The sequence below is a fragment of the Pavona decussata genome, unplaced genomic scaffold (genome assembly GCF_977016875.1).
Source record: "Pavona decussata unplaced genomic scaffold, jaPavDecu1.1 SCAFFOLD_105, whole genome shotgun sequence".
NCBI classification, from domain to species: Eukaryota; Metazoa; Cnidaria; class Anthozoa; order Scleractinia; family Agariciidae; genus Pavona; species Pavona decussata.
In genome coordinates this window covers 117,716-235,344 of record NW_028145519.1, presented here as the reverse complement: position 1 = coordinate 235,344, position 117,629 = coordinate 117,716, and the positions used below count along the sequence as shown (strand labels likewise).

At 38.2% G+C, this 117,629-nt stretch overlaps 7 protein-coding genes and 3 long non-coding RNA genes across 13 annotated transcripts; 3 read left to right on the top strand and 7 right to left on the bottom strand.

The window, feature by feature from the left end:
• Positions 1-16,869: 16,869 nt before the first annotated feature.
• Positions 16,870-18,373, bottom strand: LOC146471227 (sphingosine 1-phosphate receptor 1-like). Its single transcript, XM_085120916.1, has one exon. The coding sequence runs from the start codon at positions 18,187-18,189 to the stop codon at positions 17,098-17,100; it is 1,092 nt and encodes a 363-aa protein (XP_084977042.1). The 5' UTR covers positions 18,190-18,373; the 3' UTR covers positions 16,870-17,097.
• A 10,255-nt stretch (positions 18,374-28,628) lies between these two features.
• LOC146471226 (uncharacterized) lies at positions 28,629-52,013 on the top strand. Of its 4 annotated transcripts, XM_085120948.1 has the most exons (19): positions 28,629-28,790; positions 29,810-29,930; positions 31,128-31,219; positions 33,035-33,086; positions 33,791-33,865; positions 35,616-35,937; positions 36,428-36,486; positions 36,638-36,703; positions 38,014-38,094; positions 39,496-39,561; positions 40,669-40,785; positions 43,250-43,378; positions 46,142-46,230; positions 46,870-46,935; positions 47,902-47,989; positions 49,180-49,245; positions 49,735-49,795; positions 50,504-50,564; positions 51,669-52,013. In XM_085120948.1, the coding sequence occupies exons 1-19, from the start codon at positions 28,648-28,650 to the stop codon at positions 51,796-51,798; spliced, it is 1,884 nt and encodes a 627-aa protein (XP_084977074.1). In that variant the 5' UTR covers positions 28,629-28,647; the 3' UTR covers positions 51,799-52,013. The 4 variants fall into 4 exon arrangements, with proteins under 4 accessions (XP_084977074.1, XP_084977075.1, XP_084977076.1 ...); XM_085120949.1 differs by lacking the exon at positions 38,014-38,094; XM_085120950.1 differs by lacking the exon at positions 43,250-43,378.
• An 11,159-nt stretch (positions 52,014-63,172) lies between these two features.
• Positions 63,173-64,872, bottom strand: LOC146471225 (uncharacterized). Its single transcript, XM_085120954.1, has one exon. The coding sequence runs from the start codon at positions 64,732-64,734 to the stop codon at positions 63,463-63,465; it is 1,272 nt and encodes a 423-aa protein (XP_084977080.1). The 5' UTR covers positions 64,735-64,872; the 3' UTR covers positions 63,173-63,462.
• Positions 64,873-66,241: 1,369 nt separating this feature from the next.
• LOC146471220 (dnaJ homolog subfamily C member 1-like) lies at positions 66,242-90,654 on the bottom strand. Its single transcript, XM_085120952.1, has 11 exons — positions 90,459-90,654; positions 88,928-89,029; positions 87,868-87,914; positions 86,384-86,555; positions 73,187-73,295; positions 72,348-72,533; positions 72,031-72,173; positions 71,412-71,531; positions 70,235-70,298; positions 69,344-69,726; positions 66,242-67,810 (listed from the first exon to the last, which is right to left on the bottom strand). Exons 1-11 carry the CDS (start codon positions 90,624-90,626, stop codon positions 67,739-67,741), a joined length of 1,566 nt encoding a protein of 521 aa, XP_084977078.1. The 5' UTR covers positions 90,627-90,654; the 3' UTR covers positions 66,242-67,738.
• LOC146471221 (uncharacterized) lies at positions 74,970-86,126 on the top strand. The gene is made up of 3 exons (XR_014866814.1): positions 74,970-75,530; positions 83,893-84,000; positions 85,082-86,126. It is a non-coding gene; the product is annotated as an uncharacterized LOC146471221 (long non-coding RNA).
• LOC146471224 (uncharacterized) lies at positions 76,012-78,860 on the bottom strand. Its single transcript, XM_085120928.1, has 2 exons — positions 78,590-78,860; positions 76,012-78,005 (listed from the first exon to the last, which is right to left on the bottom strand). The coding sequence occupies exons 1-2, from the start codon at positions 78,854-78,856 to the stop codon at positions 76,788-76,790; spliced, it is 1,485 nt and encodes a 494-aa protein (XP_084977054.1). The 5' UTR covers positions 78,857-78,860; the 3' UTR covers positions 76,012-76,787.
• On the bottom strand, positions 78,912-80,899 carry LOC146471223 (uncharacterized). The gene is made up of 4 exons (XM_085121112.1): positions 80,610-80,899; positions 79,989-80,344; positions 78,992-79,568; positions 78,912-78,935 (listed from the first exon to the last, which is right to left on the bottom strand). The coding sequence occupies exons 1-4, from the start codon at positions 80,781-80,783 to the stop codon at positions 78,912-78,914; spliced, it is 1,131 nt and encodes a 376-aa protein (XP_084977238.1). The 5' UTR covers positions 80,784-80,899.
• LOC146471222 (uncharacterized) lies at positions 81,951-83,878 on the bottom strand. The gene is made up of 2 exons (XR_014866815.1): positions 82,494-83,878; positions 81,951-82,260 (listed from the first exon to the last, which is right to left on the bottom strand). It is a non-coding gene; the product is annotated as an uncharacterized LOC146471222 (long non-coding RNA).
• Positions 90,655-95,040: 4,386 nt separating the features above from the next.
• On the top strand, positions 95,041-102,314 carry LOC146471219 (uncharacterized). Its single transcript, XR_014866813.1, has 2 exons — positions 95,041-95,228; positions 101,480-102,314. It is a non-coding gene; the product is annotated as an uncharacterized LOC146471219 (long non-coding RNA).
• An 823-nt stretch (positions 102,315-103,137) lies between these two features.
• Positions 103,138-104,563, bottom strand: LOC146471218 (pancreas transcription factor 1 subunit alpha-like). Its single transcript, XM_085120926.1, has 2 exons — positions 103,971-104,563; positions 103,138-103,644 (listed from the first exon to the last, which is right to left on the bottom strand). The coding sequence occupies exons 1-2, from the start codon at positions 104,353-104,355 to the stop codon at positions 103,487-103,489; spliced, it is 543 nt and encodes a 180-aa protein (XP_084977052.1). The 5' UTR covers positions 104,356-104,563; the 3' UTR covers positions 103,138-103,486.
• Between the last annotated feature and the right edge of the window lie 13,066 nt (positions 104,564-117,629).

Genomic DNA, 117,629 nt, shown 5'->3' with positions numbered 1-117,629 from the left:
GGGTTGTTCTGTACAGCAGATTCGACTCAACTAAAGTTGCGTGTCGTTTATCCTACAGAAGCGCGCCCAAAAGAAATTTGTTCCTAGTAGCATCAATGTACGTGAAAGGCGCAGAAAATAATGCAAGTGACAAGTAACAAACATCTGCAAAAATATAAAGTTCTGTACCGATTACCATGTGGAAACATACCGGCTTTTTGTATCATCCTCGATCATCAAACTGCAATTACCACAGGCTTCTGTGTAAGACTGCAGAAAAAAGTTAACATATTCCCTGTTGTTTCCCTTTTGCGATAAACCATCATATCCGCCAGGCATGCCCTGCAACGCAGACAAGGAATGGTACAGAATCGCCCCAATTCACTGCTCGGGTTGGACAAAGGCGAGGTAGAGATGTGCGTTATAGAACGAGGGCATCCAGATCTATAGGTTTTCTATAACATCGCTTTCAACTGAACTCACAACTGATATGGTAGTTCAGAGTTAGAAGAAAGATAATCTACAGACATTATTATAGAACGAAAGGATCATGCATCTGTTCATCTTACAACATACAGTAATTCGATTGATAAACAAACAATGCATCTTAGAAAATTTAGCAGTTAGCCATTTTCCTTTCACATCAACAGTGCATCGAAGCATGTATGAGTGTGACAACCAGAAAAGAAATCAAAAATCAAACACCAATCAGCCGTACAGAAGAGGAAAAAATTGTAAGATTCGCAAACGGCGCTAGCGAAAAATCGTTGAATCTCTAAATTTTGCAATTTTCACAGATTTTGTAAACTCTGTTGTGATGTGAGATAATCTGCATTACCGAGAGTGAAAAGAAAGTTAAAAATTCGTTAAACGAGGTAAATAAAACTAGTTGAAATTTTTAATTTTGTGTAATTTGTAATTTGCGGAAGGCTGTAACGAAAATCGTAGAATTTTTAAAATTTTCAACTGCGTTTCATTCTGGACATATGTCGTAGGCTCCTTCAATCAAAGAAAACGTCAGTGAAGTTGCCATTGGAACTTGTTATCTTGGCTTTTCCATCGACTTGTGAGTGATGTTGTGCCAAGCTCACGAAAAGGAACAGCTTTCTATTTACCTTTCGTGACAGGATTGTTTAGTTTTGTAAACTAAGACTAGAAAGTTTTTCCCGCTGTGTATTTTGCAAACACAGTTGGGAAAATAGATGCCCTATAAATATTGACATAATTTCTTTCAATGACAAATAGCAGTGAGGCTGTTATTTGATGTTACACCTACTAATTATTACAGCCCGTACATTGACTTGTTTTTTCCCTTTGTTCACATCAAAGTATTAACAGAAAAAAAATGAACTTTACATCACAAAATCACCTATGAAGTTGAAAGGGAGAGCTTGGAAGTTGTAGCCAGATATATATGAGCCATCGAACTAACCTTGCAAGAAAAAAAAGCACTGCGAAAACTTTTTGCTCGTTAACAGGTTATCTCTGTTCAAGAGTATACGAAAACGTAAGAGTAAACCATTAAAATATGAGGCCAACAAGGTACGTTCCCTGTACCATTTCTACGACACACACTTGACACAAAAAAAACACAAAGTAACGACTAACAAATTTGTATTTTTTTAGGGGGAATATATTTATTGTCTTTTCTAAGACTATGTGTTAGAAACGTGAGACGCGGATCATGACGTGCTTTTTATGTCATTCGTGGTGAGTTATAATGTGTTCTTCTTTTACATTTTATGAGGCCCGATCCTGTCTCTGCATATATATTTCTTTCACATACTGTGGTTTTGATTTTGCCATCTATTGCGGTGTTTACCGGTTAAGACTTGTCAATCTTCTAAGTTTTACTTGTTTATTACGAAGGCCCTTTTATCCCCCTTCATCTCTTGTTTTGGGTCACGCGACAACCATGTATCCAATTTTCATTCGTGGCCGGTCCATCGAGGCCGAGTCTTTCAATCTCTCACAAGATGCCCAAATCTGCTTGCATCGATTTGTACGGCTTCATTTTCGTTGTTCCAGTTTTTTTCGATAAAAGCTCAGGAAAAATTTATCATATGTGACTTTCTCATGTCCGTCCTGAGGTCCTTCTTTACGGCAAAACACTGCCAACATACATTGAGCTTCTTAGTTGTCGGGGAAATTAAGACATTTGTTTTAAACTGGTAAAAAATAAATCACAGCTAAGAGCAAAACTCACACTTTAAATAAATCGAGATACTCAGATATACCCTTACGAATTGAAAAGAAATCAAATCAATCAAGGAAGATACGTTCTCTCTTTTCGGTAGATTCGTGAGAACCGGTTGGAAACCGATGAGAATCGGAATCCCGCTCAGCAGATGTGCCACTCAATGATTGCAGCCTTGGCATATTGTAAAACTTATAGAAACAAGTCGGATTTAAGAATAGCGCGACAGTAGTGCTAGCACGTTTACATGTTTCGGATTACCACGGGTTAGAAAGACGATTTAATAAATGGAATCCGATCAGCACAAAACAGGGCTCCAGGTGTTCCGTTTTGTGGTTTATATGTTCACATCCATTATGCCTCGTGGTACAAGCTGCCTGTGGTTGGGTTTTCATTCTCTCCTTTTTTTACCTTGAAAACCTCTAACATAAAACCATCGTCGGCAACTGCTTGAATTTCTACATTGATCTCAGTGTTTGAGTGTCTCAGCGTGGTTGAGGTGTTGTTTCTACGTTCCATTTGAGGAGTGAAAGTATCTCCCAACCTCAAACCCACTCTGTCTGCCTGGTTGTACGGTAAGATTCTGCCGTCGTTTGCACAAGAATTTCTTCAAAGCATCTTTAAATATCGGCATTCTGAAGGTGTACACGAATGGATTAACCATAGAATTTGCCAGATGAAGAACCTTCACGAACGAGTGGACGAACCGGGGAAAACAGCGGTGACAGAAATCTCTTACAGTGTACACAACAAAAGCGGGCAGCCAAAACACAAGCGATGCAGCAATCACTATGAACATTGTTCTTGAAAGTCGTACGTTATGTTCAGTGGATCGATTGGTTTGGGGTGCTATTTCTGCTGATCTACTTCGTAATCGTTTTCGTATCTTAAAAAAACTTGCACAAATAACCAACAGAGCAATAAATAGGCAAATGTGTATGGAGAGAGTAAAATATCTCTTTTCCACCTTTTCGTAATACTTCGGGAATGAAGACAGTCCAGCGGTGCATAACCCAAACACCCAGGCGATAACAGCGGCGTAAATGTAAACTCTTCTGTTTGTTACACGATAGTGAAGCGGATATAGCACCGCGTAAACCCGCTCAAGAGCAACGAGAGCTAGAAAAAACACCGATGTGCTTGATGCAAGTATTGGAGGCGCTGAGAAAAAAATGTTGACCTTTTTTTGCTTTTCTACATCGGCGGTCGTTTTATCAAACTTCCCGGTCGATAAGCCAATGAGTTCCGATATTCCTACAAGCAAATCAGCGACTGCCAGGTTGATTAGAAGAAGACAAGTTCGCTTTTGATAGAGTCTCTGTTTCCAGAAAACAAAGATGGTAAACGAATTCCCAATGATGATACAGACTGTTTCCAGTATGTAGATAATGATGAATGTAATGGCCGTTGAATCTACCATGTTAGTCTCAGTAGTTGTGGCTTTGTGTTCTTTTCACCAAAAGGTCTTTTTTTCTTTTCGTGTTCTGTAGCAAAAATCGTCAGAAAGTGCTTTCTGTCCCATCCAGATATCAAAATACGTTTCGAGCGCACCTCAGCCCAAGATAAACTTAAACACGTCTTTTTGACAGTCTAAACAGCAAGTAAATAATAAGTTGAAATTTAGTTGATAGCTTTGATCTAGATGTCAGAAATACGTGTTGTGAATATTCAAATTATGTGTGATATTTGTCCTAAGACGAATTGATGTTAATTGAAATTAATATCACATGTGCAGTCATTTTAAACGAGGCACGATAGATAATAAGATAAGATAAAAAACCCTTATTTCAACAGGGTAATTCCTTCAGTTTTTGTACAAGATAAAAACCGCTATCCATAGAGGCCCTATATAATAAACTAAATTGCATGAGTGGAAATAATAATGATAATTAAGTACAAATAAAAATAGCTATAAAATGTCATATAAAGTAAAAAACTCAAAATCTAAATCTGATCAAAAATTCTGATTAAAAATTACACAGCCATGATAAAAAAAGGCTTTTTTCGGACATTCTAATTTTACAGACGGGAGCATAAGTTTATCACTGCTCCTTGTCCTTCTGGGCAATACACCCCTGTTATAATTAAAATAGTGCATAAAGAACTGTGGACAGCGATTGCTTAAACATTTCTTAACTGGATTACGTACATGGCTCCCACTCCTTTCCTCCAGAGTTGCGTGTTAAACTGCCTTGTTTCCTCCTACATCGACTGACAGTCGGTGATAAGTACGTTCATTTTTTATTTGCTAATGTCGTAAATCTGTTAAACCATTCAATAACTATTTCCATAATATTACACAACATAGCCATATCAACCCATACAATAGGCCATTTCCGAGTTGCTTTGAAACTCATTATGAAAGCGAGGCTATTTGCAAAGTTTCTATTATGAAAATTAGTTCCCATTCATATGCAAACAAAACTAATTTTTATATCAAAAGCTTTACGCTTAGCCTCGCGGCAACTCGGAAATGACCTATAGAAAATGGCGAAACCCAAAGCATCACGTAAACTTTTTGCCCCAACCCACGATCAACTCAAATACGTCATTTTTGCAGACTAAACATAAGTGTGTTGTAATTTAGATAAATAGCTTTGATCTGCATATCAGAAATACGTGTTTTGAATATTCAATAAATAGATACATATACTGCCTTTACTTTTCGGACATTGACTGATAATCTATGCCAAAAAAAGGTTCTTTTTTTATTTTCTAATGGCATAAATATCTCATAGGCTTTTTATTTGCCTAACATTGCACAACATAACCGTATTAAATAGAAGAAAAGGTTCTCGCAGTTATATACGCAACCAGACTGTTGCAAAAAACCTGAAAAAATTCAGGCTTGAAAGGGATTTGAATCCACGACCTCTGCGATGCCGGTGCAGTGCTCTACCAACTGAGCTATCAAGCTAACTGGGAGCTGGTCATGTTCTGAGTTCATAATATACCCGCGTGACATGTGTTATTGTCGTAGAAGCAGCAAACTGCTGTGGAGCTTCAAACCGTAAGTCAGGTACGCCTAGCCCTCCTTGAACGGGTGTCAAAGTAACAAGCTGACGCAGATCGCTAGGGAGGGCCTCCGTTTGACCGAATAGGGTTTGGAGGAGTAAGTCGTCGATCGCCACTTCAATAGGGTCAACGTAATCTTCAAATGACTCTATTGTGCGCATGAATTAGGTTCCCAGACATATTTGGCGCGCGGATAAAAAAGGTTGAAAAATCATAACTCGGTCAATATTGCTCTTACTAAAATAATTCTGGCCCTTACAAAAAATTTAAGAATTTAACGCCCGGTTGTGGCCCGAAATATTAGAGCGTTTAAAACTTGTGCGTATTTTACAGACCGAGCGCATGAAAACAGAGCGGCGCAAATGCATTTCATGTACACGGCTCCAAAACAAAATGTTTCAAAAATAATTTCACTGCGAATATTGGTGGTACCGAAACGTTTAAGTATCTGTGTAAAGCTTGAAACACGTAACATAAAGAAAAAATATCGATTGTTGCCTGGAAGAAAGCATTTTTGTTTAAAATTATCTGTAAACGGCCGTCGGAATCACGTAATCATGGTATTTTTTTTGCGAGAGCAAGTTAGCTCCCGGGAAAAATGTTTGGAAATTCAAAACTGTGTCAATTGTGCTCCTAACTAGTAATAATTCGAGTCTCTAAATAAACGTTAAGAAAAGAAGAATACAGAAAAACCACGCTTTGCTGTTTGGTAGAATTACTTCAGAGCTTTGAAACTTGTATGTGTTTACAAACACATTGAGAGCCGTGCCGTGCGAATGAAACAGATCAAAGAAACAAATTTTTCAAAAATTCATGTAATTTCTTCTCGAATAGTGGTGGTATCGAAAGCGATTAAAGTGTCTATGTAAAGCTATTTTATAGTTCTGAATGTTACTATAACTGATCACGAACGGGTGATATAGGCAAATGTGAGGCTTCTTTAGACTTACTTGCTATCCGTCGCTCTCTTTCACGTACGTTGAACTTTGCTTAATCGTCTCCGCTTTTTTGTTTTCTTTTTCTCTCTTTCTATTCTTTCCACGTTCGTCAACAAATCCAACGAATACATTCAAATTGACGTTGTATTTTGTGTCCTTCAGCATTTCTGTTGTAAATGCATCTCGCTATGCAACTTCCCGCCAAACAAACACGGGCGCATTAGCATTGTGAGATTGCGTACGGACGGACGGACGGAAGTGACGTCAAAACCAAACCAAAATTTTCCGCATTCGTGGGTTTCCCAAATTTTCTTAGCTATGGGGCTCCGCGCGCGTGCGGAGCTCCACTATTAAGCAGATAGCAAGAAAGTGCTAATTATAAACCACCGTACCGAAAAAGATAGCGACTAGTTCATTTACCCACACTTCTTAGAGTACGAAAACCCTAAAAACCAGTCCTAAAAGTTTAAAAACTTCAAACCTAGCATACACGATGTTGTTAGTAAAGGGACGAATTTCGCCAAAATTACGGCTTTCTGTGTGCCTATTGGCTTTGTTAGGCGCGCAAGGTATTACGGTAAAATATACAGCCGCCCTCTTTTTCTGTACGGTGGCTTGTAGAATAATAGGCCATTGTGAATAACGTGATTCAGATGCAAATCTGTGCAACTATTACATAATACTTCAAATAAATTAGCGAATTACAAATGGCGTGCTAAGGGGAAAATTCAGTGAAAACATGATATAATGCTGAAGGGATACAACGAAATACTTCCCTGAAAACAAACCAAAAACGTAGTGATGATAAGAAGGAAGAGGAAATTTAAAGTGAGAATGTTTAAGTTGTTGACACAGCGCAAGCCGTTTCCATTCAATTTGAAGGGCTCCTTTGATCTTACTGAGTTGGAAAAACAAACCCTAGAACATAGCCTCTGAACCCTGCAAATGTCTGTCGATGTGGGAACGAAAATCCTAAAATAAATTCTAGCGAAACCTACTGCCAAAATGTCTGGTTTCACCAACATAGCAGGCAGTACAGTGTGCGCATGTAAATTCGTATACTTTGCATTGGGAATCGAATCGTTCACACTAAACTTGAAAATCGGGGTGACTGTTGCCAATAACTACCATCCAGAAATGGTAGTTTGTGGTTTTCCTCCTTTTCCAAAGTGAACTTAAGATCGGTATGCTGTGAGTTCATACATTTTAGGCTTTTCTTAGAGTTCTTGCTTGCTTCATATCATATCATCATTTTTTGTAGGAAATAACATCAGACCCTTTATGGTAAAAAACAACCGCCAAAATTTCAAAAGCGAATGAAAAAAACTTGTTCACTTTCGAGAGTCCTTCCTAGAAAATTAAGGAGGCTCGTGAATTAAACTTCGGGCATAGGAGGCATGCATCGATTTCTTTAAAAGTACATAACCTTTTCATCGGTTTCCAAGTATCAGCTGCTACCATAGCAACAGTTACACAAACCCTTTCATGTCAAATAACGTCGATTATGTCGAGATCTAATTGAAACTTGCGAGATTTAAATTGTTCAACCAAGAAAACTTGTAGGCGAACTTCTGCAAGAGCGTTTTCCAGCAAATCAAGAAAAAAATTTTATGCGCTCATTTTGGTTTTTCTCGTTTGTTTTTGTTGTTGTTGTTGTTGTTTTTATGTTTGGTTTGTTTTGTTTTGTTTTGTTTTTTTTTCGATAAAATCGCAAGAAAAATAAAACTTATCTGGCTTTCTCATTTCTGTAAAAAGATCTTTTCTCAAAGCAAAACATTTTCAAGGTACATTAAGCTTCTAACTTGGCGGCGAAATTACGTCATTTGTTTTAAAACGGCTTAAAATAAGACACAGCCAGGTAGCAAAGCTTGTAGTTTGCATAAATCGAGATATTCGGAAATGCCCTTAAAATTTGAAAATAAATCAAATGAAGAAAAGTATTCACTTCCGAGAAAGATCAGTTTTCCTTCTTGCAGATTCATGAGGACGGGGTGCAAACCGCAGTTGTGTCAGCCACCTTGGCATATTTTAAAAACTTGAACAAGAGAACCAGATCCTCCTAGGGGACGCCCACTTCGATAACAGTCAGGTTTAAGAAATGCACGTTAAGTGATAGCACGTCCGCATGGCTCGGACTTTAGGCCGGAAAGATTCTTTAATTAATGAAATCTGACGAACGTAAAGGAGGATCCAGGTATTCCTCCCTGTGGGTATATTCACACCATTATGCTTCATCTTACAAACTGCCTGTGGTTAGGTTACTATTCTCTTTTTAATCTCCATCCTTGAAAAGCTCCAGCTGGTTTTAAACCATCGTCGGCAACAGCTTCAGTGAATTTCTACACTGATTTCAGTGTTTGAGTGCCTTGCCGTGGTTGAAGTGTTGTTTGTACGCTCCATTCGGGGAGTGAGAGTATCTCTAGAGCTCAAACCCACTCCGTCTGCCTGAGCAGGTTGCACGGCGAGATTCTGCTGTCGTCTGCGCAAGAATTTCTTTAATGCTTCTTTAAATATTGGCATCCTAAATGTGTACACGAATGGATTAACCAAAGAATTTGCAATATGAAGAGAATTCACGAACCAGTTGACAGGCGGGGAAACACGTTGTGGGCAGAAATCTCTTACAATGTACACAACAAAAGCAGGTAGCCAAAACACTAGCGATGCGGCGATTACTACGAACATTGTTCTTGAAAGTCGTAAGTTCTGTTCAGTGGCTCGATTGCGTTGGAGTCCTATTTCAGCTGATGCCCCTCGTAATCGATTACGTATTTTAATATAACTTGCGCAAATAACCAACAGAGCAATAAATAGGCAAATGTGTATGGAGAGAGTGACATATCTCTTTTTCACCTTTTTGTAATACATCGGTAACAAAGACAGTCCAGCTATGCATAACCCAACTAACCAAATGGAAACAACGCCGTAAATGTAAACTATAGTAGTTGCTACGAGATGGCGAAGCGGACATAGTACTGCGTAAGCCCGTTCAAGAGCAACAAGAGCCAGGAAAAACACCGATGTGCTTGATGCGAAAAGTGGAAGTGCTGAGAAAAAACTTCTTGCCTTCTTTTCTTTTCCTGGAATCGCGGTCATTTTATCAAACTTCACGGTCGATAGGACAATGGGTTCCGCTACTCCCACAAGCAAATCAGCGACTGCCAGGTTGATTAGAAGAAAACAAGTTCGCTTTTGATGGAGTCTCTGTTTCCAGAAGACAAATATGGTGAACAAATTCCCAATGATGATAAAGAGTGCTTCTAATACGTAGATAATGACGAATGTAATGGCCGTTGAAAATAGCATGTCAGTTGCAGTAGTTGGGGCTTTGTGTTCTTTTCACGGTATTTCCGTGTTCTGTGGCGAAAAATGTCAGAAAGTGCTGTTCCACGCAGACATCAAAATACATTTCGAGCGCACCTCAGCCCAAGATAAACTTAAATACGTCATCTCTACAGTCTAAACAAATGTTTTGCTAATGTCCTAATATGTTATAGGCTTATTATTCGGCTAATATTACACAACATAGCCATATTAACCCGTACATTTGAAAATGGCAAAACCAAAGCATCACCTAAACTTTTTGCCCCAAAATTAATTAATTTAAATACAACATCGTTTAACTTCATATTAAAAGCAATTCCTCTCTTTCGGTTTGAGCGTTTTTACTTTTTGTTTCATTTGCAAAAACGTTTCTACGTTACATAAGCGAGGCCCTTATATTTGCCTTCGATAAAAAGATTGCTTTGTTTTTAATTGAAAAATACTGCAAAGAAAGTTTTACACACTGCAACGCACAAAAAAAAAAGAAAATTACAAAAACAATATTGTACGATTAAAGCAGTGCTGCTGACATAACTGGAGAAAAACGAGGAAAAAAGAACAGCAGACAGATGTTCCTCGCTCTACGTTTTGCAAACACGGTTGAGAAAATAAACGTGGCATGAATATTTATATAATTTTCCAACGTGATAACCATTACAAACACTGTAATATCTTATTTAAATTTCTAAGTTACACAGCCCGCCTCGATTAGCTCTGCTATGTGCGGACTGCATATTCCTGTAATTAATATAAAGAAATGAATATTTAATAAAGTTGTAAGTTCTAAAGTTGTTTCGTGCTACTCGTCACAAATCTGAACTTCGTTACAAGGTGAACAACACAGCGTCAAAATTACATTCCGTTTATTAAATGTTAAGCTGGTGAGACAGGAGTATTTTCTTCAGGTTTCTCTTAATTGATTTAACTAACTGGCCTTCCTCTGTAAGGCCTTACTCTATGTAAACCCATCTCGGCCTTCTTGTGTCTTTCAAAATTTAATGAAAGGTTTAGCTCTAAGTATTTACTCTCCTGTGCAAACCATAGGCATCAGAGAGCGCGAAATGGACCAGCTGAACAAATGAATGATACTAGGAGGTAAATTTCCTACCTACAAAAGGAAAGCTTTTCATACGGAAAATATTTTTCGCACTTTTTTTTTAAATTTTAAACGGAATCACGCTCTTACGAAAGGCTAACACTGGAAGTACTGGAAACGTCAGCCGTCGAATCTCGATACTGTGGCCATATTACTACCATATTAATTCAGTCATTAATATATATAGCCTTTGTTTCGACAAAGGTTGTCTAAAAGAAGCGTAAAAGCGTATGCGACAATTCCGAAAGGTAGTCTTGGGAAGTACCCAATAAATTTCAATAAAAGCTCAGAATCCATAATGCCTCGACCATACAGCGAAGACTTGAGATGGCGGGCAATATGTATTCTGAGCTTTTATTGAAATTTATTCCTTTATTTTACGCTTTTACGCTTTGTTTGGACAATCTTTGTCGAAACAGCTGTATATAAAAATGTTTAGCCAAGCCTGAAAACGGAACTGCATAACTACTTTTTGATAGCATGTCTGCTTATGGTTTCCGTATGAACGAAATAACCTTAAAATTTCCACATCCTTTCTGCATTTATGTATATTATAAGTGCATATGCAGCAAACCATTTAGCAACAATAACAGTTACAATGTCAACGGTTATACAGGAGAGTACGGACAAAAACATTTCAATAGATCTGACATTCTAAGCTGCATCATCATAATTATGTGGAGCTGGGTGTCTTAAAAATATCAAAGCATTGTGTACACTGTAGGTAAACATTCAAGACAGGATCGGCTATTTCATCGAGTTACGACAATTTTCTTCACGCTCAAAGTGATATTTGCAAAGAGTTTTGTTCACTGGATTCCAACTTATCGACCGCTACATAATCAATACATTGAGCAGAAACACGAGGAAACTCGTTGCACCTTCAACAAAGCTCGCTAAAGAAGGGTACAAATGCTTAGCTAATGTCGCTGGAATTGTAAACAAGGCGTGGATTTGTGGCGTCACGGCAAACATAAACATATGTTATCACCGGCCGAAGGCACAGCTTTTCCCTATAAGGAACGACCAAGACCAGTAAATAACTTTTTTTTCTGCTTTTTTTTAGTCTACGCGCGCTACGTCGAACTTTCACTCTCTAGTTAAGTTTTTCTTATCAAGAAAGCCGTGCGTAAAACACAGAGGAAAAGGCTAGACTAACGATAAAGCAGACTTCAAACATATGCTGGAGTAATAAATGAAAAAAAAAAACAGTGATATTTCATAGCAAACAGTACAGAAATAAACTAAAGAACAATCTTTGAAAAATTTGCACAATCAAGCAAATAAATGTTCTGCTTAAGCTTTGTCGATGAAAATGAATCACACTTCAAATTTTACATTCGCTTTTAACGAAAGTTATCAAAATAGACTTTCAGTGAAAAATACTCACACTCTCTACCTTTATATCTTTTAATTTTAAGTATTTGGGTTTGCTCTCTGTCAAGATCGCCACAAATCAATGGAAAATTAGATAAATGTGTGCACGAAGAACTTGTCAGAGTTTATGCCAACAATATAGTGTTGTGAGGCGTTTGTTTGAATGTATTGTTTTTCTAAAGATGTTGGCCACCCCACAGGATTAAATCGATTGTGGCATTTCACATTGGCTTACATAGGGGGGTGGACGGACGATCGGACAGCGACGTCATAACCCAAACAAAAGTTTTTCGCATTCATGGGTTTACCCAAAAATTCTTACCAATGGGGCTCCGCGCGCGGATCTCCGCTATTACTTCGACGCACCGTTGATATGAAACAAAAACTACTGACTGATAAGTTTTCTTAGATGCTCTTTACGTTGTATTACTTCGACGCACTGTTGTAAACCAAATGATGAGAAACTTCATATACCACGCAAACGATATCCCAGGCTTCTGAGTAACACTGCAGAAAAAAGTTGATATTTTCTCTGTTGTTTCCCTTTTGCGATAAACCATCATATCCGCCAGGCATGCCCTGCAAGACAGAGAAGGAATGGTACCGAGTCACCCCAACCCCCTGCACGGATTGGAGAAAGGCGAAACATAGACTTGCAAAGAACTCGGAAAAGGAGATGTACTGGTTTTCGGCGGAGAGCATTAGAGAAGGTGAGCGGATACTATATCGACGCACGAAAGAAGATAAACATTCTATTTATATCGAGAGCGAGTTGCAAATCGACGTTTCTGGGAGAAGGATTTTCCCATACCGGGTGTATTGACGCTTCGATTTCCTCGATGGTTTCTAAAACCTGTGGATCTACTTTTGATCAAGGATCTGAAGGAATTAACAAGGTAGTGAGACAAATTAAAACTTAACAAAATGCCACTTGTTGATTTGATTTTCTTAACGCTGTTTTCTTAAGATTAGTTTGAAAAGCAGAGGTGCTATATACTGTTTATATCTTATATTTAATGCTTTGCACTTAAATTAATAGCTTCAGATCAAAACGGTGTAATAAAACTGCCAGCGGAGTGAAACTAGCGATCATCGAGAGACATCTATTATGTCACAGTTTCTGTGAATTTAGCATAGTCAATTATCGCCAAGGCTGCTTAAAGTTTTATTTAAACACGGAGCGATCCTATAAAAAGGAAGGACACGCCCCCGTTGAAGCGCTTTGTTGGCTTCCAAACGGATCAGTATAATGGTGGATGACGTCGGTAACGGTCGAGGAAAAAAGAGAGAAGAACTATCGTTTGTAAAATTAAATCACTAAAAATAAGCTAAACGCTAACTATATATCTTGTAAAACACCAGAAATTAGCGAGATTAACGATAATAACGGAAATAATCATGTTTCGTTGCCGCAATCGAAAGATTACATGTAACTTAACTCGAAATTCGAAATCCTTCTACCAAATACACAGCACAAAGATCGAAACCATTATAAACTGAAGCCTGCGACGAACTGGACAACTGTATCCCTCCATCTGAACATGCCGATAACCAAAACGAGTCTGTGTTGTTCGCCAAAACTGGCGGGATTTTCAAAATTTTGCGGATGTTTTCCGCTAAACGGCCGCTCGAGTCGTCATGTTGGGTTCAAGTTCATTACCGCTTGTGTGTCTATCGACCACGTACGTGAAAACTAACTCTACTAATCCGCTGGAAGCGGCAGTAATAAATTCTAAACTTCTATGCACAAGTCAAAAATAAAAACATCGAAACACATTTCGTACCTGATCATGCATATTTGCATAATTTGCTAATTCGAAAAATCACCAACACGACCTGATGTTGCTCTCATGTATCTTATGGATGAAATGATAATGGCAATGGCTCTCATATCAGTATTAAAATGAGCCAGTACTAAATATATTCTAAGTTTATACAGTAAGCGATAGAGAGGCCGACTTCAAAAAGATTACTAGCTCCGTCGTCTTGCGTGCGATCGCTCGCCGCTTGAGACACTTCACTTTTCTCCTCCGTTGCCCGCTCCGTTGTTTCTCCTAGGCTTCGCTTCCGCGACTTTGTGTCTTTACTTAATATCTCTCGCCCACTAAACGACACAAAAGATCGAAGCGATTCCATCTCGGAAGCCGGTTTCAGAAGAACAACCTATTTCGAGACAGAGTTTGTCTACGAACTTTATCCTATAACTCATTTCGGAAATATCTCGAAAGGATAAGATTTTACCAGCCGATAAATGAATTTCCGATCTCAAAATAGACGGATAACTTAACTTTCTAAATTCTTCTCCTGTAGCCATATTCGTTGGATTGATTTTGAACAAAATAATTCGAACTAAAACAGCTTTTCCGCCAACTCGTCACGTCCTTTTAAATCGAAGTTGCGGGAACTTGAACGTGCTAAAATAAGACCTTTGGTAATCAACCAATCCGATACGCGCGTTTGGGATTTTTGATTGACAGTCTGAACTGTTCAGCCTGGTCTTATAGGATCGCTCCGTGTTTAAGCTAGTACTATAAACGTATACAAGTGCCAACATACAGCTGCAGTCCACTGTTTCTGTTTCTACTATTTCTGTGTTTTCCAGATGCTGGAGAGCATTTTTCTAGTTTTTTTTTCTTGTGAGTTCATGCAAAGGTTGGGGCAGCTAATTTGCAAAATTGAGAAATACTGGTATTTGGAAGCTCCGCCAGGGTCTCGAAACCATCTGGTCACACGATTTTATTTTATGATAAGTAAGACCAAGTCTTTGTCTTTCCAAAACTACAAAGATATTGCTGTGAAAGTCCCACTTTTGGTTAACGTGTATTTCTGTACACCCATTTTTCCAGGGGTTTTTTTATTTTGTGGTTGTTGTTTTTTGTGGGGGTTTTTTTTTTTTGTTGTTGTTTTTTTTTTTTGTTTTTTTTTTTTTATAAACTGTGATAATAGTTTGGTAAAAGTTTCTGTTCTTCCACTAGAAACCGATTTCCAGAAACATCAATTATATTTTGGTATAAAGACTTGTGCTTGTCAACTGGTCACGCATTAAATTTTAAGTGTTGTGAGAGTTTTTCACTACAAAAAATTCAATTTTTGGCCCACTAAGGGACACCCCTGGAAACTGAGGAAGAAAGCGTTTGTGACTCAAGCGAAAGGTGTTTTTACAGTATCTGGACCAAGTGTAATTCAGGTGCATGATCTGAAGCAAATTCAGCTTGTGACCAATTTAGGTTATGATGTTCTTTATGGAGACAGCCACTTAATTGTCAGCCATTTTTGTATAGGGTCTATAACCTAAAGAAGTTGGAGAACTTTATCTTACTCAAAAAAAAATTGTCCAATTTTAAAGTTATATTGTCACCAGAATGCCGGATTATTTCATAACTGGCGGGGTAACCAGGCAGGTTTTGCGAGATTGCAGTTAACTTTTAATGTCAGTGAAAAGTGTCATTATCACTTAAGAATTTCTGTTTCTTAATTATCTCTAAAAATACCTTGTTACCCCAAAGCTATTCTACTTTACTACCTCTTTCACCAACTCATCAATGAATACCAGCGCTATTCCGCTTCTGTTATTTAGCACTTCAGGGACAATTGTATCGTTCCGAAAGACCTCGACAGACAGTGTCAATTGTTCATACGAATTAATGCAAAACCAAGTTTGATTGTCTATTTAACGAAATGCAACAACAACAACGTTTATTTGTACTGTAACTTCAATGAAAGAATAAATACATATAATATAAAATTTATAAATACACACAGTAACTTGACACCCATAATAACTACAAAGCTAAACTAGTTTTATTTTCAATTTAACAAAATGCCGTGCTCTTTAGAGAACTAACATCTCTCAATGTCCTATCAGATTCATTCCATGCTATTAGTTGTTCAAAGAATTCATCAGTCATGTAATAGGCCATTTCCGAGTTGCTTTGACCCTCATTTATGAAAGCCAGGCTTCGTGCATAGTTTTACTATGAAAATTGGTTTTTGTTCGTATGCAAACAAAACTAATTTTCGCAAGAAAAGCTTTGTACTCAGCCTCGCTTTGTAATGAGGCTCAAAGCAACTCGGAAATGCCCTATTCAAATGCTACATTTAGTCAAACAGCCAGCTGTCAAAATGTCTTCAAAAAGGCTCGATTTTAACATAACTTGACAGCAAAACGTCGTTCAGTTTAAAAGCAAATTAAAAGGGAGAAAATATTGTACATTCGAGAAAGCTCTGTTGTCTCTATTCCATCTTGTTATAACGGGATGGAAAGCATGGATTGGCTGGTCCTGCATACTAAATTGTGCAAATCAAAGGTCGTAACGACCTTTTGTCTTGGCATACATTATAAAACGCAACTGGACAAAAAGTGCCTGAGCGATGATTTCCTTTTGTGATAACAGTCAGGTCTTACAAATTCGCGGTAAGTGCTATAGCAGTTTGGCACGGCCGAGGGGATTGGGGGGGGGGAACTATTCCCCTATATGAACTATATAGGTATGTGCCGAGCCAAAGGGTATGGTTTTTGATCTGAAAATGGGTACGGATTTTAACCATTTTTGTCTGAAAGTCTGAAAGTGTATGGATTTTACAGAAGAGGTATATGGGATTACAGAGACCAAGGCTGAAAATGGTCCGGGTACGAAATTTAGAGGCCATGTCTGAAAAAGGGTAACGGAAAATGCCACTTTGGTCTGAAAAGGGGTCAGGGTTTGGAGAACCGAACCACACACCCCCAACAAAAATTACGAGGTGTACCCCACTCCCCCACCCCCTTCCTTCCTTCCTTCCTAGTATACGGCTCACATCAGGCGTCGCAAGGAAGGAGGGTTTACACAGTGAGTACAGTGGGTATTCGTACTGGAGCCGTACACCGACTTTTTTATTTGCCATTCACATGCGCTTCTTTTGAGAATTTAATAACGTTGTAGTTCTACTACGAGGGTTAGCTTTCTTCCAATTCGCACGGTTAAATGTTGCTTTCAAACAATGTCGATGCAGTCGTATTTTCGTAGAATTTAAGCTAGACGTCACCACATAACTAATTTTGTGTGATATGGCAGAATGTACCTGTAGCGTCGGGAGTCAAATCTTCGGCACGCAAGCAAAACCATATTTTCGTTTACGAAACAATTATTTAACAATGAGTATTCTAAACAAGATTCAGTTCTTGCTAGTGACTATTGACATCCGTTATGCCTCACCGACAATAGCTGACACGGTACTGGCTTGCCATGCTCATCTTTATCTCCACTGAAAACCTTCAACTGAAAATCATCGTCAGCATCTTCTCGAATCTTTACGTTGCTGTCCGTACTTCGGTGGCTTGACAAGTCTGAAGCGAGGACTGTAGGATCCAAGTGGAGCGTAAAAGAACTTTCCGACCTCATAGTAAAACCAAGTCTGCCTACTGGAACAGACTTTATCTTAACATTCTGGCGTTGTCTGCAGCAGAATTTTTTTCTCACAGCATTTCTAAATATTGGCATTCTAAAGATGTACACCAATGGGTTGACCATGGAATTTGCCAGATGAAGGGCGTTTACGGATGATACAACGGTTCGGGTAAAACACCGGCGACAGAACGCTCCAATTGTATACACAGTAAAAGCCGGCAGCCAAAAGACAAGCGACAGAGCAATTACCATGAATATAGTTCTTGAAACGCGTAAATTAGTCTCCGTGGATCGAATTTTGTGGGCTGCAATTCCATCTGGTGTGTAGCGTAATCGACGGCTTATCTTAAGATAACTGGCGGTAATAACCAACAGAGAAATAAAAAGTAAAGTATGGACAACGACAGTAACATATCGTTTGTTCACCTTTGGGTAATACATCGATAATACAGACATCCCAGCCGCGCATAACCCAACTACCCAGACGATAACGATGCTGCAAATGTAAACCCTGGTGTTTGTTACACGATGGCGGAGCGGCCATAATACCGCGTAAACACGTTCCAGAGAAATAAGAGCAAGGAAAAACACCGATGTAATCGACCCAAGGAGTTGAAGTGCTGATGAAGGATTTGGGGGGATTTTTTGTCCTCGAAACGCTCTCATTCTAGGAATTTTCTCGGTAGTTAAGACGATGGGTTCTGCTATTCCCACAAGCAAATCAGCGACTGCCAGGTTGATCAGGATAAAACAAGTTCGCTTTTGATGAAGTTTATGCGTCCAGAAGACAAAAATTGCGAAAGTGTTACCAACGACGATAAATACAGCCTGTAGTGTGTAGATAACGATGAAGCTAACGGCCGTTGAGTTCAGCATCTTACTGTGAAGAATTTATATGCTCTTCCCGCCCGATTCTTTTCGTGTTCCCTCACCAAAATTTACAGTTTTTCTTGCCCCGTTTATCTGTGCTTTGTGGAAATGATTCAGGTCAGTGCACGAATATTCCGGTGTCATTTTTGACAAACAAAACATAAGCTCCTGAAGGGAAGTCCCATGGGGTCAGCCACCTTTACTGAATACGGTTTCATCAAAAGTACGTTGTTATTTAGAAAATACGTATCTATGATCTCTGTGTCGGAAATACGTGTTAAAAATATTCAAATTAGTCAATTCTTTTAGAAATTAGGAAACTATCATTTATTCACCCTGATGGGTTTGTTAGTAACAAGTGATATTGACTTTCAAATCAGTTCTCGAGGAGTGAAGAAGAGTTAAACGTGGGGCAAAAAGGAACATGTACATCATATCCAATGATTTAAGACGAGAAAGGACAGAAATACTCTCTTTTATTTTGGCATTGACTGATATACAGTTATTTCAATTTAATGTTATCGGGTCAAAGCTTAAAGCTTAAAGACATCTTCAAAAAGGCTACCACCTCATCCATTTGATATCCTAACATTTCTTTCATCCAAATGGCTCGCCATCGTATATCTTCAATGGACGGACGAGGCATAGCTGATTTTGATGAACTTATTCATAAAAAATCCACAGAATCTTGAGGTCTTGTCTTATAGCTTTATACTTTCATCCGACAACGTTAATTGAAATAGCTGTATAATTCATGACGAACACCTCGTTTACAGGATATTTACATCACAATAAATAGCGCCAAAAACATCTCTACCTGCTCTTAATTTTACACTGCATTTGTTAGCCGATGATTTTCCTGACTAATTGAACTCTTTAACAAAAAAAGGGCCGCAAATTTAAATATTCTTAGCTTAAATACAAGACACTCTACACTATTCACAGTGTGCAAGAAAAGCTCGGAACGCTACATTATGGAAAGGGGAGAGGAAGTTTGCGCTATGCAGGCGAGACCGTGATTTATCAGACAGGTGTGTTAGTAAAGTGTTACAACAAGTTGTGACTTAGTGTGCTGCAGTTTCAGATTTTGCTTCGTTTACAAATGAGATTTAGAAAGACTGATTATCGAACGAGATGTTGCTTAACATACTTGAATGTTTTGAGAAGGTGAACTCTTACAGCATTAAAATTGTATGCCCTTAAAATGCAAATTTTCATGGACCTGGAGTGTTGTTTTCTCTTAACTTTTCCTGCAATATAATAACAACTTCATTTGTTTAAAACGTAATAAGCCATACTTTGCAAGTGTTATGCTCACTCATAAGGGCTCCTGGAGACGTGTAACACTTAAATTTCATTCACAAGTGCGAATCTCCCATGGCAACCTCATGTAACAAAAAAGAGGACTTTTGAATGAGTGAGAAAACAAGACAAAACTTGGGATACTTGAACTTTACCAGTTTCTACTCTGGTGTCATTGGTTGAGGATGGGAGCCTTTTTATGGTTGCTTCTTTGATTTTTCCTTTTTAACTCGTGAATACAACGAACGAGTTATTGCTGTGATGGGCGATTTGGTGTAAACTTCATATGAAGTATAAAGTTTACATTCGAGCCAGGCTAGAAGACTGGATCGAAAGTCAACTTTATTCTTCATATAAGACTGGCTCCAATGTAAACTTTATACTTCTCATTTGATTTGCTAATCCACACCACGTGGTCAGTGACGTAAACTTTATACCTCATCTATGTAACACTGGCTCGAATGTAAATAAACTCTATCGACGTCATCGTCGAAATAGAGAGGTAATTAATAACCCCAAAGGGTATCCTTTGGCAAAATATTTCAAGTGAAGATGGGCTTAGTAATCGTTTGCCACAGGGATTAACTTGCACTCCAACATGGACAACGCGCTCAAGAACCTTTCGACTGAATTCGTTTACAGTAGCCAAAACACTCCACAGAACCACTGTTTAATCTTGGGTCGACGTCCTTGCCTGTTTGCTATGGTCCATAGGAAATCGAGCCTTGCACTTGGAGTTCTACTCAGCAGGCTATTTCTCTAGCACGAGACCGTTTCGTATTCACGAGTTGGTTCATAGGGCCCTTTGATGAATTTTGCCGTCTAATTTATGTTAAAATTTTACAACCCTTTTGATACTTAGAATTAATTTCTATCCCTTCTCACTGTACATGGACCACTCTCTTTCTCTCCTTTCGTATCCTGTTACTCCAAAACGGCACATGTTTTCTACAACGCATCCTTGTGTAGTATAGTAGAGAAAGCACAGAGAGCCCCTCCCGTTTTGAATGAGTAATGTGATTATTCTACTTACCTTACTAAATGTGGGGGGGGGGGGGGGATAAGCATGAACCTAACGGGCAAAATGAATCTGATTACACTGCCAAGCTTCAAAGTCATTTTATTTGTTGATAATCAATAAAGATGTGTTGCGGTCCACATGAGACAATTTGGAGAAAAAGTTGCAAGCTTGCTTCAATTTCAACACCAAAAATATTAACAGATAATAATACTAGTGTCTTTCAACACTTTAAAGGCAGTGAAGGCTACTCAAACAGGAATTCTTACATAAAAGCCACAGTTTCAACGTTATCGAAGCGCTTCTTTGAAATGAATAGAATGTACAGCTACTGCAAGAGTAAATTAGCTTCAATGGAATCTATGTTTTTAGCCGCACCGAATGCTCGATTTCATGTTAAAACACCGCAAACTCCTTCGGAGTATATTTCTTCAAGCGGTCGTTATATAATTCGAAGTATCGTCGATGAAACACAACTGGAAGCACTCAAAGCGATGAGTGATTTCCTTTCCTTTAATCAACAACAACATACGCACGTGATCCACGTGCGGTTGGGAGGCAACTTTGCTTCAACCAATCAGAATATCTACCCAAGAAATCTGGATAGAAATTAATATGCAGTTGAGGGAGCCGAATACAGTTTTTTAGTGATCAGGTGTTAGAAAACGTTATTTGGAAACTATGTATTTCTGGACGCCCAAAATTGGTATGGGGTAAAACTAACTAAGAAAGACTGTATTTTCATACGTCTAAGTACCGTTTCCATGGCAACGCACCGAACTATTAAACGTCCATAAATAGTAGGTTTCCTTTATTTTTAGAAAATGTACTCATTAGATTTTTTCCATTTTTTGTATCCAGAAAAACTCACAAAACACTGACACAGTTGCACTATTTTCATGTAATTTTAACAGAGAGATCTCCTGTAAATATTGATTTTGCATTTTAATGTTTTGTGAAGATACCCTTTGTTAGATTTAGGTTTCTCTTTGTAGGCGAGTTACGCCTTTAGGGAACTATTTTTATGCCAAATTTCACGAAATTCTAATGAGCGGTTCCTTAGAAAACAGTTCATTTCCACGAAAACAATCAGTCGCAATTTTTTGGTCAAATGCGCATGTATGGCTTTAATTGGGTTTCATGGCAAAGATAAAAAGCATGCAAAAGGTCTTGACGAATGACTTTTTTGCTCGGAAAGAAAAGAAAAAGAGTTCAGAAACGAGAAAAACCTAGTTATTTAGGATCAAAACTTAACTTTATTATCCATTTCATGTGAAATTGAGGGATCACTTTATCGACCGCCGTATTTGCGTACCACAACCCTAGCGCGCGCTTAAAGGACCCTAGTCAGCCTCCATCATTTTCGATGCCATCGAAATTATTGGTATTGCATGGTGGAGCGAAATCTTATTGCTTTACTGTAAGTTGTGTTCCTGAAAGTATGTTTCATTATCTTTAGTAGTTTCACAGTAATTTCGTTCATTTCGACATGCTGCGAATAAAATATAATAGCCAAACTCTCGCATATAAACAAAAACAAAGGTGTGGCTGACTAGGGCCCTTTAATAGCATCACTAACAGAATCTATAAGGCGCCCGCAAACTGTGTTCGGCCACCTTAACTCTACTCGTTTCGCTGGGCAACCAGTAGCAGCACAGCGAAACTACGTCTTTATATAAACCCAGGCTATGACATAAGCTGATTGCATGCATATTCAGACTCGCAAATCTGTGTCATGATCAATTCATTTTGAACCTTCAGGATCTTAACTACTGCAGCATTCCCCGGGAAGGGGGTGGGTATTGTTATCTGCCGCATTCTTTACGGTCAGAAGTGGCCAGGTATTCTGCAGTTTGGGAAAGATTTCCGTAACAGCGCCCGACATTAATTAATTATGCATGTGCCACTGTCATACCAGCCCTCTTCCAAAAACGGCGCTTGAATAGAGTCGCAAAATGATGCATACATAATAATGTATGTGTTAATTTTCTAAAGTTTGTGTAGTGGCTTCATGATATTTTTAACTTTCAATAGGTGCTAAATAGGCGTAATAAAAGCTCAAAATCTTCACCCGACTGTAATTTGATCGACGGCCATTACAATCATCGATCGCTCCACGTGCAAACCAAAAAAACCACTCAATAACAAAGAGTTTTTACTCATCGAGCAAGAAACATATTTCGCAGTAATCTTTTGGGTTGTAGCAGCACATATATCAGATACATGTAAGTTTATAATTTCACAACACAATGCATGAATTTCGCCTCTGTTATTCAATTAATTACCACTGAAATATCTGAAACGAATCACTTACTTCGTATTGCGGATCGCAGTAGAAAGACCAGCCAGCTGTGGATTGTAAATTGCACAGAGAGGAACCGAAATATAGCTGTAGGTTTCATCCTAAATAAACTCAGTCATCGCTCATCGAGGACAGCTTTGGTGCTACTTTTCCAACGGCATTCTCGACCCCAGAGCCGCTCGGCAAGCGCAAAAGGGAAGAGCTCTGGAGTCGAGAATGTCAAAAGCGCATGACTTATTGCAAAAAGCTGCTGACCAGTGCGCATCTTTTGGCCAGCAGTTGGATCGTAGGCCCTGGTAACAGGCGTTACCGGATGTCGTGAATTTCACGACATCCGGTAGCGCACGCTCAGTGTGATAAATTAACATTGCGCTTGCTCAGTATTATTATTTGCTCAGATCTGCTCAGTATCGCTCAGTATTAGGAAGCAAAGACAAATGCGCAGAAGCGTAGCATTTTTCACCTTATGGCGCATCAGGTTTTCGACAGCCAATGAAAAAAAAGATATTTTTGGATGGACCCAGAGCCACTCGTTCATTAGTTAAAAAAAAAAAATCGTTGGGGCTCTGGGGACGAGAATGACTAGTACGAATTAAATTGCACGTCACTTGTGCAAAATCTCTGCGAGGTTCTTGTTCAACAGTTGCAGTGTGAAAAAACGCACCAGCTTGGTGTAAGAGCATCTTTGTTTTCAGCTTACGAGGGTTACTTAACACCACTGATATGGTGTATTTTTCTTATTACACTATCAATGTAAGTGTTATAACAACACAAAGACGAGGTAAATCCCACACCCACCTCAGAGTTGCCATAACACATTCCTTTTTGCTTTGTAGTTAGGTAGCAGGTAGGTGGGTGGGTGTACGTGGTAGGTATACAGGCAGTTATCTGGGTAGACTGGCTGGGTGTAGGTGGGTTGGTAGTCTCGATAGGTAGGTAGCCAAGGTAGGTAGATAGAATCGGTTGAGGATGCGATCTGTACAGCCCCCGAAATGATCCCCAAATTGGCCTTGAAATTATCCCTAACCCGAAGTGATCCTATATTTCTTTCAAGCTGACCCCGAACTGATCCTAAGTAAATTTCGGAATATAATTGCGTGGTTCACTACGTTAGTAATTGAAAACAGTTCTGTCTGTCCTTGATAATTTAAACAATGCCGCGTTTTAAGATTGGTTGACACTTTGGACACTATTTTACAACTTCTTTACACTTATAATTTCATTTATTATTCACATTTCCTGTGGCTTTCTTAATACACCTTGTGAATAAAAAGAAAATAGAACCAAAAAGGTGGAATTTTTTGGAAACTTAACCTATTTTGTACAATTAGTAAAAAATTAATCAGCCCTCAGTTTACAACCGTTACGAACTCAGGGAACACACAACCCACAATTCAACTGCCTTTAAATGGGGCGGATAAAGTTGATCAAAGAAAAGCCAGGGAAGTATTATGTGTAAGGATTTCAAGGCAGCAGGGTAGGCTGAGCCACAAAATTTCGGATTTTTCTTTTATTTTATTTTTACTTTTGAGAATTTTAGACAACGAAATCACGGGAATGGGTAAAATTTGGTCAAAAGAATTTTAGACAAATGTTAGCTTCCATTTTTGTCCAATAAAATTACCCTCTTCCAGAAATTCGGAATATCCTCTCAATTTTTCGGTGACATTCACAGAAAAGATTTAGAATTTCCCGAGTTTTAAAATCCTGCTGTCCCGTAATCATTTCATATTTCCCTGACATTTTCCCGAAAATCTCTCCAGATTCGCGGAGGAATTTCCAGTGAAACAGGCCCTTGATCTTGGACACCTAAGGGTTGAAATCCCTCCTGCGCGTAAATATATTTATCGATCAGTTATATTTTTAAGGGAACGTGTTCAAAGTGCAGAATTGGCTTGAAGGCTATAGTACACAATACCCTTCGACAATTTGACAAGGACATGACAAGGGACATGAATGAAACGCTTCTTTTTCTCTCTTCGGGCGACTTGCCAGCCTTAACATCAAAATGGCTGAAAAAGAGAAATAAATACAGCCGACAGCGGTACCTCTGGACACTTTGCCGGAGCGTTGTACCATGACGATGCACCACGAGATTTCGGCCCGCGGTTTGCTTATGCCAGCTGGAGATGGTTTCGCGCTGCTTTCCGATACCTTGTCCCCGGCAAGACAGTTAGGGAGAGAAAAGTCGGCCCCTAGACCATACGAGACAGATCCCTTTCGTTGGCACCTCAGTTCCACTTTACTGACTTAAACTGAGATTTAGCCATGTATATATATATATATATGACAATGTAGTCATTTTGTCTTCCATGTGGTGCGTTTTGAGGTTTGGGCATGCGTATGGCCTAAAACGATATAATGACAGAACGATGACTCGTGATCAAACGACCTGTAATCTTGGAGGTACCGCTAGTCTTGGACTCCTTTTACCTTATTTCATTCTTACAATTTTTATTGCCGTTTTCCCGAAAACGATTGCTCCTTCGATGGATTGTTGACATTGTTAAGGGAATCAGGTCATTACTCGAAGAGCTCTGTGAAAGGCTTCGCTATTTTTCTGTTTTTGGCTTTTAAGTCAACACTTATTACTGTGACATGTAATGAAAATGTGCCACGTTTGTTACTACAACAACTCAGATGCTACCTTTCGCTTCTTGATGTCTGGTGACATCAATCCTAACCCTGGACCGGTTTCCACATTGACTGCTGGTAGATCAGTTACCTCGTGATGAATGCCAGAAGCTTAAAAAGTTATCACAAAGACAGCATAACAAACTGGCAATCCGTGTGTAACCTCCATCGCTTCCAGGACCTGGTGTATGCCGAAAAACTCTGACGTTATATGCGTCAATGAGACATGGTTGAACCAAAGTATCGGCAACTCTGAAACATTGCATTCTGGATTTACAATATTTAGGAGAGATCGGTCTGATCGAGGTGGTGGTGGAGTTCTTATCGCAATCAAAACAACCACCTTCAAAGCTGTCAAAGAATTTAAACCTGAATCAGAAGCCGAGCTGCAACAGCTTGAGATCACTTTTGCCGAAATTACTACGCTTGGTGGTCAAAGAATTTTATTCTGTTTTTGCTATGGCCACCCAATGAAGACCCAAATTGGATGGATTTATTCGATAATTTTCTGCATGAAGTTTGTGACCAGTTCGACAATATGGTAATTTTGGGTGACTTTAATTTGCCAGACATCTTCTGGGACTCCATCGACAGCGCATCGGGTGTAAACGAACTAGCCTTTATTGAAACCTTTCACGGCCACCTCTTGACATGCACAACTCAATAAAAGACCCACTCCTGGCAACAACATACTTGACCTTGTAATCATGAGCGTGGCGAACCGTGTCAATGTAACCGACATATTGTTAGCCTGCGTAGCAGTCGTTTCCGTTTCCTTCAAGCCAAGCGGGGCAAGCGCGCGAGGGCATTGGGCAAAAAGGAGCAAAAAAGTAGGAGCGGGGGGGAGGGGCGGGGAAGGAAAGGAAACCCCGCTCCTACTTTTTTGCTCCTTTTTGCCCAATGCCCTCGCGCGCTTGCCCCGCTTGGCTTGAAGGAAACGGAAACGACTGCTACGCAGGCTAACATATTGTCTCCAAACGATACTTGCCCAAAAGAGTTAAGCGCATGCTGTGGAACAGCCGTGATGAGTTTCTTGGTTCCGTCGAGTTCAACCTCAACACAAACCCAAAGCGTTTTTTGTCGATATCCAGGGATTGAAGATGAATTCCAAATCGCATACAATTCCTGATAGAGTCTCGATGCCAACGTCCACTGACCCAAGTAGTCGTACGCCGTTAAGATCTTCAGCTGAAAATCCTCAGGAAATAGCCAACTTGTTCGCATCAGTTTTCGCCCATGACAACCCCTCCCGCCCCCCTCCCCCTCCTCCCTTCATCTGGAAGCGCTGCCAATGTACCAGCTTCTCAGGATATGTCGGGATTGACGCTCACGGTTAGCGAAGTCCAATCTGTGCTCGAAGCCCTTGATGTCCTGACGGAAGCCACCCGAGTGCACAGAGAATTACAGACCCATCTCCTTACCGTCTCTGATATCCAAAGTAGTTGAGCGATTCAGTTCTATTTAACACTTCAAAGATAGACTGTACGAGGTGGTAAGAGATTATTAACATGGATTTATTAGAGGGAAATCATGCACCTCCAAACTTTTGGAAGTTTTGGACCACATGCACTATAAAAGTTGACTAGTTAAAACAACCAATTAAAATTGTCGCCAAGTGCATCTGAGAGAACCCTTTTTTTTAGTTGGTTTGACCAATTTAAAAAAGTTTAAATTAACTGGATTCTTTTGGTTTGAAATAACTAATTAAGAATAAGTTAAAATAACTACCAATTAAGTCATTTTGACCTATTTGTTTAGCTGTTTTTACTTCAATATATATGTTGTTTTAACCACTAAAAATATTAGTTTTAACCATTTTTATAGAGTTAGAATAACCAATATCCTTGGTTGAAATAACGTAATTCATTTAGTTAGCGACCATCCAAAATTAGCTAATTCAACCATTTAAAAAAGTACCCGGGGTGCATCTGAGAGAACCCATTCTTTTTAGTTATTGTTAGTTAATTTAACTAAAAAAATAGGTTACAATAAATTGTTAATTTAACCACAAATAAAAAGTTCATTTAACCCATGTAAAAGAGTTAAAATAACACATTTAAATGGATCATATTGGCAGACAATTTCGGTTACATGCATCTTTATTGAATGAACAGGCAGTCAAATATATACATACATGGGCTCCCTACTAAGGCCTTCGATAAGGTGAACCACGGCTGCCTGCTGCAAAAGTTTCACGAGTTCGGATATGGAGGCAGCCTCTTACAGTGATTTAGCTCATACAGGATGGGTCGCTACCAACGTGTAACAGTACTGGGTGAAACCTCTGATACTTTGCCTGTCGGCTCCGGAATACCTCAGGGCTCCATTTTAGGCCCGATGTTGTTTCTCATCTATGTAAATAACTTGCCCGATTCGGTCCTGACGAGCCATGTTGCATGTTTGTCAATGACACAAAGTTATATAAACAAATTAAGTCTCGGGAAGATGCTGCGTACCTACAAGCTGACTTGCTTGCTGGCTTGTTGACAGACATCACACTTACAGCTGGCTGGGATTTTCATTTCTTAAAAGTCATGCTCGCTGGCTGTGAAGTAGCGGGTATTTTTTTCCCAGGAACGTTAAATAGTCACCAAGATTGACGTAGGGACACTCAGCTAGTGTTTAGTGCAACATACGATTAATTTTCTGTAAAAGGGTCGTTGGGTACTTCTGCTTCTTTATGGTCAGACTCATTCCGTCTTCCGCTTAATCTTTGAGTTGCTGTCGCAACAACACGGACTGTCTTTCCGTGCTCTTTTGACCCTTTTTCAAGTCAGAGTCCAGCACGTTTAAGATTCCGTTATGTCTATTCCTGGCTGCAATTTCAGTATGTTTTATGTCATTTTGATTATTCATTTATTAATTTTCAACGGGGTCATTTTTCTTAAACTGCAGACGGTCGCGGAAAAATCGAAAATTCGGCCTCCAAAAATACAGCAATGAAATGAAAGCAGACCTCTGTTATCGCTTGCGCTCCTCTGTAATCGTGCAATCATGACTGCAGACGATAGAACGATGTGTTATCACAGTTGATCAAGGCTAAAAAAAAGGAAAAAGAGAGAGAGAGATGGAGTTATGATCAGTGCGTCGCCATGGCGCGCGACGGCAGATTGGGCAAGTGCTCCTCCTACCCCTCCCTTGTGGGTAAACTTGTGTAAACAAGGATGAACGCGGTTACCAAGGCAAGGCAAGGCAACGAAAACAAAAGATGGCGGCGGAGACGAACTCGATCAAATCTGCCGAAATGGCTCAATCTCCGCCAGTTATGAGAAGTGTTCTGTCTAGACCCGGCTCGATTTCTCCTGCAGTTACTCCTTTCTCGGCAGCTTTGATGGAACTGGACGAATACCGGTAGGAATGCTAGCTTCTATCATTTTAGTTTCGTTGGAGATTTTGACGTACGGCTTCGTACTTCGCATGTTGATGGTTTTGAGCACTTTTGAAGCAATCCTTGCTAAAGTTTACAAGTTTTCAGTAAGATGAAGTACGTAAACTGGAACAGGATACCGTTCGACTCGAAAGAAGTGTTAAAAATCGTTTACAGAGTTATGTACTAGAATCTAGTCGAATTTCAAATTATGTATAGTATATGATATGATCGAGCTTAACCTTAATTAACTTTCACGCACGAGCTTTTGTGTTTTGACTTCTTGACTCCATTGTCGTAATTTTTTAGCTTTTTGGCGCAATCCAATTTTTTTTCAAATGTAGTTTTATATTCAATCTTTCTCCGTGGATGTAGTCAATAAATCTACGTTCAAAACAATTCTCTTGATTAGAATAATAGTTTCTATCGCCTTTTATATGGCATCATCAATCTCTCTCTCTGAATTCGTCCAAACCACAAACGCCTCAAAGCCATTTAACTCACATTGGGGTTATATTATAATAAATTATTCAGCAGTTGGCATATCACAGCTGCTGCTACAATGCTTTTTTTTTATTTTCCCATATTTTGCATATAATCCATACTAAGGTTGAGCAATTTGGAAATATTGAAAAGATTGGGATTCAATTTTGTTAGGTTTTAATTTTTTTTTCCATCGTTCACTCATGGTTAAACCCAGAATGACCTGGGGATTTTTTATCTTTTATTTATTTATTTATTTATTTATTAATTTTTGCCACTAAGTTTAAAAAATACGGGGTACACTAAGGTGATTACATTTAAAAGTGTTGCGCATAAGTTCTTGCATCATGCTGGAAACATGGTTCTTTTCTTCTAAACAAACAGTGTGTAACCAATCTTTTTTATCTCATTGTTTAAAATTGCCAGTCGTCATCTTTGCATTAAAAATCATTAGAAAAATTCTTTGTCAGAAAAATGTATTACCAGAAATGTTAAATAAATTGTTGTTATATTGTTACAGGCCGTCCATTGCAGACCAGGTTCACATTGGGTACTTTAGTCAGGACAGATCCTCACAAACTGAAGTATCAGAGATAGCTCAGCTTAAGGAGATGACAGAAGTACTTCAAAATCTTGTCAGGGTTAGTTATGTTAATAGCCATTCTTCTTAATGAGTATTTGAGATATGCTGGATCAGAGACCACATTATTAATAAACTGAAAACAGTTTTGGCCATAAAATTATTACAATCATCCCTACCAATGACCTGCAAATGTAGATTATAGATGAAAATATACTTCTTTTAGACCCAATATGTGTAAGTAAATTCAGTTTCCTAATGATTATTCTAATCAATTTGCCTTTGAATACTCTTTCTGTCGTTCATTGTTTTGTAAGCTTTTGTATATTTTCAGAAGTACTGCATTTGACGTCAAGTGCAGAGAAATACATACATTATACTTATTAAAAAGGTCTATATACTGGGAGTCTGTATTGTTACATGTACAGGCAGTGTACAGGCAAATTAACTCCCTGTCCATAAATTTGGAGTTGTTTTTGCTTAATCCAAATACACCTTTTGTTTAAAAAGTAATAAACAATGATAAACAGTGATGTCATATATGTATAAATAAACAAATATTAAATAAATAAATAATTATAGTAATAATGATGATAATAATAATAATAATAATAATAATAATAATAATAATAATAATAATAAAGTCATTTGTATTGCATATTGTCTATATGTATACAATGTATATATTTCACATGCACATTGCATTATTTTAATAGCTACTATTAAGACAAAATTATTAAAAAGCTAAAACTAAGAAGCTGAGTTTTAACACAACTTTGAAAAGGTGTAGTAAATGTGTTATGTTACAGATGGCTGTAGGAAGGGCATTCCTGAGGCATGGTGCCACTAAATCCGAATAATCTTTCATTTTGGGCCATTAAATTGCCATTTACATGTAAATATAATTAAAAGTAATAATCAATATGAATGTGTGTTTCCAGAAAATAAGATATCCATACCCAACACTGTGTATGTAATTCAGAAAAACCAAAACTTTCAAAGGAATGTATAAAGCTTAAAGCTGGAATTTCCTAATGGCGGAGAGTTCAAACAACAAAACATGTACCTCGGTAGGCAGACCATGGTAATGGGTATTTTCTGGAACAATTTGAACATTTGCATGCACAAAAAAATACAAGTTTTACTTTGAGTTACATGTAAGTTGTATTCTACATGTAAGTTGTATTTCTTTATAAGTTATCTATTTTTATTTATTTGTTTGTTTATTTAATTATTTATTTACTTTTTTGTATTATAGGACATTGAGACTCTGAAAAGGAGTTTGCATTATGCAAAGCATGTTCTTCAGGCAGATTATGAAAATAAGCTGCAGGAAAGAGCTTTGGACTTGTAAGTAAATACTCATTTGGTAGACTCAGTCTATAACCTGTTTGTGTCAGGTCATTCTTAAAATTGTACATTAGTATAAATCTACTAGCGTTCTATCACGAATGCCGTTCTTTGATTGGCTTTGCTACCTGCTATCTATTCTGTGATAGATAGTGAGTAGCGGTTTTCAAAAAAATGGCGGCCGCTTCGTCACATTTTCAAAGTGTCTGCGATGAGGAAATAGATACTTGTTTAGTTTTGACCGACTAGTAGATTTATACTAAAACAATTAGATTATCCGCTCTCAATTTCTATGCATGATAGCTGATTCGGGCTGCGCCCTCACCAGCTATCACGCGATAGAAATCTCGAGCTCATAATCTACAGTAATATTGTTAATTGTATGAACAATTAATTGTATAATTGTATGCGTTATTTCCTCAAATACATAGTAAATACCTCAGCCTTAACCGGCTTTAACCCCCAAGGCAAAACGACATTTTCTCCAGATCCAAGACTACAGACTCAATGTGCATGTATGATATACCATTTTAAAGCTACTCGTGAATGTAGTTTATAACTGATATAATTATGAATGAGAAAAGTTATGGCTTTGAGATAAATGGCCTTAAAACGTAAAAATTTTAAAGTTCAAAAACGTCCCAATCCTTGTGTATATTAGGTATACCTCTAAACTATAGCTCATTTTGCAGTTCTCAACACGTTCATTAATGTGAGAGATGTACTAAGACCCACAACTTCTAGGGGAAAAAAGTTGAAAAGTTATGGGGGTGGTCAACATATCACATATGGGAGGGGGTTAAGATTTTATCCTTTTAATGAGTGGATCTTCACTAGATCATCTCTGTGTCAAAAATTCATAGAAATCTTTCAAATAATGAAAGAGTTATGGAATTATGTGCCAATTGGCACTCTTGGGGGCTAAAGGGTTAAGTGCATGTACTGTGGCCTTTTATTTCACATCTTATGTGTACACTAATAAACCACCTTGAATTTGTGTACACACATGTTAAAAGAATTAAATGTATAACACGTTCATACTTGGCAGAAAAACCGCATGCACACTCTACATCTGGCCTCGGTTTTTCAAAGAGAGGATACAGCTCTATCCAGCAGATAAATCACTATCCAGCAGATAAAATGTACTCCAACCAATACATTTTATCCAGTGGATAGTGACTCATCTACTGTATGAACTATTAGTTATCTGTTCTTTGAACAACTGGGGCCTGCTCTTAATTCATGTTTGATGCTGTCCTGAATGTTTGAAGGAGACTGTACTGTGGACCTTAACGTTGTTGTACAGTGTGGCTTGTGTTAAACAAAAGGCTGGGACATGCAGTGTACTGCACAAAATGGTTGTGCACAACACCATGTTTCCACCCCCTGAACTACATAGAAGGCTGTATATAGCATTATTAATTTTTGTTTTAAGTGGGAATTGATGACAATTGTGTACGCAATGTTGCATGACCCATCCTTGAGGGACATACTTATTCAAAGCAAATGGCTTAATTTTGTCAGTAATTTTTGTGACTGAAGATGGTGTCTCTGATATCACCCCTCTACCTCAGACAAGGTGGGTCCTCTTCGAGAAAACTTGTTAGTTGACCAGTTCCCTTTTGCTCTTGGAAGTTATAGGGAAGGGGAGGGGGTGCTCCCAGGCTCCGGGACTCCGAGTGACTGCCCACTCATTAAAAAGGGTTACAATAGTATTGTAATTACTTTAATTTGTCTCTCAGAGTAGATTATGCACTATTGTTTTTCTTGATCAGAAACACCACTGATTTTTTTTTCTTTATTGTTTACTTACAGATACTGCAGAGTCAATGACAGAATTTTGGAATTGGAGAAACAACATGAAGAGGTTAGTGCTCTTATCAAGTTCTATCGTTGAAAATCAAAGCTCAAAAGTGTTTTTAAGTTGTGGATTTATAAACTTATTCCTTTCACTATCAACATACATGTATCCCGGGGGGGGGGGGAAACATTTTCTGGTTTCCTCGTGCCAGAGAGTGGGTGGTAATGCTCTTAGTTGCTTCAAGTTGCATTCCTAATGTGCCGCCATGTGCAACTACTTACTAAAAGGGCTTTTAGAACTAAAGGCGTTAATTTGAATGGCTCCACAAAGTCATGAAAGTACATAAAGATGGGAAGAAGTTCAAACGTTCCACAGGCTCAAAGTCAGAACCACTTTGCTCAGCATAACAGCACCACAGAAAAGTACTGCTCAGAAGCTTTTATTTGAATGGTCACACTTTAGGATTTCATCCACAGACAAGCACCAGCTTGTACAGCATAATAAACAGTTCTACAGGAAAGTACAGCTCGGTAGCTCTCAGTTGAAAGGCTGTGAACAGCTCTCGGATTCCCAATAATGGCAATCTTCAGACATTCGTTGAATCCACTTCCATCAGTGGAAATTTAAAGATATCGGAACAAGTTCGGCCACTGAGGATTCTGCAGCGTGTGAATGAATTAGCACTTCACCATTCCCAGTTTTATGCTGTTAGTCAGCATAGCGCTATGTAAGAGATATACTAAAAGAAAATCTCATTTTCCGTATTCCAGCGTGTGAATGTTATCAGAAGAAGCTATCGCCAACAGCTTGCCGATGCCATAACTCAAATTTCCAATCAACACCAGGTAAGGAGACAAAATAGTTTTTTTGGAAAGTCTCCCTGAGGGGTGGGGTACTCCCCTATATTAAAGCTATACAGGTTCGTGCTGCCCCAAACGGTATGGTTTTTGAGCCGTTTTGGTCCGAAAATGGGTATAGCTTTCAATGATTTTTTTCTGAAACTCTGCAAGTGGGTATGGATGCTGTCAGTCAGACCAGTTCTGAAAATGGGCGTGAATGTTAAAGGCTTGATCTGATATGGGTTACCGGAAAAGTCATATGTTGGTCTGAAATAGGGTTAGGGTTTGGAGAATTGAGCCGCACTGGCCCCACCAAAAATTCTGAGGAGTAACCCCCACCCCCCCCCCCCCCACCAACCCCCGGAAAAATAGCACCTCAATAATATAGTCCATCGTGCAACCCTCGTTCCCACCCAAATTTTGCGCAATAATGTACTTCATTTTGCCCCCATCTTCTTACCCTAACCTCCAATATATCATAGCCTTAGCAATTTATGGTGCTTTTAGACGAAGCAATTGTTCCGGCACCTTTTAACGCAACGTCGAGACAAATAGCTGACGAAGATGCGCTTGGAAACACCCTATTTGAAATTTCGTTGCGATTTGCAGGAAAGTAGACTTGTCTTCTACTTTTTGAGACACTTTCTAGTGTTAAGTATGTTTTCTGCAACTTGATGACCAGAGAATTGCGTCGCAAGTTACAGAATAAAATTCCCTTGTGTAACCGCGCCTCTTCTTCAGACCCGTGGGCTGTTGGGAATTTTTCCAAGGCTTGGTATTTCGCATAAACTTTTCATTTCACAACACGTTTGTCGTGATTCTGACTTACATTGGGACTTAAAATAAAACGCAAACGACGAAATTATTTTTGGTGTGATTATGTTGTAACCTTCAGGTTCGACTTCCTACCGTTCGGTGTGATGGAAGCTCGTTAAGTGCTTTGCAGTTTCTTGCAGTCACGGCAAAATATTGCATCGACTGCTTGCATCTGCTTCTCTATCGAAATAAACTGTTTTGGCTAGAAAGGACCACGCGGCGAGATAAGGCCATTTCTGAGATAATTGAACCTCATTATGAAAGCGAGGCTTAGTGCATAGGTTTTATTATGAAAATTAGTTTCCGTTTTAAGCTAATTTTTACTGAAAAGCTTTGCACTTAGCCTCGCTTTCGTAATGAGGTTCAAAGCAGCTTGGAAATGGCCTTTTGGGACGAGACAAGGGAGCGGCGCGCGGATCGCGCGCGAGAGGAGAAGCCTCGTGTTATCTCAACCCCTTTTCGTTTAAAGGCGTTGTTACAATAGGCAATTTTTCTTGCAACTTGTCTCGCAATTTTTTTGCGACACAAGTTGCACGGATCGTTGCCTGGTGTAACCTGCCCTGAAATGAACATGCCTCGCAACGTTTTTGTTGCAGTCACCGTTGCACTAAGTAGAACCAACTTCTACTTCTCGCAATGATTGCGGCAACAAAAAAATTGCGAGGCATGTTCGTTTCAGGGCATGTTTTCACAACGTCGCAACGAGATTGCGAGACAAGTCGCGAGAAAAATTGCCTAGTGCAACAACGCCTTAATGCTGCCAGCTTTTGCGAGCGCCCTCGTGATGATAACTGCATGTACTCAACGGACCTCGAGAGAAAAGGGTTACTGCTTGCAGTCAAGGTATTGCACGTAGTTTGTATGTAACAGTCAACATTCTAGCAATATTTTCTGTGTTTAATTTAGTTTTAATAGTCGTGACGTTATTACTCCTGTATAGGCATATTATGCAAAGAAAAGCAAACAAGACAAGGCGATGTTTTCCGAAAAACTCAAGAAAGTGCAAGACGACGATGATGACAAGAAGAAAGCCCAGCAACAACAGGACTCCATTATCGAGATGATGAAAATGCAGATGAGAGATGCGCAGGAGAGGGCCGATAAACAGCTTGAAGAGGCCATGCAAAGGCCGTATTCTGTGAGTAGCGTGTCCACGAATCCTGAGATTTATGAGCTGCGAGACGAAGTTGAAAAGCTGGAGGCTAAATTGGACGATACGATGAACCAACTTGAGGACAAGGAAAATGAAAATAGGCGCTTAGGTGAGTGGGTTTATGAACAGAGAGAGCTGTTGTACGGCATTTTGTGAGATAATTAATTTACGTACAGTATATACAGTACAAACATCTTGGTACACAGATGTAACGAACCTAGCTTGAGGTGTGTATTAGGAAGCCATTTGTGGGCATCTGTTTAGAAAGGTTATCCATTTAAACTTGGAAACTTAGAATGGGACTAAATATTTCTCATTACAGACATTAGGTATTATTTAATTACTCAAGATGCTTCTACAAATTCGTCGGCAAACGAACCCAGACAGACGAAAGTGATTTTTTTATAAACAGACATCATTCTTTTCAAACAACTTTCACAGACGTTTCAGTTGCCAACATTGAGGGCTAAATTGTAGGCGTCTTACTTAGTTTTGGGTTTTGTTCCTTGGTTTACAATCTAAATGCCCTCCCCCGCCCTCCCCCTCTCTGACAAAGGTCTTACAATCGGGTTAAATTTTTTTTTTCAATTTCTATTTAGCGAGTGATATCGATGACTTGAATGAGCAACTTAATGGTGAGAGACGGCAAATCCAACAGGTATGTTCAGAGTTGTGTTATACACCCTGAGTGCCAAGAATGCCTGTACAAATCGCCGCACGACATTTTCCCCCGACCGTCGAATCGTCGATCCTTCTGGAGCTTGATGTTTTTTTAATGTGAGTGTAATTATTTTCCCTTTTCTTTTCAGCTCAAGAAGGAACTGTCTGACGCCCTCTTGGCTGCTGAACAAGAGAGGAACAGCTTCAAAGCTGAGGTGTGTGTTACAATGATTTGTAGATTGTTGGGATGAAGGTTTTAACTTCTGCTAACTAACAACTCGTAACTTCATAGAACTCCAGTCAGGAGCCAGGATCTATATTTTTAACAACTTCTGACAAGGCTAAAATAAAAGATGATTGACAATAATTACTTTTCACTCGACCTCACCGTCGTTGGTTCGTTTGATTCTTGACGGAGACCGTCGTTTTGGTAGTTGCTAGAGAAGCCGAGATACTGCCATCAGCGTTGTGTAACAGGTTGCTTCTAGTAAAATTCCTTTCTTTCTGATGCCATGTTGGGTATCTTTGCGTTAGGGCTCAAGTCGTTTGTGGGAGCAACCTGCGGTTTTCGCTTTCATTTTATGGTGATTTCATTGAAGTGGAAGCAAGGTCCTTACGACTGGAGCAGCCTCGTCCCCAGTCCTCCATGACGCACACCCTCGTCCCAAGCACGGTTCGCTTGACAAGTGCATGGAGGTCTGGGAACGAGGCTGTGATTTGAGAATAGGGTATGTCAAAGATGCCCTGGGTAATCCCGCAATGTAGCTTTTATGCTGATACTCCCATCACTTCGTAACTGATGAATAGCGCAATAAAAGCGCACACAGTCGCAGCAAAAATCATCAGCAGTTGGTAGGGGGGTCGATGTTTAAATGAAGTACAAATTGTATCGAAGATCGCCTGTAAAAACGGCCCTAACAGAGGCTTAAAATTCATCCTCGGAGAAAGGTGGGGATATAGTTGGGGCTAGGGGAGGTCAAAACGGAAAAAAAAACATTGGGCGCAGAATAGGCAAGCGGAAAAATGAATTAATTTATTTTCCCGCTTGACTCTTCTTCGCGGAATTTTTTCCGCGCAGTTTTTTCTTTTTCTCACCCCAAATATATCCGACTGGGTCTCCAAAGATGCCTATTGACTTAAACGAACATAGGATTAAAGCAGCAATTTTGAAATTCTTAAAATTATTTTCTTTTGACGAAACATAAAGAGATTTGAACTTCATAAGTTGCGTTTAGAAGGTTATGACTACAGGTAAACTTATTTTATTTTAGGCTTAACACTTAAAAGTGAAAACATTTCGAATCTAACAAAAATAATAATGCCGTAGATAAAAGTACCTTGCTTACTGTAGAAAGTTTAAAATGAAATGTGTTTGCCTTCAGTACTAACTAGGGAAACTTTAAAAGTAAAATATCTTTTAGAGATTTAAGAGTTTTTTTAATTTATTAATGAAAACTATTTATAAATCTGTACAAATATTATTATAACTATATCGTATTAACCATTTGAAGCTTGTTATCCTCAGCATAAAATACCTTCAGCTCCAGAATCTTCTAACAAGTATGAAGATCACAAAAAACTGGATCATACAACTGTGCTCTTTCTTGTAAGAATATTAAAAGATCTTTATCATTAAACGCTACATAAAAGAATCGTTTTAAAACTTTTAAATCATTTAAACGCGCGTTTTGATCGCATTTTAAATATTGCAAAGAGCTAAAGATGCATGCATGCTCTCGGGATTGTTCAGGTTTACTTTCAGGTATTACAAAAATTTAATATCAATTCGAAAAAGATGCAATCCAACGTATGGAAAAAGATGGCGGCTGTACATTTTACCGCAAAAGCTTGCGAACCTAACACAGCCAAAAGGCACATAGAAAGCCAAGTTATTTTGCGAAATTCCTCCCCGTACTAACAACATCATGTATGCCAAGTTTGAAGCTTTTACAACTTTTCTGCGCGTTTTATGAGCGTTTTTTAGTTTTTTCTCACGCTAAGAATTATGGGTTAATGTACCGGTGGCCGTCTTTTTCGGCACGGTGGATTCCAGTCTATTCGCACTACCAAGAATTCCCAGCCTATTAGAACAAAATTTTCCCCATTTTAGGGGACTACTCCACCCATTTTGAAATTAGATTAAGAACGGTGCCTACTGATACAGAAGTATTTTTTGCGCGGTTTGTGACTATACCTTAGAGCACTTGCTAAGTTCTGCTTTCTCCGCATAGTTTTAAACCGCGCAAAAATATTACTGTATTAGTTGGCACCACCCATAGGAAACCCGAGTATCTTGAGATGCGAAGAAAGTATGCGCAGTAACAAAAGTAGGCACCGTCCTTGAATCCAAAATAACTCACTTACTGCCTATTCCGTGGGTTGTTATCCCAGAGTGCACTTTTAATAGCTCGTCTTTTCAAGAAATTATTTTTCCAAGTCGCGTCATTGTTAAATTCCATATTAAACGTAAATGTGATAAAATCTAAAGCTTAATGTAACAAATTGCTCCTCCGTATTTAAATGTAACAAATCGACCTACCTAAAGAAAATTAAGCTTTACAGCTCGACATTAAATATAACAGCTACGTGAATATATGTTTTATCGAGCGTATTGACTTTATTTTTATCTGACCTGGCTAAAATATCTAGGGTTAATGTTTTTTGTTGTTTTTTTTTGTTGCTATGTCGTCGGATTTTTTAATTTCCGCAAGCTAATGGTAATTTAGATTGTAAAAATTCTTATGTAACGTAATAATCAGTAGTGTAGTAGTAGTGCGAAATGCTGGTCACTATAAACCAGAGGTATTTTGCCTATCATTAGAGCAACTTACAATAGTTTAGTTATCTGAAAAGTCTAATTTGTCATTACTTATTCAGGTACCTTACATGTCAAGTTGCTTTCGAGACCTTCAAACATCTCGAAATCCTTAAAAAAAAGGAAAAAAAGAAACCTTTATACTTTCAAGTATAAATCTTGTAACAAGTTACATTTTATTTTATTTTACAGCTGCAAAGACAGAAAATTCAACTTCAAGGTGAAATGGATGCCAAAATTCAGGAGACAAAGAATAACGTATGTTGAAAGGATCTGAGTTCTTGTATTTCTTTTGACACTTTTTGGTCTTATTGCTCCCAAAATGTAATCACGTTTGATTGAAGGAAGCTTTCCTTCAGTTCTCCGTTCTCAGTTCTCCATTCCGCCAGAAATTGTTAAAACCAAAAAAAGTCCCCAGGGCCCAGTTGTTCAAAGCCCGATTATGCTAATCCTGGGTCAACGTGAACTTTCATTCGGGTATATTTACTAATCCGTAAGGATTAGTCCAAAAGGTTTTTGTCCCTTAGTTTCACCTTAGACTTTTCATTACCATTAGCTTAAAATAAGCCTTTAAAATCATTCTTAATGAGTGAGATGAAAACCTCGGTTAACTTTTAATCGTGGATTAGCGTTAATCGGCTTTCGAACAACCCGGCCCTGATGGCTAATTTAAAACCCAAAGAGGTCTTTGCACTTCCCCATCACAGACTGATATACCTGAATGAACTCCCCTGGAGGTCTTGCCTTAGTACGGGAAATGCAGACTGCGACTCCCGTCTGGTAGATGACAGTTAATACTGTAAGAAGACTGGTACGATTAAAGGATCGTGGGATCGTTTGGGTAGACGGGTGGAAATGGCGCCGACGATTAAGTGCATTTTTTCGGCATTTTCACAGGGTAACGTAGCTCTTGTTATATAGTTTTCACCTGAAAGGGTATTTGCTATACAACTGACAACCAAGAATCGCACTACTTATTCATCGGCGCAATTTCCACCCGTCTACTCAAACAATCCCATAATCCCTCACTCATACCAGTCTCCCGGAGTTTCTGGAGTGAGAAATCCACCGGACGGGTAAAAGATGGCGGCTTTACATTTTAACATAATACCTTGCGACCCTAACACAGCCAATAGGCACATAGAAAGCCTTATTTTTGGAGAAATTCGTCCCTGTACTAACAACACTGTGTATGCTAGGTTTGAACTTTTTACAACTTTTTTTTTACGTTTTTATGAGCGTTTTTAGGGTTTTCGTACGCTAAGAGTTATGAGTAAATGTACCTTCTGTTTTGGTACGGTGGATTACGATGAGCTTTTACAGTGTATGTTGATCAATTAATCCATCTCCAACTTTCTTTGTCAGTTAATGGCGGCGTCGCGGAAACAAGTTGAGGAACTACAGCGAGCTCATGATCAAAAAATAAAAGAGCAGAAAATTCTTGACGAGAAAAGGAGGCTGATGGAAAGCCAGCAAAAAGAGGTAATAACCAGGGCTGCTTTGTACTGTGTTAGAAAGTATGTGGCCAAACAGGTTTGTACAGGTTGATAAGAAACACAAACTTTCAGTTTGTCTGGTAGGTAGATTTTCCTTTTCTTCAGCTTAAAGACAACAGGAATCATCCTCATCTCTTGGATAGTTGGTTGATTAGTCAGGTAGGAAGTCTCCCGATTTCTTTAGCTATGTACCTTCCAGACAGACGTCCGGGTTTGTTAGGTTGGTAAATATGGAAAGACACTTCACTTATAAGTTCTCGGTCTTGTCAGCTATATACACTTTTTAAATTGAAGTCTTTTTACCAGTATTTTATCATTGAAAATAGCACACATATACAGTAGCAAGCTGCTCGTCACCCAGTGTTCCCGGAATAGATAGCTTTGCGTAACAGTTACTTTCGTCACGGAAGGCTTGAATTGTCAAGAAGCGGTTCATTCTGTGGGAACCGGAGTACAGATGACGCAAAACAAAAGACAGAAAACAAAACAACTCCAAACAAGACTTAACCACAATAGGTAAAAAACAATACAAATACAATGTTCCTGGGTACCTGCAGACCCCAAGAAGCTTAGGTATTGAGTCAGCCAGCCATGAGGCCGGCCATCTCTGTGCACAAACCTCCGTGAGTGATCATAAAAGAAAGGAATCATATCAGGGCTGCAAATAACGGCCGGTCAACGGACAATGTCCGGTCAAAATCGGGTATTGACCGGACAAATCCTTGGATTGCCGGACATCTTGTCCAGTCCTTTACAGACTCGTTCAGAGAAATGCTCTATTTGATAATCACGAGGGACAACATTCATGTTTCCGAAAGAAAAAACAAACGAATATAAAACTAGACAAATTAGTGGTCGAGAAATTCCCGGTAGTCGCAAACTTCCACGATGTCATCAAGTCCTGTCGCGACCGCAGATCATCGTGTCTTCCGTTATTTTATTTACTTTAAGTGTTCCCAATTAGTAAAGGGTTTTACCTTTAGTTAGATACCATGATTGACTCTTAAATAAAGTGATTGATTGAATGATCGGAAAGCGCCCTCACGAAGAATAATATTGCTGCACCGAGAATACTTGATGCAAAGTGCGAAAAGCGAACAAACCATACGTTACTTCCGGCACACCCTGCAAAACATGCTTGGTTACTAAGCTTTCTGATAATTTCATCACTCGATGCAACTCAAAAATGGAGCGTATAACACAAAAAGTGGAAGAATAAGGTTGTCTTAAAGGGGTTCTAAATGGAAGAAAGTCAGCGAGCGCAACAATTGTACCTGGAATAAGAAGCCATGCATTTAATACAATTACATACAGTGCCGAATATCGAAACCTTTCGACGATATAAGTGTTTCTTGTTTATGTTTACATTTCAGTTAGCTTCTTTCTTCAAATTAATTAAGAGATCGATTGAACCCTTCAGCTTTCATATATTCTTCACATTTTACTTAAAGTTCAGTTGTAGAAATGATGTGGCGATTGTCAAAATGTAATATTTAATTGAGTGATTTTGCCAGATGTGAAGTAAAACGGACAATTGCGGTTGTAGCTTGCGTAACCGTTCCACGTACTGAATGCGAGGCTTCTTCTGCAGTAAAGAGTAGTAAAACTATTAACTTGTAATTTTTATTGCCAAACCGACTTAGATTCAGTTGTTGTTTTTTTAGTTGTAAAGGGATTACTGTGCAATCTAGGTTCACTATCGCAAGAGTTACGACTGTTAAAATTTGACCGGCCAAAAACGGGCAGTGCCCGAGCAAAAACATGTTTGACCGGACAACGTGACCGGCGCCTGCCCGTTAGTTATTTGCAGCCCTGCATATGCGGAAAAGATGAGCTCTGCCTTAAAATTACTTTCGTCACTGAATACTTCAAGTACAAAGTTGAATTGACAAGAAGCTTAGGTATTGACAGTTAAACAGCCATGAGAAGAAACGAAGTAAAAATCATCTGGCCGGTCATCTCTATCACGATCGTCAGATAGGTACGTCAAGCGTGCATAATCCTTCTCCAGTCACCGAAAAGAGAGGTATTTCGTTTTCGGAAAAGTTACAATTACTTAATTCATGGAGTGCTGTTAAGGACAAATTTAAATTGACAAGAAGCTTAGGTATTATGCAAGTCAGTTAGCCAGCCGTCAGAGTCGTCACACAGTCAGCGAGAAGAGAGGTATCCTTGCGGCATGGATGAAACGAAGTTCAGGTATTGAGAATGTCAGTTAGCTAGCTATCTGCGAAGAAACAAATGCAAAGTGAGAACCATCTGTTCCACCAGTCAGATAGGCACGTAAAGCGAGCACAACCCTTCCTAGTCAGTAAAACAGAGGTGTAATTTGCGAGGCAGAAATCCTCAGTCCAGACGTACAAGCCATAAGTACCAATCCAATGTAGCACAACTAACCAGCACTTTGCACTGTACTCCGTTACATACTTCATACGTGCCTGCACCAAAAGTCCTCCATTCCCGCACCGTCCATAACCGGAAGTGCACTCACTCAACGCACCACCGTCACCGGAAGTACGCTTACTGACAAGCGCCCGGCATATGGCACAGGCTTGATGGCGCCCAGGCTCTATCGAATGGTAAGGCTTGTTGAGGAAACGAGGGCCCAAAAACCCACAGTAAAAGTTCGTTTGTTGTGTTCTATATGTTCTTGTTCATTTTTCCGAGAACAGTTTTTAAGAGCAATGTTGCCGCAGTCGGGGAAAATTCAGGGAAAAACATTGCTTTGAAGGCCAGGGAAAAGTTAGGGATTTTGCATCAATGAAGGGAAATCTTTTAATCTACCTCAAAATCAGGGAAGTTTATTTTAGGCTCGCCATTAGGTTTGTGAATGAGTTTTCTTGTTGACAATGGTTATGTCGTTTCAAAAAATATTTACGAACGAATAGGCCATTTCCGAGTAGCTGTGAATCTCACTATGAAAGCGAGGCTAAGTGCAAAACTTTTCATATGAAAATTAGTTTTGTTTGCATATGAATGAAAACTCATTTTCATGACAAAAACTTTGCACTCAACCTCGCTTTCATAATGAGGTTCAAAGCAACTCGGAAATGGTCTATTACTTTCTGTGGGTTCATGGCTGGCTTTATTGCCAAAATATTTACCTTGGATGGTCAGCGGAAATAGGCCATTTCGGAGTTGCTTTAAACCTCATCATGAAAGCGAGGCCTCATGCATAGTTTTTATTACGAAAATCAATTTTCATTCATATGCAAACAAAACTTATTTTCATATGAAAAGCTTTCCACTTAGCCTCGCTTTCGTAATGAGGTTCAAAGCAACTCGGAAATGACCTATTGGTTTGTGATAAATGGAAAGTCACTTATGAGTTTCAACCATGATTATAGGCATTTTAAAGTGAAAGGTCTTAATAATTTAAGGGAGTATTCCTGAGGCGTGCTAATCACTGTAATCAAATTAACTTCATATATAACTGAAGCCACCCGACATCTTGCAAGTAATTCATGTTGTGGTACCATATAGTCACCAAAATAACCCTAACCCTAACCCTCCATATAGTCACCCTTACCCTACCATGAATTATATGCCCAACATCTGTTCTAACATACCTTGTGTTATCTTCTTGAGTGTTTTCTTTGACTGTATCATTGTTGTGTGTTGTGGTAGGCCATTCCCTAATAGTTTTGAACCTCGTTAAACAGAAAGTTCCGGTATAAAAGGGGCCTGGCCAAGCCATTCTCACCTTCAGTTGTCAATCAACCATCAGAGCGAAAACAACTGACAAACAACAAGTGTCTTTTTTTTTTCGGCTTTTGCCGATAAAATTGGCTTATTTTTCATAATAATCCTTGTTAAACAAATGAGAATTTGATATCTTATATCGTTGTGGTGATATTATAAAATTTTGAGGCATATTTTACAGAGGGCGGTTGAGTCAACAACTTGCCACGACTGAACAGCATCTAAATTTGCATCTCACGCCCACAAAGGTGTAAAATGAAGGAGGGGCTGGCCCTTTTATAGCGGAAGTTCTTGTTTAAGAAAGACGAGGCAAAGTGCAAAGCTTTTCACATGAAAATTAGTTTTGTATGCATTTGAATGAAGGTTAATTTCCATAATAAAAACAAAGCTAAAGCCTCGCTTTTATAATGACGTTCATTCTCAGTTAAAACAGCTGTCAAACTCGCAAGTGACATAAAGCAAAGAAAAAGAGAAGGTGTAAACTCCTGAACCCAGTTGTTCAATTGCCCGATTATGGGCAACCTGCACCATTCGCAACGTCTTACATGATTGGTCGAGAGGACAAAAGAACGAAAAACAGAACAATGCTTCCAATCCTAGAAAACAATACAGCTGCAGGCCTTCAGGGTCCAGTGAAAATGGAGCTTTTGAAAGGAGCAGGTCTACTGCCCGATTAAGCTAATCCTGGGTTAACGTGAACTTTGATTCGGGTTTAATTTCTAATAAATAAATTTTTTTGAAGAAGATTCTGTCTCTCAGTTTTGACGTAGACTTTTCTTTACATTTTTAATGAGCGAGATGAAAACCTCGGTTAACTTTTGATCGTGTATTAGCGTTAATGGACTTCCGCACAACCGGGCCCAGTGGAGTAATATCGAGCAAGACAACAAAAGGTAGAAAACAAAGGAAATGTCACTTATTTTTGCACAGAGTATCGCCCTCAAATGTAATACCTTTCTTTAAAAAAAATCTAACTATTTATGATTCAGTTGATAGGTATTATGTCTTGAACATACGGTATTTTCAAGTTTCTTTATCTGCTTTGCACAGGTCCTCTAGACAATCGTTTGGTGACTGTCGCTGTAGACTGTTCACAGTCCCCTATTTTTCCGTGGGATTTTCGAGCTTTCGAGGCTCCTACGCTTCGATCGAACTCCCGCCATGTTGGTTTTGTAAAGGCGAGCGCAACCTGGGAAGAGTGCCTTAACTACCGAGGGGGCCCTAGACAGGGTACGTTGAGTTGGGTAGGAGGAGCGAGAAACCCCAGTCCGGCCCCCCTAAGTATTTTAGATACTCTCCCCAGGTTGCGCTCGCAGTTACAAACGAAGATGGCGGGAGTTCCATCGAAACGTACGAGTCTCGAAAATCCCACTGAAAAATAGGGGACTGTGAACAGTCGTTGTATACCCATTTTCCATTTATAACTCATTTTTGCCCGTTTGTCGCTGGTTTATCCTTGTTCCGATGTTCTCTAACTTTCTTTCTCTACAAAAAGAAACTCTTCCTCGTGCTGGACGTAGAAAACTACTTGTGGCCGTTGTGGCCTGTTCTCTCCGCATCATGGATGCACAAGCTTTTAATCTCGCTTGAATCCCTCGTAGTCGATTCAGCAATTTATTTGCTCATTCTTCATATTTCAGGAGAAGCCTCAGATGAATGAATCAGAAAAGGATGACCTATTGAGAAAGCTACAGAAACGTGACAAAAAACAGCAAGCTGAAATCCTAAGGTGGGGAGATCATTCTCGTTAACTTTAAGTAATATCACTTAAACCTTCTTGTAAAAAAAATAGTCCCTTCAAAATCGTATACAGAAATATTCTTTGAAGTCTTTGAAAACAAGTGGTGATTTTATCGTGAGGCCTCCCGAGACGGAAATGCACTTAAATTTACATTCCACCAACAAAGGGTGTGAAATGAGGGGGGTGGGGAGGGTGAGAGAATCCCTCCTACTAGTTATAAACGTGAGTTGGTAATGGTTCACACGATCATAGAAAATATGGAATTGTAAAGTTTGATTCCAGGCCTAGAAAATCATGGAAATTAGAAAAATTTGTTTGGGTCATGGAAAAGTCGCGGAGTTTCAGATTTTTGCCAACATTGGTTTTAGTAAAGAAGTTCAGGGTACTTTGTGTGAAGCATCAAAACGTTCAGCCAGTGGCCTGCAACAGCTGTCAATATTGAGGTCATGGAATCTGATTCAAAGTCAAGGAAAGTTCATGGAATTTTCGATATGAACTCTGTTCGTGTTCAAGTGGTACACAGTTTCCAGGCACTCACAGCGATTACGTTTCTTTTCATAAGGTCGGCCACCTTCAAACATAGCTCGAACCCTCCGCGTTCATTTTTGTGGTGTGTCTTACACACAGGTTAAAGAGGGAGCTCGAAAGAGCCAACAAGGCTTGGGAGATGAAGGTCAACATTTTACAACAAACGTAAGTTTGATTTCCTTTTGCTCCTAGAAAATGTTAACAAGTTGCAATAAGCAATATAAGGAACCAAGTACTTGACGATAGTTTGAAGAAAGGAGCACAAAAATAAATCTTTGTGTTACAGTGAAACCTCCAGTTTGCGACACCTCCATGAAGGGCGCCGGTGCCTACTAATATAGAGATGTTTTTGCGCAGTTTATTACCATGCGGGAAAAGCAGTTCTTAGTATGGGCTATTGGAATCCAAAACGAAAATTGGGGGTAACCACACATCTTTTAGAGATAATTAAGAAACAATAATTGTAGCAAATAGTGCTAAAATACAGAGTAATGTATGGCATTTTTTTTTTAATCAAATTGAAGCTTTATTATCTCTGAAAAATGCATGGTTACGCCCAATTATCTTTTTGGATACCAACGGCACTTGCTAAGTTCTGCTTTCTCCGCTTAGTTTTAAACTGCTCAGATATCCCTGTAAGATAAGATATCCCTGTATTACCACCCATAGGAAACCCGAGTATCTCGAGATGCACAGAGCGTATGCGCAGTAACAAAAGTAGGCACCATCCTTAAGGAGACACAAACCTTTGTCCCGGAAGGACGTTCATATAATCTTTGTTTCAGTGACCGCCACTAAAGGCTCACCTCTATTACGGGGAAAGGGACAACTTTTGAACTTCCGAAATGTTAAACCCTTGATTAAGGGAACAACTAGGCAATGATTTCCTATTAAGTGACCGACCACCAAACAGGATTGATAAGATTATTGTACTCTTATAGTACTCTTATCACAAGTGATCACGCCTTTTAAAGCTTGAACGTTTACTGTACTCTTTCAAAGAATAAAAAATCGTGCATTTCATGGGTGCTTAAATCCTGGTCAAGAAAACAGTAAAAAAAATAACTGTTTCCCTCGAAACCAGTCATTAAGTTTTTAGTATTCACTAAAACTTGTTTTCTTTATTATTAGAATGCATGCGTTGAAGGATGAAAGTTTCTTGAGGACCTCGCTGCAAAGGCAGGCCGCGCGGCTCCAGCAAGCAGCCGTGGTGTATGCGGTAGGAACCCATGTAGATTAACTTCATCATTAAGAGTTTGTCAACTATAGCTGTATCTTTCCATGAGTCACCTCTCAAGTTTTTAGTAGAGAGGGGTGAGGAAAGACATTCTTTAGGAATATCTATGTTTGATTGGCCGTTTTTATACTGGGGACGCAACTATTTTCCGTTGTGCGTCGTTCAAGGCGCTAAACGAAAGATAGTTCGTCCAGACGCATAATCGTCTTGTGCCCGTCTTTATACTAAAGACGAATAGCTAGACGAACAACAAATGTTTGTCCAAGTTCGTCCAGACGGATAGACGCGTCCTTTAGTATAAAACGGCCGTTTATTTTCTTAGGATCAGGGGCAGTTTGTGGTAGATTTGCACGGTTATGACAAAAATAGTAAAAAAATTGTTTTCTATCCCTCGGACGTTTGTCCCATGAACTTAGTTTAATGGCCTAAGCTCCTCCTGTAGCTCAGTGGTAGAGCATCCGAACTAGTAATCGGAAGGTCTTAGGTTCGACTCATGTTGAGAGAATTCGGATTCCTTTTTCCGAGCATGCATGTCACTGACTGAAAAAAAAAACATCTACTTTATTTGTGTTCTATTGTTGGCAAAGGTATGGAATTTCAAATGTTAAGACTAACAAAAAAATTAGAAAGGTAATGAATTATTAGGAACTAATGGTAAAGTCGGGGAAAATAAATCTCTCGAGTGATTTCAATCCCTCATCTACAGTCATGGAATTTATGAATCTTGAACCACGGATAAGAGAAAACATATACGTAGTTCTAACTTTCTTGAAGCGGTTAAACAAAAAGTTTGAAAGGGATTCGTAACAAAAGAGAGATTTAGAATCGCGTTTACGGCAAACAGCAAACGGCTGAAATGACCACGTGACCATGTTCATCCCATATTTGCCGTTCTCTGTTTTCAAATTCGTTTCCACTATTCCCTTCTATGTACGCATTTTTTCAAGAAGACATAAACGCGAATCTTACGTTTGCCGTCTGCCGTAAAAACGCGATCCTGAATCTGTCTATTGACCTTTGCAATACTGCAACAAACGTGGGTGCGCAAAGTCTGTGATTTGTTTCTGATTGTTTTGTTGTTGTTTTTTTTTTTTGTTTGTTTGTTGTTGTTGTTTTTTTAATTAATTTTTTGTTTTTGTTTTTGTTTGTTTGTTTGTTCTTCTTTTGTAAAGAGTGATGGTCCTGCAGTGATTGTCACCGAAAGGAGAGATTTACCAGGAAGAACTTTCAAAACTCTAGTAAGTTTTAGCGATAAACAGTTAATCTTTCTCGTATTGTTTTAGGCCTTTGGAAGGGATATAAATTTTTCGTGTGAACTTACTCAGTTCAAGTTCGTGTTGTTTAGTTAACGGGGACCTTAAGCAGCGAGGACGATAACGCCACTAAAAACGTAACTTGAAAATTAAATTCGCTAGCCCTCGTTGGTGTAGTGGTTAAGAATAGAAGAAATTAAGCAAACGACTCGAGTTCGCGGTTCGAGACTCAGTTCTGTCCCAACTTGAGTGCCGTTCCCACTTATTATTATTATTATTATTATTATTATTATTATTATTATTATTATTATCATTATCATTATCATTATCATTATCATTATTATTATTATTATTATTATTATTATTATTATTATTATCATCATTATTATTATTATTTTTTTTTTTTTTTTTTTTTTTACATGTTCACTGTCAAACTAATCAAAAACATATTCCTTGTCTATTTTATTTGTAAAGGAGAGACCTGGACGAACTAAGGAGACGGTACCATTCAACAAAGCGGACAGACTGGGTGCAGGTAAGGAAGAAAAGCGATGGCTTTCATTCTTGCCACCATAGAAAACTAGTGATGAGGATGGCCAGCTTAGGATTATTTTTGTACTATTTAGGGTGAAAGCCAGGAACGAAATGTGACATGTAATTGCTTTGCTAGAACTGGAAATCGTTATTTTGTGAATGCAGATTAATTTGAGCCATTCCGAGAAAAAAAAACGTCCAACATGCTATTACCTTTTAGGGATCCCTTTTAAAGCTCCCGACCCTTCACTTTCATAATGGAGTGTCCCCCCCCCCCCCCCTTCAATCCTTCCTTCTTCCTCCCTCCTCCCTCCTCCCTCCTCCCTCCTCCCTCCTCCTTTCTCCCTCCTCCCTTCTCCCTTCTCCCTCCTCCCTCCTCCTTCCTCCGTCCTCCCTCCTCGGGGTGTACAGAGGGGTAGGCCCTCAAAGGTGCTAACCATTGAGCCATGGCAAACTCGTTTGGTGAGCTAAGCCATCTCACTTTCTTTCTGAGTAAGTTCATTTTGGTTGGGGTAAGATTAACGTACGCTCACGGGCGTAAAATGTACTCTTTGATGACTACATTATCGACACCTGCACGGTGCAATCACTGACCTCCATTCTCTTTCGATGTGATCTGTGTTGTGTTTCAAACCTTGAGCGGCCAGCTCAGCTCCTGGCGAAATATAACTACCAATACACCATGAATTTGTTGTGCTTTCCATTGCAGACTCGCCATTCAGTGAAGATCGCCCGACTCCTGCGCCACCGTTTCACGAGGAACCACCGCAGTAAGTTTAAAATATCTGAATCCCAAGCCTGGGTCACAATTGTTCGATATGCACAGGCATAAGAGTTGAACACAAGCGCAGTATCGTTTGTGAACCAGAAAAAGAAACTTCTCCCTTTTTCTTGTGCTTGCGCTTATGCTCAATTCACAAGTGTGAACCGGCGTGAATAAGTACAAGTACACACCAGGGCCCAGTTGCTCGAAGCCTGATTAAGCTAATCCTGGATTAACGAGAATTTTGATTCGAGTTAAGTACTAAACAATAAAGATTTTTCAAAAAGATTTGCGTCCCTCAGTTTTGACTTTGGCTTTTCTTCACCATTGGCTTAAAATTAGATTTTAAAAAACATTTTTAACGAGCAAGCTGAAAACCTAGGTTAACTTTTAATCGTGGATTAGCGTTAATCGGCTTTCGAACAACCGGGGCCAGAACTCAAATACTCTTGCCCTGGATAAAAGAGGCTTAACTTGCGTGGTTTCCGGTTCCGGTCGAAATCGTCTACTGTCAGGCCGACACCGATCGCCCTCCGGCTATCCCGAATCCTCAGGTTAGATACACGGCGCGTGATCGCATGGTCGGAACCTCCTTGTGCTTATGTCACGAGTGTGAATCAGGGTATCAGGAATTAGCCATTTCCGAGTTGCTTTGAACCTCATTACGAAAGCGAGGCGAAGTGCAAAGTTTTTATTATGAAAATTAGTTTTTCATTCTTATGCAAACAAAACTAATTTTCATATGAAAGGTTTTGCACTTAGCCTCGCTTTCGTGGTGAGGTTAACAGCAACTCGGAAATGGCCTATTTGGCCCATTCTCTCCTAGAGTGGCCAAGGTAGCGTTCAAGGTTTCTGTTTCATAAGCATAAGAGAGAAGCCACCCAAACGTAAGAACACCGCGATCAAGTCTTTCCGAATTACCAAGCTTGTGTAGCTGGCGCTATTGTCCGCGTACGAATATAAAATTTTAGCGGCTTCGCTGCTTGTTCGCACAACTGTCGCCTTCGCTCAACACTCCGTCAGCTATGCAAGCTACGATTTGCCCAACAAACTACACCTTCACCTTCTGCAAGGGCTTTTTGTCAACCTTTTGTTTCTTCTCCCTTTGCAGAACAAGCAATGGAGAAACCAGCATCAACGCAATTCCGGAAAATGGCGGAATTGTCACACACGAAAAGAATGAAAACACACCCATTTTAGAAAGATCTACTGCAGCTCAACAAGTTGTAGACCCTGTCTGAGGAAAGAAAAGTTGATTCAACCAGCAAAGAATTGCTAATCGTCCCTTTTTTGCGCCATTAGACTTAAGCCTTTTATTGCTCCTGTGTGGAGCAAAGGGGTTCGGATTTTGCGCCGTTTAGGGCTATATTCTTTGCGATGTACATGTGTTTAGATTGTAAATATGCCAAATACAAGTGGTTTTGAGAGTACAGTATTAAAATATTTATTCTCTCGATCCAGGCTCAGGGTCCTTTTAAGAGTTAAGTCAGGAAGCAAAAACCATGTTAGCGCAAATAATGCGTTAGTTACTTAAGTTTATAATAATAATAATAATAATAATAATAATAATAATAATAATAATAATAATAATAATAATAATAATAATGACTTTATTAACGTGTCAAGCAAAGCAACAATCTAGCAGAGGGGATTCCCACTGCTAATAGGGGACACCTAACTTTCTAAAATACAATCCAAAATACAAAACGAATCAATGATAACTCCCTAACATACCAACTACTAAACTCTCTTCATAATTATCAAAATTCTTAAATCTTCTTATTAAAAGCGTAATTACGAATTGCAAAGGTAACGGCTACTACATCCATCTAAGATATTACTTAGATCAAGACTGCGTGTCCGGGATTTTTGCAAGATCTCCTGCGGCACTCTCTTTTTAGCCAAAATTTTTGGTTGGAAATTTTAGAAACTATTCATGTCAAATGGAAATACTTTTTTTTTCTAGTCGTTCCAAACTTCCAATCTCGTTGGTAGATCAAAAAATGTACGTGATAGCGCAAGGAGACAACAAAATGGAAACGACAATTCTGTGCAAATGGACGGTAATTTCCGTTCTGACCGGTTAGAAGAGAAAAAGTGAAGTACTTCCAAGGTCGTACTTTTTTTCCAGAAAATTCCGTTTGATCTGCGAGCATCATTTGTATTTAAACCGGTTAAACTGAAAATTTTGGCTGAATGGAGTGTGCCTCTGGGCTTAATAGTAATAAGCTTTATTCATCCATCTTAAAAAAAATAAATATACAATAGATTTACATAATTGGATCTAAACTCTAAAGTTAAAAATACATATTCATAAACAAAGGAGCCTTGCTGCCCGCGCCATAAATGAGTTCGCATGTCTTTTGGTTCTTGACCTTGGTATTGCTACTGGTCCTGGTGTTGATCTCAGGTTATATATAGCTGTAGCTAGTATCTGGCTTTGTGGTGAAAATTTGATTTGGGTGGTTTTTATCATTTACAATTCTTTCCAATTCAATCACGCTTTGTCGCTACTTTTCGTCTTTCCTCCAACGTCGGGAGGGATGTTCTTGGTATTCCAATAATGTCCAAACACTTATTTTGTGTGGACTCCAATTCATCTGCAAGGTATTTCGGCAGACCGCCCCAAACTGGGGATGCATATTCGAGGAGTGGACGTATTTTAGTGCAATATATCTCGTTTATCCAGAATGCTCTGTGGTCAAATTAATGTGATTTCAACCATCCGTGGCTGAGACTTCTTCTGAAAAACTTCGTGTACCATTTTAGAACAAAATATTTCCACTTCATGAAATATTCATACTTTCGAATATCCGGGCTATTTCGACTATTTCGAGTCCCAACCAGCCCGTACATGCAGTAACTCCAGGGGGGGAGTTGGTGTGCCACCGACCCAGCCTCTGTAATCCATACCACCAACTTCAGACGACAGTAGTTAACATCTTTACCCGTTTTCAGGCCAAAACGCAAAACGGCTCAAAACCCCATACCCTTCGAAGCAGCACCGATACAGCCTATATCAGGACGTTCCCTCGGAAGGGGAGGGGGGGGGGGACTCATAAAGTTTCTCGCTCTCCCAAACTTCCACTCTTCTCTTCCGTTCTAATTGTACAGAAATTCCGAAAATACTTTTTTGTGTGTGCTTTTTGACAAAGAATAAGGAAGGAAGGCTGGAATGAAAGGAATTTTCGAATCCATTTATTCCTTCACCGTTTGATTATCTTTTTACCAGTGCGCGGATCACTCAAGGTTCTCGTCATATATTTCAGTTCTTGGCCGACATTTTGTAGACAATTTCTACTTAACAACAACTGTGTTCACGAGCACGCGTTGGATATGAGATGATAGATAGCCAACAAGGCGCGTAGCCGAAATATTTGATGGGGCGACCTTGGCGTTTTAAACAATCTCATTTGCGCTCTTTCCGGATATTTATCACGAACTACTTCCTGGATTCTTCCCGGGAGGTGAATTGTGTCGAAGATTCAGGAAAAGTTTGCGAGAATAAGGTGGCCGCAGTCAATTCTTACTTTCCTTCCGGGTTTCCATAAAAAAAAATCACTGAAAACAGTAGCCAACAGCACAGAGCAACAAGCAAATTTGACTTGAAAAATTTTATGGCGATAAATCAGCCATTTTCTGTGCGTATCCAATATAGGCTACGGGGGCGAAAGGCCTATTGACAATTTAAATTCTTAATAAATGTACATTTTTCAGCCTAAAATTAACCAATTTTTTTTTCTAAACGCTGCTTGCAATTAACCAAGACTGGAATGGATTCAAGCACTCTAATTATCAACCGCAAACGGAGCCAACCGCTGGGCTTCCAGTGGGTGATGGGCATTTGAATGGACGTGATGTTGTTTTCGCCGTGTGATATTCTTGTTACTTGGTTGTTCCTTATCACGAAAGCGACTTCCATGTAAATCACGAAGCTGGCAAGTGGCTTAAACCTGGCACAAGTACATGAGTGAAAAATGGTACGATACAGAAATGGGTATCTCAGGGAAAATATAAATGGCATGAAAGTTAACAAATACCTTTCCACGCCCCAATTGAAAGAAAGTCTCTAAATGCTGTATACAGCATCCACGCGCCAACAATAACCGAGACATTAAGATCAATTAAAAGGTGGATCTCTGTTATAACCTTGCTGATTGTAAAGGTTAACATCCACGATTGAAAACTTTAGAATCGCATAAAAGTCTTATAAAAATAGATGTGCATTGTGGATGAAAGGTTATACAGATGAAACACCATCTCATGCACTCATGTACGCATGTTACCTTATCAGGTAAGGAACGTCCTGTTTGTTCAAATTAACCAACAATAGCTGCATGACTGTTATGCTCTTAAAGTTGCAACACAACAACGGGATGCCATACCACCAGTCATATTCCATATCCAAGTCATGCACGTGTAGGTTCTTTGATGAAACTCGCGTTAACTGTCGATAACTGCTGTTCTGTAGTGCGCATGACACGCAAGAAGAGCATTATTATAAAGTCTGTCCCCCGGTAGCACACTTCAACCGCTTCCTTACCGAACAAGGCTATCTTTATACACTTCATAAAATCACTTCACTTCATTTTAAGGGTCAATGTATTTAGCGCAGAACATTAATTGGAGACGCTCTCCAGATCGAATTGGAATTTAGAAGTGTCGGTTGAGACTTTCACCCAGTTGGGGCGTGGAATGGTATTTCGTAGCTTTCGACGGTGATGACTTTGGAGTATGTCAAAGAAACTTCCAGTATATCACACCACCCCATGTTGAAGTTTTTGGCAGTCTGATGAAAGTCCGCGTTTCAAAAAGAAATTCGACAAAGGTGCTCGGTATCCTCTTGCTTTGGTCATTTTTAACCCAGTAATGAACATTTCCTTCCTTGTTTGATACATGATAAAATAATTCAGATTCAACTCTATCTTTTCGTATATAAACCCACAGTCAACTAGACCCTGCTCGCGGATGTGCCAATATCAATACGCATATCAGTTCTCCTCAATGTTCTCATACACTTGATATGGTCCTAGTTGAGAGAATTTCATTAAACATCAAGACATTATCTTTGGTAATCACTGGTCTTCATTCTCGTGTGCTTTATGCTTGATTAACGAGTGATAATGTAAGGAGAATATTAGATACCGGTCAGAAATTAAGGCTTAAAGGGTTAAGTACCTCCTCAAGACTCTCACTCAAGTAAATTAAATTTCTAAGCTCCTGGCCGTAATGTCTATAGTTTGTATACTGGCTTAATATTTAAGAACAATTATTCCACTTAGAGTCCTTCGCTCTATCCCGCTGCACGACTCAATACAGTTTGATAATGCTGTTTTGTTTATCTAGTGTGTAACTTAAACATCTAATTCCACGTAACCGTCAACACACACTTAGTGGTCAATAGGTTGTTTATTAAAGGACATTTTGCTTGAGCAGTCCAAACCTCTATATCGTAACTATATGGTACAATAACACCAAATCAATGTTTTCGTTCAATGTGCCAACTTATTCCTTATTTGCAACTGGACATAAATTTATGTAATTAATGTCAACCCTTATCAGTTGATCTCTTTATATAGTGGCCACCTTAATTTATGCTAATATGTAATCTTGTAGGGTGTTACATTGCCATGATTATCAAGACTTATCTCTGTTACTTAACAAAACACTTCACTTTTAACATGAACAAAAAGCGTGTTTATCAATAAGACTATCAGTTCGTACGCACGTGGTTAGCTGAGGATGTTAACAAGCTAAATCAGTTTGAAATCATCCTGATAAAATTCAACACGTATCCGGTCTCCAGCAGATTGTGTTGTCTACGAAGCAAGTTTTTTTTTTTTTTCTTTAGCTCGCTTACAGCGGGGTTTGTTTAAATTGACCATTAAGGCCCGAGGGTATCTAACGTTAGAAGCTACTAGAATGTTGTCTCTCTGACTGTGTAGCATAAAGTACAGAAAATCTGCCCTACGTTTAATTTCCAAGGAAACAGTCTTGTAGACTTGGTTCCACCTCAAAACCTGCTAAGCTATGCCTTGAGAAACTTCGGTATGGTCTTAATTTATGTTTAGGCAAACTGATTTTTTCGGACGGGAAATCATTAAGAAACGATCCACTAGGTTTCCAGACGAGCGAGTATATCTATAAACGAATGAAAGGTCTATTTCTGTTAAGAAGTTTTGCCTGACACCATTAGCAAAGTCCTCTTTTGTTAGAAGGCCCACCGGCGGACAATGATCCTGTAATGTTGTATTCACTCGCTAACTCCGCAAACAAAGCGTCCAAGAGTGTTTTTTCCGGCCACCTATGTTGACGTTTTAAGACTTACTAAAAAGCCTATCTCCTGCCGTGATTTGATTTTAAACTTCAGTGTTTAACAATGCCTAGCCTCCCCTCAGTGCTGTAAATAAATATAACAAGCACGACTGGTGTCTCTTTGTCACTGTTCTGCGCTAACAGGACTCGTTCATTTTAAGAGATCCTTTGATAAAGGAAACTTATTTGGTTACTATCCGCCCGTGATTGATTTCACAGTTGACCAGTCGATCAACCGGACCTGCAATCCAATATTCTATCAGTATAGCAACCAATTATCACCAGTACGACGCACGATTGGTCCTTCAAGCTTGTATTTATTTCAATTCTTTGTTGGTGAAAAGGTCATTTTGCCAGAGCGTAGTGTAGCGTGTTCTGAATACGGACAGCAAAGTTGGGTTGACAAGGCAGCCAGTTTCAATCCCATTTTTGACCTCCGTTATACAAAACCCAGAGACTTCAAAAGCTGTGCATCCATTTGTTAATCCATCTAAGACTTTGCAACTGTGTAACCGATTCTTGGCTCTGTCCTCAGACTCGAAAATATGGTCGTGGAGAAGCCGCGCGAGGGTAATAAAGCCCTAGACAGAAGAAGAAAACGTCGAAGAAAGCCCAGGCTCACAGGATTGAGTAAACAAAGACAAACCGCCAATGCCCGCGAGCGAACTCGCATGAGAAGTATTAGCGCCGCCATGCTCCAACTGCGATACCGTCTTCCTTCTTCGATTGCTCCTAAAGAGAAAAAACTATCCAAGATCCAGACATTACGCTTCGCAATTCGTTATATTGGGGATCTTTGGGAAGTCCTGCAACGCGGGGAATCTGACACTGAATTTCACTCCGTTGGGAACGATTTCAAGCAAGACGAAGAATTAGTTCAACCGGACAGCAACGAGCAGGAACGACCAAACAAGTGCTTCAAGTTGTTGAAGGCGAAAAATCGAAGTGCGCGTTTCTGAAAAACACCATATCGCACGAATGTGGATAAATTTTATGACATACGAACCAGAGAGAGAGAACATAGATCAGTTTTCAACTGTAGGTTTATCAACTAAAATAGCAAACATTTATATAATGAAGGTTTACTAGATGGGTTAATTTAATCAACTGGAAGTGTAATTTAATTTCATAAGATTGTTATCTCCTCCACTTCACAGTCTAATTCATATCTGATTCGTCATTAATCTTTATAAATCCTCTGAGACTTCAATTCAACTAAAGATAAAGTAATTAATGTTTACAAAACTTCGCGATTAGACAGTGGATTAGAGAAATCTATCTAGAGATAATTTTACGAACGAATACATGTCTTTAGTATGCACATGCACAGTGCCTACATGAGTACTGGATCCTTCTTCCAAGTTCCTGAGTGCCAATGCAGTAATAAAAAATGATGACACAACTTATTACCTCGATTAAGTTGTTTCTTTAACCTTGAAATAACTTAAGTGTTTCTTGTAGTTTTCCAATGGCCCAAACAGGAGTTATTAGTAGTATGATAAACTTGAATCAAATGGCAATCAAAGTAGTACAGCGATGAGAGATAAATTGTTTTTTAAAGCAAATGTTGTTTTAATTAGTAATCGATCGTTTCAATTGCGATGGGTTTTTAAGCTTCCGATTTATCACCAAAACTCTCAGCGTTCAATGCGGGGCAGGAAATAACATTATCTCGGCGTTGTAAGGGTCTCGGAAGTTGTGGTTTACTGTGTGCTGTTGTTTTTTTAAGGTTATCTTTGTTGGAAAGTTTTCGGAAGTTGCGGTTTATAGTGTGCTGTTGGTTTTCAAAGTCTACAATTAAATGAGTGCAAAGAAGATCTTTAACTTGCAGTTATACCACTCTTCGATTTTGTGGTATGGCTGAAAATCGTTCAACTCACTGATAATTTTAAAAACTTTTTCATTCTTTTTTTATTCGCACCAAGAGTAATTCGCACCCGTGGTACCTTGCATCTTGTGACCAATTTTCGACAAAATCCTCCCTATGCGTCATATCTCAATTTACCACTGCTCACTATTTTATTTGGTTACATTTTTTCGATTCTATCAGCAGCTGCAAATGACACTGAAACTATGCATTGTGACTTAGTCTCGAGCCGTGGTAATCAGTTATTCAACAGCTTAATACCGCCGGCCTCAATTAAAAACCCCACAGAGGCTTGCTACCTGGCAGTCCTTGACTGGGTCATTTGATTCGAGTAATCACAATGATGGACAGACGACTATTTATTGACCTATATCTTTTTCGAATCTAAAACAGCCTTTCTATGAGCACTATCGGCGCTCAAGAAACCAAATGCATGACACACTACTGACGTTTGAGGACAAATTACTGATTTCGTCAACACACTGGCAAACTCTAGAGGAGGTTAAGAGGATCAATTGCTTGAACCCACTCTCTTTTGGCTACCATTGGACTAAAGATTCTTTGGATATTTTTCAAACTAAATTAAAAAAAAGGAAGACGTGCAAACCGAATTTTTCCACACACAAAAGTGAAAACTAGGTCTCTACTAACGGCCACGTGAAGCCAGCGTGTTTGGCCATTGTTTCCCTTGGTACTTTGCAAGCGTTACAGATGGATTGTAAACAAGGCGAGAATTAAATAAGTACCCTGCATGTTGAACACGTTAATCGGCTAAACATGATTTGTTTGTAGATTTGTTTAAAATTTTGCCACATGCGTTCCGCACGGTTTCTTTCATTGTCCTTGCAGATCAGATAAGAGACAAATGCTCCGTTGCCGGCTTGCATTTCAAATATTCTACAAGTTGATTGACTTTTATTAGGCGCCAAGTCAATCGATAAGCTAATGCGAAATTAAGAGCCCTGAGTATCGAAAGCAATTTATGTAAGTAAACGCAAATCAAGTATTGCTTATTAAATGTTCATTAACCAAAGCTTAAACGAGACAAACAGCAATAAACAAACAACAGCGTTGAAACTCTATACAGCTTTTCAAATGCCATCTGTTGAAAACACTGGAGACAAAGGTTTCATTTCAACAAGAAAGTCTTTTATTACGCCGCCATTTTACCCCGAGGCCAGCTAACTCTAAGCCCTCTTGCTGGGCTATTCATAGCATCAAGTCGCCATATAATGGAATTCTTATCTATCTCAGTATCTGTAAAAGTTACATCCCAGAATATCTACAAACTGGAGTGTTCTTAAATTCCACTACAATTCAACAGCATTCATTGTAAACTGTGAATGTGGTGATTTATAAGTTAATAACAATTATTTCGTTGACTTAACTCATTAACGTTGCGTTGTAAAACAATGGCCGCTTTATAAAGTTTGTGAGTGATATAGTTTTAACTGTGCAAACGTGATGAAATCAAAATACTGAAGAATCAAACTAAAGAGGTTGTTGGTCGACGTTGGTCTCCAATAGCTATGTTATCATTCAGTATATAAGCTGCAAAATCTTGGATCGTTTTAATAGCTAGTAACTAAAGTTTATCGGGCACAGTGTGTGTAGCATTCCTTCCTGACACCCCTAAAAAACAAATCAATCTTCTACTGTTGTCGTAAGAACTTAATTGCTATGATTCTACAGAAAACCATGCGAAAGAAGGTTCATAATTGTGCTCTTGTGTAAATCAAAAGCGTGCCACTTCATAAATTACAACAATCATTGTTTGTCTGATGTTTGAAATGTTTGGTTATTACGTGAATGTTTGGTTTTTCATGTGTACAATTTATTCACTGTTTTTTAATTAATTTGTTAGCATTACGACCACGTGCATTCAATAGAAAACAGTCACCGTTTTCAAGTGCATGTGCAAATGGCTCGATGGCCAATTTCTCCCCCTTAGCTAACCTAACAAAAGACGGCAAAGAAACCTGGCAGTTGTTGAAATTTTTTACTAATTGTAGGTTAAATGGATTTTCATTTCTGAACTGTCTAGTTTTTATTCTTGGTGAGTAGTAAACCACAATGTACAGGGGTTAAACGCAATGATCGAGAGTTGTATACAAGTGTGCACTCTGATAGATAAGATTAGGCCCAAAAACTGATGTTTATCAAGTGTACAACATAAAAATTGTAGCCTATTTTATTTGCTTCTCCCAGAAATAGAAAACATCTTTACGCACGCAGGCTAAAAAATGGTTATTTCGTTATTTTTAGAGTTTTAAATGGTGTGAGTCTGTAACGTAATACTCCGAAATTTATCTTAGAATATAAACTGGTGATTCGAATCAAGAAGGATCAAACACTGAAGACATAAACTGATGACCAAGAGTGCTTTCCATTGGCCGGAACCACCAGTCTGTAAATCAGATGCGTCACTTTGAAGTGATACTGCTGCAAAATCTTGAGATATAATCACTTCGAAAATGCGCTAATTTGTAGAATATCGAAGGATTAAGATAAAACATACCCGTCAAAATCGTACACTCCGTTTAATATGTACAACTAGGGACCTTAATCAGCGACGACGACGACGTCAACGAGAACGTCAGAAAAGAGTTTAATTACCAAGACACTGGCTCTGCACGTGCATTATACACTTTGGTACATTTCTTTGCCGTCCTCTGCAAAACGACAACGTGAAATGACCAAATTTAAGGTTTACTGGAGAACGTGAATGCATGATGATTAATTTTCCTTTCTTTTTCTGATATTTAAAGGCGCCCCAACGACGTTAGCTCCTCGATAGTTCGGCCACATTGCACCAACTGAGAGTATCAATCATCGCGAATTTATTCAGAAGACGCGAAGGTAATTTTTTAAGTTCCGCTTCCGTCGGCGTGGTCGTCGTCTCTGCTTAAGGTCCCTACTGACTGGTCTGGCTGGCCAGTTTTGGCAAAGCGCAACCTGGTTGATGGAAAACCAAAGTGTACCACGTCTACCACGTGCACTGCCGGTCACCTTTAAGTGCCCTGTTCAGTGGCTAGAGATTGCCAGAGCACGTAAGTACAGTACTTTTGACTGAAAATATAAAGCTTCGAAAGTTTGTGTCCCGGCTTCAAGAAATAAAGCAAAAAAAGCCATGAATTCTAGTTTAATAGTTGAAATAATTGAAGAAGCACGGGTATTTGTGAATACTCGGTAAATCATTGTAGAAAGCACTCGCCTGCTTTCTATGCTTCTCCAGAAGTAAAGAGAGTAATGACTAGGCACGAGTATCTAGGGAACCAGATAGTGTCCTCGTCATAAGAAGCATGGGGAGTAATAGGCAGTCCGAATTGCTTTGAACCTCATCATGAAAGCGAGGCTAAGTGCAATTTTTATTATGAAAATCAGTTTTCATTCACATGCAAACAAAACTAATTTTCATAAGAAAAGCTTTGCACTTTGAATCGCTTCATGATGAGATTAACAGCAACTCGGAAATGGCCTATTCTAAAATAACTGTGATTCTTAAGGTATATATGCCATTTACTCCTGAAGCAAACCCGAAGACTCTCTTGTTTGTCTTACCTTGAAGCATTTGTCTTAGAACAGAAAAGTTGTACGAGTCAGTATTTATTACATATGGTTTTCGCTGACAAAACACCGAAACCGTAATTATCAATTGTAGATGCCAAAAAATGTCATGCCATAGTTAAGTGTTTAAACAGAGGAATATATTTAAAGCTAAAAATGAAACAAACTTATACCTTGAAAGAGTGAAACCGCTTGCTTATTGTGGCTATCGGTTTCTACACCTAATTCTCATTTTCAGTTGTTAAGAGCCGTCGCCGAGAATAGAATACTGAAAAACGATTATTTAAATAGAAAATTCTGGTCCAGTAGACCGCAAAAAAATCGAGAAAACCGAAAAACTTTAACTCAAGTGTCAAACAATCCTAGCTGACTGGTTTTTTTTTTTTTTTTTTTTTACTTCTACATGTAACCAGGCCTTTTGGCTTGATGCCAGACCTTCTGCTATGGTGCCAGGCCTTGTAAAAACGTAAGGCACCAGGCTTTTAAGAGTTAAGTTAGCAGAAATCCGCGACAAGTGCCTCGACAGATCAGGCCAATTGTTATCGACAACTAACACAGAAAGTTGTCGATGATAAAAGAAGCCAAAGTGTGCACGTGAAGCAAGTTGTCGATACGAAACTTAAAAGTACTAGAGAGTCGTCAAAGTCCAACAAAACAGTTTAATTATCGACAACAAATGCGGCAGTCCTCCTTTTGTTGAAATCTCATTTCCAAGCCTTTGAGACGGTTATCATTGGTGTCCCAAACATGGCGGAACCTTTTTCTTGGTTCGGAAAAGAGAAAATTTTCACTGCATGGAATGATCATAATAAGGTCGTTCGCGGCGGTTGTCACTGGACCGTCTGAGAATTAGGCTATCCCTTACTCAGGTCGTGCACAGTCAGTACACAAAGTGGAACGTGGCATAATACGTAAGGTCAATTTCGTACCAAGAGTCTTCAAGCTCTTTCGTCAGCGGTAGGTGGCCTGCAAACAAATCGTAGGTACTTCACATATGGTAATTATTATGTCCCTGATTTTTATTTTTGGTTATTATGACACAATAATTACCATATATGAGGTATCTACCTAACAAATGGAACAAACCGCTGACCAGAGCCTGAAGACTCTGAATACAAGATTGATTTCGTGTGTCCTCGAGCTCATTGGTTAAACATTACGAGGGTAGCAATTTTTTAGTTACGATGCTCAGGACAAACTGCACAGTTGTCATGAAACCGGTCACTGAAACTAGTACTTGGGTGACGTTAACACCGAACAGTCTGAACGCAAAGTATGTCGCCATTTGAACACGGTTGATGAAGAAATCCAACGAGGTCACACTAAAGTTTCCCAAAGGTCTCTCGTCTGTCTGTACCCGCGTACGGTTCACCCATTCACGAAATCTGTTGCAGTGCACCGTCACCATGGCAGCCCAGAACAAGGGGGATACGAAGAAGAAGAAAACCAGGCATGAAAAAAGCATCTCACAGAGAGTGATCAGGCCATCAGGGAGGGAGAGCTTTGGAGCCGGAAGAGGATTTGACCATGAGCAGTTATAAAACACCAGCCTGACTACATCTGCTTCACCCTCCCCAGAGGCCAGAATTTGCCAAAGATGGAAGTCAACCAGCCATATGACAATAAAATTGATGAAATTCACGAGCACCCACCATTTGATTACTTCCACCTCGCGGTGCATGAAATCACACAGCTCTTGGTACTCGGCGAGTGCTTCGCTTAGCCCCTCGGACCAAGTTTGAAATTTTCTCTTGAAATCGTTTATTCTGATGTTGATAGCAGAGCAGGCTGCACTGAATGCTAGATTCATTGCCACGCTTGTCAACGCACAGTAAATGTAACCGAGAAAGTAAACGACGCAGATTTGGAACCACGGCACGGGACGAATGGTTTGCGTGACATAAAGATAGACAAGCAAGGCAACATACGGTAACGTCAGAAGTCCATACATGACTGTCACGATCACGCACGTTCGGCAGAAGTTCGCTCGCTGGAAAGCCAAGTAGATATTTCTTCGGATTCGTTCGCGGTGTCTGCACCCGTACAGAGCACCGAAAAGATGCGAGATCGCCAGACCCGAGAAGAGCAACACAGTCGGCAGACCGCTAGGGGAGGCCATCGTTGGATTTTTCGCCACACAAATAGACAGAGAAGTCGGAGGCAACCAGGTGATCACAGCAACGAGGAGAATGAACAAGCGGCCGAGGTTTCTCGATCTCTCTCCCTTGGTAAGACCCATAAACTGGAGCACTTTGAAAGCAAGTGCAGTTCTTTTTTCTAGAATATCCGCGTTCAAAGACTCACTTTCGTTTTCCAAATCCGACATCTCATTCCTTCCCCTGTTGTCAACTGAGCCATACTCGGTGTTGAAACGAGTGACCTCCAAGAGTGGCTGTGAAGAAGAAACTCTCTCACAATGGTTTGCCATTACGGAGCCCACTGCATCAATTTTCTTTCCTTTGAGTCACTGCTGACAATTGTAGCTTTAGTGTTTCAGTTGCAGTACTTTTCTGTAACTCGATCGTTTATTTCAAATCGGAAGTTGTAATCGCCAAAACGAGGGGTATCGAATGGTCTTTGCGAGCATTTGCGAGCATGCGAGCAGTGTTTATTTTTGCGAGCACGAGCAGTTGTCGAATTTTTCTTGCGAGCAGCGAGCACTTTAGAAAAATACAGATGGCGACCAGCGAGTTTTGCGCCAAGTAATAGCTAACAATCTGGCTGACACCTCCAAAACAGAACATGTTACAGGCTGAACTGTTGAAGAAAGACTGAAGCCAGAGGTAAGGATATTTTAACCTTTTTGTTTTTACCATATCATAACTGATTTATTGTTTAGATATGTATAACAAATAACTACAAAGGAGGATTAACGAAATTTCGAGCAATTGAGCACATGTTGACGAGAATGCAAGCATGCGAGCAGTTGCAAAAATGTTGCACCCGAAATTTTGCAAGCGAGCACCCGTGTAATTTTTGCGAGCAATTCGAGCAAAGGCCAAATTTTGCGAGCACTTTTAAATCGAATGCGACCATTCGATACCCGTAAAACTATAACCGGTCGCAAATATTTCATGGAAAATGAAAGAGCTCGTACTTTCCGGTTATACTGGCTCCTTTTCAATACTCGATAATTGATCGATGATTTAAGTAATCGATTTACAGCAGCAACCGATAACAACGGGTATCATAAATTGTATGTCAAATATATTTATTTTGAACTTAGTCTACGTAGAAGGCGTAATAAGGAGAGGGGGAGGGAGCGAGAAAAAGTGAAAGAAAAAAGGAGGACTGGGGAGAGGGGAGAGTGATTTAGCCTGCCCCGAATTCCCAATTTTTCAACTCAATTTTTCCTACTCCCATCCCCGCGTATAACACGCGTTTCCATATCTCAAACTGACTTTGGACACCTTATGAGGCTTACACAATATCGTATTCCTTAAAGTCATAGTACTGATAGAGAACTGAGTGAACAGAGCTCCAGCAAGGCAAGGAACATCATTTTCGGGCTTAGCACCGATCTACCGTATTTTAGGGTTAAGCGCTGATTCGAAAACGGTTAGGATTCGTTTATTGTGATGGTTACTCTATATAAATACATCGAAAATTACAATCCTCGGCAGCTAGCCCTCGTTGGTATAGTGATTATGGATAGAGGAAACGAAGCAAACGATCCAAGTTCAAGGCTTATATTACTTTCTTTTCTAATAAGTGTTACCTCATGTAATTTTAAGTGAATTTCTAAGGTCAGTTTGAGAGATGGAAACGAGTGTAAAAGATATTATAAGTTTTTTGTCAATCCAAGATGGCGGCTAAACCCACCGCTGTCCCGCAAAAAGAAGAAAAAAGATACGCCTACAATGCACTGCAGGCTTAGAATACTGAGACCTGTGTGATATGGGCTTACCTGTCATCCAAAAACTTATTTTAGCACATTCATCATCAGTATCATCATAAACTTTATTTCAACTAAGATTTAAGGTCATTTAAGAGTACAACAAAATGCTAAAATCTCCGATATTCATGTTTCTGTCTACACACATATTTGTAGTTGTTAGATAGCTGTATTCACACAGTAATTTGCAGTCTTGCAACCATTTGTTTGTGTTTTTTTGTGTTGTTGTTGTTGTTGTTGTTGTTGCTGTTTTGTTTATTTTGTTTTTTGTTTGTTTGTTGTTTTTCTTTTTACTTTTGGTTGCATACATTTTACATGCGCCTAAACGTTATCTGGTGTCAAGAGGTCCGTACACTGCTACATTATCACTGCAAAGCATATCGAACACATTAAATAAACTGATAGTTAAGTCATATTATTATACTAATATATGCTTTACCTTCTAAACCTCTTACTTGGGTTACCGTTTTTTCAGCAACCGTACTAGGCCGGGTTGTTCGAAAGCCGATTAACGCTAATCTACGATTAAAAGTTAATCGAGGCATTCATCTCGCTCGTTTAAAATGGCTTAAAAGGCTAATTTCAAGCTAAAGGTTAAGAAAAGTCTAAGGCAAAACTGACCGACAAAAACCTTTTGGGAGAATCTTTACTAATTATTCATTAAACTCGCATCAAAGTTCACGTTAATCCGGGATTAGCTTAATCGGGCTTTGAACAACTGGGCCCTGATCTCTAACCACAAAATGTTATTTGGAATTCAAAAATATTCTGTCTTTACATTTTGTATAATTTTCAATTAATTAGTTTTTATTTGTTGGTATATTGTATACAAGTGAGATTTCCTCAAGGTTGTATTAAAAATCATCAGTTGTAATTAAAATAGTGTTCGCAGATGGACTCTTAGAAATAATAGTAATTTCAACAATATCGATGAGACGAAAAATATGACATAACGCAAACTCAACCCCAAAATATTAGGTCCAGAAAAAGTCCTGCCGGGATCGAGTGAGGGGGAAAAATCATTATCAAAAAGAAACTTGAGGTGTTTATCATTGCACAAAAATCCGAAACAACAGGGTGGTTTTATGAGATAGATATATTAAGAATTTTCCGCTTAGTTCTGAGTTGTAATCAAGGGACATATTAATTTCGCCGAACGGGGCGCGAGGAAAGGGGGGATGATTCAATCCCGGTCTTCCGCTTCCCAATTAAGACCCTAGATTTTGTTCTTATTCCCACAAACGGCCAATCAAGCGCAACCTATAAGCTCCGCTAGTAGAGCCGGTATCCAGCCGGAAAACTGCTTCACTTTTCTGGCAAAATAAACCCAATCGGCAAATTCATTAGTGTCGGCTTTAAAGTATCGGCTTCAATCGATAAATATGACATTATAAAAATATATAGCTTTGGCTTGCAAAAATAACAGGAACCTTGGTGACTCGTGAAATACATTGTATTTATAGTGTAGCAACATCTATTCTCAATAAATTACTAAAAAATAACTTAATAATAAGTTTATCTCTTTGATTTCGATCTGCTATTGCTGGCCAGCCTGCTTCTTCTTTCTTACGCATTCCACGAGAAATTTGTACCGCAAAATACAGTCTTCCTAAAAACAAACAAAAAGTACTGGTAAACAACATTAAGATATTGTAGTGGTATTGCAGTGTTCTGGCTGGGGAGGTCGATACCGATAGGGACTACCTTATTACAGGAAATTAACAATGCACTTTATTAACGCGATTTTACAAAATTCGCGTTAACGTATCTGAATTAATGTCGATGTGAATTTAATGCACGCTATTTTACAACATTGTTATTTTAAAGCACCTTTATTTCATTACAAAACTTTATTAGTTCATGACTCCTCTATTGGCTCTTCAGAGTCACTATCTTTTGAATTGATAGGGTCTAGTTAGGCTTCAAAACCAAATTTTGGGCTTAAAAAAAAACTTAGAAACATCCGTGCACTTGTCTTGGAAGGTTTAATTGACGGAAGCCAAAACGCAGTTTGGCATTCAGAACCGTACAGTGCGAGTTTGCAGAATTATGAAAATCGCAGTATATAAAGCAAGATGCCTATCGAAAAATTCGCGTTAGTTTAATGCATGTAAACCTACCTTTTAAAAATTCGCGTTAATTTAGTGTAACGTAAATTTTCTTCGCGTTATTAACGTGCATTGTTAATTTCCTATAATAAGGTATTCGATACTACTGATGTCTCGAAGAGTTTTAAAAGTATCGAAATTTTCGAACGGTATCGGCCATTTTCGATACTATTCGATACTGGTCACATGACCACTTGGAAGGACGTTGGATGTAAATTTGATGCTGTGTTCAAGTAATTGGTATTTCTATGAAACGTAATCCCCCTCAAACTCATACATGTTTACTGCTGTTTCCTTGCACAAAATCTAATTACCTACCAATTTGTAGGTACAGTTGGTGGCAATCGATCGGGGTATAGGTTCTGTGAAGTAGCGACATCGATATAAAAAAATGCAAACTGCCGTTATGCATCGAGCTCGTGTCGACTCGAGTTGAGAAACTGGTGCTGTCTTTTGTTTTAATTACGTTTGTCTTGAAAAGTTTTTACACAATTCAGTCTTATGGCTGCAATGGGATTAATTATTTTTTGTTTTGTTTTCTTTTATGTTGTTTGATTTTAGTTTTTTTTTTTTGTTTGTTTGTTTGTTTGTTTTTGGAATGGGATTAACTTAAAAAAACTATCTATCTATCGACTGTCGTAAAACTAAATAAAGTACACGTAACGTGATGTGACCAATCACAGTAGACTTAGTGACGCAATGACCCAATCAGACCTCAAGGAAAAAACAACATGCAACCAGCGCCGAAGACACAGGTAAGCCGAGTCGTTAAATACCCTTTTAGTTTTGGTTTTCCTCGACGCACGATAACTCACAAGGTCTGCCTTTAGCAGTTAAGAAGCTTCTTAAAGAAAGTTTTCGCCGTACCAAACTTGATGACTCAAAAGCAAAAGTCACTTAATTACACAATTCAACCAATTGTCTAGATTTGGAAAAATTGATTTTCGCCAAATGTCGTTCCTCCAATATCAACACGTAAAAAGACCCCCTTTTCCTCCCAATAATACTTCAACTCTGCAGCCCGACAGTCTTACCTTTGTTTTTCCAGGCACTGCCTGTGCTATGTAGGTCCACCTATCAGACACTGTCTTGGGATATTGTTGAAGAGCAAGCTCCAACTGCTTCTGTTGATTCTGGCTCCACACAGTGCTGTCATGCGCACTACCACCCGCTTTATCGCTACCAATCAAAGCCTCTGACGTCTTGTTACTTCCCTCGGTAGCCGCTGACCCTGCAGCTGCTTGACTCGCGGGACTGTCTACACCGTTCTTTGCTGTTTGCTTGCTCTTGGATTTTCTGTTTTGATTTTGAATCGTGTTGCTTCCAAAGTTGTAGCATTCGTCCGCTTGATTCAAGCATTCATCACTGACTATCGCTTTCTTTTTGTTCATTACTAAGGTGCTCAGGTCGCCTGTTCCTTTAAACAAAAGAAAACAAACAAACAAACAATTCAGTGTGAAGAGAGCTTTTTGCAGCAGATTTTCCGAAGAGACTTTCAGATCTTCTATGTCTCCAGAAAACAATCGAACCGCAAGAAGGAAGAAACCGAAGCACTCCTATTGTGAAAGACTGATTATATTTGTCTGCATGTCTTCCAAACAAATAACAAACAGGATCGCAAAGATAAACCCTAAGAGATTGACACATTGCGGCTTTCCCACGAATCTCCGGGTTTTTTAAATTCACGCAATCGGCGATTTTCAAGATGGCGTTACTTTACTTCAACTACCAGAATCCTCTTCGTTTTCCTTTCTTATTTAAATTTTGTAATCCCAGTGAGGTTTAGATAAAAATGTCCCTAATTTGCAAGAGAAAACAACAAACGGAAGGATTCTGGTTTGCAAGCTAGGTGTCACCGTTTTCCACGAGGACGAACTAACTTACTGAAAACAAGTCATGTTTGTATATGTATTTCTATAACTAACCTGCGTTGGAAGGATGAACAGGAGCTCCATAAGACTGCTTTATCTTTTTCATCTGCTTTGTAACCTGAAATAAAAAATACTGAAAGTTTAATGGGGAAGGGTCACGGAAGTATTGACCCTTTGTTATTAAAATGGTGCAACAATACTCATTGATTTAGTTACAAAATAATTCTAGAACACCAAGAGAAAGAAATAAACTAAAATTCTTGAAAGGAGAAATTCATGATCTGTTTTAGCGGATTTTGGATTTTGGGGAAGTAGGGATGGCGCAGTGGTGAGAGCACTCGCCTCCCACCAATGTGGTCCGGGTTCGATTCCCGGTCTCGGCTTCACATGTGGGTTGAGATTGTTGTTGGTTCTCATCCTTGCTCCGAGAGGTTTTTACCCGGGTACTCCGGTTTTCCTCTCCCGTTAAAAACCAACATTTCCAAATTCCAATTCGATCCGGAATCTAAGGGCCACAGGTTTGTCAGTCATAACAGACTGCCAACCTCGTGAAAACAAAGTTGATTTATTTATTTATTTATTTATTTATTTATTTATTTATTTATTTATTTATTTATTTATTTATTTATTTATTTATTCAATTAGAGAACTTGAAAAAGTTATCCCAACTTTGTTGAAAGTTGCAATCCATTCCTACCCTGTCTATGACCAGAGTGCACTCGGGTGGTAATTAATTGAAAACAAAACTGAACCGTTATTTTTAGCTTCTTGTTAACAGAAAAACGTTTTTGGCTTTTTGAAATAACATCAAATCGCCATGACACTGCCCCTTTAATTTAAGAATTCTTAGAAGTGGGAAGCAGGGATGGCGCAGTGGTGAGAGCACTCGCCTCACACCGATGTGCCCCGGCTTCGATTCCCGGACTTGGCGTCATATCATATGTGGGTTAAGTTTGTTGTTGGTTCTCGTCCTTGCTCCGAGAAGTTTTTCTCCGAGTACTCCAGTTTTCCCCTCTCCTCAAAAACCAACACTTCTAAATTCCAATTCGATCTGGATTATTGTCAAGCACTTTATCATGAGCCTCTGGCTCGGGAGATTGCGCAAGCACTTCCCGTGTTATTGGCATTAAAAAAATACGTTCACCAAATTCTTTCCACAAAAGTAAAGATCAACATAGAAACAACAACAAAAATAATATTTCTGAACGTAAAGCAGAAACGCGCCACCAACCTCGTCAACCGATCGTCCTATTTCCACGGCAATCTTCTCCCAGCGGTTCGGTGTTCCCCCGGGAAATTTGATCATAGCGCGGGTCAGTAGAGATTGATCATGGTCTGTCCACTCACCTGACTAAAAATTAATTATAATAATTAGTACTAATTATGATATTAATTGTAATAATTATTACAGTACAAGTTACATTGACACTCGTGACATTCGTGTATAGCGGTGTCTGATTTGTCCCCAGTCGTCTCCTTTGTCGTACATGTCAAGCGCGCGCTGGGGATGATGGGAAGGGAGAAGGAAGACAGAGAGACATCATCCTCCGGAGATCCTCTTTTTCGCGTACAACACGCGCGCGCTCCTCGCGATGTTTTAACCAGAGGCCTATTGACTGTTGAAAGAACATGAATGCAAAATTCTATGCCTATATTGTATTGTAGCAATTACTTTCATTCGCTTGTGGGTTCTGACTTAACGAGGAGTCCAACTGCACCTCTTTTGTCGTTGGCTATAACCAAGGGAGGTGTAAAAAGCAACCTCTGGTAAAGTGACAAACTTTAAAGTTCCCTGTTATTAAAAAGTGAAGCTATTTTAAAGCGTTTATGAACAAAGCCCTTTTCAATACCTTCTCTGTCAAGGAACTCTGCTCCATGCTTTCTGTGGTTACGTTTACTACATTTGTGACCGGGGCGCCTTCCCAGTTGGCATCATCATTGTCTTCCTGAGGAATGTTCACCCTTTGCCTTTTTCTAGGTCTTGCTGGCTGATCTAAGGGGTAAAAATCAAATATAAGAACAAACAAACATAACTGTTCTTTTGTTGTGGTTCACGACCAAAACATAGCTTTTAAACCGACATCTTTTTGTGCTTACGTCGTTGGATAGCCATACGGCCGAAGTTCAACTTCCCTATAAACCTTCATGACCACAAATGTCCCCATACCTTCTGTCTCCTCGTCATCTTCTTCTTCTTCTTCTTCCTCGATCTTTTCTTTTCTCCTTTCTCGCCAGTATTCCAGCAGAGCTTGATATCGTTCAGGCAGCGATTTACAAAACCCAACCAACATCTGAGCCACTTTAAACGGTAACAGGTCGAAAAATGTGGGTTTGGAAACACCTACTTCTTGAACTAAAATACAGAAACATAGGAACACTATTCATCAATAAGAAATAAATAACCTTTTAAGTCGTTTTTAACAGTGATCAGCATCAAATTTCTCCTTGTAATGTCAATGCTTATTTAACCCCTGAGGTCACATAAGAATTAAGGATATGATCACCCAAGGTGAATTTTCTTGGTATTTTAATAACCTCTCCCCAGTACTTTATAAGAAACGTATGGGGACAAGGTAGGAAAATTTGTTCATTGATATTAGGGCCAGGGGTTAAGGTACATGTAAAGTCGCACAGGAAAGAAACATAGTCCACACAACTAGAGTTTAATCCAGTTTCTGAAACATGAAGCAACTAGGAGTATTGCAACTCCTCCTTGGATGGAATGCAAGTCCATCACAGGGTTACCCCCAGCAGTATGTTGCCGGGAACCATTTATACACCTGGGTGAAGAGAGACAATGTGGAGCAATGTTTTATCTAAGGAGGCATGAAGGTGGTTGAGGTTGGGCCTCAAACCATCAAGCTTCAGGTCTATATTCAATCAATAAACGACATGACTACACCACCATCCTTCTCATTACACTGGGAAAATATAGGCTCGATTACCAGCCGCTGTTTAGGAAAATATCATTTAATATTTTCATTATTTTTACATTACGTTTCTCACCCAACATGTCTGCTAAATCAGGAATGTCCTCATCACTCAGTTTGGATTTCAGTTTGTTTTTGTTCCTCTTCTTGTCTTCTCGTTTCTTCTTGGAAAACAAGAGTTCTTCCTGCAAAAGAGAAAGGTCAACAAAACAATGGTGTGATACTTTTTCATGAACACTTGGTCAAATGCAGTGAAATTTTGTCAGCAAACTGAGGTCTTATTATGTATTTACGTTTGTATATGTTATTTATTTACGTAATTTATCACTGACTGCTGTCGCTCTTTCTCTCCGCCCGCCTCGACTAGCACCTGCTATTTGCGGGCGGAAATGTTTATTGTTTATTAAGGATTATGAAATAAATGTGAATGTTAGCCAGGTCTTGAAAAGATATTTGCACTTAATTAAAGAAAAAAATGGTACCCACTGGTATCTATGATGTGATTTTAACCATCCCTACCATGTTGCATTTTATTTATTTATTTTTTTACCTTAATTTGAAGCTTTTTTGCATTTAAAAGCTGCAAATTAAGATAGACTCACCTATCACATGTGCCGATCAGCAAAATTTTGTAGTTTTGAATTTTGATGTTTTAAAACCGTTTCTATTAAAGACCTGACTTCCTTCAGTTATCTTGGTATGAGAAATGAATCATACTCATCAAGACCTTTTAAAGGATATATCACACATGAGCAAACCTTTTTGAAAGTTGGGCAAAGAAAATGTAATGATGCAAAGGGTTAAGGAGGTCACACTAGGCTCCCATAAGCCAATTTCTACAAGCACTTGGACCTCTATTCCACTCAACACAAATTCCAGTTCAGGGCCCAGTTGTTCAAAGGCCGATTAAGCTATATAAATCCTGGGTTAACGTGAACTTCGATTCGACTATATTTACTAATCCAACGATTTGTCCAAAAGATTTTGTCCGTTAAGTTTTGCCCAAGACTTTTCTTTACCATTAGCTTAAAATAAGCCTTTAAAAATCATTCTTAATGAGTGAGATGAAAATCTTGGTTAACTTTAATCCTGGATTAGTGTTAATCGGCTTTCGAACGTGGCCCATAGCATAACAACTGGGATTACTCTTCCCTCGTCAAAGTTTGAGTAGTGGAGCCAAGGAAAAAGCAACAAAGCTGACAAGGGATTTTGGGAAATATATTATACACGCCCAGGTGGAAATCTTATTAAGATCTTGTAAGATCTTGTAAGATCTTGTAAGAATCTTGTAAGAATGAAAATAACACGAAGATCTTAATAAGATATTGTTAAGATTTGTTAAGATTTCAGATCTTAATAAGATCTTACGACACTTCTTTACAAAATCTTAATACAAACTATACAATCTTCAGCATTTTAAGATCTTAAAAGTTCTTACAAGATCTTACTAAATTCTTGTAAGATACTTGTAAGAATCTTGAAAAAATTCTCAACCTAACAATCAATAAGATCTTAACAAATTTTAATAAGATCTTATCCATTTCTTAATATTTTCTTATTCAGATCTTGTCAAAATTTGTGACAAGATCTAATAAGAATTCTTGTGAAGATCTTAAGAATTAACTTACAAGGATCTTGTTAAGATCTTGCTATGAGTTAAAAATAAGATCTTAAACAGATTTTGATAAGATCTTACCTATTTCTTAATGTTTTCTTAATAAGATCTTAATGAAAATTTGTACCAAAATCTTACAACCATTCTGATTAAGATCTTACTACCTTACAATTATCCCCCTTGGTAAAATCTTAGCACGAATACCGGTAATTAAGAAGAAGATCTTTTAAAAACAGTTTTCATGAAGATCTAGTAAAAAAAAAACCTTCTGTTATCTCAATTCTTTATTAAGACCTCATAATATCTTACAAGAATCTTCACAGGATCTAAGAATAAATGCCAGGAAGACTCTCTGTGATAATCTCTTTCTTCAGTGTCCTAAGTTGATAAACGCTATGTAGACATGTGTGTTTCTAAAAAATGGCGTAAAAGATATGACTGTCAAGACTTACAGTTTGCAGCTTACAGATTGTATTCACATAAAAAAAAACTTAATGCACCGTCCAACACTGAAACGCATTTGTGAAAACACTAATACCTACCAACCTTCTTTGATGAATCTAAACTCCATTTAATGCCAAAAAGAACAACAGTGCTTTAAATCATAATTCCTACGATTTTCATGTACAATGCTAGCTTTTAAAATGAGCAAGAAAACGTGGATAAACGTGGGCTGGAATCACACTGAATCACAGCAACACAGGCAACACCGGCAGCCATCTTGGATTTCATTCAGACTGGGAAGACTGGGCACCATTTTGGTCAGCAGATATGCCACTGCAGGCTCGGAGAAAGACCGATTCATGTTAGATTTTAGGGACACAGCGGCAAAACGTCTACGCATGCGCCAAGTTTGGGCATTTCCGGTCGAGATCACGCTTTCCGGTTACGGTTATGTTTGCTCGGCGTTCTTTCGTTCTGTTGGAGTTTTAAAACTCTCCTGTTGTGGATCAGTAACCACATGTGAAAGATAAAGTGGACCAATGATTAAGAAAAGGTAAGCTAACCATAATTTCTTACAATTGTTGGTTCTGAAGTCGAGTGGTACTGATTCTCTTTTAAAAATGTGAATTGACACTGATTCGATGCGTGTTCGCCCGCCATTTCAGCACCAGCCCAAGTCATGAATATTTTGTCGTTGGTGAATTCGCATTTTAACACCTAGCTCTACTATTGCAGTTTGTCCGTTCTTTAACACATCAAATGTTCTCGGAAAGACTACTGCTACACATTCTCATTGATATTTTTTTTTAATTTGACTCAAGGGAGACGCAAGGTTTCAAATAAGTAACGACGCAAGTTTCACTCAGTCAGTCATCTTGTCCGGTAAATGAATGACCTCAAACCTTGAAAATTATGGTCGCCAAAGCATTCAACCTGAAGCGAAAGTTACAACATGCATGCAAGTATGGCTGAAAAAATGTTCTGGTGGCGAAATAAGTTGGTGAAAACCGCCCACTTGAACCACTTCTGTTTTGACCCGGCCAAGCATGCTACTTCGCGTTTCATGGAAATTTCATTTTAATTTTCCTCTCAAAAAAAAACAAAACAAAACAAAACAAAAAAAACAAACAAAAAACGAAAGAACAAAAAGCAATTGGGAAAAATGCCACTGAAATGCTCGAATAATGATTAATGCTTTTGCTGCACTAAGAATTGATAAAAAAGGCTAGCATTTATGCAAAAGCCTAAATTTGCTCAAGATAATAAAAGATAACTAAGAAAAAGCTCGAAAAAAGGCATTGAACGGATAACTAATGCTTTTTAGACTGAATTTTACATTGCAATCAACTATTAAGCATGTCTTCATTGGAGTTGAAGGTTTTCTGTAGACTTCAAACATGTCTTTCATGCACAAAAGAGCTGACATGTCACTTACTTCTTTTCTTTGCAATGCTAAATCAACTGAAGCAAAGCATTATTTTGTGTTGTAAACAAAAGGCAAAAATTCGTTATAGTTTAAAACCCTTGAAGTAATGTTCAGTGCTGAAGTGAAGGTGAACTTTTAAGAGTTTAACAAGGCAGCATGTACAGTGTATGCCCTGATAGTGATGTAGCTCCTTCAATATTTTACAAAAGTGAGAGAGCAAATGTTAAATGAAAGCGACAGCTGTTGTTTTATGAAAAAAAGGAGTTCCTCTGCTTTGTCAACTGTTGCAATGCCAATCATGGCCCCAAGCTGACCATGTAGATGACTATCCATGATGAGGATGTTGTTGTCTCTTCCAACCATGCAGATAGTTTTTCCATTCATAATAACAATGGCAGCGAGGTTGTCTTCTTGGGTAAGGCGCGGCAAATAAAATCCCAAGGAACTTTGAGGTACTGCTGGATTTTCATTTATGATTGAAAGATCAAGAGAGTCTTCCAGTTCTACATTGCCAGTAATGTTAGGGAGGAAACGAATTGCATTGTCTACACTGTAGTATTGCCCAGAGCCCTGTGTTATTTTATCATAAATTTGATTTCCAAGAGACATGCTGTTGATCATCAAATTTATCCAGGCGGGAGGTAGGGAATTGTGCTGGTTTAATGTCAGAACAGACTTGTTGACAAAATAAAATTTTGAAACCAGTAAGGCTATAAAAGTGCAAGCATTTGAGCCATTTCGTCCAAATAGAGTGGACTGTGAAAATTGGTATGGAAAGAACCAGATGATAGAAGATCCAAAGGCCATTTTTAAAATGTTAGGGCGAAAAACAGGAGTATTGACTGATTGATGTTGTGGTGGGGGTGACGTTTGTTGCTGTGGTTGTACTGGCTGTGCATGTTGAGGTTGTGGAACAGTGAATGAATCTAGCGTGTCATTGATTTTCCTTTGCCAAGCTTCTGATTGATAGTAGATTGCCTCATTACTGTTACAGTTGACGGTTACCTCCTCCTCATCATCAGGGCTTTCATTTGTATTAGTTGTTGATGGTGAAGTTGATGGCTTTGTTGGTTCCAGTAAACTTTGATTAAAAGATTGTGACAGTTTTTTCATTTCATCCAAGAGTGGTTTGGTACAGATAGGACACTGGTTGTTAGCCATGTTATAACAAGAAAGGTGAATAGTGTGGAAACAGGAAAGACGAATTGCAGACTCAGTTGTGTTTACAGTACAGTCTTTGAAGTCACAAATTTTTAAATTGTTAGGTAGAGTGTTTGTGCTGTTGCTATTTTGTCTCTCAAATGTATAAGCTAATGGAAGTGCTTTACTTGTGATATCAGTGTTAAAAGTTTCAAGATGGTACTTCCGTTCTCCGACAGGTTTCCCTCTTGCATTTGTTGTTGGAGGAACCTGAAAAACAAAGAAATAGTCTTGTTTTATTTTCTTACTATTGCAGCTACCCATGTAACTCATTAGGTTTATTGTTTATTTACACATTTGCCCAACACTTGTCCAGGTGTGACAACATCAGGACACAGAGTAGTCTACTTGAGGCTCTCTTTGTCACAGCTTTAAAGGGTCATTGGTTTGGGAGTGAAAATGCATGTCAGTGTTTCAGGGATGAAACAGGTGTATTATCTTAATCTGTTTTGTCAAGACACAATAAAAGTTCTAAGTAAGTTATTGAGCCTAGAGTTCTTTTCAATTCAATCTTTAGAGCATGTAACAACATCATTAGATCTTAGTGCTGCAGCCAGGCTTGTAGCAAGAGTATCCAAGAGGCTTGTCATTTTGAACATTTTGAAGGATTGAGGGAAATTCATCTGCACCTACACAACTAGACACCCTTCTGGTGAAAACCTTGCATCCAGCATTATTTTTGAGCTACAGTTCACCATTATTGTAAATGTTATTGTGAAAATTAGTATGATAGAAATATGAGCAACCAAAGGGCTTGTGCCAGCCTCCGAGTAATAATATGCTTATGACTTTACCATTCTTGACTTCCCAATATTTTGGCCTACTCTCTTGATTATGGCAAGCAAACTCTCAGCTGTCTTCCAAACAACCATCTCCAAACTTTTCTCAGACATTCCTCGGCAATAGGGCTTGACAAATTCGGCCATGAAGGCTTGGTTTGACTTAGACATGGCTAAAGTGATTGCCTTTTTACGTATTTCCTCAGCACAATTGTGGGCTTGGGTTGCTGCTCTTAGTACACTATGCCATATTTCCACCTTCTTTTCAGTTATTAGTGACATCCAGTTTTCTTTGCAGGAGTAATAGCAATTAAAATTGAATTTTTGATGGTAAATGTCACTGAGCATGGAAAGAGTGGACCTGTCATAATGATGGCGTTTCCAAATAATAAACAACAAAGCAAATCGAAACATGACAGAAATGTAAGTATTCAGGTTCCCAGAGCGGAACATCACTGGATAGTGGTAGAAAGATAAAGGAATGACTTCGTCCAAAAGGTGCAATATACATGCAAACTCAGCGTCCTTGCACAGTTGAAATTTCTGAAGAACCTTTGTTCGTAGCTGTAGCCATCCCAGGAAAACAGCGTTTATTAGTAAATTTATTCTGAAAGGTTTAGGTTTATGTGGAAGCTCTGATCCAAATGTTTCCTTATAGACGTTGGACAAAACAAAGTGGTAGATTTGCATAATGTCTTCTTGCACATTTAAAGTTACATGAAAGGGACCCTGTTCTGGAATAATGGAAAGCAAAGCTGATTCTTCATTCACTTCCTGGGCAATAAGTTTCTTAAAGTAATACCAAGTAGGCCAGTCTCCTGGGGTTGGAAGAGCATACTTCTCAAGATACAGTTTTAGTTGAGGAGCAACCTCGAAGGAGTGAGACAAAGCATTCAGGTAGTCTTCCTTGCTTTTCAAAGACTGTTCAAATTCGTCTATAAGTAAACATGAATCCAAATGGCTAAGGTCATCATTTGATCTTCCTGAGTACACCCTGGTGACAACAAAAAGTGACATTTGTAATAATTTTAACCACACCAAAAGGAACATACATGTAAACCTAAACTTGACTCTATGATGTTGCCAGCAGTTATTAATTTTACAGCCCATGCAAAATGTTTTGTAGGAGTAGGTAGCACAGCTAAAGTGTACATGTTAGTCCAAAGGGGTCTTGAGGATATAAATTAACTAGTGTGCTTTAGTGGCAAAATTGTTGGCCTCTGGTAAATTTTGTAAGGGCCACTATAAACTGTTTTGATGAAAATTATAGCCCCTTTATTGTTTAGAGGCCTGTATTGATTTTATGCAATGTGCAGAGCAAACTTTAAATGGCTTTCAACTTTGAGAGTCTGGTTTGGTGAAAATGTATTTTAAACTACAGTATGTGCAAGCAACATTTAGACATTGACAATACCTAAATTCTTTGAGCTGAGCTTGGATGTTCTTTGGTTCCATTGTTCGTTGCTCTTCTCTCATGCTAGCCAGAAATGTTGATTTAAGTGTCCCCATGTGCTCTTGGACAAGTTGAGAAATATAGCTAATATCAATTCCACCTCTACATGTCTTGTTTTCACCTTTGGAGCTGATTGTAACAATTCTATGGATTTTGGACTTGTCAGGGGGTAGATGAATGGCTGGTACAGTAAGTTGAATGTCCAGCAAATTGGATGCCATGTGTGTAGCAAGGGACAGTTTCATGTTAGCACCGGGTAGCCGTATGGTCTGAATGTTATGAAAATCATCCAGCAAGTAAATCATTAAACACCCATCCTGTAAACAAAAGTTAAAATTAGTCTGAGGAATTGTGTGAATACAATCTGCATATTTTTTTCTGCTTGTAGGTTTTTTTGCTTACGGTCTTATCCAAAAATAGGTGGACACTGCACCTTGTCAGATTTGTTGGAAACCATGGGGTGACATCACTTGTGTATATTTCAATTCCCTTAACTAGATCTGTTTAAGATAACCTCTTTCAGGGAGACAGATAGAGCTGGTCCCAAGGGTGACTGCCTTTGAGAGAGTTGACTGTACTCACTTTGATTGCATTTGAAATCTTATTGTGAAGGAATTTTGGCTGCTCCCTAAGTAGCATGGATTTATGTCCATCAACATCTCTTGGACTGGTGCTGAAGCCTAAAATTCTGCCAGAATTTACCACATCTCTCGATGCCCCATGTTGTTGAATAAATAACCCTTCCTCCTTGTGCATTAGATTTGTCTTCTGTGACCTGAAATAATGATAATAAATACTATTTGTAGCCCCTTTTTAAGTACACTGTAAGTAAAAATCTGAACAAATTATTAACATTTATCTTGTTTATTTCATTTCAGGGTTTTGATATGATAGTAGTATATACTGAATGTGGAGATCTCATGGTGAAAGAAGAATCAATTGTGTAATCGTATTATAGGTAGATTCTAGATTTGTCTGCTGTCATGGTTGATAAACAAGATTGTTTTAATCACAACTTTGGAGTGTTCCTCATACGCAAGGCAAGCGAAAAAATATACTCAAGTCAAGTCAAGTCAGCTTAAAAGAAACTTAATATAACGTGATTTATTGTGTAATCAAGATTACCGGAAATATGCTATGATGTGCAACAAAACAACTGTTCTCTTTTCTTGTAATACACGATGCTCATCGCTTAGTCTTGGATCATCTCGCAAAATAGAATGTAAAATAAGATTAAAAAGGCCAGGTGCATTTTTCTCTGCAAACTTTTTCATCTCTGAGGGTGTGTACAGTGGGAGTACATTGTTGCCCTCATAGTGTTGGTGCAAAGCTCTCTGGAATCTCTCTACCAGGTAATCAAATGAATTTTCTGAAAAATATAACGAAAAAGGGATGCAGAATGTTTTATCTTTATAAGTACATGTAGAAACTAATAGATAGATAGATAGTTTAATGATCAATACATCGCAGCCCGAAAGCTGAATTGCGTAATTACAAATAATAAATCGACTAATAATGGTCATCACATACCCCATCAAGATGTTGAAATAAACTCTCACAACTAGTACCATAAGAAGTATGTGGAGGATAATAATATTCTCCCTGTATTTAAATAATAGTGTTCAGAATATGCATGTTCATACTGGGGCTTAATTGCATTCCCACTGGGGTTGGGGTTGCTTTTGTGTAAGGTACATAGATGGTTATTGTCTCCTGTAGCAGATGTTAAAAAAATATCACAATATCGATATTACTTATTTTTGCAGTGTAATATACATGTTGATAATCGGTGTAATCCTTGAGAAAGATGTTTGGTAGAAATGCTGTTACTGAAATATTTTTATTTTATTTTATTTTGATTCTATTTACTTTTCTTTTTTTGTTTTTTGTTTTTTTTTTTTTTTTTGGGGGGGGGGGGGCGCTAAGTAGTTGTGTAGTTAAACTGACCTGATGAGTCTTTGAAAACTGTTTCAATGCTGTTCCATACATGTCTTTCTACTAGGACATCTCCATTACAATTGACTTTTACAGCTCCAAACGAAGTTGGAATTGTCCTCCAGGTGTCCTGATTTGGAAGCACTATTCCACAAATCTCTTCCAAAGATTTAAGTCTTTGGAAGAGATAGTAGAATAGCTTCTGCACTTGAAGAATCTTTTGTCCAGGGTTGTCTTCACTGCTGGGCTGCAAATTCTTGTATAATTTTATGATAGGAGAGGCAGCAAATTGCCAGATCTACATAAAGTAAAAATGCTCATTTGAAAAAGAATACTGTTCTTTTTATGTTGTTTTGTAAACAAGGCAATGATAGAGATTTGATAAGAAATTATCAATTACTTGCTGCAATATAAAAGTTCTAAAGTCTTGCTGTAAGCCACTGACAGGTATGAGTGTGTGTGAGAAATAATAAAAATAAATTTGAGTCCTAAATGAAAGTCACTCTCAATAAATATCAATATTTCAGTTACCTTTTGAAGTTCATCAGCTGAGGTTTGTTTAGCCTCTCTGTCCTGTGGGAGAATCACATGTATAAGAATTGGGATCAGGTAATATTGTCAGTCATATCTGCAAACATTATTATTATTATTATTATTATTATTATTATTATTATTATTATTATTATTATTATTATTATTATTATTATTATTATTATTATTTCTTTTGTTAAATATACACAATAATTCAGGAAAAATGCCTTTACTTTGAACCAAAATACAACAGCTATTTTTATTAAGGTTTACTATTTGGGGTTGCAAACTTAGCAACTTTAATAATGAAAAAGTTATCTTTGTTTGTGAAAGTAAAAGGCAAACTTAAAAATTATGGAACAAATCATATAAAGAGCAAGGCAGGGTATGTTTGATAAAGAAAGACCGTACGTTTTGAAATATTGGAAAGGAAAAATATATTTCTCTGACCGTGAAACCAGCCTTGCTCTTTATATTATCTGTTCTGTAATTTATTGCTACAGGATCCGATATTTTTATTTTATCACGGTTGCCCTTGCAAGCACAGCTACTGCTCTTCACTTAAAAATTATGCACAACCCAGAACCCAAATTGGACAATAAAGGTCAGATTAATGTTTCCATATGCCTTTAACCTGCGCGTCAGCTGTGTCAATTATCATTAGCAAAGACATGAAACTAACCTTTTGTTTTGAAGTACGAGCCTCTTTCGGTTTATACTCTACATGCGTGGTGAACTTTTCTTCCTTGTCTACGTTCTCTGCACATTTGTTGCACCACCTTGTTCCCGGACGATACGGAACATTACCTGTTTTCCCAACAGCGTCCAGCACCGCATAAAGACGTGAAGGTATTCCGTTTTGGTGGAGGGTTCGCGAGTGGTTTTCTCGGGGAACCGAACACCGGTTGTTTTCTCTCCTTATTTCGTCCCAGTGGACCCGGCAAACTATCGAGCCAACTGGAAGTTCAGCGGCCCTGGCCAACTGAGGTGTCAAGAAGTAATGACGGCCTCCGCATTTCCGTTTCCCTGCCCTTTTACCACACTTCTCGTCTTGCGAGGAACAACATTTTAACAACAGGACAACAACAACCACGGACAACAAAACTTTTCTTCTCAAGCGCGAGGAAGTCGCATCTTCGAGCATGGTTTTCGTACTTGGTGCAAGCACCAAACCCCTTGGTGCAAAGGTTTGAAAACAGAAAAATAAATTTACTCACCAGGAAAACAATTTTTTTGCTTAAGTTTGTTTCGTAACTCTTGAGTTTTGTTTTTAAACTTCGCGCGACGGGAGTTTTTTGTTTACGCAATAGGTTTTAATAGCTAACCGGAAATACGACACCGACCGGAAGTTCAGTGGGTGGCACATGCGCATTGCTTTTTGCCGCTGTGTCGATTTTAGGCGGGATTCAAGTTTTCAGCACACATTTCCTCTGGATTTTACCTCTGTTAAAGCTAAAAAATGATGGCTTCAAGCAGGAAACTGTGGACAATCACTTTTTAGAAAGAGGTAAGTTTCGACACCAATCATTTTGTGAAAGACTGCATGAAAATGTGTGATCATCCACGCAAATTACAGACAACATGGATCCATACAGACAACGAGCATGCATATGTGCTTCTTGAAGATTGTTGAGGTGGTCATTCCCCATTTAGTTTTTATACGAAGCCTTTGAAAACGTTTTTATGGAGTAATTTGTAGCCGGGTTAATATCATCACAGTCTTGCTTTGGTATAAGCTGAAAACGTGAGTGATCGATCCTGATTTGGCGTGAAGATCAGTTTATGATCTTCGTGGAGTGTATGGCTCATTTTACTCAGATCAGGAACTAACAAGATTGTTACGGGTGAAAAGCTCACTGCAACATCGTCTAAAACGTTAATGACAGCCTAGCCAGTCACTGTGATCACTCAGAAGAACTGACTTAAAGTGCACAATTTTCGGTTTTACTGTAGATTTTCAACTCCATTTTGTAATGTCAAGGTCGAGACTCAAGACTGCAGCTTCAGAGTCAAGTCACCAAATCCTGCTCAATAAAGTCACTTATATTTATGACTGTTGGAGTCTATTTTAACTGATTTAATTTTGTTGTAAATCGTGACTTCTGCTACTTCTACTCAGGAACTATAATAATAATTAATTTTTGGTAACTTGCATAATGACAGTATTTGATCAGTACTTGATACCATAGTTCATTAGTTGAAAATAGCAAGCAAAATAAAGGGAATACTAAGTAACAATCTTTTTGATCAATGCAATCATGTTTTCTTAAAGAATGACTTATTTCACTGCAGGCACAACTACAATGTAAGTTGCACTGCCCAGACATACATCTGTACAGTTAACAATGAAATATATATTAATCATTATAATAATCTTTTTGTATTTGAGCATGGAATTTTCTTTTCAAATCAAAGCCACATGTAAATTTAGACTTGGGTTTCCTATGAACAAGGCAGCCAGTGCTGAGTTGTCTGCATGTGCTACTACAAAACATTGTGAGAATGCTGACTGAAGTAAGAGAATAATATAACACTGTGTACTCTGGTCAGGACATAAGTTAACATGACTGTCTTATTTTCCTGTACAGGTCCCTCTAGCCCTGGAGGTGCAGCTGAATAAAATGTGGGAGAAGATTAATTTTTCAATATTTTATTAATTTTATAAGTTGGAGCTGGCAAGCAACACTTGCAAAGTGAAAGCATCCGTGGTATTTTTCTGAGCCACCACAAATTATGAAAGTGCATGTTTAGAGCCAGTTGAACTGAGTGAGCATCTGTGAGTTAAATGCAGACCTTGTGAGAAAAAAAGGGTTTATTTTTATTTTTTAATGTTAATTTACTTATTTTAGCTCATTTTTTTTACTCAAGATTCACTTTATTTCTTGAAGTAAAAAATCAACGAAGTGCTTGTATTTTAAAGGTAGTGAATTTTGACCCAAAATTATGGTACCCTAATGACTCTGCCTCTTTGATCTCTGTGTAAATTTTCTGGGACACAATCAAACCAAATTGAGTTTAATAGGTTCACTTATTAATTTTTGAGTAAAACTCAGTTTCCAGTTCAGTTTATTGCATGATTTGTAAATAAAGGGGACAAAAAATTATCATTAAATGAAATAACAGGTTTTCTATAGATCATATAAACGGTTTTTCAACGGTTTTTTGAAGTCTTTGTTATAGTAATTTCACAATTTTATGGTGTGAGACCTTCTAATAAACTGTTAGTCAAATCTTGATTTTGTGTCCTATAATACCTCTTATGATGTCTTAAGTTTGAGATTGATTATTATATCTTGACTATCGACTTTAAGTTCCTTACTAAGATTCTTATCAGATTTTGCTAAGATCTTGTAAGATCTTACTGTAATCTTACCAAGATCTTGTAAGAATCTTACAAGAATCTTGTAAGAATCTTGTAAGAATCTTACAAGATCTTGTAAGAATCTTGTAAGAATCTTAACTAAGATAAGATCTTGTTAAGAAACTTAATAAGAATCTTACCAAGATCTTGTAAGAAACCTGTAAGAATCTTACAAGGTCTTGTAAGATCTTGACTATCAACTGCAAGTTCCTTACTAAGATTCTTATCAGATTTTACTAAGATCTTGTAAGATCTTACTGTAATCTTACCAAGATCTTGTAACAAGAATCTTGTAAGAATCTTGTAAGAATCTTACAAGATCTTGTAAGAATCTTGTAAGAATCTTAACTAAGAAGTAAGATAAGATCTTGTTAAGAAACTTAATAAGAATCTTAATAAGATCTTAATAAGATTTCCACCTGGGCCGGGCTAGCTTTGCAGGCTACAATTAACTTTCACTTACAGATATTGTTAATGACACTACATGTCTAAAATTTTATCTCCTGTAGATACTCAGTTGTTTACCTACCAGTTCAAATTTCTTTTCCAAATATATTGACCAAGCCACAATGTAATGCCCTATAGTTAGTATGAGGAAGATAAGGAGCATGAACTCTAACAGTCCCATCTTGCGCACTCTCCGGTAATAAAACACCGGCTGTCGCCAGTCAGGAAGGCCATCACGCAAAATGCCATCATATCTGTGGAACACAATTGACTGGTAAGCATTACTTACTGTCATGGGAAACCTAGGGACTATTTAGGTATTTGGCAGGAGATCGTTGTCATTTTTCATTGGTCAGTCATCTTGTTTGCTGTTTGTTCACTAAAGTTTGGCTTTAGATAGGTTTTTAGTGAAACACAGAACGGAAATGTATCTTGCCTCTAAGAATAATAAGGTAAAACAATTTCAGGCTAAATGGCAATTTTATATCAATGTTAGAGATATTCAGTATAATTAATTCAATAGTCTTAAGTAATGGAGGCGATATTGGTGACCTGTTATTAATTGCAGTGTACTTATCGCTATAAATGGAAATAGAATGTGGAAAAAAAAAGGTTTTTAGTGCAATTTTGTCAGCATATTGTTTGAACCCTTGGTGTCCTTGGCCCAGGGGGGTACTCCGGATTTCAAGTGACGGGGATGATCGAAGGATTTTTTTGGGTTTGAAATTTTCGATTCTGGGATTTTTTTTGGGTAGGAAAATTTGGAAGTATTTTTTTTGAGTGGCTTGATTTAAGTAGGGATTTCTTTGGGTTTCCAAAACAATCTGAAGATTCGTGGTAGTGCCAGTGTATCCCGGCCACGTTGTCATTCTGCATAATGTTATTGTTGAAACAGAAGACGTTCTTGGGTGTCTCAAGTGTTGTTAGAATGACTACCAGATACGGAAAAGATAACTTCAGATGGCATCATTAATAAACAAATTAAAACAAACTTTCAATTTATAATGTTCTTATTTTTTGTGATATATCATTTAATGCTTTCTGAAAATTTTTAAGGCTCGGAAATTCGGCATGGGATTTTTTGGGGGTTAATTCTTGGTCCAGGGATTTTTTGGGGTTTTGATTTTTGCACCAATTCGATCATCCCCATCACTTGAAATCCGGAGTAGGCCCCCTGGGGTCCTTGGGGTCTGGTGCCACTGCATTTGATGGGGAATGCATTTCCACATATTTTTGGCCACCCCTAAAGAGTGGTATGTTAGTGGTTTTTCCCATCTGGCATTGCACAATTCTTAGCTTTTGAACCAATACATGTATATTTTATTTTTGAAGTGGAATTTGCGATGATTCAATTCATGTTGTGTACATTAGGTTACATTCTTCACATGGTTGGCTGACTCATCCTAAATAAATTATTCACATTGCATGTCTCATGTTAGTGAAGTCAGAATTTGAACCTTACAAAACTCCTCTTAAAAATTTTACTCACAACTTACAATAGATCATAATGAGGATGTCTTAGCAAATATAAATAACACAGCTTCCAATAATTTATTATTTAAATACCTTTTTCTCTTTTCTTCATCTTTGAGAACTTCTGACACTGCAACAAGCTGAACATAAAAACAAAACCATTAAATTATTTGTATCATCTGTACAGGATGGGAGGTTACAGATCATGTTTCATGGAAAATTAAATCTTAGTTATTTGACAGTAAGCTTAGTTGATGATTTATCAGCTACATTGAATTCAACACTGCAGAAATGTGACATATAAAAAAATCTCAAAGAATGAAACTTTTAGCTCACTGCAGCTGTTCCCTGTACAGGGTACATAAAAGATCTGTCCCTGACATTTTAATGTCAAGCAAATACTGTTGAACCTCACTAATACAGTCAGTAACGGATCAAAGAAATCTGGCTGCACTAATGGGTGACTGGATTGAAGGGGAATTATTACATAGAAAGATGACTACTGTAGCTTTTTTCCCGGCCAAAATAAAATGGCAGTAACAACAAGGTGTCCATATTTATAGTGTGACTTAAGTTAACCGTGGTCTAATGTGAATAAAAAATAAGAAAAGTCTGTCAAGGATAAGGCAGTTTACTTTGTGTGTCTGTGAGTTTACTAAATCCTTTTATTATTTGCTGAAAACGTTTTATAATTGTGAAGTATGTTGAGACTAATCGGCACTGTGTGTCTGTGTTAAATTGATTCACCTAATGGTTCCTGAAATGTTTTTAGTAAAATTAATCACACAATGATTTAGCAAGCTCACAGACACAGAAAACCTTATCAGCTTTGAACTTTCAGGATAAAAGCCTTATCCTGACTTATCACATTTTCTTATGCTTGATCACAGTTAAGACTTTAAGTTGTGGTCCCGGTGTAACTTGTTGTGCCGCTCCCCTGCCTGATGGGCAAGTCATTAGCAGAATAAACCTCAGTCATGTTCGTAAAAAAGCTACAGCACTAACTTTAAGAATCATAACAGGCAAGGAAGTGACTTGGTCAAGTGCAACTCAAAAGCAGCTTAATCAAAGCTAAACTGAAATTTACGTTTTATAAAACTTTAAGCCAACTTAAAAAGGCATGAGGAACAGCCAAGAAACCAAGAATTTTTACCTGTCTGAATTTTATTTCTGCGTCAGGCTCCTTGTTTTTATCAGGATGCAGTTGAAGCGAAAGTTTGCGATATGCTCTTCTGATATCCGCCTGGGTTGCATCCTGTGAGAAAATAGAGTTTACACAATTGTTAGAATTAAGTACCTCATTTCACCTTGAAGTCAAATAACTCTGTTGATGAAGCTGAAAAGATAAACAACAAAATTTTTACTTTTACATGTATGCATAAGGAACATTATATTTTGAATGAATAATTGAGCATATGAAACATATATTTAAACTGTGGGTGAAAGATTAGAAAGAAGAAAGACCCTCACAAGCTTAGGGGGTAACCGTGATTGCAATCTTTCTTCTAATGATAATTGCTTACCCCTTAAGTTAAAGGTCTGATATCAATATGCATTAATATTCTCCTGACTTGTCGAGAAAGAGGTTGATTGTTCAAGGCCGTGCTCTGAGATAAATTTTAGGGAGCCCTTTGGCCTCCCAACCATGTCAACTAGGAAGCCCAGCCCTCAAAGTTACAGTCCATTTGGGCTACCAGTAATTTTTCTTAGTCGCCCAAAGTGAATTCTTAGTCGCCTGAGGCGACTGGGCACTGCTAGAGCATACCCTTGCTGTTCTCCATTTATTTCTCATAGTACTAGTTGGTAGAATTTTGTTTAAGACGGTGCCTACTAATAAAGAAGTACCGGTATTTTTGTGAGGTTTATGACTATGTGGGTAAAGCAGATCTTAGCAAGGGCTATTGGAATCCAAAAAGAAAATAGGGAGAACCATGCATGTATGGCATTTTGTACAAAATTGAAGCTTTCTATATAACTCAAAAATGCATGGTTACCCCCAATTTTCTTTTTGGATTAACCAAAAGCACTTAAAGCCATACAATGTGCAGACATCTCTATTTTCACTGTACATGTGCATCTGAGACAGCCTATTCAACAACACTGGGAACTGCCTCATACAGACGTTCACAAAAAATAGTAATACAATATAAAAACGATTAAATCGATAAATAATTGGATGGATAAAAAACTCAATTAACTACTAAATAAAAAGTTCCGCAATGGCAGCCTTGAACTTGTCGCAATTGAGTTTGACAATGTTCTCGGGATCTGAGTTAATCACTGACGCATAATTAATTTATTTATTCATTTTTTATTTTTTGTTTTATTTTTTTTGTGTGGGTGTCTGTGTGTTTCTTTTCTGCATTTTTATGGATCCAGACGAGACGAAAAAAGAACTTGTGCAGTATCAAAAAGCCACTTTGACCTCATGAGACCACAGTCTCTAAGTCAATAGCCCATATACACATGTATATTTGCTAGACCATAAAATCGAGCGTAATTTTTTTTTTCTGTTCAGTATTTGATAGTTTCTTTTTCATATTAAGCCTGTGGCAACATTTCCTCGTTTCTAAACATTCCGATTTTTAAAACATTTTGTGAAGTAAAGCTCAATAACAAGCCATTGTTCGCTATTTTCTTAATTTAATTTAGATGCCAAGAAAGAAAATTTAAGTCAAACTTACTTGTTTTAAACCAAGAACATCAAAAAAATTATCCTTGATCTCTTCCACAAGATCAAATAATTCAAGGTCAATCGAATCCCAGCCATGAACGTTTCCAGATCTTGATAAAATGAAGAAGAGAAGAAGAAATCTGTTTAAAATCACACATTTTTCCGAAAGCGCCGCCATGTTGAAAATTTTTGTGCTGGGTGATACCCAGTCTCCCTGTGACGCACTCGATAGGACTGGGACGACGTTCTTTCTTTCTTTCTTTCTTTCTTTCTTTCTTTCTTTCTTTCTTTCTTTCTTTCTTTCTTTCTTTCTTTCTTTCTTTCTTTCTTTCTTTCTTTCTTTCTTTCTTTCTTTCTTTCTTTCTTTCTTTCTTTCTTTCTTTCTGCCTGTCTTTGATTTCGTTCAATCCTTACTTCCTTCCTTCTTGCATCCATCCAATCAGTTATTCAGTCAGTCAGCCAATCATTCAGTCATTTAGTCAGTCAGTAAATCAGTCAGTCAGTCAATCAATCAGTTGTCAGTCACGGTCAGTCAGTCAACAAATCAGTCGGTCTGTTGATCAGCCAGTCACTGATGGCTTTTTAAAGAGATCTGTTGTTTGCTGCTTTGTGTTTTTTGCCTGGGTTGTTTTGGTTTTGTTGTTGTTGTTGTTGTTGTTGTTTTTGTTTGTTTGTGTTGTTGTTGTTGTTGGTGTTGTTGTTGCTGTTGTTGTTGTTGTTGTTGTTGTTGTTGTTGTTGTTGTTGTTGTTGTTGTTGTTTTGCTGTTTTGTTTTGTTGGCGGGAGTGGTGGTGATCATGTAGTGATGGTGTAAACAAGATAGCAGACATATTAGCGTGTCTTTAGTTTCATTATGTATTTGGTCAAACGTAAGAAATTGAGCTTCACTCATCTTATAATTGTTCCAAGCACATGATTTCAAGAGTATTGAATTGACACCCGCAAAAACGCACATAAAAATTTAGTGCGCGACAGACCAAATGACCGAACAAGACGAATTCAAAATGAAATTATCATTTCCTGTTGAATTTGTCTTTTTCGCCGATTCGCCGCAAACTGGCTAATCAGTTTGGAAGAGGGCCTGTTTTCGGGGAAGCTTATTGTTAGCCTGCATTCGTGACAGGCGCTAAGAAGGGGAAAGGCAGAAGGGGAATCGGGCGCAACGCGCGAGGGAGCTTCCTTTGGCTGCTTTTCCCCACTATTTGGAGTACTTACGAAACTTTTGGATGCAGGGGACCACACGACGCAAAATAAACTCAGTGTTCTGAATACGTTCCGTTGCTGGATCTCTTGTAGTAGAAATGCACGTGCCAGACGTCACGTAGCCAAACTGATTGCAGGGTTGACACTACAGCAAAGGGCTTATCTAAATGGGCCAATATTTCAACTAGTACAACTAGTCTTCTTCAGGGCCAGAGTTACAATGAGAAAAACTAACAGCTCTTAAAAGTTTAAATTTGAACGTAAACATAAAAGGTTAATGGTTAACTAGTGTACATGACGTATCGTATATAATAGTACATAAGATGCTTTGCCGTAGTGTCAGCCCTGCAATCAGTTTGGTTTATTTTGGAGTACTTCCTTACCCTTCACCACCCCCCACAACCATGGGAAAAAACAGCTTTATGACTTTATAGTTGGGAGAGCTGATTATTCAAAGGTAGCTGGCTTCTGAACCTACTCATATTCAAATCTCAGGGCTACATCAACCCTAGCATGCAGAACAGGCGTTATTTATTATTATTATTATTATTATTATTATTATTATTATTATTATTATTATTATTATTGTTATTATTATTATTATCATCATCATCATCATCATCATCATTATTATTATTATTATTATTATTATTATTAATTATGTATATTTATTTATTTATTTATTTATTTTCTCCTTTTCAGGCGAGCGGAGGCAAGCACGAGACGAGCGCGGTGAGCGAGTCACGCGTGACAGGAGGCGCCACTACCGTCGCGCGTGACTCGCGCTCCGCTCTGGCCTTGTGCTTGCCTCCGCTCGCCTAAAAAACGAAAAAAAAAAAAACTAGCGCCTGTTCTGCAGGCTACACCAGCCTTGCCCCTCCGCTTTCTGTCACGCCATGAGTTTCGTGACAGAGAGTGGAGGGGCCAGGGCTGGACTAATCTAGGGGCTCACATCAGCTCTCATTTGTCCCCTTTCGATCAATTCGTTTCGGAAACGAGTCATAAGCCTATCGAAGCAGGGAAGCAAAAGCATTTTTCCTTACCTGGCTGTAAATCCCAGGACTTATGCTACAAATTTTACGGTATTTATGTGGGGATTTTACAGGGAACATGTGATTCCCGGCCAGACGGCTTGTCTGGCCCATATGTTGCTTGCACAGAAAACGCAACTTTACCTTTTAATTAAAAATGCCGCGTCGGTAAACTCTTTAGACCCTGGAAATGCATATGCAAGCAAAAATTCAAGGCTAAGTTAAAAAAAAAAAAAAACAAGGATCTATGATAACTCTTTGAAACAGCCGCCCGAGTACAAAAGATCACACAAAGCGCTTTTCAAAATGCAAGCATGAGCACAAAGACCATGACATTTAGCTTAAGATGTGCTGTTGCCCTTTTGTTCGCGCGCGTGTGTGCTTGCGCTTGCAATTTCAACGAGTAAAAAATCCACGCAGGAAATAATCTGCGTTGAGATTTGCGCCCGAGCCGCGATGTACACGGGCAACGGGATACACTTGTGCGGGACCGTTGTAACGAGCCTTTTACATCGGGGCTGCGTTTGCTATTTTAACAGTGATTTGCGTGATGACTCTGATTGTTCTCGTGTGAGCTGGAAGCAATTTTCGCTGCGATTTTCGTGGTTTCACCGCGATCTGAAATAAACATGGTTGCCGGCGACGAGCGCACGAGTTCGAGGTATGCTCGTAAAATTTAGGGTTTGGGGGGGGGGATCGCAAATTGTTTGTTCGCTTTGCTTTCGTCTCCTCAAAGTCTCCCCGTTCGCCACATCTTAAGGCACTTGTATTAGCAATCAATTCACAGGTAAAATGGCACTGAAAATCGCAATAACGTTGAACAGGAAACAGGCGAGACAAAATCGCTGGTAAAATCTTCCTTAAGATCGCATCGAACTAAAATCGCCGTGTTACTCGGCGATCGTCCACAAAAATTACACGCATAAGTTCGAAAAGCAATTAAGAAAGTTAGAACTTTTGTACTTAACCTGTTATATTTATAAGACGCACTGAAGTACACTTTTTCAATATCCGAAGTCTTTTTGCTTCTTACTACTGTATTACAATTAAATACCCAGAAGAAGTTTAGTCTTTTTTCAAAACTCAATCAAAACACGGAACTGGCCGCAAAGAAGTTTAATTAACCCAAAAAAAGAGCCACAGAAAAATGTTTTAAAATTGAATCATGTAAAATTTTTAACAGGTTTTCAAATTTATTAAGCTCTGTTGTCGTGTCTCGAGTGGTCTTGTTCTTTGTTATGTTAGCAACTAATGCTACGAAACAGCTGAACTGCAAACGAAGTAAAAGACAGGAAGTTGTTTATGAATAATTCACAGGGGTAGTCTCTCTCAAACTGACTGAAAGTATAAATTAGAATTGCAGATAAATCACCTTTTAGAGACGGCTCTTGTTTGAAGTGCTTAATATGACTAAAACCTACATCAAACTTTTTATTGTTGTGCAGATTTGAGAAAGAAATAGAAAATTTCAGCGCTGATTTCTCTGCCTTAGAAAAATATCAAAGCTAACATTCTAGTTTACGAGCTAGAAATTTCGTGTTAATAATGGAAAGGTGTATCTGTTAACACGACTTAATTAAAGAAAAATACACAACGATACTTTGTTGTTTGGCAAAAAAATTGACACATTTGAAATCAGTATTATGACATGTCGAGCCAACATCTGAAGCGTTCTTAACGCGTTTTGCACGCAAACAGGTCTGAATATTTTGCATTTTCAGTGTTTGAAAGCTGCTAGCCTATTCTACAAGTTGATTTTGTTTTTCGAATACATGTGTATTTCTTTTTATCAGGCAAATTGCACAAGTTACATTAACAGTTTACTCAGCTGAAGTGAAACATTTTCCATTGTCAACAAAGCTGTGAGTCTCGCTTTGTTTTGAAATTTTGAAAATGTGTTGATATATCAGTGAAGCCAAACTGCTGAATTATAATCCTGTATTTTCGAAACGTTTTCAAGCCCACAAACGAGGCCGATCGCGAGTAACATGCGAAAAAAAAGACAATTAAAAAGCAATTTAATGTAATGACTGCTGCAGAGACGCTTATCCCGTAAAGCCGTCTGCAAAGAGATTTTCAAACTTTAAAGTTTGAATTTTAATTCCTCTTTGAGAAAACCCAATACCGCCTTGACTATATTATTAGTAAAGATTAGGAGGAAATAATCCCCTTGAGATGGGTTTTATATATTTATGTTTCCGAAAAGTTTTAGAACTCGCCAATTTCAAAATGAAAAGTATCGATTGATGGTCGACATGGACAGAATATGAACAGATGGAATTCACTTCTTGTTTGTTTAAATGGATTTTAATGATTTTCCATAATAATTTCTAACAGTCCGTGAGAAAGTTACACTATGTTCGCTTTAAGCTTGTCTCTTAAAATTCTCACGGCCTACCCGATACATTATATTGATAAAAGCCTACAAAATAAGTTGAAGTCACATTTGCCATTTGCATGTAGTGACGGCCGGCGCGCTTCCATGAAATCTCGCTTCGCGCGCGCGTTCTAAGTTTTCATCTTAACTACTTTGGGATCGATGAGAAGGTTTGTATTATCTAACAATGTTTAATTTTTTTTCATGTACGAACTTTAATGTTTACTTTGGCTTTTTTCAAAGATTCGCTTTGGCCAAGTTACAGGGATATTTTATTTCAGTTTACTCTAGAATGATTCGTAGCTTTGTGTAATGACCTGCCATCTTTGTGTTTTAAGAGTACAATATAAACGCGCAGTTTAGATATCAGAAGTAGGGAAACCTGTATTAATACACAGTGGAGATAAGGTGTAAGATTCAGAGAGGCGAACCAGTTCTGTCGAATAAATTAGAAATTGTGGCGCTGGAGATCTTTGAAAATATGGTTTGTTTCTGAAACCTTTGCGCCATCTCATCTGTCATATTGAAACAGTAACAAAACTCAACCCTTAATCACTTCTCTAATTTTAAGGTGATGATTAGAATTTTGTTCCATAAAAAAGGAACTCATTTACTCGCACAGTTTTGAAAAAGAAATTCCACAATTCTATATTAGTTTTCAGTTTTATTTTATTTTATTTTATTTTATTTTATTTTATTTTATTTTATTTTATTTTTGTGTTTGTGTGTGTGAAGCAGGAGGTCTTAAAATATCTATCTTTTACACAAAATGAGAGCGAAGGAACGAAAAAGTATTTTTCAAATCAGTATGCTATACTTTATTTGTTATTTTTGATTTAACTAAAAATTAAGTTTACAGCTGAAAAACTCAAATGGGCCTTCCAACAACTTTGGCGAAGATTATTAGTGATCAATTGAAAGCGATACTCGCTGATGCTCTCAGAATTCCAGATCGTAGGTTGCGTCTCTTAGCGAATCGCTTTAGCAGTAGTAATTGAGTTCCTTTAAGAAGCGGTAATTGGAAACATCGCACGTATTCTAGATTTATAGAATCTCAAATTAAAAGCTGAAGAAACATTTCGTACATTGAATGAACAAAAAGCTGCTGCGAAAACCTCAATTCACGGAACCGCGAGTGGTTTTAGACTAAAACACGTGGAAAACCCCAAAGCCATGTAAATGTTTTTGGCTACAAATTAAACCGTAGAATATTGCTTCCCGAGGGCTTAATATCCTTCAGCAAATACTCCGAAAAAATACTCATCAAAATTAACCGCAGGCGATACTTGGCAAGATCGTCATTTTCAGTTGAAATCGAGATGAGAGAAGCTGCGACCAGTTTACGGTTAAACTTATGCTTTTCGTAAAAACACAGGCTGAATGGTCATTAGCTTTAATTCGCGTGTGTGATGCTTTGAGCTTTTAGAATCTAATTTATTTTCTGATTTTTAAAAAGTTAACTTGATTTCTCAGCACAAAACTACCTCGCTACGGTAAAAAAGTTAGATGAGTCCGATACAGAATTTATACCCACAAATTGGAAAGGATTCATACCAAAAACTCTGATCCAAACGTTGTTGACGTTAGCAATATCTTTTAGCCACAGGAAAGAATGAATGAGAAGAATAATATCGATAATAAATTCCAAATCGCTTTCTCCGTCGCTTGGAAAGTGAGTGCTTTTTGAGATTGAGTACTTCGATAACAAAAAATTGCCAAAAGAAAAATTCCAATTTTAAAATCCAGTTTCCTAGTATTTTAAGATGAAAACAGGAGGTAAATTGCAAATATGGCTTTTTTAATGTACGTTGTAAGTCGAAGAAGGTGGAAAAAAAAATCAGTGGTAGAGTCATATTAAGGCAAGTCAGTTTAGAAAAATAGCTTAAGAATCTAAATAATCGGATTTTCTTGCCGTTGCTTTGTATTCACTAAGCATTATATTCTAGCCCGATTCGTTCGGTTATACGAACATCATTTTTTGTGAATAAGCTAATATGAGCCAAGCTATTTTACACTTAAAGTAAAATCAGCTTGCGTACGAATAATCTTTAAGACTATCTAACTTCGTCATATTCCAATACGTTAACAGCAACTTAGCAAATAGCTGATATTTTTTCTTTCTTTTCCGATGTCACAAATGGTAAGTTGGCGTTGAAAGAAAATTCATCTTAGAAAAAATATATGTGTTGTACACTAAGCTTTCTGCCAGTGATTTACTTAAATTTAAAAGGAGAAAAACTTGCTTTTTATTGAATTAATATATGAGCAAAACATTGCTTTCTCTCGGTGGAGACAAAATTCTCACTTCTAAAGTTATTCACACTTAACATACCCAAAGTTAATTAAAAAGCAAAGATTCGCCTGGAAAACATTATTTTCTTAAAGACGTACGAGGAAGCCTTCAGCTGCTACTCCAAAGGTTTTGTTCTGAATGAAAGAAAATCTTTCTTTTACTAAATGTTAGAAAAAAGAACTAGATAAATCGAATATTGGCTTCATGGGTGCGTCTTAAAATCACCATTTCCGACATGTCTTGAATTTTTCATTAATTCTTAATCGTTTCGCCATTAGGAGAAGATGTATGAAAGATAGGATGTCGACTAAGTACGTAATCTTACGAAATACTAGTAAGGATTTGAAGATTTTTATGGCTTATATTTTCTGAGTTTTAATCATTTAATACATATAGATCGTAAGCTAATGAGCGGTGTTGAGATTTGAGGCGAAAACCTTCTAGAAGTTTAATTGGAAAACAAATTTGCAGGAGGAATCGTTAATTTAAATTCTCGACAGTTGTGTTAAATATGTTTTTCCTGGTGTCAACATTATATCAACAAAGCAGAACTCATCTTCTAATGAAGCTAAATCTTGAGAAGTTATTAGAAAAGAAATTTAGCTCGAAATAAAATCGAAGCTAGACGAACAGAAAAGGACAGTTTTATTAGCTTTCTCTCCGTATGCGCACAATATTTCAAATCAGAACTTAATACGTTTCGTATATGAAATTCGCCTTGTGCAACTTCTAGAAAATCACACCAAAATATATTTAAATTATATAAAAGATGTATAAATGCAATTACTTTTGGTCGAATTTCTCTGGACTATATTTTTACAGAAATAAATTTCGTGAAAAATATGATGATAAGCGCATGGCATGGACAATATACTTTTTCCTCTTTGGCCCTCCTTGATCTCCGTTCAAACACTGATTACTGATATGTTTATTAACCAATTTCGACAGAAAGTTGTTTAAGTATAGTTCGCCCCGACATCGGCAAAATTAAAGTTTTGAATTCGCCTCAGTGGGCTAAAATTACATGTAATGAAAGCTACAAAGTGTGCCAATCATAATGCGCCAGTGATGGCGAGGCTAGCCATCGCAGTGTTATCCGTCGCGGTGTTTTGGTTCAAAATATCGCACCGAAGAAATATTAAAATTGCTTCCATTCTGTTCAGTGGCAAAAATTGTCTTTGGCATATGTGCTATTCCCACGGTAAAGAGTGTTTTCAGGCAGCTGTAAGGCGAAAACTAAACAAACAATTATTAGTGAAGAATGCATTAATTGAGCCTTAATAATGCGTCGACCGAGTCTTTATTATGTATCGAGCATTTAAAACTCATTAGCATATCTTATGTATTTGTATACCCGGAAAGGAGAGTCTTGACAAAAGAGGAACATGTCATGATGTATCGCTTCTATATTGTCTACTTTTTCGCCCGAGAAGACAAACTGTTTGAGTCAACTTAAACAGGCGGCGAGAACGGCAAATTTGAAAACAACCTCGAAAGAAGGTGGAAATCATTTCAGCCGAGGAAAGACTCCAATGTGATTTGACTTTCAAGAGCCTTGTTTGGTTTTATTCATGTTTGTAGTAGAAGTTGAAAAATAATTTTTTGCAAAAGCGACGTCTAGTTCTCGCGCCATTAGCTTTAACCAAACATATCTCAGCGTTCAACGGATTTTTCCTCCACATTGGTGTTTAAACAGCAGAGCCAAATAATGAATTCAAATCAACACTAATTTTCTTGTTTCTCATTTGGCAGAAAGTTAATTATAAATTTGATGAATCTCTCGTCGGATTTAGAAATTTTCAGCCATTTAAAAAAAAACACAATTATTACCCAGTCACCACTTTCTCATATTTAAGGGATTACGGGCTTCGTATTCACGAATTACAGTTTTTGTTTTCGCCGTCAGAAATCTGAAACAGATAATTATCATACACTAGGAAGCGAAAGTGTAGGGCCAGTTTACCTCCTGTCGAGATGTGTTATCGCGGTAACTTCATTTATTTCCATGGGATTGTTCCTCAAAACATAAAACAATTGCTTTCCACACTTTTTTTTCTAATAGACCTAGAAATATTATCGCGGCGGTCGCTTCTTTTGTTTTATTCAAATTAACTCGCTTTTTTTTTCACGCATCTTATCAGAGAGTTGATACCATTATTGTAACTGCAGTAATTATTTCGCTATTTTTCTCGGGCTTTTAATTATTGCTTGGAGTGAATTTACATCCGGTAAGAAAAGACTCTAATATCTTAACCTCCGAGGACATGTCAGTTGGTTAATAGACCTTTGTTTGGTGCTTTTTGTGCGGTTCCTGAAGTTAAGTAACAGTCGATCATGTTTTGATGCATGCCATACTTGCTGACAAAGTTCAAACACCGTTAAACGTGAATTGGAGTGACAGCGCTTTGAAAAGTTAAACCAATTCACTGTCTTCAAGATCAATACTTGAGCAGCAACGCAAAAATCCCGACCAAGTAGACAATACAGGATTTTCGTAGATTTCAACGATTGTCAAAGCTTCTGGCAGTTTGTTTTATTTTTTTATTTCTGTGTCTCTACAAAGGAAGCTTTCAGCCGGTTAAAATCTCATTGGAGAATTGAGAATACTAGTCACCTTTAGCTCTGAATTAAAAATAAAGGAGTAATTTGTATGCATTTAATCTTCAAAACAACAGCCTTTAAAAGAGTTCGCTTCGAAGCACGTGGTCGCAAAGTCTGAAACGATACTAAATTGTTAAACTGATTAGATTTTAGTATCATTTTAACTAAGCCATGTGAATTTTTGCTTTTGAAGTGATTGTAGATTTACAAGCAAAAATCTTTCAAAGATGCCTTATTTTAAAACACAAAATCCGAACGGCCGCTAGCTAAGTAAACTTTCTGGAGGGCTTAGGTTTGTTTTTAACGAAAATGAGCGAAATCCCGCATTGCTAAGAACCCATTTGCAACGGTCTTCGTGAAAGTGTTTTATTTCCCTTGAAATTTGAAAAGGGTGGAAACCTCAGAAAAACAACAAGTTTTCTTGTAAGTAACGTACTTTTCGTCCGACACAACGATAAATTTTAGGTTTTAATTGAGAAATTTTGGGCAGCAGAAAAAAAACGATAGATAAGACACATTTGGGGGGTGTTTTTACTTGTTTTGTTGGATTTCCAACGCCCACACGATGTCACGCATAACCTCTGTTTCAACAACGTTCACAGCAAACCGTTCTAGAACCTTGTTATCATATTGCTTTGGTTCGACAATCAGAAGTAATTAAATATTCATATTTTAGCACCAAGGTTTGATACAGTATCGCTTGTGCTTGTAAGTCTTAGCCAACATCTACCAGGGACAGAAATACGATAAGAAAGGGAAAACGTGGTACCCATACGCAGGGTAAGAGGACTTTCTTAGCTAATTTCACGCCTATTTACGTGTTATTTGCACTTCTATGAGATTTCGCTTGGTTTTTACGCTCACAACGCATGCGCACACCTTTAGCATTCAATCTGAACTGTTTTTCGACGCATTATAGTGTTTTCCTGCGCGGAATTTCACGCCAATCTGACACGGAAATTCGTTTAATGGAGAAAAAAGTTGTTTGAACGCACTTGCGTTTCTTTCAGTAGCTTAATTTGAATAAAAATTGAAAAAAAGAACTCTTTTTGCATAAATTTAAGAGGTTTTTGTTAACTTTCTAGCAGTTTCGAGATTTATAGCTGTGCGTTTGGGCGACTTTTGGTGGCTTTTAAAATTGCTATTTGCAAAAAAAGGTTATTATGACTTGTTTTACCCCATTAATGATACAATTTGCCTGTTTAGACAATTAGCGGTGTTCAACGTGCTCAGTGCGTTGTTTTTTTGGCAAATTTTAAAAGGTTTTTACAAGTCGCGGCCAAATGTGTTGACATTATCCCTGAACAATACTCTCCCTTTTCCATCGTTAATTAATATATTTCACATCACAAACACTTTTCTCGACGAAATATTAAATATTTTGCTACCGTTTCATTCCGTGGGGATGTGGGGTGCTTGTGGATGGTATATAGGGTCTACCTAGATGACTAGAAAAAGCGGGTCTATCTCCATCCCCAGCAAGTCCACCAAACATCACTGATTATTCATTCATGATTTATTTTTAAGCCCAAAAAACATCTGCTTCTCCTATTTAAATCTCTACAAACAAAAGAAAAGCTAATTCACTGCACGGCGTGGGTAACACCTTTAATAAAGGACACAAGTCGAGTGAGATCTCCGCTCGGAAACTGCACGTTCGTTCTGTGAGACAATGGGGGCAAACCTCGGGCACAGCGTTCAAGACAGCGTTGGATCTTCACTTCCGTGTTCAACCTGGCACAAAATCGGGCTAAAAACGGATTGCATGTAACCAGTGAATAAGCAGGAAGACGTTGACAATTGAAACAAAGATGTGAAAGAGCCAAATAATTGATCGTAGCTCAGGCAGGGCGGGCAATACAAACCTCATGTGTCGGCCCTCCACCAATCAACTGTCGTCTCCACAGGCATGATATCGACCAGTGTCTTAATGAAAAAAAAGAGCTATTCACTCGCACGCAGGTTGCTACCAATTGTGTTTATCCTTGAACGTGTGCACACATAATACCTGTCTTCTTTCTTTTAAATGGAGCTGCTCTGGGAAATGGCTGATCGCAGCTGGTCCTTGTTCTCTTAACAATGCTTATTCTGCAGCTGTGGTAAAATATGTTCCATGGTCTCAGCAACGGCCAACAGAAGTTTATGTTGAAAGCCTTGACCTGACACAAGCAATTACATTGTCCATTATACCCTTAATCCTTGATACGAGCCGTGTGTACCAATATCATTCTCCCGTATCTCCCTGATAAAGCGTATAACACGTTGAGGTCTCATGCAAATACAAGTATCAAGTCACGGGGGTGATATTCACACCAACGGATTAATAACTCGTTTGTCTTGCAATAAATGTAATACCTGGTGATGTTGTGTTGTTTATATCGTATTTATCAACCTGTTGGCTGAATTGTACAGCAGCCTTACAAACCCATAATCAATTTCTGAGCCCATCCCACTTAGGAATGCTTATGTGCGCCAAGTCACAGAACAAAAGCCACCGTGTGTTTTGGTTACCCAACAGGGAAGGGGGTGTGACACCCCTCCAACGATCTGCTGCACAAATGTTTCACGTTTGAGCCAATGCAAGAGCAAACACGTTTACACGTGTGAGGAGACTTGCGTGAATCGATAAGATCAAGACCTGTGTGGCAAGACCCCACGTTTTATCTTAGGAAACACGACAAATGAACCCCAGTGTTTCGTCTGACGGTGCCATGACGTCTATAGTTTCCAATGAACGTCCTGGGAGACAAGATTACTGATACATGTTACAGGAGCCTATAGAATCTGATAACGTTGTTATATTAAACACATGAATGGTGTACAACACACCATCAGAGCTCATCACCCGTTAGGCATATTTACAAACAGGGGTGGTTTAACCAGGCAAAGTTTGAGCATTGAGGACAAGAGAAGGGGAAAAACTGGCGATCTTTTCGAACCTACTATCCTCATTACTATCTCATTAACTTTTCATTTGCAAAATATTCTAAGGGCACGAAAAGCCAAGCGGCGTATGTAAATGAAGTTCCCCTCACAGCCAGCTACAGAGCGCACTCTTTTGTTGTTCTTCTCAGTATAATAAAAGATAGGACAGTTAAGCCACAGCAAGGTTTTTTTTTTTCATAAACTTACCCATCAAAGAGATGAAACCACTTAAAATTCCCAATAATTAAAACAATGAGTAATGAAGATTTCAATGCTTTTTAATATACAAACTCTGCATGTCTATCGTGGAGAAAAAAAATTTACAAAAATTTTTTACACAAGCCGATCTTCTCAGCCCAGATGAACCTTCCTTTGTCTCGCATTCTTTCCTCGACAAAAACCGTGAGGAAACTTCGCAGTGTTTCCGTAAGCGGTAGGATTTCCTTGTAAGTCAAAACCTCGTTCGTGCACGAAAATATGTTACAGTGTTTTTCCTCGTTCATTTCCAAGCGAGTTATTAAAAAATAATTCTAGCTCTGTTAAAATACAATTAAAGTTCACCCTTTCCTGCCTCGAAGATATAGTACAATTTAACAGTATTTTCCTGCCTCACAAAGGCGATGGATACAAGGTATTGTTGTGGATTCTCGGGTCCTCAGGGGTCCAAATCTTCGCTTTCATTATACTTGAGGACAGTTTAGCTTTCTTTGAGTCCGTCCATGACAGAGAGTGTCCTGTTAAAGGGGGAAGGCCATACTCTTGAGTACCTGCGAGAACGAAAACAAGCAGAAAAAAATGAGCAAACATGAAGTATATAAATAAAACGAAATGAAATGCAAAAATTGTTTACGAATGGCGATTGTCCGTTGCGTGTCTCTTTCAGTAAAATATGTTTGCTTTATGAGGATCTCTCAGCTGAATATTACAAGATTTCCCTCAATTTGTAGCTTATAAAATGCAAAAACGAATTAACCAAAACGTCAGTTTGTTTATTAGCCATCAGCCCTACACGCTTGTGAGAACTGCCCAGATGCGATCGAAATGCTACAAAAGCGGCCTGTTTAGCCCCAGCGAGAGTAAGTCGAACACTTACCGAATCCTCGATGGCAGATCATGACTTTTCTCGGCTGTTCCGCAGATGTAGGTTGTAGTGCTTGGCTGTGGTTCATATCCGAGCTAATCATTTCCGTGAGAAATCCAATGTATCCGATTGCAAGCCGTAGAGTGTCGACTTTAGACAGTCTTTTCTCGTAGGGCAATGTCGGGATGTGGTGTCGTAGTCCCTCGAACGCCTCGTTTATGCTTTGCATTCGTTTCCTCTCGCGTAAATTTGCCGCATGTCTCTGCGCAATTTGCTGATTCGGAGATTTCCTTCTCCGCTTTCGCTTGAGATTTTTGTCGAGGTGATCCACCGAAGTGTAATGAAACTGGCTCGTCATTTGCGGCTCGTTTTCCCGGAATGAGATTGGGCTCTCCATCTGTTAACGATTAAGATTTTCCTCCGGGAGCCTTGTTGGTGATGAAAGGTTTTTTTGCTCTAGCTAATAGCTCTGTAAGCGCACGTTTCCTACAACTCTATCGGCTTATAGCCACTTTTACGCATCTAATCGACCAATCAGAAGCCAGCAAGTAAAACCAATTATTTGATGCGAAGGTAGTGTCACTTTCTATTGTTCAAGGCATCCTGCCGACTACGTCTAAGTGTGAGTTAAGCGTTCAATAAAACTATGTAAAAACTTACAATACAGAACGAAATTCATAACGTTCAATTTGTTAACAACGTGAAATCTGGAATACCAGCTACTTGAATATTACGGTATACAACCCTTTCGCTGGCTTATTGTTCCCAGCTTACGAAAAGCTTAATTTTCTTGAATTGAATTAACTTTTAATGGTGAGATTTTTTTTCCTTTTTTTCTTTTCTTTCTTTCTTTTACCATGCTGGGTTCGTTCAAGGGTGATGGGCAAAACAATAACTCTCTTAAAATATGCTAAATAAAACGAAAAGATTGCGGTTTTGAAACCACAAACAAACTTCTCCAGCGGTGAATAACTGAGTAAACAAGGATAAAAATGCTCGTTGAGGCGTATTCGAAGCCACCAAACGCGTAGGAGAAAGATTTGAAAGCATATAAGCGGCGAAACGTTTATTTTAAATCCGCGAATATATTCAACTCAATTGGCGCGCGAAAATTCGCATCAAATCATCCAGTGACGTCATCGTTTCACGGACAAAACAAAAGAAAAAAACAAATGTTGATTCGAAGTCTTGAATGCTGATCTTTTTATTTAACACGTTTCGTTCGTTCACGTATGTAATTTTAAAGCTTCTGTCGACTTGCCCTCTAAGTGGATTTTGTCCTTGGCTGTAAAAGTTCGCCTTTGGTAAGAGTTTTTTTGAATTAAATTAACCTCCTACGCGTGAAAAATGAATGTTGTATCATTGGTAAATTGTAGTAAATATCGCAAAATATCCGATCAATTGTTTCCGGATAACGCCATAAAACGAACCCTGCTTTTCTTTGAATGCAAGAATGATTTGTTCATGTTCATGTTGCGTGAATTATATGTGAAAGTTTTTGTTCAACTTTGAGTGCAACTCGCCGACGAAGAGAGAAAGCTTTTTATATTTTGAGATTGCTGCGCTGAACAAAAAGACAGCGCTCTGCGAGTAAACAATGTATATAAAAGATAATATACTGGCGATATCGTTGTATTGTGTAAGACAGTAAAGAGAGCGATTCTAATGAGCATAGACCGCTATTTAATGTAGTATGGCTAGTCTATTGTGGCCCGAACTGTTTTCAATTGGGTCTAATCAGACCTTAAATGTCAAAAAAAAAAAAACCGTCGGGAAACTTGACGTGTTGACTCTGGTTAATTAATTCCTTTTATTCTCGGAAAATGTTGCACTGAATGGGAGAGCCTTCAAGAGACTGTTTGGGAAGTGTGAATTGCAAAACGCAATGTGCTATTTGGGGATGCTTAAGTTATGACTCGTTTGAAAAATATATCGTTCGAAAAACAGATGTCGTTTTGCGGCGTTATCGTTTTTCATGTACGATTTTTATGTATAGTACAAGCCTATTGGAGTCGCTTTCATTTGCATGCGACTTAAACCTACCTTTCATTTATTTTACGTTCCAATTAAAAAGCTTCCATGAAATTGACGGGGGAATTTGCCGCGAAACTGGGCGAAATCGAATCTTGTTGTCGGTTACGCATTTCACTTCTCGCTAGCTCGCGGCCGAGAAACGTACCTTTGATCAGAGTTTTTGCGTCGCCGGGTATTGAAAACACAAATTGAATTTTAAAAAGTCTCGAGTTTACCAAAAGGATTTTTATGTTTTCAGTTCAGTTGCATAAAAAAAACAGCACGCTAAAACTACACGTGTTTGGAGTGGATTCTCTTTAACTTTCTGCTCACTTGAGAGCGCTTCATTTGTATCGCTTTTGTTATGTATCTTCTCTTTGAAGCACTAAATAAGCGTTATTTTGTTATAGATTGTAAGAGGCTAGCAGATGTCGAAGACTCGAGCTGTTGTCAGTAGTCACTGAAAGGACTACGGTTTATTACGCCCTTTATTTATTTATTTATTCTGAATCCCAAAACTGAAACCGCATTAAACACGGCGGTTTTTTCTAAAAGGGAAAAAATCTTTCAACGAAATCTCGAAAACGTCAAAGGCCTAGTTTCTGAAAGTCTTGTCTCGTCGGTTCACATCGAAATATCTTGGATGTGGGGGAGAATTGTCAACCACATCTAGATTGAAAGTGAAACTTATAAGTTTTGTGATCTTGTTCGCTTTCTCATTAAAAGCAGAAGAGATCGACGAGAGAGATCATTACATTACTGTCATGTGTTAAGTGAATTAAAGACCACGAAAGCTTTGGTCGGCAGCATAATGTGTTTCTCAGTCCAGTTTGGCTAAAATTAAATGAAATGTGACTGGTCACGTTTCGAGATCATAAAACATAATTCATAATATTTACTTTCGAATTTAAGGGCTTTCCAAAAAGTGTATCGAATATTATTGTTTCGAACAAATAAAAGGAAAGAGTCAAGCAGATCGGAAGAAATTGAAACACGCTTTGAACGAGTTTTCGCATCACTATTGATCATTTTATCCAAATTAAAATTTTTCTAATCAGAACAAATATAATTAAAATCAGTCGAACATAGCTCAGTAGGGTCGATCATCATCGAATACATTTGACTTTGCCAATTTGCAAATATGATAGCGGCAATTTTCTCTGCGTGTTATGGAAAGATCATTACCACCAAATTAAAACAGCAATCAGTCGTATACACTTTGATGTCAATTAACAAATTTTGCTTCACAGTTTTTTGACGAGAAGTTGCTTTGTGGTCTAATAGGATTTAAGTCGTTATTCTCAACAGATTTTAATGAACATCGAAAATCCCTCCTGATGTACAAAGTGTTCTGTTACAGGTATTGTCCGGCCCGTAGGTGTGCTAAAACCTAAGTATCTATATACATCTTAATTTTTTGCGTTCAAACTTGTCCGAGATTTCTCTCTAAAACCTGACTGTAAAGTAAAAAAACTTCTAAAATAGCAATTTCGAAAGCTAGCCTTGGTTTTGAAATAAAATTACCCTACAATATTCTTTCTGAACTAGCGACCGCTAGAAACTGCTCCGTTTCCGAACCGCATGAGAACTTAAACAAGATTTTATAGGTCTCAACTAATTAAACAACTTGCAATCTGTTTTTGCTCTTCGTTGATTCTTTAATGGAATTGATGATGAATACCTAGTTTCTTCAAACGTTACTGATACAGTTTCACAAGCACATATATTGAGAATTACTAGAATCATCAAAGACAGGTTGTCTTGGCGCATCCCGATATTTACAAAGTCAAAACTGTCAGGGAAAGTTAGCTGAGATGACAATCATTCGGTTAAAATCTGGATTTGTCGGTAGGAAAAGAAGCTTTAGTAGAAAAACACACTCAAAAGTCCAGCTTACATTAATCTACGAACAAAAACTCTGCCGCCAAATCACTTGTTCAATTACCGTTTTGCGGAAGTTATGCAAATTCTTCTTTAGATGTGAAGAAAGGCGTTTATACCTTTTGTGGTTACATGTAAGATTTTTTTTTCTCGATAAAGTAGATGTCCGTTTTCTTAAGCAACATTTGTTTCAAATAAGTGGTTGTGACCTAGCTTGTTCGTTTATTAAGGAAAAACGGCCACCATGCAAGCAGAATTTCAACGAAAATTGTTCACAGCGAGCGGTAGTTATTACATGATAAACACTTGATAAAAGGTCAATATTTCAGGTAATAAGTTTGCACAAACTTCCCTTAACTGGACTCAACCCTCTCATCTGTGCTTAATTTGAACTTGGGAAATGTAGAAAGGAGATTGAATCTTCGGAATCGTTAGCCGAAGCACTTTACGATTGTGAAAATGCAAACAACTTTTATCGCAACAAAACGTTCAAACAACGGCTACTTACTCTTCCGAAGAAGCTTTTTATGCACTTTGTGATTCACGGGCCTACTCAAAGCTTTGCAACCACTTTCAAGAAATGAAACTGTGTATGTTAATTTTAGTAAAAAATTTTTAGAGTTACTTAACAACATAGATACAGAAAATATGGGAAAGATTGATAAAATAGTCTAATTACTAGTAAAAATCTCAATTTAAACAACGACTCACCAAACCAAAACATATGCCCGGACCACGCCCTATAATTTGAGATTTTATGGTTGATCTTGGCCTAAAAACTGGGGACGAAGATAATCTGTCTCGTAACATTGTTTTCCAGAAATGTTTCAAATTGTCACATAATACATGTAACACGTTGCGATCAGAGATTTGATGAAGCTTTCCTAAGTACAAGATAAAGCAACTAATTGTTACAATTTCAATCGGTTCGCAAAACCACAAATACTTAAAAGCATTAACGCGAACGCTCGGTAATAATTGCATTTTTAAAATCGAAACATCTGATTTTTTTTTCTATTACATTGTCATTTGTTTGAAAACAAAGACAGAATTTTTAAAACATAACATACAGCGACCAGTTTAACTTTGTTTAATGCGGATAGCTTATGAAACGAACATTCTCAGGTTGTATTTTCTTCGAATATATAATGTATTAAAGTTTTTATAAAACTTTGTTTTAATACATACAGTTTAACCTTGTTGAACGCGACTAGCTAGCTCATAAAACAAGTATTCTCAGATTAGATTTTCTTCAAATGTATAATGTCTTAAAGTTTTTATAAAGCTTTTGTTTTAGGAAAACCTTTGCTTTTCACTAAAACGGGCCATTTTACCCCGCTTTGGCTCAATAATGCTACTTCATAACAATACCAGCCAATGGTTTTATTTCCGTCTGTTTGTTGGCCGCAGCAAACAGGAATGTGGAAGGAGAAAAATAAACGTTTCTTTGTCTGTTGTTTTCATCGTATCACGAACAACACCTGCCCTAAACGATATGTTACGTGTGAAAACAAACTTAAACAAGTTCTTTCCATCACCTTTCCTTAATTATAGTTGCTTTCCAAGTTCTAAGGTCTTGATTCGTGTTTCTAGATGTGCCCCCACGTAAGAGAATAGAACAGAGCATTGAGACGAACGCCGGAAATGTCCCTATATGATTAAGATAAAAGGCAAACAAGAATAGAAGAAGCGAAGCCGCTTTATTGCACTAGTAAACATTGAAAAAGCTGATAAGAACTTCATTAAAGAGGAAACGTTGCGACCTTAATGTTCCTTTAAGTAAACAGCATTGAGCAAAAGAAAAAGATACACTCTTGCGATACGCAAACTACCTGCTTACCTGCTATAACTAATTAAGATCTGAAAACCTTTGCTTGTGCGAAGCCCGTTTCGGCAATGGATGTGTCGACCTGCTCCATGTTTGTTTACGGCTTGTTATTAAATGCCGTTGGAACTATTGACACAAAGCCCGAGAAGTTATTAAAACCTTTGACAACACAAACGGACAACTGCAAAACAGGAGACCAAAACTACACTTAAATATTTCGACCCTCGTGCACCCAAAGAATTTCTCTTTCATTGTTGCGGAAAAATTAAATATTAGCCTTGAAAAAGACACCTGTGCCGTACGGTCGCCAATTTCAATGGAAAAGGTAATAAGGTTTCGCAGAGCATTGAGTGCAATTAATTTTTATTGAATGGATTGTAAGGTGGTGAAGGAAAATATTGCGAGAAAACAAGATAATTTTCAAATAATTATTCCAAAGCCGTTTTGAATGGCGAGTAAAAGGATTATGATATAACAAGATCCATTAGACTTCTGTAAAATTTAGAGCACTTCTCTGAGCAGAATATTTTAAAAACATAGACTTGAAATGCCGTGGATTTTTCCACACTCTGGAAAATTGTTCATAGATGCCGCTGGAAGGCGCAATAATTCGAGTAAAGAACCCCTTTTCAGGGGGATGGAACCAACATTATGAAAACACGTGTTGCCCTTTACCGCGCTTAATTAAGAAGATTTATGGCCTTCGCTTTTTTGGCTTCAAGCCTACTTCTTAAGCCAACTTGTTCATTTATTACTGAGCCGTGGGAGCTTGAGAAAATTCTGCTAGCCGTGGGAACTACAAACGGACTAAGTTTTGAAATAAGAAGTAATTAGAACTGCCCAATAGGTGGTGTCGTTTACTCCACAGACGATGCACAGCTAAAGTGGTTGGTGAAAAATTAGCTTTACTAACGAGGAATCATTTCATACAAAGCTAAATAAAATTAACTAACACACCTTATATGTTGCTGGAAGATGTTCATTTAGGAAAGATACAAATGAGTCTTACTCTTTCGTGTTCAAAAGTAAGCTAGTGTCATTTACAATTCTTGTTTCTAACAGTTTCAGCCAAGGCGATGCTGTGCTTTTGTCTGGAGCACAATGTCTAGTTTCTAGGCTCGACGCGCGGAATGTTTGGGCATATGTGATGCTTTTTAACTTTCGCTCAGCCAGTTCTAAGCCCTCCAAAGGCGACAAGCCGTGTGCCCTTTTTCGGTTAATTAATGAGCCTGAGAAATAACTGAAAACGCAAATGCCTTGTTCTTTCCGGAGTTCAGGAAAGCAGCGCACATTGTTTCTCAGAAAGTTGTTATCTTTCTTTCCTAGAGGACTAGAAAAGAACGAATCCTCTGATAATCTACGGAATTTCGGATTCATCTAAGACCAAACTAGAATTCAACTTTTATCTACAAACTTCTTAATTTAAACAATTCGAGAATATTTCAGTTTTTATCGGCTTGTCGCGCGTTCTATAAAATAAGGATGCACGTGTTTTATTAGTTTGTTATTTAATTTTCTGACGCTACTTCTAACACAACTCCATGCAGATTTTAGTCGTCTATGTACGCTATTCCAGGTTCCTTTGCTAAGAATTAAGTTATGTTATTTTAAGAGAGTTTGAAGTGAAATCAATTTTTCGTTATAAAGTAGTTTTATTGCAAAGGTCGACACTTATTGTTCTTGATAATAATGCCAAAGAATGGCTCATTTTACACCTGTAATGGTTGGCTTACGGTAACTAGAAAACGAAGACCTGAAAGATTTAATATCCTTAAAACGGAGACCTTGTAAACAATGACCAAGAAAGCGAAGACCTTGAAAACAAAGAAGTGTGGCTTATACGGTTAAAATTGTCATGCATTGGTTATTCGGAGCGTTTTGTAAATTTTAGAATGTTTAATTTGCCATCTTTGGGGGTTAAGAACATTCGAAAAATGCTTCAAAAATTCTGCGTGACGTTGTTAGCGATTACAATGCAAGCTTGTCATAACTAATTAGTTTTATTTCATCAATTCATGTCTTGATCAACAAAGACTCTCAGACATATTTAACTGAGAAGTCGTTTTTTCTTTCTCTTTTTTAAGTGAGTAGCCAGGTTTAATACAGTCCATCAAATCACAAACGGTCTTCGCTGCTAAGTATAGTTTTACAAGAAACGTGTCGTGGTTTAAAGATTTGTTTAACTCCTCTTAAACTCGTTAACCTTGTAATAACTCGATCGATGCGGTTCAAGGATTTCAAGTTGATTGTTCTAAAAGTCGATCTGTTTGTATTTCGGCGAAAAACAGTCTGGCAAGTTTTGCTTGAAAGCAGGAAAAGCTGTTCCCTTATCACTTTGCGAAATATTCGAAATTGTTCGGTAACGAATTCAACGGTTGGTGAACAGAAAATTAAAATTCAGAAAACACAAAAATTGCCCGCGAACAATTCTAAAGTTCATCTGCATGACAAAAGCGATCAGGAACTTATAAAGCGGATCCGCGTGTCTTGTGTTTGAAGGAATAAAAGCTCTTCTCCAACACTGCGCTGGAGTGCCAACAGTTAATAGGCTTACAAAACAAAAACAAGCTTGCAAATAATAAGGCTTGTGTCCAGTGAATTAAATTCACTTGTGTTCTGAGTGGTAAAACAAGCATCGAGAGCCTATAATTTCGGTCCTGGAAGTTCAACACTGATTAATTTTTTCCTTCCACACAGAATTTATATTTTTCACGCAGATATAAATTCGACTTCACACTTATAATGGCACAACGATACAATTATCGTTGACTTTTTCTGCTAAAATTTGGTGTTTTGTGGGGAAAACAATAGAAATTGACCCGTAAAAATATCACTAAGATTGCTGCAATAAAGATATTACAATCTCCGTTTTTAAACAACAGAACAATGAATTCATTAAAAGCCGGTCGCTCTATTAAGATTTTCAAGTTCTCACCAAGGAATAACACTTAATGTTAGCCTTTGTGACTTCAGTATTATTACAATCATGTTATTAAATAAAAATATCTATCAAGTAGAGCGCTATTAACAGTAAGTAATTGTACGAGAGATATTAAGGGACTTGAAATAGGACTAAAAATTGTAAATCTGTGTTAAAATATATATATTTTTCGTTCTTACATTTGACTCAGATTGACGTTTATAATATTCTATTCAATGCTTCTGGTGTCTCGCACTTTTCTATTTAATAGTCTCTTCCAAATCATAATGATGGAACATCTTTGTCTTTTGAAAACTTTAGTAAAGCAAATTTGCTGGTTTAATTAGTTTGGTTAATCTGATTGTATCTTAGTAGACCAATCCGGTTTTCTCTCTTTATATTTCATTTAACAAGTAAAGATACTGATTGAATAATAGGAAAAGCAATTTTGCTGCTATGAAATTGATATTTAAATCCTGGTTGGCTTTTGTGTACTTGCGATTGGAAAAATGTGTGTTAGTTTGCTCAATCGAGAACAAGATTTACAAAGAAAATATGCAAACAACCACTGGTGAATACATATATTTTTTTTTACGCAATGAACAGGCTGGGAATAATGCTAGTGCTTTTCCGGAAAACGTGCTCAAAACTTTAAGCAAAACGTCGCAAAAAAAACTATGGAACTGAAATACATATCAAAAGCGATCTTTTTTTACAAAACCAACCCCAAATACATTTAATTACTGCGTGCATTGTCAATATTTACCATAAAGGTCAACTTTAGAATTTTATTTACACTGTATTAATTTCTTTTTCTCTTTCAGAAATGAAAAAGGAGAGTTTGTGAATGCCACGCACAGGCTGATACCAATATATAAAAAATAGCTGATCAAAGTAAACTATGTACTTGAACTGTTTTAGTATAACTTTCAAAAGTTTAAAGACTCTTTTTATTGAAACCAAACTGACCTAGGGGCACTCAACGAAATGTTGTCTCTTGCGTTGCCAGGTCATTTTGTGCAGAAAAGGCATATTGTATATAAGCTAACAAAGTTTGATCTGCTCGGTTGCTTAATCTAAAAATTTAAGCTGCAGAACGTTTTAGGAATCTTATTTTCAGAATTTACGAGCAGTTGCTGGATTTACAAACATGCTACCTGAGGGGTTTTTTTTTTTTTGGCAATTTTAACGAGATAGCGCCCCGGAATCCGAGGACGAAAGAAATTAGGGGGTGTTTACTTGAAGGGAGATCAAAGATCCCAGCACCAGGAAGATCCGAGAAGACGGAACAACTTTTCGTTTGGTTTAAATGCAGAAATTTCGGCCGAAGTGGTTAAGGTGGACAAGGAAAAGAAGAATAACTGCCGGCCTTGAGCAGCTGAACGCCAAGCTGCCGCCATGTTTGTTCGTTTTGTCCCTAGTACTATGATCTTCCGAGCGAAAGTAGTTTACATGGTGCAAGGATCCTCCTAGTGCTAGGATCTTCCTATCTCTAGCTAGGAAGTTCCTATCTCTAGGAAGATCCTAGCGCTAGGGCCAAGTGCAACTTTTTGTATGTAAACTGAATAGAGGAAAAATGTGGTGCTAGCTAGGATGATCCGCCCTCTAGGATCTTCCTAGTGCTAGGATCTTCCTCCTTTCATGTAAACAGCCCCTTAGTTAACCGGTATTACGAAATTTTGAGCTTACACTTTGCCGAAGAAAACTTAAGATGTTCTTTAGGACCAAATCCTAATTTCTTAGGCCTTTTGAACAGACATCCTCCGAGATGAACTGTTGAGCGACCCTGATCACGCTATTTATTAACAAATGTCTTTCGAAAAAATGTTAAAAGCTTATTATTTTTTGCTCTCAGTTTGAGGAAAATCACATTATATCTTGCACTTCGTGGAGAATCTCAGCATATACGAGAAAATTTTCGTTTCGGATGAAACTCCATCTTCAGTACAAGTAACGTGACCCGCTAGTGGGTGTGATATGACTTGATGCAAGAAGGATACAATAGTCTTAGGAATACAGCTAATTACAACGTGAAAATAGAGCGGTTTCCAATTGAGTGTCGTAACTCCAAAACCAAAGTAATTACTCTGGCCATTCTAACATGTAACTGGCGCCAAGCGCGGGAAAACGCGTGCGGCCAAAACACGATTGGTTTTGGTTTGGATTCACATTGGTTGAGAAAATGGCGCGAGTTTTTTTAACCAATCACAGAGCGTAGTAATTCAAGACCAAACCAAACGCGAAATTATTTTGGACACTCAATTGAAAACCGCTCTAAATGTAGAGCATATAGCTAATTACAACGTAACAAGAAAAGCAAAATATATAGCTAACTACGGCGTGAAGATAATAAAGGAACGGAACAGAAAATATATACTGCGTAAACAAACAAAACTAAATAGCGAATGAATGATTTACATGAAAAATTTGCCTATTGAGAGAGGGTTTTTCGCAATGAATGTGCAACGCCTCGTTGATTATGAGCTGGAAGGGAGTGGAGGTGATGTCCAAGATGGATAAACAATCTTTAGAATATAAAGCTAGGTGAAGTGAAATGTTGGAATTCTTGTCAGTGGAAAGGTGCTCCAGGATTCGTTTAGCGTGATGCCAGTTAGTCTAGCCGACAAAACAGGCACCACAGCTTGCGCAAGCAAATTTAATAAACTACGCAAGATCTTAGTGACTGGGGTATAGTATTTTTCAAACTTGTTAAGTAGCCCGGTGCCATTTCCCCTGCCAAAGAAGAAACAGCAGCAGAAACATTTCAAAACATTTAAAACTTTCAATGTTGAGGGAACTCTACCCGTTTCCGCACACAAAAAAAATAGTAGGTTAGTTGAGTTTGCTCCTTAGGTACCACAAAAAGAGAAAGTTTGGGATTTGTTTTGCTCTGAATCAACATGCCCACGTATCAAAAGCGGAGAAACACTTGATTGGTTGAAAAATACTGAAATTGCAGTCAGGAATGGACATAATCTAATCTAAAATGTGTATGACCCTGACCAGTTGTAAAAACGTGAAAAAACAAAACTTTTATCAAAAAACTTAGCAAGGCTTGATTGGTTTGTTTTGCCCAAATTAGCAGTAGCATCTTTCTGAACCTTTTTCCCAGGACCCCGATAATCTGGACTGGCCTTATTACAGACAACGCCAAATTTTGGAGGCAAGGGATTGTATCTGGTAACAAAGTAAGGGCAAGAAAAGGCGCTATGGCTGCAATGGTCCCAGAAAACAACAACCTTAATAAATCCGTCTAAAGGACAACTGGCTTAACCATGTACCTTACTGTCCTTAAAGTCCATTATAGGAAGCACCCCCACCCCAGCCGAGGGAGGGGGGCTGTCAGCGACAATGCATCATGTCACAGTAGCTATAGCCAAAAAAGGCTGAAATAGCTCGAAGACATATTTTGCTGCATGTTGGTCAAAGACCGGCTGCTCAAATATTTCAGTGATTAAGAACCACTTTTCTTATAACGATGAAATCACTCTAGAGCACCAGGTGGAAATGAAATTATTTCTCCCAGGAAGGATAAACTATAATCAGTTTTTAGCAATTCCAAAATACTCAGAAGGAACTTGCAAATTATGGCCAATTTTTTCAAGTTGCAATCCGTTTCTATCCTAGCCATCCGCAGTCAATGATGATTAATAAGAGATTCTGTGCACTAGTAGGGTTATTGTTAACGAAACTGAACCATTATTTTAACATACCCATCAACACAAATGCATGTTATAGCTATTAAAAGTGACACTAAACTGTCTAAACTTGATTGCACTGCCATTTTTAGCATAGCTCCGATGGGAATCGCGCTCATGACCTCTCGTGTACAATTCGGATGCAGTAAGCATTGAGATATTGGAAGTCTCGTAACACCCTTGGTTATGTTTACTTGGTAGCATAGTCAGTATATCCAGGCTTTGTGTAAGAAGAAGGTCATGCGCTGCTGCTCAACTCCCTTCGTCGACTCAGCCTACAGATTTCGTTTAGTCCTTTTGTCGTGTCGAAAATATAGTGAATCGAAAATATAGTGAATTTATAAACCATTGCCTTGTTTGAAAGCTGCCTATAAACGTTATAAGCCCGAGATTGGACGTTAACTGCTTTTTTTTTTTTTTTTTTTTTTTTTTTTTTTTCTACTTTCCCCTCATCTGTTAATTGCAACATTGTTAATGATTTGAAACCAGAAGTCGCGCATATTAAACGTAGACAACTGAAGTGTGACTCATTCATCCGGGTGAGTGTAATCCCGGGAAGGATTTTTGCAGACGTCATCGACTGATGTCTCGACAACCTGAGGAAAAGTCATCATTGCCAGCAGCATTTGCCGGCTGAAAAATAAACCTGTAACTAATTTTGCGACCGAGATCTGTTTCTTGCAAGAGCTCGTGCCTCAGAGAGCTCAAGTAAGTTTTTGTGAGTGTGAGTTTGAATGTAGGTGGATGCAATTTGGCGTTCATTGCATTCAAAATTTAACTACAGTCGAACCTCTTTATTACGGACACCAAGGGACAGGAATAAGTGTCCGTATTATAGAAGTGTCCGTTTTAGAGAAGTAGGCTTTATATGGATTATATTTCGGTCTCTCAGGGACCAAATGAACTGTCCGTAATAGAGAAGTGTCCGTATTATAGAGGTGTTCGTAAGGAGAGGTTCTTCTGTACAATGTGTACATAAACAACGTTTTCCAATAAAGCAGTTTAGTCGTTTACCCTGCCAATTTTTTTATTGATCGTGGCCACGGTTAATGGTTTTAATTTATTAGATGATAAAACAAATCTCTTTAGCTTATTTTGAAGAAAAATTTAGCGTTTAAAATGCTTTGATCTTTTGAAAAGACCCGACTTAATTTAGTCACCCTAACGGATTTGAAATTCCCTCCTGGGTGTTAAGACTCTACAAACAATTTGAGCAAAGTATTACGGTGGGAAAACTAATGAATGTTTATGGGAAATGTTAAACGATACTCTGAAAAGGCTTTCAGTTGTTAATGATATCCTTTGAAATGAAAAAAGTGTGACGCACTGTG

What these genes read in the sequence shown, in the direction of transcription:
- LOC146471227 (XM_085120916.1), bottom strand. Translation starts at nt 18,189, where the DNA reads ATGCTGAACTCAACGGCCGTTAGCTTCATCGTTATCTACACACTACAG.
- LOC146471226 (XM_085120948.1), top strand. Translation starts at nt 28,648, where the DNA reads ATGGCGGCGGAGACGAACTCGATCAAATCTGCCGAAATGGCTCAATCT. An exon ending in AAATGAAAATAGGCGCTTAG is followed by an intron (nt 35,938 to 36,427) that starts GTGAGTGGGTTT and finishes ATTTCTATTTAG; the next exon opens with CGAGTGATATCGATGACTTG. An exon ending in AAGCAGCCGTGGTGTATGCG is followed by an intron (nt 47,990 to 49,179) that starts GTAGGAACCCAT and finishes TCTTTTGTAAAG; the next exon opens with AGTGATGGTCCTGCAGTGAT.
- LOC146471225 (XM_085120954.1), bottom strand. Translation starts at nt 64,734, where the DNA reads ATGGCAAACCATTGTGAGAGAGTTTCTTCTTCACAGCCACTCTTGGAG.
- LOC146471224 (XM_085120928.1), bottom strand. Translation starts at nt 78,856, where the DNA reads ATGTCACTAATAACTGAAAAGAAGGTGGAAATATGGCATAGTGTACTA. An exon ending in ATATTGGGAAGTCAAGAATG is followed by an intron (nt 78,006 to 78,589) that starts GTAAAGTCATAA and finishes TTTGTTTTTCAG; the next exon opens with GTTCCTCCAACAACAAATGC.
- LOC146471223 (XM_085121112.1), bottom strand. Translation starts at nt 80,783, where the DNA reads ATGCACAAGGAGGAAGGGTTATTTATTCAACAACATGGGGCATCGAGA. An exon ending in AGATTTCAAATGCAATCAAA is followed by an intron (nt 80,345 to 80,609) that starts GTGAGTACAGTC and finishes TTTTGTTTACAG; the next exon opens with GATGGGTGTTTAATGATTTA. An exon ending in GCTCAGCTCAAAGAATTTAG is followed by an intron (nt 79,569 to 79,988) that starts GTATTGTCAATG and finishes TGTTGTCACCAG; the next exon opens with GGTGTACTCAGGAAGATCAA.
- LOC146471220 (XM_085120952.1), bottom strand. Translation starts at nt 90,626, where the DNA reads ATGGCGGCGCTTTCGGAAAAATGTGTGATTTTAAACAGATTTCTTCTT. An exon ending in ATGTTCTTGGTTTAAAACAA is followed by an intron (nt 89,030 to 90,458) that starts GTAAGTTTGACT and finishes ATTTTCTCACAG; the next exon opens with GATGCAACCCAGGCGGATAT. An exon ending in TGTTCATCCTTCCAACGCAG is followed by an intron (nt 69,727 to 70,234) that starts GTTAGTTATAGA and finishes TTTTGTTTAAAG; the next exon opens with GAACAGGCGACCTGAGCACC.
- LOC146471218 (XM_085120926.1), bottom strand. Translation starts at nt 104,355, where the DNA reads ATGGAGAGCCCAATCTCATTCCGGGAAAACGAGCCGCAAATGACGAGC. An exon ending in GATCTGCCATCGAGGATTCG is followed by an intron (nt 103,645 to 103,970) that starts GTAAGTGTTCGA and finishes TCGTTCTCGCAG; the next exon opens with GTACTCAAGAGTATGGCCTT.